Source organism: Pipra filicauda, unplaced genomic scaffold (genome assembly GCF_003945595.2).
Source record: "Pipra filicauda isolate LSUMZ 115617 unplaced genomic scaffold, ASM394559v2 scaffold30_size5312502_pilon, whole genome shotgun sequence".
Lineage (NCBI taxonomy): Eukaryota > Metazoa > Chordata > Aves > Passeriformes > Pipridae > Pipra > Pipra filicauda.
In genome coordinates, this window is record NW_024104432.1 from 1,110,230 (window position 1) to 1,229,706 (window position 119,477).

Consider the following 119,477-nt stretch of genomic DNA (forward strand, 5'->3'; position numbering starts at 1 on the left):
CATAATGTTTCTTCTTCAGTACAGGTGATCTGGAAATACTCAAGACACGAATTATGAGTTCACTTTGAAGGGGTCTTCAGTTCCAAGCTGCTGTCATACAGCAAATAATTTTTAGGAGAACAAGTGGAAGAGCAAGAATGAATGTTAGTTTTCTTAGATTGTAGTGTTTAAAGCCCACTGTTCATTTACTACCTCTACAAGTGCATTCCTTCCCAGAAAAAGAAAAGTTCCAGTACAAACCAGTCCAACTATTTGGGGAGGAAAATATTAGGACAATTAATTTGTTCATTAGTTCCTGTGAAAACTACTGTCAGATTTGCATTTGAGCTGGGTTCAAGGTCCACAACAGTAGAAAACCCACCTTTGATTAATTTATTTTTTTCCATGAAAATCACTTAGTAGTTAGAAAAATTAAGCAGCAAAACTGTAAGAAAGAGCAGTTCCTAGTAGCAGCACTCTGAGTTACCCAGAGAATTCCTTTTCAGAGGCCTTTGAGAAATGAAACCAGTGACAGAGAAGCCACTGTTACATTCTTTATTGTCAGGTCTCAAGACATAATTTGACATTACTTATTTGTACTGTACAAAAACTTGCACTGACAAAGTAATAAAAACCCAGTTATCTGGATCAGTAATCAATGATGCTTTAAGAAATAGCAGTTACAGAATTCATCCATCAATTGATAAATAAGATGTTAACAGCTACCACTGATAATTTTGATCAGAGAGCATGTAAGGCTGTGTTTCTGATGGTGTAGCTGTTCTGTAGCTGTGTTCGCGCTACAGCTTCTCTATCAGTATTGCAGAAGCACCTCCTCCTCCGTTGCAGATTCCTGCAAGACCATATTGTCCTTGTTTCAATGCATGGGCCATGTGAACAACAATTCTTGCTCCAGACATTCTAAGTATAAGAAAAAGAAAAGTTATATAGCTTAGTTTAAAGGAAATTCTTAATTTGACCCACAAAGGATAGTGGGCAGAATATAATACCCAAAAAAAGACCAAACCAACCCTTTCATCTACAGGTATATGTGATACAGATTATTCCTCTCTAGCTATGGTACTTAAACACAAAGGTTCTTACACATGCACAAACAAAAACTCCATTTTTATGTAATAAAGTTTCTTCGGGAAAAAGAAATCACCTCTATGTCAGCCTATATATATTATAAAGTATCTCTATATGTAGCAAAGCTCTTTCAAATAAGATAACAAATCTACCACAACCAAATTGATTGTAATGATTAAATTCAAACACTTTCTTATTTGTTTAAAACTTGATACAGCTCAGTGTCCTACTTTGCCTAATGTGAAAATCAGACATGTAAATTCTGTCAAAATTAACTTTTAAGAAAAAAAAAAGTCATATTCCTTTATCAGAAGTAGTTGATATGGCAGAGGAGATGCCAGCACATCCTGCAGGATTATGCCTTGATTAGAGCTTTTTAGGAACTATGAAGTGCTTCTATTGCTCCTGCTGTACAATCTATGCTGGACTGTGCAGCGTGATCACTCCTGAGGAGGTTTAATGGGATACACTTTAGTTATGAGTAAGTGACAATGGCTGGGGAACACAGCAGGTGATCTAACTAACCAGAAGACAGAACTTAAACACAAGACCCACCACCATCCTCCAGACTGTCCCTGCCTTCTGCATTAGGTGCTGGGAGACACCTGCGTTCACTGCCAAAAATCCTTTTACGAGACCTGGAATTTCACTTTGCTCATGTAAGAAAAATAAAAGTCCCTGGACCATTAAATTCCCTGGAAAATAGGTTGGCTATTTTAATAAGGCTACCTGTAAATTTTGCTGGCTTAACTACTTGATTAATTATTATTGTTTATTCTGTCATGTTAATAGGGATTTGGTTTAGTACTTCATAAATCCATATAGCTACAGTAACAAGTAAGATCTTTATAAAAGTAGGTGATAAGAGCATTTTTCTCTTCGTGGTTGGTTTTCAAGATACCTTCAAATTTAACACCTGTCAGAGGAAACTACATACTTGATAGCAAATTTTTTTTCCCTTCCTACTTCCATTAAACTTGAGAAAAAAGGTAAATGTGTTAGCAGTTTACCTATAAAACAATGCCCCTGTGCAGAACAAAACCCAGTGCTTATTTTACTTACCCTATTGGATGTCCAAGAGAGACGGCGCCTCCATTAATATTTACTTTTTGTGGATCAATGCCCAGCATTTTAATATTGGCCAGCACCACAACACTGAATGCTTCATTAATTTCCCACATTGCAATATCTTCTTTTTTCAGGCCTGTCTCACTTAAAATCTAGAAATAACAAAAAATAATTACTACTATGAAAAAAGCTAGGAAGCTAACTATAGAAATAATCAGGTCTGTTATACAGAAATAATCAGGTGACTCAGGCTGCCCATAGTCTGATTCAAATTCCCATTTCGGAACCTCTTTGTCAGATGAGAAAAAGCAAAACTGAGGTACTGAAGCACAAACTTGAGTTTTCCCAAAAAAAGGAATGCCTATGCCAAGGATACATTTCCGTCACACTTACACAAAGAGCACTGCCATGGTAAGTACATTTAAACTGACACAGTACTGCCTCATGCCATACACTTCAGTTCCTTTTAGAAAGAGTCTATCCTTGTATCACGAGCTGCAAAGCTTCAAAGGTGTAAACAAGCCCAAAGTTGGTAAAAGTAGTATTTTCTTTCAAGATAGGTGTGAGAAATTTGTTAACTCTGAAGATCTGCATTCTAGCATCTGTTCTTTGACCTTACAACATAATTACAATTTCAGTCCTAATTACAAGAACATCCACTGAGGGATGAACCAACAATGCAGTGCTAGGGAAGTTTGCTTTTGTTTTATTTTCCTCTCCAGAAAACACTGAGCTTTATTCCTACCTTAGGAACAGCATATGCAGGTGCAATTGGGAAATCAATAGGATCAACAGCAGCATCTGCAAAAGCTGTAAAAAAAAAAAAAAACAACCAACAAAAGGTGTTTAAAGACCTTTTGTTTTTACCATACATGATTTTCTTTCATGCAAGCAACAAACCTTGCCAAGATAGAAAAAGTCTGAATATAATGATTGGAATGAATGAAATGAAATAGAAGCATCTAAAAATGTAGTGCCCTAAGTGAGCCACACAATATTTTCAGATTTTTAGTATTATTACATACAGAAAATTCTGTTCATGATCAAAAGCCTGATGGTGTAACACTTGAAATTTCAGGGACTGTATGGAGAAGATGCAGCCATAATGTCACATAACCAGTAAAACAGGACTCCCAGTCTGAGAGCACACTTTGAGAGTGTTTTTCAGGACTACAGCCAAAGATAAGGAAAATCATACCTACTATCCTTGCCAAGGGTTTGACTTTCAGTCTCTTGGCTGCCTCTGTAGTCATGAGCACCAAAGCAGCTGCTCCATCATTCAGAGTGCTGGCATTGGCAGCTGTAACTGTTCCTAGAAAAGGTAAAACATTGTCTGAGCAGAGGTGAAAGTGTGATGCGAAACAGCTCACGTATATCCTGTTAAGGATTGTTTTTCCCTTTGTTTATTGAACATAAGGTCTCAACAATATGGTGATACCTGTTGCATTGAGTTAACCAAGTTGTTTTTTTAAATCGGTTTGATTAAACAAGCACAACCACAGGTATTTGTATCTTTATCCGGGTGCTGGTTTAGATCATGCCTAATGGCAGCTGCACTGCTGGCATTAACACAGGCAACCTCAAGTTAGACAGAAAGGTTTATCGCTTACGGATTCAGGGAAGCAACAGGCAATGCTCTCAAGGCCCTCCAGCTCCCACTGAAAGAAGAGCTTACACCTGGCAGAGATCAAGCCAAGAGCTACATTGAAACCAAGCTGTTCCAGTCTTTTTAAAGTAAATGTTCAAAACAGAGGTTTTCATTTGTTTAAGCTTCTTGGACTATCTTTTAATCCAAGCCAGTTCGTGCTGTTGTGCAGCACGCTTCTATATCTCAGCAGACATTTAAAAATCAAGGGACTATTGTTGGGCTCTCAAGCTTTTCTGAATAGTACTCTTCACTGTAACAAAGTATCCCTGCACTTGGCAGGAAATTAAGCAGTTCATTTAACAACATTTACCGTTTTCTTTTTGGAAAACAGCTTTCAGCTTTGGAACTTTACTGAAATCAACACGTTTGTATTCTTCATCTTCTTTCACTTCCACATCTGGCTTTCCTGAAATTCAGGACTGGTTTAGTATTTTGTGGAACACTCCATTCTTAAAACACTCTAACACAGTACTTTGATTAAATGCTGGCTTATTTAAACAACTTATTATTTTGGTTAAAAAGTATAAATGCGTGTAAAATGCACATCAAGAAAGGTGCTTATGAAAACTGAAGAAAAAAAATTACTCCTTAATAAAATTTAGTCACAGCAAATCCATTTATACTTTCTGGTGGCTGAACAAAGGAGACAAAGAACATATCTTTAAGTTAAATTAAAACACAGATGTCCTTAAGCCATAGTAGCTAAATTCAATAGGTAGTCTTCTACTTACACACAAAAGGAAGAAGATATGGTGTGTAACATTAAAGAAAAATTAAGAAAAAAAACCCAGGTCACTGACCACTGTTCACCAGAAAGTCTGTCTAACAGAAAATTCTTAGCTGATCTAAAATTAATATTCCCAAGATCTGCATGTTAAACAAGAGTTTGAATACAGACAGTGTTACAGTTTTCAATGAGAAACACAATTCATCTCATCACACACTTCTATAATACCTTTTTTTGAAATAGTGACAGGAACTATTTCATTTTTCAACACTCCTGAATCCCAGGCTGTTTTGCTCTTGGTGTAAGAGCCTATGGCGTAAGTGTCTTGTTCCTCACGAGAAATGGTGAACTTCTTCGCAGTATTCTCAGCACAGTTGCCCTTGGAGAAAACCAGGTATGTTAGGTTTGATACTTCTGAGGATGCAAAGCACAAAAATAACAGAAAAAAACTCAACCAGTAGATCTCCAGAATTGAATATGACTAATATTTGGTGTCCATTTCTAATTTACACAGTCATGATCAAACAGTAACTTTTGATTTTGAAATACCATCTTCAGATTTAGAAAATGTTTTCTGGATCCAGATTACCAAAGCCATAAAGGAACTTTCCTTAATTTCCTTTTTTAATTTTTTTTTTTTAAAGTTAAAAAACTGCATGTAAAAGTAAGTTTTAAAGTGCTTAGGGCTGACACCTTCAGAGACTAAGGATCATTGTTCAGCCACAGAACTGTATATTCACTTCATCTTACTAGTATTTTCACTCCATTCTTAGCTTGCCTACTCCAAAGGTTGCAGAACAGGTCAACACACAGGTCTTTACTTGGCCCTTGGGATCTGATACTCTAAAAACTGTAGAAATAAAAGTATGTCTAATAACTATTTTTGTCTAATACCTGGAATGAAATAAGTAGAATGAAACAATCAAATATTTTTATATATAGATCAGTTCTAATTATACAATCAGAATTCATTTTCAGCACTGTCTAAATACCTGGTAACAAAATAAATAAAAAAATATCATTTAGTCAAAGACTTGTCCTTAAACAGGCTTTGTTCCACCTCTCATTTCTCTAGGAAACTCTATGAATCAACACAAAACCCTTTACTACTGTGTTCCTCCAGTTCTTAAAAGAAGCAAGTTCACTTCTATGCAATTAAAGAATTTAAAGTCTTCACGGCACCAGTAGCTCAGTCTATTGCTAAAACACAGACAAGGTGAGTTCCTAAAGCCATCCTTGGACTTTATGTTCTCACACAGACTTCTAAGGCTTTCCAAATAACCTAGAGCTGCTATAATGAAGACGAAAGATTCCAAAATATTGTCCCCATCTATTAAAACTTGTTGTATTATAACAAACTCCTAGAGTTTTTCCTCCCATATGGGAACTAGCAAAGCCACCATTTACACTCCTCACAATCAAAATCCATTTTAGCTGAAATGTGGGAATGAATTTCAACCAATAGCCTAAGCAGAGTGCACTGTATTGCAAAAAGAATAAAACACACACAGAGCAGCAAGGTCTGTATCAAATCTATGGAATACAGTAGAATATTCTTCATGACATGTTTTCCTGGACCTCAGTAAGAACACTAACTGATCAATCAAAGGTCAGAAATATTTGTAAGCTGAAAGCAGTCATTCTCTTTTCAAACTGTTCTTCCCTGATGCTTGTTCTTGACTATCTTTGTATCAGTTGTTTTCCAAAACCATCCCAAGTTTGCACTTGTCTGTCCAATTTAAGTTACCATGCTGATGAGCAAGCACATCAGCTGACTCAAACCTTCCCACAGAAGATATGAGATATGTACATTGGGGGAGAGAAAAAACATGAGCCTGCTGAACCCTACAGAGCAGGTACTCTCAAAGACCTCCCTCCCACAGATGGAGCAACAGCAATCCATCAGTAGCAAAATTATTTTTTCTTTTAATCCCTGCTCCAGGCTATTTGGACTTCAGAGACAGGTAAATATTAACACAGACTGTGCTGTTCTGTTTTGGTCTTCTGTCTAGCCCCTCCACTAGAGTTACTACAGGAAATGGAAGACTTTTTCCTCCTCATTTCAAGGCTTGCTAGATGAAGAAGTTCCATAATAATTATAAGCAAGCTCTTCGGAGCTGCATCTGGTTATGGTTGATATGTTAGCACTGTGCAGGAATATTTACCATATGGATATGGTTATAAGCATCTGTCAGCCCATCTTTTACTATCAGGTCTTCCAGCTTTACTCCTCCATAGGGTGTTGACCCTCTGCTCATCGTATAGGGAACATTAGACATGCTCTCCATTCCACCAGCAACCATTACATCCTGCCCAAAGGAAACAAGTTAAAATTAATAGTAATGCAGTGTGTTCTCTATGACTTCTTGTAGGAACAAATATTAGCAAAAGCTTAAGCATGGGCATTTTAGTTTTCTGAGGAGTCTTAGAGAGAGAGGAAAAAAAAAACTTTGTGCATTTAAAAAGCAAACAGGGGAACAACTGAAGATAGTTAATCCACGCTGGCAGAACAACAGGACTTCTGTCTTGTATGCAGCTTTACAAAGCTGCAAGACCCATCTTGATCTCTTGCACTTTTACATCAAAAGCTTTCTGAGATCAAATTATAAATTTTACTTTTAACAGGTTTTTCTCCTTTTTCTCATTTTTCTTCTTTATTCCCAGCTTCATATCCCTTTGGAACAAACAACAGTCAGAATACTGGTATATGAAGAAACACATTTACAAGTACCTGCAATTTTACATAATATTGTTTCATCTTACTATGTAAAGACAGATGACTTATACTATGGTTTTATCATCTGAGAAGGCCACAGAAAAAGACACATTAGTAATTAATGATTGCTTAGTATACTTTTCAAGCTGAAACAAAGCAAACAGAAAACCTACAACAGCAAAGCTATAAGGACCGTAACTATATCCACTGTTCATCAGGCTACAGCCCCAAAATCCCTAGGATTTCAGGATGTGAGGAACAGACACGGTTGTGTTTAAGGGCGTATTTGAAATACGCATAAATGTAAGAAAATACACAGTGTGAGTCCTTGAGAGTTCAATAGTGCTGGTAATAGAAATTCAAAAACATTTTACACAAAACAGCAATGAGAAGAAGATTAAAGCTTTTTTGGTTTCTTTAAATTAAGACTCAGATAAATAATGGTTTGGTTCAGAACAGATCATAAACTAGATCCAGGAACAGTGACATGAGGTAATAAAGAAAAGAAAGAAGGCTGGAGACAAAACTGAAATGACAGATAAATTGGAAAGGCAGTTCGGATATGGAAGCAGCAATGGATCAGAGGAACAAGAGTTCCTGGCATTTCAATTCCATAAAGTGAAAGACCTGGAGAGAGAGCCAATACAATTTTTTATATAATGGTGTACACTGACTCAAGCCACTGGGAACCATCACCAGCTGTCACACCACAGATACCTTGCAGTCCACAGCCAGGAAAAACAAATACCAAACCCCCCCATAATTTATAGCTCTAAGAGACTAACAAGTAGCTGAGTCTCTGCTTTTGCTGAGACTGGCAGCACAGCATGTATGATTAATTCAGCAGAAAACTACGATTCTATTCAGAGCTCAAGGCTTGCATCTGTCAAACCAACCAAACGCACCACCTCTCTCATGAAGTCATTGAATATAAATTACTAAATCCAAATGTAGCTGTTTACAAAGACATGCTGGGCCTCGCTCAAAGTCCTGTGACAAGACTTCCACCGACTTCAGCAGGCACCGGACAAAGTGCTGTTCTCTGCACGGCAAGGCCAAAGCAATTCAGCAGTTGCTTAACTCCAGCTACACTGTTATTTCCACAGAAGGGACACCAAAACCTAAATATTTTACTTCTGTTCTAAACACACACACACACAAACACACAAAAGTATTTCTCACTTATGAGGCACTTACTTTTTTAAGCCAAAAATATATATTGAACAGACAATACTTTCCCTTCAGAGAAGGAAAGATGCTTACAAAATGCTTTGAGTATGGAATTAAAAACAAAACTGAAATGTCTTCTTTCATATTCACACTTCTCCCACATTCTTTGCTGCACAGCATTTAGTGGCTTACTGGAGATGATGTATTCTCCTATCCTCCCATCAAGTGGTAGTATTTTTTTTCCAATTGTATAGAAAATCTTGGAACATAGTTGACAGAGATGAGCAATTCTCCTCCATCAAGCTCTTCAATGAAAAACCTTATGCAGCAGCAACAGATTTCACTTCTTCTAAAACAATAAAAAAGGCTGAGACATCTTTAGTGTACTTGGAAACAACACTGCTTGAATATCTATATTTAATTCAATTAAGTGTTAAAAGTGTCTGAAAGTCAGGTCATCAAAAAATAAGTCTATAAAAGTTTCTTCAGTTTTTCAAAACTGAACGCTTGAAAATTCCCTTAATTACATTTTCAGGGCTGGAGTGGTAGGCGGGGTAGGGGTACAGCAGGAGAGAGGATGTAAATACCCTCCAAAAGAACCCACTACTTGTTTGCTCAGCTCTAAAAACATATCTGACAATTTTTATTTACTTTTTTTCTCTTTTAAACCGAAACGCATTTAAATGACTATAAAATAAAGGTTGCATAAACAAAACGAAACCTCTCTAATTAGCTTTATTGTCCCAAGCCAAAACACAATACCAAATCAAAGAGCAGAGTCATTGGTAGGACAGGATCTACAATGTTAACTGTGTGTTTTTTCCACAGAACAGCACTAAAATTCACATACCTGGCTCCCACACATCAGGCTTTGTGCTGCCATCATGATCGATTTCATTCCTGAAGCACAGACTTTATTGACAGTTGTAGTAGGAGTGGCGATTGGTAGACCTGAGTCAAAGAAGTTGTTTGTACAACTATATTATTTAGAGGGTAGACTAATACTTTACTGGTATTCAGCAACATTTCATATGGGACCAAATTTATCCAAGCCCAGGATGTCCAGCTTCCACTATTTACCCTGTCAGGGCAATTTATCTACCCTCACCCGTAGTTACCATCCTTCTTTGAGACTCTTGTTTTTTCTCCCCTTCCAACAAGAGACTTGTGGTAAAGAGATCAAGCAAGCAAGGAATCAGAGAAACAGAAGGTCAAGGAAGTGACTCCAGAACTATTCCTCCTCCCAGAATCCCAATCCCTGCCTCTAAGCAGCATCCAAGACTAAAAAAGCATAAACAAGCTTCAGAATTTAGCAACTGGCAACAAGGCAGACTCCTGAAGTACAGGGATTCTAAACATACACAGTACTAAGGTCAGTGTCATTCACTGGGCTGGTTATTATTGAGTGATTATTGTTACTAAGTGCTCACCACAACAGCTTTGGGCTCTGCTGTGTGCAGCTTGGCTCAAGACTCCTGCATCAGTGCCTTTATGAGCCTAGGCTTGCTCGCTCTAGTGTTATGGCTCTGGTACCAGCACATCATCTCCATACCAGCACAGAGAGAGAGAAAATAGCCAGGGCAAATTCTTAACATTGAGGGTGGTGAGGCACTGGAACAGGTTGCCCAGAGAAGCTGTGGATGGTCCATCCCTGGAAGTGTCCAAGGCCAGGCTGGATGGAGCTCTGAGCAACCTGGTCTAGTGGAAGGTGTCCCTGCCCACAGCAGCGAGGTTGGAACTAGATCATCTTTAAGGTCCCTTCCAACCCAACCCACTCTGTAATTCTATGAAAGAAAAGAGCCGTATTCATGACTTTGCCTCACATGGAAGCAGTTCCTTCCCACAGAATCAACTGGGTTGGAAAAGACCTCCGAGATCATCAAGTCCAACCCTTGATCCAACACCGCCGTGGTTACTAGACCATGGCACTAAGTGCCACATTCAATCTCATCTTAAAAACCTCCAGGGACAGTGAATCCACCACCTCCCTGGGCAGCCCATTCCAGTGTCTGATTACTCTCTCTGTAAAAAATTTCTTCCTAATATCCAACCTAAACTTCCCCTGACAGAGCTTAAGATCATGCCCTCTTGTCCTACTGCTGGTTGCCTGGGAGAAGAGACCAACACCCAAAAACGTACAGGAACAGAGACAAGCAAGCATAAGATCTTCCCTGACCCAAGACTTTCCTAGAGACATGCTAAGGTATGGAATCCCATCCCTACAGCAAAAGGGAGCAGAAAATAATTCCTGCACCCTAATAATATTTGTTCTGCAGTTACCATTAGAGTGAACCCTACAAGTGACAGCTCCAGACTCCAGAGAAAGATGAGTGTAATGACATACTCTTATCTGCAGTTCAAGGAAACTCAATGACCCCTTATCCAGTTAGACTTAAGAGTAATGATATAGTAAAGAAAACCAGTCTGTTTTGTAAAAGATTCAAAGAGCAGCATCCATCATTAACATAAAGTGCTGTGGTCCCCAATATTGTCTTCTCCAGGTTCTACAAACACTGTAGGCAGTAACATCCCACTTATATGAGTACAACATACTCCCTTCACCCACCATGGAGTAAAAAGGCACACACAGACTGTCTGGACAAAAGGCTGGGCACAACTGTGCTTTAACTTACAGCTCAATAGACTCCATCTACATAAAGACAGAAAACCTTTGGACCCAGTATCAAGAGAATGAATACCTGCACCCAAAACTGCTTGTCTTGCTGGAGCTTGTCCTTGTCCAGCCTGCAAGACATTGCCCATATACGCCTCTTTCACTTCTTCTGCAGGGATACCTGTAAAACAAAATTGTTTTGATTCAGGATCCTTTGCACAGAAGATGTAACTTCCTTTTACAAAAGTTCCAATTGAAGTTTTCTATCAAAGACTAATGAAACTTGCCATGTTTGATCCACGTGCCAAGAGCACACAGTCCCCTGTTGGGTGCCTTCCAGATCTCTACCCTCATGTTCATGGAACATGGTGAACTGGTAAGCCCCACAGAACAGAATTTCCTTGTTATCCTGCAGAACAAGCCACAGTTTGCTAACTAAAGCAAACATTTCCAAGTCTCACTAGTCACCCAAGAAGCTCAATTTTTGTGGATGCTTAAATGCACAAAACTTTCTATGTGCTACAATTATGTCTAAAGACAGTTTTGTTAGTCTGTTTAACTAAGGGCAACCCAAGGCCACAGTAAGCTGTCAGCAGAGAGAAGAGGCTCTCCCACTGAATCTCTTGCAACAGCCCTTGTGTTCAAGTCCTTGTAATATGCTGTTTCAAGAAACCAAATCTGTAGAAAATTAACCTTCCTCTCCCCTAAAAAGACTTTTTTGCTCGTTTCAACCCATCAACAGACTCACAACAGACTGTTCTTCAAGCATACATGCCCATGTAAAAAAATGGGTAGGGAAAGGAAAGGCTACTGGTTTCAGCAACAAGTAGCCTTTGCAATAGTTTATGTGAGCCCTAAAACCCCATCCCAGAAAAACAATTAGCAAATTCAATCAGATTTGGATTAGCAGAGATATCCCTAGGTAACATTCTGCTCCCAGAAGCAGCACCTAATTCAGATTGAAACAAAGCCCAATAGTCAACTTTATTTAAACATTTGTGGATAGATTTAAGAATGCCACAGGAGCAAAAAAAACCAGGGCATTCTATTTACCAAGCAGTTGAAAAGAAATAGACTGATACTGTTCAGAGCCACTTTGTCACAGAAAAAAACATATATACATACCTGCTCTGTCAATTGCTCCTTTAATTGCAATGGAACCAAGTTTAGTGGCTGGTAATGATGACAGAGATCCTTGGAAAGATCCAATTGGAGTCCTTACAGCACTTGCTATTACCACCTCCTGAATGGAGAAGCATAGGGTAAAAGTCAGTCTCTCAGAATTGTGCACATACACCAGTAGTTTTTAAATGTATCCACTTTTATTCTTTCATTGATGTCACAGCTTCTCTTTTATCCTGAAAATGTTTCAGAGCACTAAAATAACCTTTATTAATGCATGCAGCATGGGGAATAAACATAAAGAGATCAATGTGCAGCTGCAGGGCTACAATCTTGGAATCACGGATCCATGGTGGGATGGCTCACGTGGCTGGAGTGCTGCCAAGAGGGATAAAGTCTCTTCAGGAAGGATAGATCAAGAAGACAAGGTGGAGGGCAGCTTGGCCTTTATGTGACAGAATAGCTGGAGTGCATTGAGCTCATCTTCGGGATGGATGATGTTTGCAAGAATCTTGAAGGTCCTAGAGCAAAGGGAGGATTGAAGATAGCTGGTTAATGTTCAAGGATTACTGCCTCCAAGCTCCACAGCAGTCCATTCCAACAAAGCACTACGTCATGTAAAAGTGCCAGGATGGATACAAAAGATGGAAACAGGGACAGAGAATCTGGCAGACAGGGTCTGCATATGCAGGGATGAAGTCATGAAAGCCAAAACCCAATTAGAATTGAATCTGGCAAGGAATGTCAAAGGCAACAAGAAGGGCTTCCATAAACACCTAAGAAGCAAAAGAAAAATATGCGGCCGCTGCTGAATAGGGCAGGGGACATGGTGACAAAGGACATGGAAAAGGTTGAGGTACTGAATGCCTTCTTCACCTCAGTCTTCAGTATTAAGACCAGCCTTCAGGAATCCCAGGCCCCAGAGACCGGAGGAAGGATGGAGCAAGGAAGATGTACCCTAGGTGGAAGAGGAACAAGTCAGGGAATATTTAAGCAAACTGGACATACATAAATCCATGGGCCCTGCTCAGATGCCCCCTTGAGTGCTGTAGGAGCTGGCAGCTTAAGGTCACTCTCAATAATCTTGGAATGGTCACAGCCAATAGTGAGAGGACTAGAGAAAACCCAGACATCACTCTTATCCTCAAGAAGGGTAAGAAAGAGGACTCAGGGAACCACAGGTCAGTCAGCCTCACTTTGATCCCTGGTAAGGCAAGGAAACAACTAATCCTGAAAACCATTTATGAGAACGTGAACAACAAGCAAATCATCAGAAGTAATCAGCATGAATTCACCAAAGGGAAGCCACGCTCAGACAAACTGCTAACCTTCTACAGTGAAATGACTGGCTCGGTAGATGAGGGGAGAGCAGTAGACATTGTCTACCTAGATTACAGTGAGGCTTTCACTACTGTCTCCCATAAGATCCTCACACAGAAGCTAATGAAGTATGGGCTGGGTAAGCAGTGAGACACTGGGGAGAAAATGGCTGAATGGCCAGGCTGGGGGGTGGTGATAGCGGTACAGAGTCTGGCTGGAAATGAGTAACTAGTGATGTACCCCAGGGATCAATACTGGGTCCTGTCCTGTTTAACATCTTCGTCAATGAACTTAATGATGGTGCAGTGTGCCCTCAGCAGGTCTGCTGGTGACACCAAACTGGGAGGAATGGATGATACACCAGAGGTTTGTGTTGCCACCCTGAAGGACCTCAACAGGATGGAGAAATGGGCTGTCAGGAACCTCATGAAGTTCATCAAAGAGAAGTGCAAATTCCTGCAGTTATGGAGGTACAACCCCAGATACCAACATATACTGGGGACCAGCCAGCTGGAAATCAGTTTGGAAGAAAAGGACCCGGGGATCCTGGTGGACACCTGGTTGAACATGAACCAAAACCGGGCCCTTTCAGCAAGAAAACCTGATGTTCTCCTGGGCTGCAGTAGGCAGAGCACTGTCAGACGGTCACAGAAGGGGATCCTTCCCCTCTAGTCAGCCCTGGAGAGGCCACACCTGGAGTGTTTTGTCCAGTGCTGGGCTCCCCAGTAAAAGGGAAACATGGACATGCTGGACAGTGTCCAACAAAGGGCCACAAAGATGATGAACAGACCAGAGTATATGACATAGAAGGAAAGACAGAGAGCTGGGACTGCTCAGCCTGGACAAGAGAAGGTTCAGGGGCACCTTGTCCATGTACATTAATACCAGAGAGAAGAGTGCGAAGAGTACAGAGCCAAGCTCTTTTCAGTGGTGCTCCATGACAGGAGCAGGGGCAGTGGGCACAAACGGACAGCAAAGGATGTTCTCACTGAACATCAGGAGACACTTCTTCACAGTGAGTGTGACTAAACACTGGCACAAGTTAGTCAGAGTGGTTGCGTGGAGTCTCCATCCCTGGATATATTCAAAAGCCCGGGTCCCAGTGTAAAGTGTAAGCAGTACACTTTACGTAAGTGTAAGTAAGTAAGTAAGACATGCTGTGACATTCAGCCCTACACTAGTAGTTCCTCAAAAAAGATGTACTCTTATTTTGCCTCTTAGCTTTAGTGTTACATCCACATGTCTACCTGATAACCCTGTGAGAGTAGCACAAGAATCTGGCACCAAAAAAAGAGGCACATTTCAGACCTCTGGCTGCCCCAGATAGCTATGGAGAAGCAGTAATGACTGTCTCCAACTGTGCTGGCTTCAGTGGAAGTTAAGCAAAAAGCTTTACAGGGTCTCACCATGAGTTGTTGGGATTCTTTTGTTGTTTGTTTTTTTATTTAGACAGGCAAAGAAAGAAAACACTAGAAAAAAATAAACAGTAAAGACAAATTACACTTGTTTAAAACTAAGAAGGGCTGTCTATTATTGTAACCCCTTCTCCAGCATAACTGACTTCAGTGATAGCAACATATTTGTCCTCATCTTTTAGTTTGTAACAGCAAGTTGCAGGATAACACACAAATCATTTCAAAGGGATTAGCTGACATCAGCTGTCTTTTCCAACTATGAGTAGATAGGCGCATTAAGCTTAAGTTAGCTGACACATTTCTAATCTTGTCCCGCACTGTCAAAGAATTAGCAAATCAAAATAAAAATGGAAATCTGACTTTTATCCCACATTTTGCAGTAAAGTGTGACTTGAGCACAAGTGACATTGTCTTCAATGCAGACTTTTTTTTGCATTAATTTTTTTCAAAACTTCAGTGATTAAGAAACAGATTTAAAACAGTGATTTACTACTGTGAGACAGTGCTTTTCACTTACATTTAAAGTACGCTGGGATGCATAGCCACGGCTTGTACACTTCAAAGCCTGAAAATAAGAAAGTCCTCAGAATTTCACATCAAGAAAGCTAATGCCATGATGTTTCAGTACTGTACCATTTTCATAGAAGTCATTATTTCAAAAAATAATATCTATGAAACACTGAAAAAATATCGTGATATGCCTTTTAAAAGAAGGGTAGTCTAAGTACAGTCTCACCATAACATCTGTGATAAAATGTTTTCCGAAAAATAAACAAATACTCCTCCAAAAACAGCAACCAATTCATTTTGTCCAAGTCTTATATGTCCAAGTCTTAACATGTATACCTATAGCATGTGTCTGAACCAGGACTGAGTGGAGCTATATTGAAAGAGTTCACTAGTCCTTCTGTCTGCTTCCTTGGACTTTGGTTCATTCATTCCTATCATTGACTTCACTGCTTTTTAAACAGTGGTAGTTTGCATCTACAGTTTGCATCTATCTTCATTTCATTGGTGTTTCATGAACAAAAATGAGGATAATGAGTTCAGAATGTCACACCAAAATACAACAGTAAAGTAAAACCAAGAAAAAGGTATTACCTGAGCAGGCTAATTTACCAGCTACTAGGTCCATCTAATTAAGCAGCATAAAAATACAAAATTACATCTGTAGGTATTGTTTTGTACATTACAGAATGTTCTTTCCATTAGTGGTTCAAGTCAACTTCTTAGCCATTTCCTTAGACAACATTGCAGCACACTGGAAATTTAATTACTGAATTACAGCTAAATAAATACTAATTAAAAGGACACCACAAGAATATCATCGTTTTTATAAATCAAAGAATGCCTTCTGGTATTGTGTCTCCAATATGAAAATTTAGCCTGTTTCCGTTTCTCGTCTTCATTTGACAACCTTCAACTAACAAAAGACTGATTTTTTTACCTACTGTTTTGAATTAGTTGTTCAATTTTTGTTTTGTTTGGGGTTTTTTGTTCATTGTTTGTTTTCCCCGGCTCATGCTGTAAAAGCCAGCAGAAAGTTTTAAACTAAACTTGTACCTGAAAAATAATTACATCCCTCCAGGGCTTTAACAGTAGCGCTTTTAAGTCTTAGTGTCAAGAAAACCAAACAAAAACCTAACCTAGCAAAATAATATACCCTCACTACACAACACTTGAAATTTACCTTTGCAGTAAACTGGACAAACAAGTCAATTGTCTACCAAGTCTGCTAGGAGTGTTCATGCTCTGTGCCGATTATAGACTTAAAAAAAAAAAAAAAGAAAACAGAAAAAAGGCAACCCCCCATTTCCACAGCTAGTAAAATGCAACGTCCAACTTCGCACATGGCAATACGGAGGGGAAGCACCGCCCATGCTTCACCTTCCTTTTCCTTCCCAGCACAGCTCCCCACCCCAGCGCTCCAGGCAGGAACGGCCAGCACCTCCAACACGGCCAGCTCTGCCAGGCACTGAGGCTTTTCCGGCAGGAGCACGCAGCATCCCGCTTCCCAGCTGAGAAACGATACCTACAGATGTAATTCTGTGTCTTTACAATGCTTAATTAGATGAATCCTATCCGATTCCTGCCCCCGCCCCGGCTGGAGGCCGCCCCTGACAGCTGCCGCACATCCCTGCGGCTGCAGCAGGTGACGGATGGCACAGGGGCTCCGGGGGCCAGCGGACTGCGCAGGGCTGAAGTGCCAGGAAGGGCCCCGCAGCCGCGGCACTCGCGGCGCTGACAGCGGAAAAAGCCGCGCTCAGGAACGCGGATAAAGGTCCCGCCGGGCTCCGCGCAGGGCCGGCCGGGGCTGCGGGGCGGGGCGGGGAGAGCCGCCCTTCACCCGCCAGCGGCTTCACTTTCACCCTTCTGCCTTCGCCCTCCGCCCGGCCCAGGACCCGCTCCCTCCCTCCCGGGTCGGGGGCTTCCTCCCGCCGCGCCGCGGGGGTGTGAGTGAGGAGGCGCAGCCCACCCCGCCACAGAGGCGGCGTGACCTTGGCCGAGCCTTCCCTGTCCCGACGGCGGGGCCAGGGCTGCACAGGGAGGGAGGGCGGGAGGGAGAGAGGAAGGGCCGGGCCCGCCGCCCGCCTCACCCGCAGCAGCCCCGCGACCGAACGCCGCCCGCCCAGCACCACCGCCGCCATGTTCCCGCCGGCGCCCCCGTCACCTTCGCCAGCGCCACCGCCACCGCCTATAGACGGCAGCGCCCCGCCCACGCCCAGCTCCTATTGGTCCCGCGGCGGGGGCGGTGCCACACAATGTCCTGCCATTGGCTAGGCGGGAAGGCGGGGGGCGGTGTCAGAGGGGCGGGGCCGGGGCCGGGGCGGGGGGAGGGGGGTGTGACCGCCCGGGGCTCCCGCATGCGAGGCCCCTCAGCCCCCTCGGGAACCCGTTTGAGTTGGACATTAGGAGGAATTTCTTCACAGAAAGGGCGATTAGACATTGGAATGGGCTGCCCAGGGAGGTGATGGAGTCCCCGTCTCTAGACGTGTTTAAGGAAAGACTGCACGTGGCACTCCGTGCCATGGTGTTGTTCTGTCATAGGTTGGACTCGATGATCTCAGAGGTCTTTTCCAAGACAACTGATTCTGTGATTCCGTAGCGCCAGGCGCGTTCCCCTCGCCGCCGGTGCTGCCGCTCGGGGACCAGGCGGCGCGAGGGGAGGAAAGGGGCTGCAGGGGCACAGCCGCAGGCGGACAGCCCAGGATTCCGCGCTGAGGAGGGAAGTCACTGGTAGCGAACGGTGTGAACACAGCGTGGAAGATCCCTGCGGGACAAGAACCAGCCCCCGGGGTGTCTCCTCTCCACCTCCGAGGCGGCACTCCGCCGATCGCCGGCCCGGCCCCTCGCCCGACCCACCTGCGGGTTAAACTGACGTGAAACCACGGGCGTTTAATCCCCATGTAGAAAACAACCTGCGCAGCCACAGGGGCTGTGCGGGTGCCGGCGTATTTCTGAGTTCGGGACACTGTCTGGCCTACCCGTGTGCTGTAGCTGCACGCTGTTCTCAGAAAAGCCAGCAATTTCATTCCCCTTACGCTCCTCCCTGTCTAGCCATGGTATAAACAGCGCACAGTGTTACCTCAGAATTCAAACATAGCTGAGAACGGCCTCAGCAGGTGCCTTTACAGAAAGACTGATGCCTGCTCAGCCCCAGCTCGGTCTCAGGACGACCATCCCAGTTCCACAGTCTTTCCTGCACTTTGCTTTGCCCCCTCAGGTTCTCTCTGAATCTAGATTTCTAGACGAAGGTCAGCATTAAAACTCTACAGCTGTCTACCTGCCTGACAGTGCCCCTCTCCACCCTGTTTCTCCAGCATGCACAGAGCTAGGCCAGGGAAAAGCCTGGTTCTTTCCTGGTCTTGAGCTTGGTATCTCAAAAAACAGGTGCAAAAGACAAGGTGATGTTCTCTGAATTGTGCTGTTGCACTCTGCCTAGAATAAGCAGTTCTCTATTTGTTTCTGGTCAGTCTTGCTTACCTTCTTCTCAACCACTTTTTTAATTCCTGAAGGAGTTCGCATGCTGTTACAGTAACTGACAACTGAATGATGCATTCCTTGGAGTTGATGTCTACAAGTCAGGTAAAGCAGCATTTACTTGCACTATTCCTTCCCTTTGTACCACAAACTGGAACAAATGCCAAGAACCATATTTGGACATAGCATCTAGAAAGCAAGGGTATTTCAATAACATCTTGACATCCATTTGCTATCATGACTAATCTATTGTTACTATTTTCTCTTCACATTGTAAAACTAATCTTTGTCAAAACTGCTTCAGTTCATTTTCTGTTCTACATCTCATTCATTACCCTGTGAGAGAGGATTTCACTTTGTCTGTTCTCAAAAGTAAAATACTTCTTGCTTTCCATATACATCTGAAGATTCTCCAGACATGCAGCAAGAGGTTAATTGGGACTGGCATAGATGAAGGAAGAATTTGTACTCTTTTTCTTCCTTGACTGTCAGTAGCTGATGTTCTAAGAGTTTGACCAACCTAGTCCAGAACTTTGATTTAGAGCCAAAGTTTTCAAGTACAAACCAGAGATAACATAGGGACTGACAAATATTGACTCAGGAAGAGCTGAAGGTTTTACCTCGAAAACATATATGTAACCACAGAGGAAAAACATCCAGCTTGGTTGGATGAGGATATTTTTCAGAAACGAGTAATGCCAAAAAGATGTAGAACAAAAAAAGAGAAAGCTCTTATTTAACTTTGCTCTTACTCCTGCAGTATAAAACTCTACAAATGTACCAGGATTTGACACCATACATCTGTCTCATCTCAGCCAGAAAGGCACTTGGACATATCGATTAATAGGCCCTTTATTGCACCTAACAGAGAAGGAAAAAGAGGACAGTAAAGATAATCTTACTTCCCTTCAGATACAGGCAACTTGGAGCTTCGCAGTATCAGACACACGTCCAGTCGGGACAGAACCTATGGTGCAGATCCCATCCATGAAGATGGATGTTATTGTTCCCCAATGTTATTGTTTTTGAGGCTCTTCTGAGTAGAAAACAATTCCAATCACTATTCCTACTGTCAAACGAAAGCATGTTCACACAAGAGCATGTTGCTTAGTTTTGAGATAAAGACAACGTGCAGGTGGAGGAAGCTCTTACAGGTTCCTTTGTTATTTCATTACTTGGCTGGCAAGTATTTTCTGTGGCCAGGGAAATAGGTGCAGCACAGGATAGGCCAGAAGGCCAACTGCCTGCTCCAAGAAATGCAGATGATGTGCTAATTTCCTTAATATCTTCGGTAGTAGAAATCAATGACTGCAATAGCTGGCAAATCCTGAGCTGTATGTACATAATATTAGACCATGGTCTTAAAACCAGAAAGAAAATCATACTGCATTCTCTTCTTTAATTCTTTCAACATCTTATGAGGAGCGGCTGAGGGAACTGGGTTTTTTTAGCCTGGAGAAAAGGTCATGGGGGACCTTATTGCTCTCTCCAACTACCTGAAAGGAGGATGTAGCCTGGTGGGAGTCAATCCCTTCATCCAAGTAACTAATAAACAGCCTCAAGTTGTGCCAGGGAAGGTTTAGATTCGATATTAGGAAAAAATGCTTTGTAGAAAGCGTTGTCAAGCACTGGAACAGGGTGCCCAGGGAAGTGATTGAGTCACCATGCCTGGACATATTTGAAAGACATGTAGATGTGGCACGCAGGGACACGGTTTAGTGGTGGACTTGGCAGTGCTGGGGTAACGTTTGCACTTAAGGATCTTAATGGTCTTTTCAAACCTAAATGATTCTACGATTCTATGTTGACAGGTAAAGCAAAGCAAGAAAAAAAGCCACATTTTAACTTTATCAGAAAAATGAACCAGGTTTTAGAGCCTTTTGTATTTAGGTCAGTGATTCTACCTAACCTGTGACCAAGTGCTAGGAATTGATTCAGCTAAGGAACTCCTGTGATAACTGGTTTCTAGAGAACAACTCCTCCTGGGAAAAGACTGCACGTTGCCCTAACAGAGGGAAAAACATTTGGAAATAATGGCAACCTGCTATCAAAGTTCTGCCTGCAAGAACTGCGAGCTGGCAAACTGCCATGCACACTACTGAACAGTCACTCAAAAAGAGCTACTTATTCCATACAAATAGTTCTAACTGTGGCATGTTCCAGAAAGCACAAAACACTGATGTTAGCTGGTGCACTTAAAGAATGTAAAAAGAGATTCACATTAAAAGACAAGGACAATCAGAGAAAAGCCATTACGGTAAAAGCATTTCCTTCAGGCAAGCGACTGTTCCCACGGCACTCTTTACTGCAGGATAAGGTACCCGAAGGTCCCAACTGTCTGGTTGGGACACCACCAGTAATTTTCAGTGACACACAGTGTAAATAATTTCAGAGACAAATCAACCAAAATATTCAGCAATCCAAGTACATCCCAGGAAGTTGCAGAGACATAACCCTTTTTAAAAATGCCATAAACAGAAGCTGAGGCACCCTCAGCCACTTCTGGCATGGCAGGCTTTGATAAACTGAAATGGAAAGACTGAGGTTCATCTTTAAATAGAACTTGGAAGACTAAATAGTTCTACGTATAACCTTAAATACTCTGACTGTAACAGACTTTGGGACTTGGAATCAGGCAAATTTCATACAGTGGCATCTTTCAGGAGAAGCACCTGAATTCAGCTTTAAAATTTTGCAGGGTGAGACACCAAAATACCTTGCTAAATGAGTAGTCTTTTATATTACATTTTTATTTTGCAAGAAAATAAATTATACAACTTAAAAAATAAAATTCAAAAATTAAGCAGTACATCAAAATAGTTCAGCTGGACTGCCATACAGAAACTACCACCATTCAAAATTGTACAGCATTATTATCTTGGTAGTGGCACACATTCAAAATTGTAAATACCATACGTAGATAGTTATTACAACTCAGGAACTCAAGTTCGCTCAACACTCCAGACTACATATAGTGTATATGACAGGAAAGCTTTCATGTATTGTTTATTTCACAAATATGACCTCAAAGAATTACAAAGATAGCATCCCAGTCATTTAGATGAAAATAGAAAACAGTTTGAGTTTAAGATAGCAAATCTTTCTGTAAAACTATCAAATCTTTTTGCCAATTGTATTTTTAAAATTTGCACTTTACAGGACAATGGCATCCCAATGCAAATAAATGCAAGATGTTAACATTCAAAACATTTATATTAAGTTTAAAAAGGTGAAAATGAGAAAGTCACATTGTCATTTGGAAATGTAATTGCATTACAGTCATAACAAATGAAAGAAACGAGTAAAAATAGAAGCTAGGGACACCAACTGTGGAAAGAGGAAAAATGGAAGACTTCAGAATTGAAACTGAGATTCTCATCAAGTTGTTGGGACAGAGAAAGATTTAACAGTATTTCGTAATTAAACCCATTAAGAGTGATTTTTTCCCCCTCCCCCCTCTTCTATACCAGATCTCATTCCTTAGCTATTCACCGTGGCAGTGTGTGTGGCAACATGTTTTTCAGATGCAGCACCTCCTTAAGCTAGGTCTTTGGACATATATATTCATAGCTAAAAATTGCAGCCTTAAAAGTGCATTGTTGCAATATTGCAAGTGAAGAATAGTTTTGAATTCTACCCTCCCCAAAAGAACAGTTTACCCCAGGTTTCTCCCTGTGCCCCAAGTGATACTAGTTTTAAGTGCAAATTGGTGAAAGTGACCTGATGAAGGACGCTAAACGTGATTCTGCATCTTTAACAGATTTGCTGGTGTGAGTCTCAGATTTAATAAAAAACCCGACATCCATTTCTGGAACATATTTAAAGAAAAATGACCATGTCATAGGCACATTACCAATTCTATTTCTGCATCCCAGGTTTTGAGAATTATTTAGGTAACAATTAGGTTGTATTGTATATATTAGTTGAGGGAACGTGTAGCTCCTTAGCTTTCAGCAACCTGTTGCTTTCTGCATACACTCCAGCTTCCTAAACAGTTGCACCTGAAATGCAGTCTCTTAAACTTCTCTCTCAAATCTAAACCGATGGCTTCAAAATCAGCATTATCCCCTTTGCAGCTCTTTCTGTGTGACAATTCCACACCTGTTCTTCTCTGGTTAAGGGTGGAAATTTTTCTCGTTGAGAAGTGTGCTCAGACTGTCATGTTTTCCCCAATTATCCCAAGTAAGCATTTATTACTTTTAAGTTACAAAGACTGAAAGTCTTGCAGCACAAAGTTTTTTATTAGAATTTTGTTTTCTAACGTTCAAATAATTTCATTGGTTAACTACTCAGAGCACCACTTGCTTTTGATTCTGAATTGCAACACCACAGGGCCAACATGAAAGATGCAATATTTTTAAAGAGCATCTACTTTTGAGTATCAATAAAAGCATGTAACACAAGCTGTAGGATTTCAACCAATTGTAATTGGCCAGGCCTTGATTTCTCTCCGTCTCTTGGTCATGAAACCCTCACTACCGAAAATTTCTTACTCAAACAGATGTCCAAGTACATACTGTTCTCAGTCAGTCACACTGGCATTTACATTAGTAATAGAGCACGTAGCCTGTTTAAGGGTGCAAACAGCCATTCTTGGAGAGTTTGCTTTTAAACCACTCTTACTGCATACTTTACTGCAACCATGTGGAAGTAGAACTCCTCTTACTTACTGGAAGGCTTTCTTTTTTGACTAAAGTTAATTGTATCCTCTTCCCCCTTTCATCATCAAAGAAGATGAGGCCTTTAGATGTTGTAGATCAATTAACTGGTTAATTAAAAAAAAAAAAAATCGCACATTGGCGATTTATACAAGAAATATTCATACAGAACTGAGTAAAGCGCAACTTACCTTTTGTCTTAAGACAGGCACTCTGCTCCTGTGATTCATGGTATCAGTCCAGTACATGCTGGGACATTTCAGAATAGCAGAGAGGCAGGCAGTGCCAAACGACTACTTCAGACGATTCAAAATAGAAGAGGTAACATTAGGAAGTTGAAATTCCTGATGTGTATTTGGCACTCTCTCCGCATACACTAAAGAAGGTATTTTTCCTTAGCTTTTCACCATTTTCATCAGAATTATATTTCCTACTCTATCAGTTACAAAATAAAAAGCAGAGCGTTTTTTTTGTATAAAGATGTTGACTAGTCCAATTGGATTAACCTTGCATGTATATAAAAGTTACCACTGAGGAAACAGTACAGGGATCTTCAAGTGTTATTCTCTTTCTGGGGGAGTTGTGCATCAATTACTCTTTAATGCATCCAGATATATGTAGTCATACCTAAATATTTGGAGTACAAATATTAAATGTACAAGGAAATACACTTAGTATTTCTGTTCAGTATAGCAGACCCTCCCATGAAAACTGCTTTTAGAGTGAAGTATCATTCAAGGAACCTCTACCTTCTCAAAAAGGATTGTAGCAAATCATCTGTCCAAATAAGGTAACAAATAACACATATCCACTCGTTTACAGGAAACAACTTAAAAACAATGATCTCTTGCTTAGCGAAAAATATCACCCATGACTTGGAATTACTTTTGTGTCACTTAATGTGTCAATTATTAAAATCCAGTTACTAGATTGAAGCACTGCTCTAGCCAATAGGTTTTAACTGTAACAAATACGTATCAGTTGTGATGCATGTGTTTGTGTGTCTCAAATGTTATTACATAAAAAGGATCAAAGGTGGACAGTACATTACTTTGTTGATCCAAAACACAAAAGTGAAAGTGCTACTTCTAGTCCTAATTGCATTTAAAAAAACCCCAGAAAACCAAAACCAAACAAAACAAAAAAACAAACCCAAAACAAAACTAATAGCAGTTCCTCAGTGCATGAATATTTGAATATTTTTTCCTTGTGCAAGTACTGGTCATCTAAAAACCCAAACCTGTATTCTTCCTGGTGGGTGTAAATCAAATCTACTTTAAAAAGTTCACAATGGGCTCTTCATGAATGCAAATTTCCCACAAAACAGCATGCTGTTAGAAGTGTGCAACATGAAGGGAATGCCATCATGCTAGCTGAATGAGATTGGCAAAATATAGTCCTCAGTTAAGGTAAGGCAGGGATTTTAATACGTAACAAAAGTCAAAACAAGTCCTTCTGCAGCACAAACTGTTGCAGCTGTCTGTCCAAGCACCCTTCCATTTATGTTCTCAGCATCCTGCAGAGTCCTCAAATTATGCCATATATATGAAGGTGTTGATATCTGACTCATCTCTTCTGATATATTTGTGCTCTATAAGCCATTCAATTTGCTCTTTTATCATTTTCTTTTGTGGCAAGAACATATTTTTCAGTATTTCTACCAGTTCAGTCTGAAGCTGGGCATGAGTAATTTTCTTCCGCATTTTCATTATTTGGATGATAGCCTCCTGGTGGGGTACAAGAAGGAAAAGAAAAACCACTTTTAAATGCCTGAGTGAAGTGACAAAATGAATTATTATTATTAGGGAGCTCCTGGTATGGCAAGACAGCAAGGAAATCTGTATTTTTCCTTAAAAATCAGATAGATGCTGCATTTCTTAGCCTATGTAGGTATCGAATTGCTTTTACAAAGAAGTTCATAAAGGAAAAGAATGAAGCACTGGCAAGATGCAAGAGATACAAGACAATTCCAGTCAAAGGAGCAGTTAAATCCTATACCTAGAGCGTGAATTACTCACTAAAACCAAACGTTCATTCATTCTCTGAGGAGGAGTCACCATTTCCTAGGTGATTTATGATATACCTTGTGAACACCTCATGAAATGCAAGCTGAATATAAAATTGGAACTCCCAAGGAGTTCTTATTTCATAAACACAACTGGGCATTAATCTTTTTGCTTCAAGTATGGTCACATCATATGTTACGTCAGGTGATACAATTCACAATGTGCATGGCCTGGAATCTACTCTGACTGATAGAGCAGACCTGAAACTTGAAGGTAAAATGGGATTTTGAAACTCCATAGTAGGTAATGATCTCTGATGCCAGAAAAAAATCAGGTTTTTTTAGAACCATCAGCTCAAAAGATTTGACATGAGTAGCTGACTGAAGGACAATCAACCACAAAGCAGGAAGCTGCAGTTTGTACAGCTAAGATGCACTTTTAAACTTTCCCTCTAAGGAGAAGGCCTCTTGAAGAGTCATGTTCTGTTACTGCAGTGTGATCCCATCTCCAAGATTTTCCTCCTTCATACAGACCAAAGAGATCTCAAGATCAAGAATACTGTGTGTTCATGGTGGTGGCTAGTGTAAGTCAACTTTACCAATCTGCTGCTGTCATCCACCACAACACTGTTATGCCTTCACCACTTGCTTAATATCTGCTTTGCCCTCTTTAAAGATGATGATGACGTGGTATTTCAGAACAGGAGGCTGATAACTACAAGTGCAAAATCAGGTATTTACAAAGGATCTAAATCAAACAGCAAAAGTAATTTCCAATGGGATTCAAAAGCACTCATTTCATATATCAACATCCAACTGTGGACAGCATGTAATGATAATACAACAAAAGAAATAGGGTAATTTTATATTCTTCTGACGGTTTACTTGCCTGGGTTCGTAATATTCTTAGCTGGACTATTCCTTCATTTTCCTCTTCCCGCATTCTCTCTGTAGTAAGTTGCAATCGACCAATCAAATTTATCTTGCCCCTTTTCTGAACTTTAGCGTTTTTTCTGAAAAAGTTGCATTGCATGAAAGTAAGCAAAACAAAAAAACACTTTCAATTACGGAATTCCCGTTAAACTTAAATTACAGCTGCAAGGAATAACATCACATATCAGACATTTATGGGCTATTAGCATTGCAGCAGTGAGACAGCTAGCTGACAAACCAAAACTCAATGCCAACATCTCTGCACAATAAAACCTAAACAGTGCTAGTAAGCATTACAAATAAATCCATCAGTTGAAACTGCTAATGTCCGAAGTTGAAAAGCTACCAGTATCACTTTAAAGAATAAAATTTCAGAGAAGTATATTTCAATTTAATTATATAAAAGTAGGGTTGTTTGGAGGAAGTTTTTACAACAAAATTCAGGAAATTGGACTAGCTAATATTCCATTAAAATTGTCTGTCTAGCTGAAAAGAAGGACAAAATCCAGCTATTGTAACAAAGAAAGCTGATGGCATTCTTCAGTGATTACCCACAAATTTTCTGTACAGCCTGTCTCTTCTGTCATGTCCTCTCATCATTTCCCAAAGCTCAGAATCCTGAGGACAGGAATAAATATTGGCCCTGGCTAAGAAACTAAGTCCTGGGGAAGCAGATTTGTCACCTGTCTCTTTCTCCACAGATCCAGATGTCCAGTTGCTATTGACTAGGAGGCACAAAATCTGAGGTTACTAGCAAGGAGCCACTTCTCATCATAGTCATGATAATAGAGGCAGGCAGAAATCCAAAACATGCTGAACATAGTATATACCATTTAGATATTCTCTCTTAATATTATCTTGCTCTCTGAAGGATTTCAAAGCAACAGGAAAAGAGCACCATGATTCTCACAGAAATAAAGATACTCTGGTGAGAGCCACACCAAATATCCTAGCTTTTGGCAGCACACCATATTATTAAGCAGTTTCACTTCCTTTTTTAACTTATCACTCTGCTTTTGAAATTCTGTGCGTGTGTAATAATCAATACAGCACTAGTGCTCTGCTTACAGGCTGTCCTTCCATGAAATTTCATAGGCTCATTGGTAACAGGAACATAGCAAAGCCTCCAATTTTGCACCTCATCCCTAGGTGCTTAAGAAATTGAATTTCACAGAAATTACATTTTGTCTGAAGGGATTGCTGCAGGTCATCTAGTCCAGCCACCTACCTGAAGCATGACTATAGCCAAAACTAAGTGAGGATAGGGCAGCAAAGCATGTGTCTAGCTTAATTTTGAAAAATTTCAAGAACAAAGGTTAAGTTAAAGTGAATTACTTTAGTTAGAAAATAGTACATTGTTATTTTACTTTTCAAACATCATCTTACATTAAACTGAACTCCTGGTTCACCGAGAAGAGGGTTCCTTCTGTAAAGTCTTTGGGTGAATTGACTTGAGGTTCATATAATAAAACCTGACGTTTCAGCTTTGGAAATGCTACAAGAGACTACAGAGAAAAGGGGAGGGGGGGAAAGAATGAAAATAAAACACCAGACTTTCTAAATGGAAACAATTACTTTCTAAGAACATAATTCACTGGTGTGCAGACTCTAGTGAGGGAACCACACAGCACTTCTTGGAGCTGCTAGAGGTCAACATGAAGATACCAATAAAACCAAAGAGGGGACACAGTTTACCAAATCTCCTTCTGAAATGTGTTAGCATAAGCAAAATATCACACGAAGTAGTAAAATATACAAACTCACGGCTACAGAAGCGGTGTTAAGTCTGAATTATGTTATTTCTCTCTTTATTTGTGAGCTAAATAGTTAGAAATCTGATAAAGCAAACACTGAAGTTATTTTTAAGCAACATATATTTATCAGGTGCCACTAATTTCCTAGAATTAGACCAGTCCCACTCCACAAACCACAATCATAACTCTGTGATTTAGGCAGCATATGGTCAAAAAAATCTTGCAGTTCCCAAAAGCTTGTTAGGTAAATACTGGGTAGAGAGAACATGTTAACGTAAAGGCTGTGTGTGCTCAGCAGTAGTGCAAGGAGCCAACATTACAACTGATTAATTAGCAAGAAAGGTGTTCATGTTTCAGTTTCAATGTGTTATCTGACAGTGCTTTCAAAATACTAATCCAGTATTTCAGAGTACAAAAATCAAGAAGCAATCTGTTTCAAGAGAAAGGGATATACCCATAAAGTCCTCCTAAGTTCTGCATCAGGGAGTTCAGTCGCCAGTTTCAGATTTTCAAAGCTGATCTTCTCTCTGGGTCTTTGGTTCCATGCAAACAGCACAGCTAGCTGAAATGTTGTTACCTCCAAGTCATACTGGCCAACCTCATTCTTAAATGTTATCTGTGAAGAGGATGAAAATTTTACTCATAAGCCCTTCTGGATCACAAACTTGATTCCTATTATAAATACACAGAGAGTACAGTCATTGAGACTGATACACTGAAAACTATACACTTACAATTCCATTGGACATGAGGTGGTGCCAATGGAGTTTCCTACCACTGTGATTCTTTTTATAAAATTCTTCGACTTCTGGGATGAGATCTTCTAATTCCGTGGGCAGTGAGACAAACACTTTTTCAGAACTTCGAGACCAGGCGCCAGCATTTAAAATTTTAATGTTCACAGAGTCAGCTGTAAGATGATATTGGATTATATGAATCTCCAGGTATGACCGATAGACAAAACGTTTATTTTTTTTTTCTACTCTGCGTACAATTATGGAGGACTGAATTTTCAGAAAGTCGCGGGGTGTCTACCTACTTAAACATCAAGGTGCTCTATTTAAGCATCACTGGCTTTCTGCCAACAGTGCTGATTGAAATCTGTTTTTTTGGCTTGCTTCTGCAGAGCTCCTTATGCCCTGATACAGCTTTATAGCTGATGCTTGTAGGAACCACTCAAAGGTTTTCAGCAGTGACAGGTCCAATACTGGATTTTCCTCAGCCTCTCTTATCAGTGAAACTTAATCTCAGAAATGTGATTTCAACTCTTCATAGCATGGTCCAGCTCTCCTGCTGGCAGATAAAGGAGGAGCACAGCATGGTGCACTCATGAAGAGTGATGAGGGCATAAAAGAAGGGGGTAGTTCAGGCATTCACCTGGTTGATGCTGATTCAAGCCCCTGCTTACAATTTATCTAAAAGAGGAGGGAGTCTGTATCTACAAGACTGCTCACAATGAAACTTCACAACAACTCACAGAATGATACAGCTCCAGCTGTATCAACTGCAAGAGAAAGCAGGGTCTACAGACACTTCCAATCTAGGGGTAACAATGCCACAAAGACTATATTCAACCTGCAGTTGATATAATTTTTAACAAGATTTAACAGACCTATTCTTTCACTATGAGAAATGAAGAATAGCAAATAATTTGAAAACAGTACCTGGTAAAGCAAGTTTATTATTTTTGTGCATTTCTTTGAAGGCCTGGTTCAAGTCTTCAGACACTTTGATATCCTGGAACATTCTGGCCAGCTTGTTTACATAGTCTGCTGGCATTCCCACTTCCTGTATAAACAAAGAAAACACTAAACAATGACACAGACAACTATGAACAAAAAAACCTTTAATTTTAAAATACTAAGCTTGAAAACATTGAGAGCATTGAAGTACACAGGTATCATCACTTTACAGTAACTGTTAATGTGCAATGCAATAGAAAGTGGTTCTTTGCATGGATCATAAGCAGTTGCCCCTTAAGGGCATATGATGATTCTTTTAAAGAAATCCAAGTGCTGAAGAACATATGCATGCATTAAGGAATCAATGAATTCTGAGATTTGATGGAATGTTTAAGGCATGCAAATAATAGTCTGATGTACATAAAATTTCATAATTAGAATGCATCTCAAACTATTTACATACCAAAACAAGTACACTGCATTTTGCTCATTTGCATACAGAATCTATGAAGCTTTCGGATAATCATATGTGAAATATTTTAAAATCTATCACTACCACTATTAGCCCTTAGAAAAGAGCTAAACTGTTTTAATTTCACAAAGTTTTGCGAGGAAATATAAGATGCCCTGAGTGGCCTGCAATTTAAGATAAACCTCATGTAAGCAAGAAGGGTATTTAAGTTCAAGAGTGGGAATATTAATCAACCACAAGCATGAGGCACAACCAAAGAAAGGTGTCATGCTACTTACTCTGAGCCATTCCACCATATTCTCTTCAATTTCACTATCAGCTGATATATCCAATATCAGACGTCTTGTTAAGTGAGCTTTGTGATATCGCATGAAAACATCTTTATTCTGTACATATTTAAGTACCAAAAGCTGTTAAAAATAAGAGTTTAATATATTTATTTGCACTGTCAATCAGACAAATCTTTGAATACTGATCTAATAGCACTGTGAAGTAGAAAAAGGCTATGTGACATTGCCTTAAGGGTAACGGTGTTAATACTATCACAGGCATCAGCTATGAATCTGTCATAATATCGCACCTCCAATTTCTTCATTTAAACATCAAGAAATTCTCTTACATCAAAAAAGACATCAGCACTGATATGTAAAAATCTCCTGTATTATTTTCTAGACTAACATTAGTTATTGTCATACATTACAATCTCATACAGGCATTTAGCATACCAATTCTGTGAACTGACACAGGAGACATGAGACACTGAATGATTTACAAGATTTAAACACACATACACACTTACACACACTTCATTAATATAATAAACTCTTTTCCCTACTATTACACCTTGCATAACTGTTTTTGAAGATCAAAGCCTTGACCCACATAAGGAAATGGAACAAACAAATTCATTATTCAGAATAATTGAGAAGTAGAAGGCAAAAACATACCACTTCCTTAAGCTTTGCTTCAATTTCTTCAGAGGTTAGTTTTTTGCTTAGTGGTGTTTTTCTTAGCAACATGTCACAGTAATTAGCAAGAAGCTCAGGGCATTTGGATTCAGGCTGTGTTTTCAATCCAACACTAGATAAAAGAAGAACAACACATCTTCAAACCATACAGAATCCTGCTATTCTGGAGAAGTCACACTTAACAAGACAGACCACTCTTTCCTGATGCCCTTGGCAAGGATCCTGGTGGTGAATTCATATCCTCGGTAAACTAATGAAAAATGAGGGATAACACCCTTTTCTTCTTGAAAGAATAAAAACTACCAAACACTTCAGAGAGCTTCTACAGCTTGATCATTTTAACTGCTTATAATTTTAGAAGTCTCACAATGAAGGATGAAGTTGAAACTACAGTTTGAAACAAATAAATATTGCATGGCAAAAAGTATTCCAGTGAAGGATTTAAAAATGTTGCAGTGAAATGTTTCACTCATCTTGTCAGTGTGCTGTAATGATATTTCAAGAACAGCCCCCTGCACCAAACTTCACAGACTGCAAAACTCAACACATCTATCACAAAGTAACAGCATAAAATTATTTCAAGACAGGTATAAAGGGTAGACTAACAGCTTGGAGATTAAAAGCAGACTAAAGTTAAACCAGAAGATGCTACAGCAGACAGACTGTGGTTCTTAAAAATTCCTGCACGCACAAGGTCATATTCTGAACCTGTCTCCAGACTGGTGAGTAAAACCAAGTGCCAAGGACCAATCCCTATTCCTAGAGTCAGATGGCACCAACTTGATTGCTACTCTCAAGGGCCCCAGACAAGCTCAGGAATCCAGTGTTCTTGATCATTCTCTCAACCTCTCATCAATTAGTACAGACAGACTAACACTTTCAGACAACTTGTCCTTTTTTTTTTAATTAATGAACCAGCTTGCAGGCTAGTGTCTTCTGCCTTCCTAAAGACCAACTGAAGTACAAGCAGACCACTAGTCTTTTGGTTATTACAAGATAGAACCCTTATTTAATCCATGCGTTCCAAGGTATTTCTGAATAGGAGTCTTCAAGATATTGACAGCAGTGAAAAGTAGTAACTGGAAAGGGAAGCTGGCATCCCAGTTACATAAGCTTTGTTTCCACAGTATATCAGAGTACTAACTACATATAAGCAATCCCAACAACCTAATATATACAAAATCCTATTCAAGTGGCACATCACATGGTAAATGTTAACAATCAATTAACTGACTGCTACCTTCTCTTGGCTGAGTTAGCAGAGTGGTCACTGTAAGCATGGTCCTTCTTCTTGAGTCACGCAGGTCTGCCTAATCTACTGGAAGGTGTTTAAACTAACCTGGTTAATCCTGCACTGAAACAAAAATGTAACAGCCGGACAGGTCACACTCACAGCTGGCACAAGAGGAGGTGGAAAACAACTTGTGGATGGTTATACCTTAATCAGCCATAAAGATTACTGCCTCATTTTAACTCAAGACCTTTCCTGAAGCTGCAGCAGAGCTATACAGGTTTTTGGAATTAAGAGCCCAGGAAGGTATTATTAACTTCAGCTGAGACTGACTCATTAGTATAAAAGAATAGATCCCCAATTATTCCAAACAAATTTGAGTTTAAACAGGCTGCTGCTATTCACTGATCCATGTGAAGAGGGTATTACTAGAGGTCAATTAGCAATCTGAAATTCCATAATGCAAAGAACACAAAGCCCTTTTAAATACAGTGTTACCTTTTGAAGAGATATTTTAAAAACCTTGATTCACATAGAGTTTATATGGCTTACCCCTTTTGCTTCAATGGCAATTCAAGTTTAAATATTGTAGCATCATTCACAACTGCTTTGTATGCCTGAAAAATAATTACAGATTATTCGTGCTTCACTCAATTTCTTTCTGATATGAATTGCAAAGATTTTATCTCTCTTTATACTACTGTAACATGAAATTAATTTCATTTTTTTAATTAGCTCAAAGCTTGCAGATTTGATTTTCTATTTGAGAATTCCAATTCTATGACTCAATTTTCCATTAACGGATGTTTTACATTTTCCTCTTTTCCATTAGCATACTACTTTACTTTAAAAAACAACTTAGGAAGGGATTACATGGAGCAGGTTGCATGTCTGAAGTCATGAAACAAATATGCAGTAAATTCTAAACACGAATTATTGCTGAATCAGACATTAAGGTTCTCATCACAAAGATCATCTTCTAATGTGCTCTACATTACAAAGCTGAACGCATGCCAATTTATGCAGGACTACAACAGAAATTAAAAGCTTATCAGCTGGTAGAAAGTTTCATCAGTGTTTTAGTCTGTATATTTATTAGAGTAAGAGTAGCATCTAGATTTAACAGTGACTGGGTACAAGGATTTCGAAGACATCATAATATGAATTACAACAATTCTTATACTGAAAACAAAAGGTCAGCAGAAACACATACCTTATCTCTTGCAGTAAGAAATCTTGGATCATCTTGAAAAGCTTCTTTAACCAACTTACTAAACCGATTAAATAGCGTGAGCAATTGCTCTACGTATTTCTCAGAATCCTAAAGAGGCAAAAATCAAATAAAAGACCAAGGCTCCACAGAATTCAGTGTGAGCTTACATGTAATTCCCTAACCTGTAAAAATGTTGTATCCTCAAAAGCCTGCATACTATGACTGCATTTTATCTTTATTCTCTGTACTGAAGATCTCTACAGCATGTAAGTCTACACACAGACTTTCAGGATAGTATTTGAAAGTTATATATACAAATATATATATAACTTTCAAATAATGTGGAATAACTTTTAAAATAAAAAGAAGTTTTCAAGAAGAAATAAAAGACACATCCTAATTGCTGCAGACACTCAGGCCTCCTAGACCCTGATGATACAAAGCTGAAAAAGAAAGGTGGGGAAAAAAACCTTATAATTCCCACACTGAACAACCACTTGCAGATTGAAAGCAAATTTCAAATTTCATCACAAAGTTAGAATTTTGGAAAAATTGTTTAGGCCTTGTTAATTCAGAAGCTAACACAATCCTATCATATAAGCATCCCATGTACTTTATAACCTTTTCTTTACTGCAAATTCAGTTCACTTTTTAAAGATACAACTGAAAATGTTAAGAATATAAAGGTATCCTGAAGACATTTAAAACTTCCAGTGGATCAAAATTTGAAGTTTAAAGACAAAATCTTCAAGAACTATTTCCATTCACAAGCTTGTCCCACAAATAGAGAATATTTACATTCTGCAAAGTTGTTTTTTCAGTGTTCTTTTATTAAAAACCAATACACTTACAGTAGTAATAGTTTCAGCAGCTGCTACCATGTCTGCCAGTCCAGCACTAACAATATGTTCTTCCAAATCCTTTAGCATAGGTTCTATGCCATTCGGAACTTTATCCATCAGTGAAAACATTAAATGCAACTCTGAAAGATACGAATACTGATGAAGCTAGCAGTCAAAATCCTGTATAAAATCCAAATATACTGCATTTCTGCTAGGAATGTATCAAGTGGAACACTAAATATGTAAAGCACAGATAATCCAATTCACTCCTTAAAAGAAACGTGTTTTGAGTACTGTCCTAACTCTGGTTCCATAAGGAGATTCTTCTGAAAGCAAAGACAGATATTTATTGCAATGTAATACTTGCTCGTGCATACAGTATCACAAGCTTGAATAAAACCCCCTAAAATCAGCGGCAATTTGAATTAAATCCAGATTCTGCCTGCCTCATAATCCCTGGCAAAAACGGGTCTCTCTCAGTTAGAAGCCTACAGGACTTTACGCACAAAATTGTAGGATTCAAGACATTTTTTATTTTTAAATTAAAGGCAGAGCTGTCTCTGTGTATCTTCCAATACTACATACAATGTGTTTTGTTTAATTAAAAGCATGTAAAATTCTGAAGTAAGCAAAACTAAGGTAAACAGTGAACTCTTTTTCCCAAAGAGTTTATTTAGTTTTTCTGAAAGTTACCAGTTCAAAAACTTCAAAAAATTATATGCTTTATCTACTTTTTGTGAAGATATTTCAACACTGCTTAAAAAAAAAAAAAAAGATACTGAAACATCAATAATCATCTTGACAAAGCTGTCCACAAAGAACACTGGGATTAAGGTCACCAGATTGTTGTAGAGAGACCACAGAGATTTGAACTCAACGCAGCAAAGGATTCTGCTTAATGAAGTAGAACATATCAGTCATGGACTCTGATCCTTTTTTTGACAGAAAAAAGTTATAGATTCACTTAGTTTCCCAATGTTGTGTCTACTGTGAAAGGGGAAAAGTCTCCTCAGCAATACTTCTGTCAGCAACAAACATCAAGATCTTGTCGCCACTTCGAATGAAATATGTTACCAACTTCTGTATCTCAACAGCTGCTGCAGGAGCAAATAGAAAAGCAAAGCACATAGAAGGAAAAAAATCCCTTTAGAATGTAACAATGCAAATTAAAGAATGGGAATTAAAACCAACTTTCAATAAGAACTTGCAATGCTACTAGAAACAACTCACAATGGACTGAACGACAGGATTTCAGGAACCAGAAAAAGAAATTGAGTCAGAGGCGTTCTCAGTGCAATTTAGATGTACTGTAAGTGATGGCAGCACTGTTTTACATAAAGTCCAAAAAGCTCACTCAACTTTTACTGGATCTTTTAAGTTGTACTTTTAGAAAGGGTAAGAGGGAGGAAGAGATGGCAGAAAAAAGAGAAATAAAGTATATATTAAAGGGTTCTACATCTGTTCCTGTAAACTAGTGGTGGCATGAATAATTCAAGAAAAAACTGTCCTAAGAATCAGTGGCAAAGGAAGACTCCAGGTGTGTCCCTAAAACTGCAGGAACCCAAAAAATCTCAGATTCTTCAAAGACAGATTTGTAAGTAACAAAACCAAAAGGAGTCTTTCACTGGAATTTCTCTCAGAATACATTATGACAATGAACAGTAAAGAAATCCATTGTAGTTGGTGAGGCATTCAGTCCGTTTTCATTCTTAATTTATAAAAGCCAAGTGTACTTTTTATTTCTGTTGTACTTCAAGAATACAACTTAGGCCTAGCCTCCCCACTACCATAAGCAAACAAAAGTACACTAAGTCAATTCTGAAGTCTGCAAGCTATGTCACATTTGACAGTTTTTAGCTGGGAAACATTATTCCTTCCTTCCTTCATACAGCATGTAAATATTAAGTACTTCATATAAAAAGAGTGTCTTACAGTAGTGCCCAGCTCATAGCCAAAAAGCCCAGCAAAAGAGTCCTCTCTTTGTCACTGCTGTTTAATAACAAAAACATGACTAAATTCTTTGGGGCATATATCAGAAAGTCACATGCATAAGCAAAGTACAGCAGAGGGCACTATCAGATGTATATATTACTATGTATAGCTCCAGTCTTTAATTACGTTTTAGTCATCTGCACCTGTGTCCTTCATTAAAACATTTCACATAGTTCTTATGTACCAAGTGGAAGTACTTTGCAACCAAGCACTATACACAGGGCAGACACAGCCCTGTGTGAATATTTCAACAGGTTTCTTTAGAAAGATGCTTTGGCTGCTATAGATGAGCCCTTCTGAATCTCTGCATTTACATAAGCCTCCTGTATTCTCCCAAAGGCTGTAACATATACTCGTAAGAAGTTTTGTGGCTTTCTACATTTAGCTCTGGACTACTGCCAGAAATCATGCTGCTAGATGAACAGATCAGTACGACATAGTTTTGAGGTCGAATTTTTTCTGAAATGTTAGCTTTAGAAGTATTTTCTACAGTATTCTAAGTCATAAAACAGTTTTCACATTTCTGTAGACATTAAAACTTCATAAGACAGTAAATATTCCCTGGCTGCAGGATACCCAGACTTCAAAGAAAAATTAACCTGTGAGTTCAGCTTTTATTTTTTTTCAATTTCCCTACTTGAATTATGACATTTTAATGACATATCTGGTTTGTTTTATCATACAGGCCCAACACAAGACTTCTGAATCACACTAGCCTCTCAATTTCTGGCAGCAGAGTTAAAAAAAAAAACTTCTGAAAACTTTAAAAAGGCATACAGAGCTAACTTTCAATACTCACACTGACACTGGCTATACAACCACATGAACAGCTTGCAGAGATTTGGTTCATTTGACCTACGGTCCAGCACCAATATCAGAAGAAGAAAAATTTCTCCCTGCCTTTCAGAAAAAGAGCTTTGTAAAGAGATGCTTCACTTTTTTTCCAGGTGTAAACAGGCAGAGGGGTAGAAATGAAGGGGAAGTGTTTGTATCTGAAGTATTCAAATAGAAGGTAAAGACATTCGTAGCATTTACCAGAGCTGGTCAACACGATGAAAGTAAATGTAGGAAAAAATAAAGAAAATAGAACACAAAATATTCTGTTTCTTTTTCAAGTAAGATGAGAGCTATCCACTCATTCAAATTAGGTTATTGTACATACAGATTTTAAAAGTGATAGAAAAAAAATACGAGCCAATGACGGTAGTTTTTTGTGGGATAAAACTGTTCATGAGCAGTAGTACTTTTCTATGAAAGACTGCCACCATCTATTAAAAACTGTAATTTGATATATCTACACACAAATCTATTTTTATGCAGTAGATGCTGGGTTCATCCTGCACTGTTCTTGAAGCTTCACTTACTTTCTGTTTCATTTCGTTTGATCATGCCTTGGCATTCAGCTAAAATAGTCTCTTTAAAAGATGTCACCAGGGCATTGACGCAGCACTCCATTAGCTGAAATACATTAAACACAGAATTAGCTCATGTAGCCATCTGAACGCCAAAGTCTGACGTGTCTCAAGTTTGCCATGACACAGGATCTAGCCTGTTCTCAACAACTAGCTCTATAAAATAACGAATTCATTGACTGATTCATGAAAAGTATGTGTAGTTTGAATACAATCTATACAGGAACCATACTTCCTCAAAATGCTTAGGTTGATAAATGTGGTAAAGTCTCCTCCAAACCATTAATAAGCTTAGTATTTCTGTCAACTCTTTCGTCTCAAGGGAGCCATCACTTTTGGAACACTAACTACCCTACTTCATTTCCAAGTATACATCCAAGAGCTAAGAATAGTTCTCATTCCAGCATACCCTATTTGGACCAGGCTGGATGGCTTGAATAAGGTACTAGATCTAGAACAGAAACTGTATATACATGTCAGGACCATCTCTCTTTTGTCAGTCTCTTTATATGGGTTACAATTTATAGCTGTGCAGAATGAATGATTCACAGCTTAACAAAAGGCATAAAGCACATTTTGATCTACTGCAAAAAAAAAAAATCAGATTTAAAAGGTATTTATTTAAAATAACCTGTTTCCTGAACTAATTTCAACACAGACAATCATGAACTATTCATTACAGTTAAATCTTCTTCCAGAATCTGAGCTGTGTAAAATACTGCTCAAGAGGGAAGAAGGGGAAGGAAAAAAAGAAAAACACCCTTTATATTAAATGGCCATATTTCAGCCTAAGAGGAAATCTATTACAGTTTTAATGAAATTTCTATAGCTCCTTTTGTTTGCAATGAACAATAACTCTTTCAGGTATTCTAAACAAGCACTGAGAAACCCTTTGCCAAACAGATTGGTCAGCTTATTTTCAAACACAGGAAAAAAACCAACCATACCCGACTCAAAAGAATAAAAACCAATCTGAATAAAAACCTGCCCTTCAGTGTGAACTTTTGTTCTACATGTAATATTAAAACACCTGCAGAAATGGTAGATTACCACTGGAAAGTAATACATCTTGTTGCAAATTAATTACCATAAAACCCATGTAAATTAAAAACCATAAACCAAATTGTTTCAATTTAGTGCTACCAAATAATACTGTAACAGAAAAATAAAAACTGCAATATAATAATACTATATAAATATGTAATTTTTCTACATATTATACTCACTGCTTCTACAGAGTTACATTCACGTCTTGTTTCTAAATATCGTAGTGCTCTTTTCTCCTCTTCTTTTAGTTTAGCATCTGCCTGTGCAAAAGTATAACAGCAATCATTTTAAGCACTAACACTTTCAGAACAAAATTCCAACAGAATTTTTACTTACATATTTCATATAATTCTGTACACCATTTTGTTGTAAATAAGAAGGAGCCTGTGTTCTATAAAATCTCTCTGTTGAATCCAAATACGCCTTTTCAAAGTTATCCCGATATATCTGAAGTTTATCTTCAGGATTAGAACAAAGATTAACTGCAAAGAGAAAGTCCAAACTTACTCTCAAGTCTTGGAAACTTATGTGGCTAATATTAAGCAAATCTCAATGAGAGAGTGAGTCTTGTATCAAAAGGCTGCATTGAACAATTTGAAATATCTGATAAATGCACTCTGATCACAAAAGGACACCAAATTTGTTCAGTCTTTCCTCCAAAAAACAATCTAATTAACTATAGAGAACTAGAAAAAACTGCATACTTAGCTCCAGCACTTCAGACATTCAAACACGGTAATCATAAATACACATATAAATAGAAAATTTTAAGGAAGAAGAAAAAAGATCAGTATAATGTCTAATAAAGTGAGAAGTTCTCCACCTGACTAAACAAAAAGCTTCTCTTAGACACTGTTATTACAATAACAATGTCTTCATTTTCTTTTTTTCCTGTTTTACAAGAATGGAGACAGTGAGCTTACTGGAGTGCTTTGCGTTAGTTGGAAATAAATAGTCACTAAACAGGATATGCTTTAAAAAAGTTTAGGATTGGACATCCATAAAGCCATCCGAGAGAAGCCAAAAGTTTCATACAACAGGCTGCAAAACAGCAGACAATGGTGAAATGTCATAGAGGTTTCAGATATACAGATCTGTTCTGCAACAAAATGACTGAAAGTCTTAAATGCAGCCTGTTTAACATTTCTTCTTCAAACCGTCTGAAGAACCAGAAACAGCATGTAAAGGAGTACAGACAAAGTTATATCTGCAACCCTATAACATTGAAAAGTCTTCTCTTCGTAAACATGGATTTTGCAGTAACTGATACACAGGTAAATCACTTAGAAGCTAAAGATTATATGCAGAATTTAACTGATATCATGTATCAGCAAGAACAACAAAAAAATCAATACCAAATGCTGAGATAATAGTTTCAACCCTACCACAACTGCCACCTTTGTATGAAGAAAATTAATTTACTAAAATGAAGGGGCAACAAATTGGCCTGTGCAAGACATACCATATGATTCTCGAACTCCAATAACGAGCTGAGAGTCGAAAGCTTCTCCTAGTCTTTCCGCATGAACTAGCTTCATTGCACTGTCCTGAAGCCTATTTTTTATATTGGAAAATATGGATTCATTCCACGTATCTAGCATGAGCTGTGTATTAGGAAGGAAAAAAGAAATCCTGTCAGAAAGGTACACGCAGACCTAAGTTTGTGCAAAAGACATGCAAGACATCAGAAACACAAATCGAGCAATTTTTAATGTAATTTCCAGGTTCATACAGCAGTTCAGCTACAGCAGAATTTTGTCTTTCTCTGAACTTGTTATAGAAGGAATATTCAGCTTACCTTCTAAGCTTACTTTATATAACTGGACAGCTAGGGGAAATCAGTCTTTAATGCATATATTAATTCCATAATTCTGTATTATTTCTACAGTTCATGGTAATTAGTCAGGTAACTTTTCCAGCAATGCAATGTGTCAGACTTGCAGTATCAGGGGGTACTTCTGAGCCAAATATCCAAATACAGTTCACTATTTGGCAGGCTTTTTCTTAATTTTCTTATGTAAAGAAAAAGACTGATGGTTTTTGATTGCATTTATCTAACAAGAAAGTTCAGTATGCAAGTGATGCATATGTAAATTATAAAAAACTCCAAATCTCATTTAAACAGTGCAAAGTCTTAAAATTAGTTATGCAGGCTCCTGTCAAAATCCTCATCACTCAATGGGTCCCTTTTTATTCCATTGTGTGATTTATTAATTTTTGGTGATTGCTATTGATGCTGCTGCAAATGCATTGCATTACACTTGACCACCATACTTGTGCCCACCTAAGCCCTATTAGCTCTTCAGTAGTAAATACTTGAAGCATTCTATGTGTTTGCTAAAAATCTTAATTTGCTTTGAACCTCAAGTCACTGGATCTGGCTCTATCTATATGTCACTGAATACCTAATGAAATTATGCCAAAGCTTTAAAGATAACGTAAGTTTTTCTATCCAACTCAGGCCATTTCATTGCTTTAGAAAAAAGCTCAAACTTACACTACCTACAAACTTGACAGTAACTGCTAATAATGGAATTTAAGCACAATAATATTCAGTCTACACTGGTAGTGGAAAGCAGGTTGGAATCATAAAATTTATGAATTCAAACTTTACCTCATTCAATCATTACCTATGATTGCTAAAAAATAACCTATGATGACTTGACATCATTGTATGGTGAAGCTAGTAGTAAAGATTAGATGATCTTATTCCATTCTTGCTTTGTAAATTTTAGATTTTAATACAGCAAGCACCTAAGAAAAGTTGGATATCCTTTCAAGAGAGTTAAGTTTACCATAGTTTATTCTTAACTTCTCCATAACTGTCTCTCAATTTCCACTAAATTTCCATTTCTACAACTGAAGTAATTCGTGTGGGAAGAGAATGTTTACAACATTGCAGCATTCTTAGAAGCAAAGCTTTATTGAATTATGCTTCCTCCATGACCTTTCTCATTACTTGAACTTTATTGATACAAACATTATATTGCACTGTGCAATTAGAGAACTAGTCTACAAGAGCTGAAGTGAGTAAAAAATGGAGAAGAAAACAGTGAGATAATCTCAAGCAACCTGGCAGGGACATTAATGACTTTGTCATGGTCAGACTGCTTCTAGACATTATGGATAGGGAAGTTTTACACAGATATTTGAAAGAAAATACGTATCATTTTGGGTGACTGTATGAAGAACTACTCAAGCATGGGAAAAGTTTCCACAAAGCACTTTTTAGAAAACTACAGAGAATGATGCCAGAAACAGAAAGTGACCTTCAGCAGTGAATACAAAATAATGAGATAGGTTGGAGACTCTGGGCTTTAACGTCCCAGTGATGAGCTGGTCCTCGCTGGACTACATATGAGAGACAACTCCATCAGCTTCAGTCTTGACCAAAATCTGAACTGTTAGAAACCAGTTCTTTCTCCCAGATTCTCCTCACTACTTTGTCCACTTGACATTATCTTTTCTTTAATTTCTTAGTTTTCCTGCCTTCTGCATAAAGCAGAGTTAAGAGTTCAAGTTTTCCAGATCTTGGTGAGCCTAATAAGATCACATGCTTTCTCCAGCAAACAATGAAAACTAAAAAGGTAGTGTGAAATGGTGATTCCTCTCTTTGCTGCTGTTTCCTCTTCCTTTTCTTCAAGAGGTAAAGAGGACAAGATGTCAAAACAGAAGGGCAAATTAAAAAAACCTTGCCCAAAGTAAGCCATTCAAACTATTTTGCTCTTCCCATCCTGGAGATAGGGGAACAGTTAAAATGATCTTCAATACCAAGCTAAAGATCGATAAAGAAATTTCATTTCCCTACAGATACTTTCTGCAATGAAAAGGAATAATGAAAGATGTTAAACTAAAATACATAACACTTTACAACTGATATGTTTCATTTTCCTTATAATAAAAGACTAAAGCAATTTCCAGGACCACTATTCATGGGACTCAGAACACTGAGCACTCCATACTCAAAGCACTAGACTTTCTTATGTTTAATATGAACCAGTAAAAAGATCATATCTACAAGATTCTACATGTCTAATCTTTTCATTGATATGACTGACAGTTTGGAAAAAAAAGGGGAAATTGAGATATCAACAGCCATATTTAACTTAAGTTTACAGAATTTAATCAGTCATTTAAAAAATGCAGAGATATGTCCCAGTTACCATTTTGGCCTAGGGATATAAACAAGGAGCAGAAAAACTACTCACTTCTGTATACAAATACACTTGCTACTCATAAATACACAAAAAGTAGTTGAATTTACAACTACTTGCCATTCCAGGATTCAGGTCATAATTAAAAAAAACCCCAAACCCACACAAAGTAAACCAAACCCCTCAAAAAACCTCCACCAAAGTCCAGACAAACCCAAAGCCCAAACGAGAAGTGCTTTAATCACATGAAAAATACTGTTAATGCCAAAGCTGAACTGGAGAAACAAAGTGAAACTACTGTGGAGAGGAAAAAAAAAAGTTGCAGGGTTACTCTGACTCTCACGCCGAAGCAAAGCGATACGTCATGTGACATGTGTGATGCGGTTTCATTTTCAGCTACAGAGTCCCTTCCCCTGTTTACTGTAGGCAAACAGTGCAACAAAGCTTTTAGTACTGATCACTTACCTTTCGGACAATACTGTCTTCTACATTAGACTTTTTGTTGCTGCCCTGCTTGCCCATTAAAGTAATCTCTAGTTGACAAAATGGCTTGGGCAAAATATCACACTGCGTGAAGAACTTGCGCCACTCCACTATATATGCCTTCAGTAAAGCTGTATCATCTTGATGACTCAGCACTCTCTGGAGGGATGGGGGAGAAGAGGAGGTAATTTATAAACAAATTTATGCACAAAATATGGGCTGACTTTGCTTATACTGAAAATAACTCTCCATATAAAATTCAAATGTACAGATATATCAGAATAAGAAAGTCTGCATATTTAAGTGCCATTTAGCTTGCTGAAGTAGTTATTAACCCATGGCACATGGGTCATTTCTAAAGGGTAAAGAAAGATAGCAGCAAACAGGTAGTCAGCAAGTTCAAATTCTCCAAATTAACCTTTTCTTTTTTTCTCCTTCTAAGCCATCTGCAAGTCAAAAATATTAAAACTTTTGGCATGTACTGGCACAACCATATATATAAAAACCTTAACATAAACCTGTAAGGACTATGTTATATTCTATGCAGTGAAAAGTTTTGATTCAATGGCACCTACTAGCCTTTCATTAGACCCAGACAGCCAGTTAACATGTATATTTTAATAAAGTCTGGAAACTACAGCTACACTGTACAATGGCTATCAAAATGCCTAAAACCCTGCCTCTCAAATAAAAGCCAACACAGACCATATCAAAGGCCTCAGTTCAGCATAGCATTTATGCATGCTGTAAGCAAGTAAGCTGTGGAACTTAAAAAGTCAACATTTATATGCCAGGTTACACAAATGCCTCTATAAGAAACTATTTTCCTTTAAGCAAAGCCTTAATGGTGTAAATCACTTCACTAAAGAAAGACTTTAATTTTTTTCCTTTACAGACATTTGTCGTGATTTTTTAATATTTTTTAAAAATATTACAACAACCCCCTCTTTTAAATCCCTTATTACAGACAACATCTTTTGCTACATGTTTTACAAACAAAAGAATTTCCTTTGAATCTATTGACAAACTCAGTTGTCTTGAGGGAAGCCTATAAAACTGGACAGTTAAGCTTGCTGAGTCGATAGCACAGATATTTGTGGTAGGCCATACATATGGCTTATTTTAAAGCCATCCATGAACATGTCAGCACAGCACTGAAGCTACATAAGCAATTTTTTTTTTCTGAGGAATTTCTTATGGAAAATTCTGCCTTAAGTAGTTTTCAAGTGGAAGAAGATTCCATAAGTACTGTCAGATAAACAAAGATAATGCTTGTTATAGGTTTTTTTAATATAACACAAAAACCACTGCCCACTCCAGATTCAAGCACTGTGAGAAAACAATGAACCAAGGCAAATGCTCAAGGCCAAGTCTTCTTTTTGTCAATAGAAGTTTGCAGGGTAATTGTGATCTCCAGAAAATCACAAAATTTCAAACAAAAAACCAATGCATTTAAATCCAATGAAAGTCAGAATTATATGGTTATTTTCTAACAATATGAATAGAAGTTATGGAACCTTAGGAACTTACTGCTTGTGCCTGTTTAATAAAATCAAGGATGTCTTCCTTCAGAGCCTGGTGGATTTTTGCTGGACCTTTATCATCCCATAAGCAAACTGCATGTACATCTCTAGAAAACAATTTATCCACCTTTTAGTAACAGCTACTCAAATTTTAATGTTGTAATGTATGAGGCTTAAACAGTCATAATTTCAGTATGTCTAAGAAATTAATACACTTGTTATCTATCTTTGTCAAACAACACACAGTTAGATCCCAGTGACACATGCAAGAAAACGTGTGGGGAAGAGACTGAGGCTTTTAAGAAAAGTCCTGGAAGCAAGTAACTGCAACCTATCGAGGAGAAAGGCTGTGGTCAAGAAGGAGATATACAAGACAATTCTATTTTCAGTACCTATTCAATAATCCTTACTGAATTAAGGACAATTTTTAAACCTTTTCTTTGACAAAGATAGAAATCACTTGCCAGTAGCAGTATTACTACTCAGCCCATGCTATTCTAAAATACTCTCATTAACATGCAGCCTTCACTGACAGTTTCACAATCCAAACACTGAGACATCCTTGTGCTACAAAGGAAACAGACCTTCTTCATGAGAAACTTGAACTCTGAGGGATCAGGTAATTTAAAAGACGATTTAATTAGTTTAATAAGATCACTTAAACATTTCATGGCAGTGGTAGTATTTTAAAAGCTACCAAACAGAATCACAAAGCCAAATTCTATTACTGAGTTCTAATCAACACTCAAGTATGATTTTTCCTACCTGACAGCCCAGCAAGTGGAACTTAATTCCTACTCATTCCATAATGAAGACTAAATAAAGCAAGTTACACTCCTAACCATACATCATATACAACATGGCCTAGGAAGCCTTTTTTTGATTCATTACCATCCTCTGGTTCTTCTGCCTTTCATTAATAAGGCCACATCTTTGCAGAAAAGCAACCATATAATCTAAAGTTATTACTTTGTTCCTATTAAATGAATACACTTATTTCAACAGAAAAGCAGCTTTTTTAGTTTAACTGAAAAGACAAAACTTGCAAGGCAAAAAGTTCCTTTGACACTGATCAAAGGTGCAGGCCTAGGATTTATAGAGCTCTACCTAACAGGTGAGACTTCCACAATGTTCATGTGCAGAAAACGTGTTACTGCATTCAGAATGCCACTGTTTCCTAAGAGCAGTGAAAAAAGCAATACTGGATAATTATACTCAAAGGGCAACTAGAAGACACATACAGATTTTGAATTTTTATTAAGAAGCTTAACAAAGCACTGTCCAAAAATATGAACCTAGGACAGTGGGTTCCTTTTCCTCAAAAGCCTTATTTTACCATAAAGCCTTTATTACCATAAAGGTAATAAAGTTCTATTCAATAATTCAGCTACAAGAAAAATAATAAACAGAAAGTTTCAATCTCAATGCAGAATTATTGAACTAGTTATTAATCATTAAAGCAATGACTCAGAACTGAATTTTTACCTTAACTATACCATGTTTCTGGCAACTACTATAGCAGACACATCCTAAGAGATTAACAACCATTACATGATAAATTACTGTTCCTTTTGGTTGGCAGAAAAGCGTGAGAGATGCAGTAAGATGGGTGTAAAAAGAGCCACTACACCATCCTCATCAAAAAGAGGATACAGACACAGACTGCAACAAGACTGCATTTAAATAAAAACTACTTTTGTGACAATTTTAAAAGCAGGAGAGTCTACAGGTTTAAACTACAACTGTATTTAAGGGAAAATAACTCCACTGAGACAAAGATTATTTTAGATATACTTCCAATATATCTTTTGTAAATCACTTCCATATTACGTTGGCAAAAATCAAATGATGATTTTTACCAAAAAAATCATCACCTAACAGGAAGCCACTTCTGGCTTTTTGAAAGGAAGAAAATGGCAGGGTTTTCAGAAAGTACATTAATGCAAACATTGTCTGAAAAGTATTATTATATCATTCTTAGGGTACAAAACTATTCAAATAATACCAGTCAAACTGCACCATCCAGCTACTTCAGTAGCAGTCTTCAGTTATTTTAGAAGAAAGCCATTCAAATCAGAATAATGTAACATTCAGCAAACTGCCTTTAATGAACTTACTGACAAAGCAGTAAACATTTTCTCTCTAATTCTAAGAATAAGTTTGTGGGCAGGTACAAAACTTACTTACTGTGGTCAGCTGAAGTCAAAAAGAACTGCTGTTCTTTCACCATCCTATTTGCAAAGACCTGAATCTCAGCAAAACTCTACTTTTGAGCATTTACAGCAATGTAGGCAGATTTATCACTTAATAAAACTCAAATAGTACTTTTGTTCTGTTTTTCCACACAGTCTATGTCATATGTGACTTCTCTATCAGGAGTGGTACATGTATTCCCATTATGTAGAAGGATGTAAGATATTAAAAAATTACTTACGAAAACAGATCAAACCACTGCTGTTTTGTGACAGACTCCTGACGAAGAAGTTTCAGAACGATAGGGCGCATGAAATCCCATTTGTCTTCAAACTGAAGTGAACCTTTATTCTAAAAGGAACAAAAAAAATATTGTTAATAAACCAGCTTCTTATTTAAAGTTATCTTGAAGGATTGCAGTTTCTGCAGTTAACAAAAAAATATTTTCTTCTCAGAGGTGTCCCTCCTAAGCTAGCATCTGAGCTACACCACCACAGCTGAACAACGCTTTTCAGAGTATTACTTTAAAAAGTGAGAGCTATTATTTGTTTCAAAGAGAAACAGACTGCCAACTTCTTCATTTATTCACTGCATTAGCTACAAGAAACAAGTTCTAGCAAGTGTTCTTCAGATGTAAATGGAGTTATACACAGACAACACGAATGATACTTGGGTCAGCTTCTCTGTCGCGGCAAAGATAGATGCAATAAAAGTCACAAGGCACAGTTGCAAACCCATCTTGAATAAATTACTCTGATCAAAATGGCAGCCAGGAATCAGGAACTGTACCTGTGGATGCTGCCATGTACCCTTTTTCTCTCACCGTGTATTTGGCATCAGCAGCAAAGAGGGAGGAAGGAAACAGAGTAACATAGGAGCTACTGTATGACAGACTCCCTTCCTGCGGGTTAACTGGCCATAGGCATTCTGAGGGCCAAGAGTACAGCTGGTGCAGATAAAAATTATTTACACCACGCTGAAAAGTCTAATCCAAGGTGGATTTTTCAAACTTACAATAAAAACTAAGAGGCAAGCTAAAGAAATTAAGTGCTTCCATATAATTCTGATTATTCTGAAAAATCTCACCATAGTATACAGACTAACTTCTATTATTAAAAAAACCCCACCAAAACCACAACAACTTTGCGATAAAAACAGCGGTTCTACTGCATATGTTGTTATCCTGTTTGCTTACGGCTCCACATTTTAAAAAGAAAAACCTGCAATTAAAAAGCTATGTTGATTGGGAGTTCTGTGGCAGAAAGACTACAGATTATCTGAAGTGTTATGTTCCAATGCACTGTTTACTTTTGAACAGATCATTGTCTTGGTCAGCGATACTACACTTGACACAATTCACTTCAAATACAGCAAATAATACAGTCTGACTACTTGAAATTCTGACAAGTGCACTGTTCTGTCACTAACATCTCTTCAGATAAACAAGCACAAGCAGCACACCACGTTCCCTCAACCATCGCCTTTTGATTAATTTCTACATGGAAATTTACAATTAAAACCGTTATTTTGTATTCAGAATAAGCACAGCTTGGTAACTGTATCCCCTGGTGCTCTTAAGTGCAAAGATACATCTTGAAGCTATAAAGATGCAACAGGCACCACAGTAACTATTTTTAAAGTAACAGCACCTGGAGGCCTCACAGCATTATCAAACTACTGTGGTAGGTACTGAATATGGCTTTCATGGAAGCAGCCCCTGTTGATAAAGTCTGTAAATCTTTCAACATAAAAAATAGAAAAATAAATTGCTTTCACATTCAGAGAGATAGTTTTGCCTATTCTTTCCCACTATAAGAAAAAAAGGTCATTTGAAAATCATCAACTACATGCTTCCCCCACATAGAGCTAGCTTTACAATTATTCCCTTAACTTTGATGTGTTGCTCTAATCTTTCCCAGTCCTGTGAAAATTATTAGGTTTTACTTGCAGATACTTCTGTTCCAAGTCCCTCTTTGCAGGATAATGAACTTGAAAAACCAGCTACTGAACAGTTAGAAGTTACAGAAAGGGTATTATAAAGTACGTAAAAACAACGTCCTCATAAGTTTTCCTTTGGCGTAAAACTTCAGAGTAGATCCTGAAAGTTTTCCAGAAGAAGTAAAAAAAAATCTGTAATTTTTGAGAAGTGTAATTCAACCCTTCACTGAAAACAGCTAAAGATAAAACCTGAATGCTCCATCTTTGTGAATAAAATTAATTTCATTGTAAAACATGGGGGGAGGGAGATTGCAAACACAACTGTTTATATGATTTAAACTGTGAATACCTACTTCATTCTAAGAAACACACATAAAACTCAACTTCAGTTGTAAAAATTGTGTATCCACTGGAAATAAACATCTGTTTACTTAAAAGGAATTCCTCGAACAAAGCTTGTCCTGAAATGTCAGAGAAGTTTAGAACTTTGTTTCCTATACATAGGAGTACATTTTTTCCACATTTCCTCCTTTATTCCTTAACTAACAGAAGAGGAAATACAATCAATGGATGAAAAATCCCAATGAAACTACTCTAAGTTCAACAAACCAACATCATCTAGGTAGATTCATGCTTCCATGACCTGACACTTTTGTACTGAAATTACAAGAAGGGAAGGGAGCATTAAATACCACCTACGGTGTGTCCTTCACATTCATTAATTCTACCCTTACAAGAAAACACAAATTTTACAGTAGAAGAGAAGGTCAAACAGTGGTAATTCTTAGTTGATACCAAAGTCACACATGCAATTTCTGAGCAGTATTTCCTGGGCAGTTTTTCCTTCTTAGCTTGCCTCAAATCACAGTTCCCATGGAAATGTAAGCAGGGTGGTAAGGCATAATACCTTGGACGAGATAAAATTACTCCAGTTATCAAATCTTCTCTGAAAACATGGGTTACAATTGAGAGCCTGACCCTGGCTAAGTAGCCATTCTAGAGTTTAAAATTTAAAGCTTTGAAAAATAACTTCACTTATAAAATAATTTGTCTCAAAAGTCATTTCAATTAATTTGTTCATACAGATTTAAAGTTCCATTTTAACACTAAATTTTACTTGAAGAACATACTACTTTACACCCTATATTGAAATATGTCCTCCAACTTTACTCTTCAAACGTACTTTTCCCTGTTCTTTACTTTTATGGATAAGCACTTAGACATAATAGACATAACAAGGCAAAGCAATACCCCAAGACCTCCATGTTACCGTCCCTCTTACCCTCGAAATGTCTATTTGGATGTTCAGCTCTCTTTGCTGTGTACTCTCTATATTTCAGGACACATAGAAATTCAGCCCTCATCTCTACCAGATGCTCTGGACAGTACTGTAAAAAAAGCAACACCCTCTAGGTCTTACTGTACATCTTATCTACATATGAGTAACATCACTGCCTTTACTACTTCATTGTTTTCAGACAGCAGGTATATTAAAGCTAGTTCACAGAGGGATGAAGTGGGAAATATGACATCATAGATTGGAATAAACACTGTCTGATTAATCTCTGCTACCAGCAGCTCTAAAAATCAGTGTAATGATTGTAACAAGTTCCTATTCAAAGCAGGAAAGTAGCCACAGGGAAAGTTTTTCTATGTAACTAACTAGCATGCAACATTCCCATGCTTCTTAAGGATATCCTAAATGGAAATAGCCAAGAAGAAACAGAAAAACTTCAAATACAGAGCTGGAAACACGTACTTCAAGTTGAAGAATTCAAAAATTTCAGATGTGTTTCTAGTTGTCATTGACAGCTGAAACTGATGCAAAGGTAAATAACGTTTCTCATTTTAAGTCCATGGAAAATTTGTTGCTTCCTTTGCTGCTTCTCTCCTAACATCAGGCTCACGCTGCAGTTCATCTTGCAAGGACAGACTCCTGCATTTGCTGGCAGATCTGCCAGCATGGATACAGCTACAGGTTTTCTTTATGCTGCAATAAGTGGGGATACTTTCTGTTCCAGAAACTGCAGAAAAACTCAAATGTCTTCATGTCACATGGGTGGATTGGTTTAGACTTTATCATTGCAAAGGGAACAAACTACAAGTCTGGCACACGCCCTGAAATGAGGTATCCCACTTTGAAAGTGTCACAGTCACATGTATGTTTAGACAAAAACCTCTAGGGGACTCTCCTAGAAATGGCTCAGCCATCTACTGAAAGCAAGCCACCTCCTCAACAAGGGAGAGCGGCTTTGCTACAGGTAGGGCAGGCACCCCGACCATGTAATGGCTCTTACTAAGTACTTCAATATTTCCAGGATTTAGCATGTGACTGGTCATTCTAATTTTGCATTTAAAGAAGGCTCTCACAAAAGAAAAGAAATAACAATTAGGAAAACTATGCACTAGTGGAGTTTAAATGATGCCCTTTAAAATTACGACAGCCAGTCAGATTTGGATTCAGCTAGTATTTATTACTAAGAATAAGAAAAGAATATTTCACTTCATTTTCTCAACTACGCAGAAAGCTGAATGAGGATGGGGGAAAAGAAGAGAAAATGCTTAGTTCCTGTTCATGCTGGCAAAACCAAGACCCCTCTATACCCAATTTATGCAGGCTTATTTGGAAAAGCTATGGAAAAACCGCACAGATTTTAACACCTCTCCTTTCTTACCCTGGGATTTGCTGTGCCCAGATATCGCTTTTTTCCCATTAAACATGAAAGCAGAAGCAGAGAAAGAAGTTGCACAAGGCACAAGGCACTGCCAATCAACACCAACCTGGAATCAACAGTTTGCTTCTCAGAGAGCACTCTCATGAGTGGGATTTCGGAACAAAAGATCTTACCTAGTTCCAGTTCTTGCACTGGTTTATTTTGCCATGATAAACAAAGCCAAATCACCATATAATTTTTCCTTCCGTAATGCAGGAATCGTACTTAATATTGTCATTAGAAAACTCACTAATTAGTAAGTTATTGTGCTTAATAACACTTTGAGTGACAAAAAAGGCCTGGTTTAGAATAGGTATCTCTGCAGCATTTTTCCTAAAACACACTGCGTATATATATCTTGTTGTCAACATAAAATACTGGTGATACAAAGGCCAGTTGCAAAAACATGACTAGTCAACATAAAGACTTCACTTTGGCAAGAGTCATCTCGCAGAATCAAGGCCTTTGACTCTATTTTCACTTACCACTCTTTCAAAATAGCTGAAGTGGAATGCTGACAAAACTCATAAGCCTATGCTTCTTCTCTCTACTATGGGCTATATGACCACATCTCATCAACGCACACATCAGTCTTTCCAGAAAACCTCAGATGTACAGTAAAGAGATGGTCTAAAATATTAACAAGCCTTGCTCTAAACACATGCTTTTCCAAAAAAAGGGCACTTCTTCTTATAGGACATTCTTTTTTTCACCACTGTCTTTGGATTTCTCAATTTTAAATTTTAAAGTATTTTTAAGTATTATCTGCTTAGATATGTAACCCCTTTTAGGCATAAAAATATACAGAAATTAATCAAAATTAATTTCAATTACATCTCAATTTCAAGGAAGACTTTTTAAAAATATATCTTTTTAATACTGAAGCATTTTTTTGGATACCAGGAAGAAACAAGGTGATCAATTATTTCTCATTTCTTCACACTCAATGTCTCAGAATAATAAATACAACCAGCAGATTCAGGCCAAATCTATACATCCAAACGAGGTCAGATTGCTCAAATGCAAACAGCACTTCTTCGGGACCATCTTTAAAAACAATATATAGTGCGGAACACATGATTATGCCTATATTTATACGTGTTTTCAGTTGCTTACTCCTCGAGTTCAGCAGATAGTCTTCCCAAGGCCTTTCACACCAGTGGAGTTAACTGGTGCTGTAGAAACACTGGAGGCACAAGTAATAGTTGTTTCAAGTAGGCCTGTCTTCCCTGTGCTGGCATGGCCTCAAAGGCCATGCAGTCTTCTCCTCATACATACCGCAAATATCAGGACAGGCAGTCCTGAGCTCAAACACTCGACTGTCCTACCGAAATCTTCCGTTCCAACCTGCAGCAGCTTGGGGTGACTGACATCTGCCATCGAACGCCGGGAAAGTGCCTGAAAACATCTGACTACAAAAGCAAAGCTACTTAACGTAAGCGAAAGGCCTCCGGGAGTTTTCCTTTGCAGGAAAACTGCTGTTAACAAAAAAGCTGGAACACGGTGGCCACCCCAATAACGACACCTGCCCACAGCGAAGGCATTTTCCAACTCTTTTGTTCAACTTAAACATTTTCCATATACCCGAGTCTTCTTAAATAAACAAAGGGAAGACGCCGTGCCCTGTCTAACTGCACGACGCAACGCTGTTTCCCAACGAGGCGTGTTTGGGAAGGGAGAGCCGGGGGGAGGGAGCAGGGTGCTGGCAGCAGCCGCAGCCGCCGGCGGGGCCGGGCCGGGCCGAGGCCGGCAGCCCCAAGGCCGCTCACCTGCGGGAGGGCCCAGGCAGCGGCAACTCCGGGCAGCGGCACCGCGACTCGACCCCGGCTCTGCCCTGCCCCGGTCGCCGCCGCCCTGCCCGGCCCGGCCGCCCCCGCCACCCGCAGGGCCGCCCGACCCCGCCGCCTCCCGCCCTCCCGCAGGGCCCGGCCGGGCCCCGCTCTCACCTTTAGGAGATTAGACGTCGCCATGATCCCCCCCGCGAGGCCTTCCCGGCCGGCGGCGGCGGCGGCTCCTCTGCCCGAGCTCGGCTCGGCTCCCCCCGGCCGCTGCCGCTTTACATGGCCCCGGGCCGCCCTCCCGCCCGGCCGGACCCGCGGCGGCGGCAGCAGCAGCGGCGGCGGCCTCAGCGTTGGGCTTCTCTGCCCCGCGGCGAGGCTCGGGGAGCTCGGCAGCGCTGGGACCGGCCGGGCGCTCCGCACGCAGCCGCCCCTCAGAGCCTCATGGCGGCGTCCGCCCGGGCGGCGCTCGGCGGCCGCGGCTCCATGGAAGGGGCCGGGCCCACATGATGCGGCGCCGGGAGCGGCCCCGCCGCCCAGCGGGCTGCGGGCCCCGCCTGCAGCGCCCCCTGCCGGCCCGCCGCCCGCACGGCCCCGCGGAGCGCGCTCGGACGGGAGCCCCGGCGCGGCGGAGCGCCCTGGGTCGTACAGACAGAAATAACTCGACTTCTGGCTAATTAACCAACTAACTAAGTAATCAACCCCGGCCCTCCCCGCGGTCCTGTCCCCGCGGGTGCTCAGGCACTGGCCCCCCTCACGCCCGGCCGGAGGGAGCGGGGAGCGCCGTGGGCACAGCACCGCACGGGCGCTCACCTTGCCAAGCCGAGTCGTTGCCCTACACCCGATCCTCGGCTAAGCCGTCACTCTCCCAGCCAGTTGTCACAAGTTTTCTATTTACAGAATCAAAAAGTGTATAAGTATCTGAAGGGTGCCTGTCAGGAGGAGGGAGCCAGGCCCTTCTCAGTGGTGCCCAGCAATAGGACAAGAGGCAACGGGCAGAAACCGATGGACAGGAAGTTCCACCTGAACACGAGGGAGAACTTCTTTACAGTGCGGATGACTGTGCACTGGGACAGGTTGCCCAGAGAGGTTGTGGAATCTCCCTCACTGGAGGTTTTCCAGAACCATCTGGATGCAATCCTGTGCTGCGTGCTCTAGGATGACCCTGCTTGAGCGGGGACATTGGACCAGATGACCCACTGCGGTCCCTTTCAACCTGACCCATTCTGTGATTCTGTGATCACAAAAAATTTTCTGAGTTGGAAGGGACACACAAGGTTCATCAAAGTCCAACTCCTGTCAGTGAGACAAAGAAACATTTAGTAGGAAAAGTTTGCGTTTAGGCACCTTTGGAGAGGGATTTGGTATCTTTCGGGGTTTATTTATATCGAACAGAATCTCACCTTTCTATTAAAACATTTAGCCTTCATCTAAAAATGTGTCTTGAAGAAAATTTTCCTGATCTTTTCTTACAGGCTCGGAGCCCTGAGAACTGATGCTGCTTGTTCCCCCTGGCCTGCCACATGTCGCTGTCATGACAGCTGCACCACCTGCTGCCAGGGATGGCAACCCCCTCTTCTACTCTCCTGGGGCACACCATTTGAAGATAAATTCATATTATAAAGGACAAGGGCCCTGAAGTGTTAGAAAAGCTGAAACAAAATATTTAACAAATCTGTCCCCTGTCATGGAAGTTTTGGATAATGCTGACCAAATGTGGCCTGCAGCCTTATTAACTTAATAAATTACAATGGCCATATTAAGACCTTCTCTTAATTGAGGAGTGAAAAGGAGATATTGAATAACCTCCTATTTTGATAAAGTTTCCAGCTTCTGAATGCTCCAATTGGTTTATAATTTTTTCTTTGCTGTTATGATATATTACATATTTTATACTCTAAATATTTAAAAATTCATATAATACACACAGTTATACAGTTGAATGTATAGTATATAATTATGCAATATAGATCTAATTGTATTACACACTGTCCATTGCATATATATTCTACAACAGCACTGAAGTTAGGCCTACAGCAGAGTCAGTAAATGTGTGCATTGTGTATTTGTACATCAGCCATTCTGCTCCACAGTCTGTGTATGACATTACAGGTATGCAAGTATCAGAGAAGCTGGGATACAGGCAAATATTCTACAGACTGTGACATGGAGGCAGCCATTTCTGGGACCCACTACTCCAGGAACTGACTTATCCTCTTTTCCCCAAACCCTTTAAAAATGTAAGCATTTCCAATTATTTGATATTTATTGTTCTTTTCAATTTCTCTTTGTTTTGCCTTTTTTTTTTAATAAATGTTTGCTATTAATGCCACAATTCAGTGATGTTTTTACATTGATTTTGATAAATGGAGCAAGAAAATAAGCCTCTATAGAGAACTTCAACTTGGGTCCCTTTGATACAAACCTTAGAGTACAAAACCACAACACAAATAACTAGAATGTTATAATTGCAAATTTTGCTTAACCATCATTGAAGCTAAATGAAGTTGGGCTGTGTTTTAAAATGCTGTGTTTTAAAATGTTATGTTTTAAAATCATGGATTATATGCTTTTTTTTGTGCAAACTTACCAAACAAAAATGGAAGAGTACTCAGAGCACAGCAGCACCTGAGTACCTTGCACTGGCTGGTCTTTTCTGAGTACTCTTAGGTACCTGGTAGCCATTGCTGTAACATTTATCCAATTGGCCTGGAAGGGTCAGCAATGACTGTACTGAGTATGAGAGTTCTTGTATCCTGCCTGAATATGCTGTTGTGCAGTAGTTATGAGTAGTGCTAGCCAGGGAATAAAGAGAACTTGAACACCTGAGAAGCAGGGAGACAATGAAACAGAGGTACTTTTTGCTGATATTAAAAATAATGTGCATCTCATTTTGCATGGCTTACACAATGACTGTAATTCTTTTTTTTTCCCCCTGAAGATCTGAGCATTAATTTTCTGGGAAGTAAAGGCACCCATAAGCCTCAAGGTTTTATGGTATTTTAGTACCACTTCAGGGTGCTTTTACAATACACAGTGTTACATAATCTTGTTTTATTTGCTTTAGTTCCATTACAAATGGATTATTATTAAATTCTGATGGTAATGAAGATATTAATTATTGATTAGTATATGGTATTACATTGGCCTACATGCATGGACTGTAAAGACAGACTTAATGACAATTCCAGAGCTATCCATGCCTTCAAAGTGATTTATAACAAATAGCCCATTAAGATTTGGATGGTCAGTGAAATTAATACTGTCATAACATCCTAGATGTCTTGGAGTGAATTGATTCCAGGCATAAATCTGTTGGCTTTGAATGAGTTGCATCAGAGAGAAATATGCATTTCTATGGTCTATTCTAATGCCTGTGTACCAATGGCCACGTACCAACAACATGTACAAAGTTTCTTCTAACGTTCTCTTAGTCCATGACGGAAAAAAAGCATTTGATACTTGATTAGTCCATTTTAAACTCCTCTCTCATCAAACTATTCAGTAGGGATAATAAAACTTATGGTTTTTCTTTCAGTGGGAAAGTCTCATTTATCACTGCTGTGGATAGTCACAATGACCTCATGCACGAATCATACCATGAGTGTCTGAAGACAATCCTTTTAAAAGGGCAAGGACACTCAGACATCTACCTATAGCTGAAAAAAGAAGCACCACCAGTGACCAAACTTCTTCTATTATGTTAGTTTCCGTTTCAATAAGAAAACAAACACTTCTGGTGTTTATTATCTAAGCTTTACATCACCCTTTTAGTTAATAACAATGGCATTCTGGAGAAATTGCCTGCATGTGGGAGTAAAGATTACTGTTGCTTTCTCTTAAATTTGACTAAGATTTTGGTATCCTAGCATCACCAGAACCACCTATCCTGTGCATCTCAGTGTGACCCCTTTGTTCTTATGCCAACATTGTCCTTTAGCTTAAATAGCTTTGCTCTCCCTGATGTTTGTTCTTCTCTGATGTATTTTTAGACAACAGTGCTATTCCCTCCCAGTTTCCTTGCTGGAAAACCTTGCACTTTTTGCCCTAAGTGACACTGAGGATGATGTGAGGTGGTGCAAAGTGACTGCACGCAGAACCTGCAGGAGGGTTTTTGTTGAGGCCAAATTCCTCCTGGGACATAGAGAAGCACATGGTGTGTGTTAGGCAGAATGTGGCCATTGTTCCTCACCCAAGCACAGGGTTGCAAAGAACTGCTGCAGGGATTTACATCTGATCTCCTAGTGGTTTTTGGACAGCTAGAAATTTACTGTTCCACTCACTGTGTACTTGGGGACTTAAAGTTGGTCTATGAAGCATGGTAGAGTGAAAGAGGATACAATGTGAAAAAACATGTTCTGTTTTTCTGACACTTGTTCACATATGCATCTCTTTTTCAGTGCTTGGTAAGCTTTGTCTCTCTTTTTTTTTTAAAAAGCTTCCCTGAGAATCAGACTCTTTTCCACAGAGAATTGGGCAGAGAAAAATCCCAGAAAAATCCCAGTAAAATGAACTATGAATTTCAGTGGTCTGATTGACTGGATTTGAGACTTGCATCTTCTAAACTTGTGTCCTGGCATAGCTCTTTTAATACCTATAACACAAACTGTACATCAGGGAAATGAGAAAAATTATCTGCACAGAGGAGGCTTTTCCCTCTGAATAATAAGCAGTAATTATTTTTAAATGACAAACTAATATAAATTATTACTAAATAGCCTAAACTATTTGCTTGGCACTGAAAGTTTAACCAAAATGGACAATTTTTGAAAGTGCTTGCAGAGCAGCGCCAGCCTTGAAAGGTTTTTATTACTAAGATTATGACTGGAATATTTTCCACAATTCCTACCCTCAGTTTTAGTACCTTAATACTTAGCAACTACCACTAACATTTTCAACTATTGCCCTGCTCACTGTCAGACCGTGGTGCCAGATATGGCTTCTGACAGTCCCTTCCTGTAAAGAAACCACACAGGGGAGAAAGCGAAACGGGAAGAAGCCTGCAATGTAGATATAGTGCCAGCACAGAGTTATACCCAGACATTCCTGCAGCTGTCCCACAAAACTAACCTGTCCTTAGGGAGCTGCTGGAGCTGGGGAGTCAATAGGCTGCATCTCTGTGCTGACTACAGGTTCTTGGCACCACGTGGTGCTCTGCATAGAGGTGGACGAACACCATTCTGTTCTTGTCCCAGAGTGCAGGGTTATACATCTGTCTTTGTGGGTTAAAACCAGTTTTCTCTGTATCATTGCATTTATTGTAGTCTTTTTTTAGAAAATTGTAACTCTGACAAGAACCCTCTCTTGAGTTGGGTTAATTTCTTCTGCCAGTTTACTTTTAAACCAGCACAGTTACACAGCGGTGTCCTAAAATGTGCCTTTTTCTGAAATAGAAATTATTTAAATACTTTCAAAGACAGGGATTCACTCTAGAAGCTTGGGATTTGCTTTCTTGCTAATTGAATTCCTCAGTTTGAATTTAAATGAAGATTTACTTGCTATTGCATAAAGAACCTGCTACTCTCCATTCCTGTCTGGCCCCTGTGGACAATGGGCAGCCATGGGAGAAGATGACATGTGAGTGCTGTGGTGGCGTTTGCAGCCAAACAATTGTTCCCTGGCTCCCAAGTGCGTATATTATATTTTTGTGGATTTGTGCTATCAAGCTCTTTTCCTGGACACATTTTGGTTGTGTGTTTGTTGTTCCACTGGTTGTCTGTGGGAACCACAACTCCATGAAGAAAAATGATCTCTCTGTAGAATCCTGTGCCTATATAGCTGTTTCTTCCACATTAAAACTTCTGCTTAGCAAAATACTTCTATATTTGCAGAACCAACTTCGTTTTCTTCACACTCCCATTGCTAAGTATTATGCAAGGTAAATTGTCTTCAGGAACCTGTACAACTTCTCAGTCTTCATATTATGCCCAACTGGCACATTTTTGGTCACATTACTTTCATTAGAATTGCACATTCACTGACACATGATAAACAATTCTGCCATGCTCAAAAGTAAAATTCAGCTTTTTCACAGCTGTATTTGCTTCACAGAGGGGGCAAATGTTGCTGAGTAAAACAGCATGTGTAGGTAGTCAGTTTTTAGAGGAGAGCCTCATGAATTGTAGCAGCAGACCCAGACATTGAATTACCACTAGAAATGAGCTGGGAAGGAAGTATATGTGCATTCATGAGATAGTAATATTTTTTCTCTGAGAATCAGGAAGGGGAATTTTTCATTGAATTTTTCTAGTTTTAAATACATTCAATGATCCCGTTATCATCCTTAAGGAACCTAAGCAATGTAGGTGTTTCCGCGCACAATTAAGTACTAGAGCAAAGGCTCACTACACAAATGCTTGACTTATTATTATTATTTTTAGTCTGCTTATTTTATTGCGCAGTCCTATCCATTAGGCTTTTTAGGGAGACTTATATTTTACAGATTCCTCTTTTAGAATTTTAATTTCATTCACTTATTTGAAAGATTGTCTAGAGACTCTGAGAAATGAGCAATGCAAATGTTTGCTATTGACAATTGTGTTTTGATATTTAATGATTTCTTAAACAGTCCAGCATGTTTGTGTTATGGTTCCATGCTCATGAAGAGAATAAACCCTCAGCCTTCTTTCTTTCTCTCCAAGGCTTAATATAGGCTGCTGAGATTGCTGTGCCACCTCTGGGTAAAAAGAAAAGGCAGAGACTTGCAGGAGCTGATGTCACATGCTGAGATCTACAGCAAGGGGAAAACCACTCTCCCTGAATGTTAATTATGTACAAAGAAGGCAACGAAGCGTGTATTCTATACGGGAGCTTGAATGCTGAGACTGAAATATCTGTGATCGTGGTGCATCCACCCGCCTTTACTTTAAGTAAGGCAACTTGGGTACCAGTAACATTTTGGCTGAGGCAGAAGGGATCTCAGCACAGGGCAGCACAGTGTACTGTGTTATCTTCTGTGAACACAGGACAGTCACCAGCTTGAAGTAAGACTGGTAAGTCTATTCCATACTGAAGGCATAAATGAGCAATATGAACATTTGCTACCTCAAAATCTTTTCCTTGGTTGATTCCTAATGTATGAGGATAGTTTATGCTTCTTACACAGGGCAGATATAATTATAAGCAAGCCAAAATATCTGAAGAATTCATGTGTAAAATATTTTGAGTAGAGAAAGTTATTTATTCTTCCTTATCAAATTTAAAATAAAAGCAATTAAAGTTAAACATTTTAGAAGTCCAAAACAATACTTTTTATCCAATCATTTGCCAGGCCTGTGAATCCAAATAAAACCTTTCTCAAGGTACTTTAACAGATTTTTCCATTTCCTAACTGGGATTGACCAAACCTTAATTTGCAAAGTTGTGATTTTTTTTAATAAATATTTTCTACTTTTGAATTTGGCAACCAAATAAGATTTATCTAATTTCTGTAATTTCTGAGAATTTCATTCTGTTATCGGTATTCACCCTTCCTTGGGGGGGAAAAGAATATACATGCACTGAACTATAACCCATTATACAGCTTATTCAAGCTGTTACTTACATACCATACTGCAAAGTATCTGAAAACAAAATTATGTATTTCAGCAAATTGTCTCTTTATCAGACATTTCTATTAACTGTAAATGTGTAGTGAGAAGGTACAGTAGTGGTTTAATATATCATAAAGACAGACAATGTATGAAAGTACATGTTAATCTACATTTTTAGGAATTACAAATAAAACAACTATGTGCACAGTACTTTAAAATGCAGTGAACTTCTCTTCTAGTTGCATTGACAATACCAGTTCCTTACAGAGTTGAATCTGGTTAAAAGCTCTATTCCCAGTGTAATAAATGTAACACCACAGGTACAACATTGACAATAGAGGTTAAGGCTCTGTTCTGACGATTGTTTATTTCTCTGTGCATACCTCCCTTCCATTCTCCTCTTATCCCAGTCCTTTCCCCCCCAACACATCCAATTGTTTTTATACAAAATGAAAAACTCATTGCCTCCAGAGTATTCAGGAAGAAAAATTTAAGATAAAAGAATTTAATCCAAATGTAATGAAACATGTAAAGAAATGTTGATTCATAGTAATAGCAATACCTGGCACTTATCATTTTGGTTTTTTTAATTAATTTGAGTATGTCAGAAGAAACCAGCATTCACATCCCGTGATGCTAAACACTCCACAACAGGTAGCACACAGAGGATAGATTCCAGACTGAAAATCATAGAGTCTGATCAGGTCTCAGCAGTCTTTGTGAATTTGAGGAAGAACAATCATCTCTATATTTAAGATACAGAAGGTGAGGCACAGAAAATGTAAATGCCTTTCTCAGAGACACACAATGAACCGATGGTAGACTTTGGGTCTGTTGACTCCCCAGCCACTGTTTTATATCTTGGCCCATTCTGTCCTCTTAAACAATGTAGAGAAGATCTGAGATACAAAACATGGGCCTAGTATCATAAGGGAATCAGTGTCAAATGCACACAGCCTGATTCTGCACTACCTTTTGGCATCTATAGTCATGTTTACTTTGTAAAGAGGGCCTAAAATGCCCTCAAATCAAAGTTGATTTGGTGTCAATTACTAATACATGCACTTTAATAGAGAATCAGGCTTGCAGCAATCACTCTGTGGCACGCTGAGACTAGAATTAACTAACTGATTTAATTGCTAATGAATTAAGGCTGATTCCTTATATTAAGGCCTCTGTATCATTCCATGATAGTGTAACTGTGCCTCAGTGCAAGTAAGACTGAGGCTATAGAAAAAAACTTGACCTTTCAGTTCTCTTCGAAGTCAATAATTTTAGTAGCCCTAAACGTATAAAGTAACTGGAACCAAACAACCTGTCTCTATGCTATGGAATATTAAATAAATTATTGTAAAAGAACCTAAAAGTAACTCGAGGGAAAACCAATTATATGTCTGTTGAAAACCAAAATTAAATTAGACAGACTTGTTGTCTGGACTTGAAAATGGAGTACTGTACGTGATAACACACCTTTATATGAAGAAAACTGTCTTGATATTCAGTGGTTATGAGTATGCCCAGATAAACTGTAGATGCTTATCGGCTCTGAAGATCGAGTTATCTTTTATACTACTACAATAAAATAGAAATAGATTTATTTGGTATTTAAGTGCTAGACCTAGTTTGCATAAAGCTAGTGTGTGTTATATTCAGAGGAGTAGGAAGATGACCTCAAGCTCAGTAAAATGCTACATGTTCACAGATTTCTCCTATTATTGTTGTTATTAAAAGCTATTATGTGTAGCTTTCTTAGAATAGGGGTTCTCTAACTTTGCTCTCTGTACCCAAACATTATTTTAGAAATTCTTTCCTCTCCGAATGCTCTATTCATAACAGTTTTAGTTTAAAACCTTCCTATTTTAGACAACAGTGTAATATTTGCTGGCTAAGAATAAAACAGTCCTTGCTCTATTCAAATTTAAGGCCTGGGTCCCCATGGGTTGCAGCACTTTTTAACTTATTTTTACTTCTAGTTAGAAGTAAATTCATTTTTTAAAGCTAATATGGAATTTGTTTGTGTAAATTAACCTAATTCCATTAGTGTGACTGTGATAATTACCCAGCTGAGAATTTGGTCACCGAAATGTAAGTCCACTGGTTGGGAAATCTGTTTTGTATATAAGCCAAATAACAGCTGGATCATACGTGATGTTATGTTTAGTTTCATTGGCAATTCAGAAAATATTTAATAATAAATTCCATTGTTTCTATTCCCCATTTTTGTATACAAATAAATAATCTTTTCTAAAACATTCTTTTTCTTTAGTAAGGCTTGTATTCATAGTCATATCAAAAGTGTTTGCTATTGGAGCAATCTTTCAGTTTGCTTTCTTTAGAGTTATCTTTATTATCAAATTCTACAGCATTCTAAACTTTAATAGTCATTAGCAACCCTGCACTTGAGTAAAGAATCACATTAAAAAAGTATAAGTTATAATATTTTCTTGTCCAAAGCTAAGGCAGGATGAACAAAAGTAATGAGGTCATCTGATCCTCACCTATCAAGCCTTGAATTTTAAACAGTATTCAAAATACAAAGCCCAAGCGAGGATGTTGTCACGATGATTATTGCGCTTTCTCAGTGTCTTGCCATAGTTTTCCCTTTAGCAATATATAATTTTTTTTTCTGAAGACCGCATAAAGTTATCGAACTCTGTAAAGAAAAAAAGCACTTAAAGTTTTATGAATTATGACCTAGACAGAAGGATACAAAACCAAATTACTGTTCTATGATTCAGCTATATCATGATCTAATACTGTTTCAAAACCATTATTCTGTTATTTAGGTTGGCATCATCTTCTGAACACCCCATGGGCTCTTTGGCATGCTACAAATTCAGCAGATGCACTGTCTTCTGGGCTTTACAGCTTCTTCTGACGAATGTACAACATTTGGAACAAAGCCACTCTTGACACCTTCCCATCCATCTTGTATTGAGATTTCTCCGTTTTTTACAAGTTCATAGATGTCTCGTGTAAGAATTGTAAAGGACTCTTCAACATTTGTGGCATCTTTTGCTGAAGTTTCTATATATTTCATACCACAGTCAGATGACAGCTTTTCAGCTTCTTCTCTTGTAACCTCACGCTGTGACACTAAGTCACATTTGTGCCCTACTAATAGGAACACAATTTGAAAGGGCTGCACGTGCATTTTTGCTTCTTCTAGCCAGTCTTTCACATGTTCAAATGATCGTCGATTTGTGAGGTCGAACACTAGTAAGCCACCCACAGAATTGCGATAATAAGAGCGTGTTATTGATCTATGAAGGGGAAAAAAAAAGAGGAAAATTAAAATGCATTTTTATTTTATTCATAAATAGATTACTTTTCCATATGGCAATGTGTTTTTATCTTTTACGTGTTTTATTAAATAACTTTGCTTTTTTAAAGCTAATTATAATTAATTAATTTATCTATTAGACACAAAAATACTGGGTTTTTTCTTACATTCAAAAGTCACTTTCTAAACATTTCTGAACCCAATACCTCTAGGGCAAATTTTAAATGCTGAATTATTTTGCAAAGTGCTCTTTATTAGCAATCCGTGGAACGTGTTCACAGAACAAAAGATATATACTTTTGGTGTTAGTTTCAGTTTCATACAAATATGCACTTTGCTTTGTTCTTAGTGGGGACAACCTGCTTTCCTTCTTAGCTCAGGTCTCAGCTGAAAACAAACTGTTGCTCCAGGCAAGTGCCCAGACGGGTTTTACTTGGGAAGGCTTCCCAAAAGCATGCAGGCACCCTCAGATGGGTTCAAGCTCCTCGCAAAATGCAGATGAAGTTTCTTTTAGCACAGTGGAGGAACCTATCTTTCCTGAGCACAGATGCCTCATGTGCTACTTCACAAGACACAGGTCAGTGTTCACAGAGCCCACAGTACAGAGGCTCAGAAAATATACAGCTTTACAGATTATAAGGCCTATGTCTTCACTTTGGTGAGCTTTAGTAAACAGACAAAGAGCATTAACCTTTGGAAGTCCCCCAAGTTGAAAGTAGACGAAAGGATAGCAGAGTACTCAGGAGAATTCAAAGACTCTCTCAGAGACAAGATATCCGAGTATGGACCATAGACAAAACCAGATGGGCCTTTCTTATGTTCTTTCATAACAGGGAATCTGCTTAGGTGATTATACATACTTTGGTAAGTGCTGCAAGATCAGACTCTAAAACCAAAATTAAGTTTTTAACTCTCTTATTTTTGTCACTTTTTGAACAGAAAGAAAAAAAAAAACCCTTGGGTAACATGTCAGGTTTGATGTAGTCTCACTTATTCATAAGGGATGTTTAAATTTCCATTTCTCAAATTATCTCTATGCAGATCTTAAATTCTTGTTAAAATTATGGCTTCTTGTGTAAACTTTGGTTCAGCTCATTAATGTCATTAAACATGAATGATTCTATGCTGGCAAACGTCGGAATTTTCAAGAAGGAAAAGAAGAATGACCCTGGAAATTACAGGACTGTCAGTCTCAATTCAGTGCCTGGTAAAATGATAGAGAAGGTTCTTCTGTGAGTTACTGAAAAGTACCTGAAGGACAATGCAGTCATCAGGAAAGTCCTGCTTGTCAAACCTAATTTCCTTTTACAACAAGGTAGCCCACCCAGTTGATCAAGGGAAACCAAGTTGATATAATCTTTTTGGATTTCAGTAAAGCTTTCCATACTGTCTCTCCCAGTATCCTTCTGGACAAAATGTCCAGCACACAGCTGGATAAACATGTCACGTGATGAGTGAGCAACTGGCTCATGGGACAGGCACAAAGGGTAATAGTGAATGGGCTGACACCAGGCTGGTGATCTGTCACCAGTGGGGTTGCACAGGGCTCCATCTTAGGGCCACTGCTCTTCAATATCTTCATAAGCAACTTGGACATAGGACTTGAAGGTACACTGAGTAAGTTTGCTGATGATACTAAATTAGGAGGAGCTGTTGACTCCCTTGAAGGCAGGGAGGCCCTGAGGAGAGATCTCAACAAATTGGAGGACTGGGCAATCACCAACTGTATGAAGTTTAACAAGGGCAAGTGCCGGATTCTGTACCTGGGATGGGGCAACCCTGGATGTTCGTACAGACTGGGGAGTGAAATCTTGTAAAGCAGTGCCAGGGAAAGGGACCTGGGGGTCCTGGTCGATGGTAAGTTGAATATGAGTGAGCAGTGCCCTGGCAGCCAGGAGGGCCAACTGTGTCCAGGGGGCATCAGGCACAGCATTGCTAGCTGGTTGAGGGAGGGGATTGTCCTGCTCTGCTCTGCACTGGTGCAGCCTCACCTTGAATATTGTGTGCAGTTTGGGGCACTATAACACAAGAAGGATATAAAACTATTAGAGGAGGGCTACAAAGATGGTGAAGGGTCTTGAGGAGAAGCCATACAAGAAGCAGCTGAAGTTACTTGGTTTGTTCATCCTGGAGAGGGGGAGACTAAGGGTAGACCTCATCTACAGCTTCCTCATGAGGGGAATTGAAGGGGCAAGTGCTGATCTCTTTACTCTGGTGATCAGTGACAGAAATTGAGGGAATGGCATAAATCTGAGTCAGGGAGGTCTAGGGTAGATATTAGGAAAAGATTCTTCATCCACAGGGTGGTTGGGCACTGGAACAGGCTCCCCAGGGAAGTGGTCATGGTGCCAAGCCTGATAGAGTTCAAGAAGAATCTGGACAATGCTCACATGGTGTGATTCTTAGAGATGTCCTGTGCAGAGCCAGGTGTTGGACTTGATGATCCTTGTGGGTCTCTCCCAGTTCAGGGTATTCTATGATTCTTTGTATTAATTACATCAGACTATGGCTTTAGGGAGACTTTAAATCAGTCACAGTGTTTCTTTTTCATTATGATCTTACTGATCTTTACCAGATGAACCAAACTTTCACTGAAATCTTTATCTAATTTTGAAGAGTTATTTTTATACTATGACTAAAGACTATATTGTAATGATATTAATTTTGAAAATACATATTGCTTACTGAAAAAGAATAAGGATAGTGTTTTATTTTCAAACCATGTGTTAGAAGCAGAATGTATCTAATATCATGGTCTAGTAAAAAGTGGGTTAATACAATGGAAGCATCTCCACAGTATCTTGCCCCTACTGAAATGAACTCTCAGTTTTAGCACCACTACCAAGCACTTTATAGCACTGGAGGTTTCATCTTTTAAACGTATTGTTGGATTTAAATACAGGAAAAGTAAACAAACAAACAAACAAACAAAAATCACATCAAAGTACATGATGTAAAACACAGCCAAAACAGCATATTGCTCTAAATGACTAATCTGAAGACAGAAAGAAATTGAGGGTGTACCCCTCATTTATGTTAGTCTGCATTACAGACCGGAGCTTATACTCATTCTAGTAAGGTGTTAAAGTTACTGATTATGTTGTTGTTGTCCGTGTGGCACCTCACACAATGCGAGATTCTGCTTAGCTATGCCTTACTGATGTCAAAGTAAATATAGTCAGTAACCGCCCTATCTGAGCTCCAAATAAGTAACAATCTACCACTACTGTTTGCAGAGGAAGTGGTGAGAATTGCTTCATTTGAGAAGTAATGCAAACAGTGCATATTAAAGATGATTTCTGAAACAATGCATGAAATCCAGTTCAAATACAGAAGCATCAAGGCACTAGAGGCACGTAAGAATTTTTCTCAAACAATTCCTCCAAGAAAGTACATGATCTCTTTCAAGAGAGTGTGACAGCAGGTGTGTCACGTCTTACTCTTCCCCTGGGAATGTCCCTTATGCCTGGGACCAAAATTAGGGGGTTATTATGCAGCCAGTAGTTTTCTGTGCACATGCAGGGAACTCCCCTGGTAACTTTAAAGACAGGTTTTACCTCCTCTAAAGCTCCAGTGCAAGTGAGCCAGAGCAGAATTGGGAATCAAAACTGCAAACTGATTGGTGTTCCCCAGAAGTAGATAACTTCTTGGAATAATTAGTTTTTCCCCAAGATAATCTTTGCTTGTGATCTGTAGTGTTCTCCATTATCACAGAACAGAATGTGCAACATTTTAACCTGTGGTGTATAACTTTGTAAAATATTTAGAATTTCTTTGAATAAATGTAAAACAGACTATACAATAAATGCTGTCATACTTGGTACACCAACTGACAAGAAACTCCTAGCACAAAACCAAACACAAGTATTTACAACTACTTCAGTTTGTGTTTATGGGTATTAGAAAAAACACAGAGGTATACTAATGGTAAATTTAAAAGCAACTGACTGCATGACTCATCAGTGCACATTCCCTGAGCATTCCAGGGTTAAAGGGTGGCCATCATTTGATTTTAAATGTATGCAAAATTCTCTGCATTTGTATTTCTTTCAGTTGAGTGTCTTGTCATTGTCCATCCTGGCTATTTGTCAACAAATTCAAAATAAAGAGATTGTACATCCTTAGTCACTTATTTACAAGTACTTTACAAGCTGTCTGGAAAGCACAAGGAGAGTGAAAAATGCTAAGAGCTTGCTATTATTCCTGCTAATTTCTTTGCTAATCCTTCAGCAGCCTGCCTGCAAGAATGTATATGAAGTTCTGAAAGCCCAAGAACTGTTTGTTGTTTCACTGTAATGCTTGTTGTGGAAAAAAAAGAAGTTGGTGTTCCCCAGTAAAATAGTGCAATCCCACCTCTTCAGCTGGGTGTGGGAATCTGCACAACTGTTGCGATGGAAGACAGGGAACATAAGAATTGATTCTGGCCAGCAGAGAGGCCCATTTCAACCCTCCTGCTAGCATCCTAGTAACAACAAGTGTGTGGGTTAGGTATATGTAGATGAGCTATGCATTTGCCCCCACCACGAGTTCATATCTGTTGAACCTCAAGTCCAAATTAAAATCCATATGCAACTTGCCTGAAGCTGCAAGCATTACAGATACAACAGAGGTACAAGAGTGAGTCAGTTCGTAAATTGAGGAATGACTGTGATTCTTTCTGGGGCAGGAAAAGAGGGTAGTTTTGCTACTTGTTTGTGACAGAGGGGAGAGAGGATTTAATACTCAGTGCAGCATTTGAGCTACTTTAGCTACAGTATAAATGGTAGAGGTACTATTGAAGGCTCTTGGCAACCATCAGTGCAGAGCAGATGCAGAAGGCAGATAAAACACTAACAAGGGACTGTAGCTGGCTGCCCCATAGCTTCCACACTGCCATGGCTGCACGGGTGCTCACGGTGTTGCTGTGCTGGAAGGAGGAAGAGCTGGGAGGTGGCCTGGTCTCTCCAGATTGCATGTGAAGGAGAGCTAATGGCAGAGGGAAATACTGCAGAGGAGAATGAGTTCGGAGGTGATGACAAAGTAAGAAATGCGGAGTTAAGCAGGGGCCTCTTGCTGCAAAGAAGGAAAGAAAACGTGGAGGAGGGATTGCTACATTAGGTCCAGGACTTCAGGGGAAAGATGAGTGAGGGAAGAAGAAACAGGAGGAGGCCACTTGTTACCCACTAGTGTGGGCTGGGAGGGGAAGGGCAGCTGTTCTCTGATGTGTGTGAAGGGAAAGGGTAGGGAAGGAAGAAGCTCCTGGGAAGGAACTGGTGGGCAGCAGGGCAAGTGGGATGGTGGGCCACGGGGCTGGGACCACTGACAGGGGTGGAGGACTGTTTGGGGCACAGCAACCAGACTGGTGCAGGGAGATGTGTTCGGGGACAAGGCAAAGCCCTTGGGGCAGTGTGGGACGATGAGGGAGGGAATCAGGGTATGCTCGGGGGCCGGCAGGTTTGGGGAGCAGGTGGGAGGGGGCCGGGTCCTGTACCTGAACCGCTCCTGCCCCGCCGTGTCCCAGAGCTGCAGCTTGACCCTCTTGCCAGGCTCGATCTCCACCAGCCGGGAGAAGAAGTCCACCCCCACGGTGGGATCGGAGTGCAGCGGCCCCGGGAAGCGGCCCTCGGTGAAGCGGTGCAGGAGGCAGGACTTGCCCACGGTGGAGTCGCCCAGCACGATCAGCCGGAACTGGTAGATCCAGATCGCCGCGTCCATGGCGGCCCCGGCCTGGCCCGGCTCCGCCTTGGGGCTCTTCCTGGGGCTCCTGCGCGGCCGGTGCCTGCACCGCGCCCCGATCGCCCCCACGCCCGGCATCGGCGCGGCGGGCGGGCGGCGGCGGGGAGTGCGCGGGGCCTGGGGCGCGGCTCCCGCGGGGGCAGGACGGGGCCCCCGCGCCCGGCGCGGCGGTGGGCGGGCGGGGGCCGGGGCCCGGGTCCCCCCGCCCCGCTCCCGGGGCTCCGCGCCGTGGTCCCCGCCGGCGGCCTGGGCGGGGTGGGGCGGAGCGGGCGCTGTCCCTTCAGCACCGCACTGCCCCGCTCCCGCCGCGGCTCCGCGCCTACGCTTCTCCGGCTGCCCCGGCCGCTCCGGCTGCTCCGGCTTCCCCGGCCCTGCCGCCGCCGGTGTGCGCTGGGGACGCCTCTGCCGCCGCCTCTGCCGCCCGCTGGGCGGTGGCGCGGCCGAGCCGCCCGCCGGGGCCGCCCTCCCACCGCGCCGTCATGTGCGCGGCGAGACGGGCCCTCCTCCGCGACACGGAGGGGAGGGAGGGCGGGGAGGGCAGCTCCCCGCTGCCGTGGGCCTACAGCCCGCGCCCAGCGGCCAGCTCCCCCCGCGGTGCAGGGGTGGGCCGGGAGAAGGGGGATGCTGGGGCGGGGAACCCAGGTCGGTATGGAAAATCGTGGGTGAGAGACTGTTAAAGCGTGACTTTTGCAAAGGAAAGTGGGAGCAGAAAGGAAACACCGAGGAGAGGTGTGAAAGAACCAGATTGGCAGGTAAGAAAGGGGCAGGGAGCTGAAAGGAAGCTGTCCCGTGGGATGGGAGCTGGGCAGGCCGACCCGCAGAGAAACAAGCGCCGGGTCGTAATGATGGGCTGGGCAAGTGGCAAAACGAAAAAGGAGAGTTAGCAATCCAGGTATCCCCAGAGAGAATGATGCAAACTGCCTAGAAAAAAAGGCATAATACTGGAAATGACAGGGACGTACACTCCTCATTTCCCAGTGGAACAAACTGCATGTATTGGGCCTTGGTGAAAGTGCCTTTAACCACAGTAATAGAACAATTCTGCCAGTAGAGATGCCCGTGTCAGAGAAATCTCTTTGCCCCCCTGGGATCTTCAGCTGAGTATCGTGTTATGATAAACCTGGCTGAGCAACAGATTCCTCGGACTTCTTTTAGAGTCTCGGAACCCCATGGGATAACAAACACGAACAGTCCTCAGATGGCTGGTAAGGGCACTGGAGTAAAATAAGAGGAAATCTTCGGACTTCTGGTAAACAGAATTGCAGCAGCTTCTTCTGTAGATTGGGCTGGGGTGAGGCAACCGTGGGTGGAGAGCCTGAGAACCCAGCAGAGTAGCCTGGGAGAGCTGGGAAGTAGGTTGTTGCTGGCAGAAGGTCAACAGCAAGTGGATACTGATATGAATGAGCACTTTGATAGTGAAAAGGACAGGGAGAGATGGGTGAGATTTTTTTTTCACACAGCCTGTTTTCCTCTGTTAGTGTCAGGCACAAATGCAGCTAAAACCCTAACTGCCCGTGGCTGGTTAGGGGCATATCTTTTTTTTGTAACTCTGTTGGGCAACTTGTTGTGAGTATTCTCATTGCATGAGTCTGTTTTTGTTATTGCAATTTGTTACTTGGTCACCAGTGTGAGACTAGTAGATTTCCCTTGGAGGCTTAGGTAGATCTTGCAGCTCCGTGGTGTGGATGAATGAGACCAAGGGCACCTTGGCCCCTCACCTGACCAAGGGCAGGGTGAAGTCAAAAGAGGGGTTGCATGCACTGCTCAGGAGCTCATGTCTCCCAGCCCCAAAATGAGTTTGTCTGCGATATGCATGGGTGGCTGGCCCTGAGGGACAGTTCCAGATGACCCCAGAACCTTCCAGCAGAGACTTGGCCTGGCAGTCCAGAAGCTGTAAAGAGCACAGCCAGAAGCTGCCAGAGGGATTTATCTTGCTATGTATGCTGACCTGAAGCTGCAAGATGCTGCCTGCTCCAAGAATCCGGACTCTCCAGGGACCTTTTTGGCTGGCCAGTCAGTCCCCAGGACTTAGTGCTTCTGTATCTGCATGTGTCTCCTTGTGTGTTCCCTCCTGAATCCTGCACATTTCTCCATTGTACTTTCACCAGCTCTTTGTCTCAAAATGAATTGAAAATAGTTTGTACTTGACAAGTTGCTCCTTTGAGAAACAATTAAAACAATGTTAACTCAGACAAATGAACCTTCATAAGACTAAAATCAGTCAATTTCTTGCAGTTCTGCCTGGGATGGGATTACAGGTGATTCCTGGGGATCTAAGTGTTCTGAAAAGAGTGGCACTTAGAAGTGTTTGTGTGTGAAACAGAGCTTTGAGGTATGTGACATCAGTAGCTCTGATGCTTGCTGAATGTAAATAGGGCAAAATTTTAAGTGGACTTTGATCAGTATATAATACCTAGATCCTTCATAGATTACCACCCTGGCTAACACCCATAGGTCTTCAAAGCCTCCAGTATGTGCTGTTGAGCTTAGATGCACAGCAGATTGCTGTCCTTTGCACATCTGGGCTGGAAGAACCTCACTCTAATGAGTTTCACAGCTCATTTCATTCCTAACAGATGAGCAAAGTCAATTTGCCTTCGGCATTTACAGTTGAACTAAATATGTTTGCATATATTTTCAGGCTTCCACAGTCTAGTTTGTCTGCCTAAGCTTGTCATTGTAGAAAGGCAGTGGTATATAAATTCACGTCTCAAGCACAGCCTTATACCTTCACTTGTGATCTTTTGCGTGTCATATGTTAAATGGGGAGCCTGCATTTGTAATGTCTGTTGTGAACAAGATGGGTGAATTTTATGTCCAAGGCATTCAGGTTTTGTTCATTTACCAGTGAGTACAGAGGCTGTGACAGAATGCAGTCCATCACAAAGTTATCAGACCAGCAGTCAGAAGAAACGATCAAAAATGGGTATGTTTTTAGGAGCTTTGATGGTTAGAGCAGAGTAATTAAAGCAGCAACATGAACCTTACTTTCCTTCAGAGAATTTCTGCTACTTGTGCATTGGCAACTTCAATCTGCTCTTCCCAGACAGGATGAAGCAAACCTAAATTCTGGGAAATAATAAAAGAGCCAAACAACCCCAAACTTCCAAATCTACTCTAGTCCTAGCTAGATAACTGCACTAAGCTGTAAATCCAAAATGTTTCAATCTAAGAATTCCTCATTTCTTGTGACATTTTTGACCTGCATGGATTTTTCCCAACTGGGAAAAGTGGGTAGATTACTAGTGACTACATAAATCACAGCACTCCTGAACAATGTGCACACATGCTAACATAGAAATTTAGAGAAGCACAGATGAAAGTAATTAATTCTCAAGCCCAGACAGCCTGAGACTGAGAAACTGTGCTTTCTGCTGCTACCCAAGAACCTAAGAGAATTGAAGGACCAGTCTGGAAGCAAGATGCCATCCATTCCTGTTTTAATTACCTAGGCTATTAGTTTGGAGGCTGATACAGCTACTCATTTTATCACAAGACAAGTTTCAAAAGATGCAAAGTATTGATTTTTTTTTTTTTTGCTGCGAACTATCTTATTTTTGATAAAGTAGTACTGAAGGTGGAATACTCCCTACTAATGAGCAATGACTTTTCTTCCTCTAAGATGTCATCAAGCCAGGTAGGTTTCGTATGATGGTGGGAAGGACAGCCTCCTAGAAGATGTCCTTGTTTGATAAGGGTGTGTACCAGGGTGAATTTATGCTGATACTTTTGGTCTGTGTTTGGCCCAGACAACTGTAAAAGTTTTGTTCTTTTCCTGCCAAGTTTTGAGAAAACAATTACTGATAAACGGGTACCTTGTCCTTGGAGAGAGAGCTTCTTGTATAAACTGTTTTAATTGGTGTTCTGTGATTGGCTAATTGTCCTCCAAGGTCGCTTGAAGGAGAAAGTGAAGACTATAATGATGAAGTAGCGCCCCCAGACTCATTTGGAAAAGACCCCCCGAGTGCAGCAGTACGCAGGCACAGGGAAAGCCACGCGTAGACAGAAGAGATGCACTTACATAACGAAGGGGGTGGGACGGAGAGCCTCTGGCTGGGCGGTGATGACCACTCCTGCCCAGGTTGAGGTCACTCAGTTAATTGTACAAAAGCAGATAGTGCTTTCTTGGAGGGGAGCTAGCGTCACACCAAGGACAATGTTGCCTTTGACGGGGACACCTGCCAGTTTGTGAACTTACTGACTCTCCAAGGATGCAGCTTCTGCTATGGGTAATTATAGGTATGCTAGGTCGGTAAGGTGACTTTATGGGCAACAGGTGGGTAACTGGGGAGGTCATGCTGGGGGCTTATTCCTCTCCTCCTTCCTCCCTTTTGGGTTTGTTGGTTTTGTTGGCCACCTCTTGGTAATAAATATTGGTTTTTGTTAAGCTTTTAACAGTGTCATGGTCTCAAGATTCGGTATGTTTCGAACCCTCTCTAATACAGGGTGTTGTTGGGATAAATATGTGCATGAAAAAACATCAGTATAAACATTGGGGAAAAAAGCAACTTGCACAGCTAAGTCATCAGAATCCATGAACGGATTTATATATAAAGATATAAAGATATAAATAAATAAATATCTACATAGAGAACCACTTTGTTTGTGAGGCATTAAAATGGCTCTGTGGAGGTGATGCAAGTGAAACTACTTCATAGCAGAATGAACTCACAGAGGCAGTTAGTGAAGAAAAGAAACACCCAGCTGGGACAAGAAAAAATTCTCCTGACTCCTCAGATCTGATCTTCCAGAAATACCTAAAGCACAATTTCAAAGACAAGCTTGGGAATAAAAGTCCTAACTTTTCAGAATACTAAAAATCAAGGAGTGAGTATTTAATCAATAAATGTTTTATAACCATTAAATATTTTTATACTTTTCCTCTCATCAACTCTTAAGCCATCCCTGTTCCACACCAGTAAACAACATCTACCTGTCTGTAGGCCTATCATTGTGTCACCCCTGTTAGCCAACTATCTCCTCCCTCAAAATGTTAGTATTATTTTGTTATATTATACTCAGAGCAATGACTCCCACCTTGATCTTTGCTGTGCCTATATCAGACATACTACAAGAAAAAATGTACTTCCCTCCGAAACATCTGTGTATTCCAGGGGCAATGGATGGTATCTAGCTCTGCAAAATCTTACCATCTGAGACATCTAAGATGACAGACAATCACAGCTACAAAAGTATATCTGACTCAGTAAAGTGTCAGGAAAATACAGGAACATGCAACCTGCTCCACTAAAATACTGAACTGAATTTGTGCACATTGACATTTCAGAGATAATGCCTAAACTGCACAAGAATCTGTCTTTAGGCAGGATTAGATTGCATTTACGTGAGATTAAGAACCTAATCCAAAATAGCAATTTATTCTATTATCTAAAACAAGTGAAATATTTGTTCTCATGCCTTCTTTCTTGTCATTTTTCAGTCTTACACCTCACTTTTCCATTTGTCACTTGGGATGATTCCTTCTAGGATTCTATGTCTTCTTTGCTCTAATGAAGTCCTTCTCCTACATCTCTTTTCTGTTTGGGAAATGCTGCTGTGTGAAATGATACAGATTTCCACTAATAAAGGATGCCCTTTGAGCTTAGTGCCATGGACCTTTTGAGCATGTTGATCAGAGAGATGCTTTTTTCTGCAATAATTTCATCATCTCTGAAAGGAACCCAATCCTACAATTAATTTCCCGCTATCAATGTCATCTGTTTTTCACAGATTCCCACTTTTGACAAGACGCAATCTCTGATAATTTCTTAAGAGGTGTATTACTTTTAATTGCCCTCATAAACATAATTGCTGAGCTAATTCAGGACAGGCAGACTAGTCTACCTGCACTATTTGCAAATATTAAACAAAGAAGTTCCCTGTACGGTAAGTTCCACGGAGTTTAATCTATCTGGAAGAGTTGCCCAGACAAATGAGCTGTGATAACATCTGCTGAGTTCCAATGGGCTAGGTTAATCCAGTATGAGCTGGTAGCACAGGTAATGTTTCTTTTCTTGTACATTACTTGGATAGGGGGCTGGAGGAATATGGAAACTGTGGTGGCAACTACTAATTGGCCTCAGGGATAGAGGATGTCAAAGATGTTTGGCCTTGGGCTGTGTGATTAGAAGAGCCATTGCCAGTTTATGTCAGTGATTTAATCTGAAAGGTATTAAATTGTTAAGACAATAGTCCTTTTGGAGTGCCCACCATAGATCATCATCCCTTACCATGTAGAAGCTGAAGCCCAAGAACTGCAACACACAGAAGCTAAACTGTCATCTACAGACTCAGTATGTCAACCAGTCAGAAGGAGTGACCTGTTCCTCTGGGATTACTGGTATAGGACTTGTCTAAACTAGACTAGTGGGGCTGAAGCTCTGATCTGTGTGTGATGTGTTTGCAGACCAGGAATCATTATCCACTTACCCATCCTCTCAGGCAAACTGTGTATCACTGAGTACATTATTACACCACCCTATCTCCTCGTGACCATGGTATGCATGGTGTAGATCTGAGACAACTTTCATTCAAAAAGCAGTGACAGCTGTCCTGCACCCCTACTTCTGGTGCAAAGGCTGGTCTTAGGCTTTGCAACTGGAAGTAGGTCCTGTGCTCTTTCTCCCAGAATGCCATTCCCTACACTTCCAGTTGAAGCCCCGCCTTGTTTACGCTGGAGGTAGACTGAGGGCTGTTAGGACAGGAAGTCTTCCCTCTGTCTATGGGAATTTAGAGCCATTTAATATTGAGTAAAATTTCTCATAAATTTAAGAGACTATGCTTCTGCTCAAAACCCATGCATCACATGAGGATGTTTAGAACAAGAAGATGTTTGTAGAAGGGAATTAGCAGACATTAATGGATGAAATTTTCACAGTAAATGAAATCATCAGAAGGGGTTAGATACTTAAAAGACTATTGTCACAGAGCTATTCAGGGACCTTTTACCCCAGAGAACTTCAAGAAGCGAACCTAAATGAGAACAGAGTTTACAGACTTTTAGGTTATGTGACTGAAGGCTCATTCCCATGAACACAAAGGAGCAGAGAAAATGGTAGACAGGAAAACCCCAGTAACTGCACCCAGTGCTGACTCAGCCCCTGGCAACGTTGTTTCAAGGGCTAGAACGGGGGACCCACCAGTCCCATGGGTTGGGAGGATACCCCAGCCAAGTCAATGGAAGACACTTCCCATCAATCCCATTACAGACTCAGAGAGAATTACTACCTGCAGGAGCATGGGACTCACCATGGGAAGTTGGAAAGAAGATTGGAGTTGTACAAGACTTACTATTTAGGGGAAGAATCAAAGTTGGGGGAGGGAAAGATCAAATTGGACTGGAGAGGAACAAGTGTGCAAAAAAATACAGGAGAGAGGAGATAAAAGGAGCTGGACATACATAAACAGGTTACCGGTCAGTAGGCTTGTGTTGAAGGACAGCAAGGGCTGGGGCCTTTGCCAGCCAGGGCTCCATCTCTGGTAGGGGATGGTTTTAGTGTGCTCAAGGACACAAATAGCCAAGCTGTGCCAATGATCATGAAGAAATGGAAAAGCATCCAGAAGTAACTGAAGCAAGAACTGGAAAACAATAACAAATCAGAAAACAAGTGGTATAATTATCAATGAGGTATTCTCTAACTAATTCTGTAACTAAGGACATGGAAGGGTACTGGGGGCTAAAAAAAGACCTTAGAGAGGGAGGACCTATGACCCTGCTCCAGGATGCAGACCGTCTCTGCATCCTCCAAATTCAGGGAGCAGAAAAGAACAAGGGATATTCAAGACCCACACATGACCCTGTGCTATGATGACACAGCATGTCAGGAACAACCACACTGACCTACCCATGCTGCCTTCAGGATTGTACCATCTCTACTGCAGAGTGAGGAGCTTATGAAAAGAACTCACAGTGCCAGCCTACCTAATGTTCTCCTTCACTGGGCTATCTCTGCCATGGCACAGGGAAGTCATGTAATTTGTAAAATTTCATATATCTGTCTCTTAAACATAATTGTCAGACTGGGGAGGAGGTGGTAGAGTTGAGCTCTGTGGGAAGGTCCCAGACACGCTGGACATAGCTAGTCTCCACCTGACCCACCACAGGCCACAGCTGAACACACCAGCCAAGTGGTGGTGTCTCTGAGCCACCAGATGGGTTTGTAGCACCTCTTAAACAGATGTGTGTGAAAAAAGGGCAGAAAACACTAGAACAATAGAAAAAAAAATTACCAGATTGGAGGAGAAGGATAGAGAAAACCATGTCTGAGCTGGGCCCATGAGGCATGACTCTAAAAGCACTGCTACTGATGGAGGAACCACCACGCACTCACCCCAATCTCTGCGCTGCCCATTGCCTCACCAAAAGGACTGACAGCAATTTGCAGTATGAGGGGACAGGAGAATAGGAGAGGGGAGACTGAAGAAGAGTTTCTTTTTATGAGGTTTTTTTTTGTACTGCATTGAAGAACTGGATCTCTGAATATCCTCCCAGGAGGGTTTCACTTCCACTACCCCTTCTGAGTAATTTTGTGTTATTGTCAGGAACATGACTGTCCCCCAAACTAAATTGTTCTTGTGTAGAAAGAAATACAGACAAGCCTTATACCAGTGAAGTCCTGATCTTCATCCCAGGTAAAACACACTTTGAATTCAAACAGAACTTGGCAGATCTTCTGACCTTAGGAATGAAAATGAAGGCTATTACCAACATATTAAACTCTCACCCTAACACCTCTTCGAGATGTCTCAAATAGCACTTGAATGTCTTTGCTCTCAGTTCTTCAGTTTTTATGCTCCAGAATATGTCTAGGTTCAAAAGGAAAGCTCTCTGATTTTACAGGAATCAGCCAAAGATGTTCAGGATTTCTCAGTGTCCTAATCCTGGAATGCTGCCACTCGCATGTTGTTCTCTATATATCTGCTGAAGGACATGGCGTTGAAAGAAAGGAAGCTCCTTAAAGCTACCTTATATGCTGCGGCAGAAAAAGCTGACAAGCAGCGCTGTCCACTGGAGGGCAGTGAAAGGCTGGGGAAACCTAAAGTGTGAGCTCCTAAATACAGCCCCTAACTGGAAAGATCACATCTGTGAAGGAATCCCCGCAGGAGCAGGTACTACATTGAAGGGGATTACATTCTGGGGAGGAATCCACACTGGGATGGTTGAAAAGAATGAGAAACATGGAGTGCCAAGAAAAGAAACCACTACACACTGATGTCAATCTCTTGTGGAGCCTGCTGCCTTGCTGAAGGGACTGAGTATAGCATTGGCAAAAGCAAGCAGGGGGGAGACTTGAAGGGGCAGGAGAGGCTTGAAGAAAGGGGGCAGGAAAGGTGTCTGGAATGAAGTTGTTTTCCTTAGGCATTTATTTTTTATCTTGTTTCTCAGTACCCCTGATTCAGTAATTAAAAAATATGTAGTTGGCAAAAAAAAAATTAAAAAGCATCAAAATTTCCCAATATGAAACTGCTTTCCCACAACACGTGGACAGACTAGAAAAGGCAAGATTATGCTCATCTTTCTTATGATTATGCTTTATTTAGGAGCTCGACTGGCTACAAAGGTGTAATTTAGTGGAGAATGTGGATCCTTGAGCTAAGAGCTGCTTTGGAATGGTTCCTAGCATATTCAGACCTTAAAAGAAAGAACAGAGAACAAATGTTAAAGGCAGCAAGAGTGAGAAGCTATTGTGTTTTGTTTGCAGATAAGGAGGTATTAAGAGACCTTTCTGGTTTGGGGTTCATCTAGGCCATTTTCTTTTCTGAGATTGTAGGTGAAAGGCTGTTCACGCTGGCAAATGTGGCAAGGAACCCTGAATCCACCTTCAGAGATATCACACTCTACATTGAGATCTTACTTGATGCTATAAGTAAAAGGCAACTCCTGATGTAGTGATCTTTGTGAAGCTCATGTGAGACATGTGATTTGAGCAAGTGCAGGTGAAATAAATTTGGATTGAGGGAGGATGCTGCTTTTTTGGAGAAGATTGTATACTGTGAAGATGTGTATGTCAGTGTGTGCACACTGGCAAATATCAAGTTGGGGTAATTGGTGAGAAGGATAAGAGGCTTGGAAGCCATATATTGGAGCTGCCATAGGTCTAGTCTGGACACTAGGCAGACCAGAGTCATCCGACAGTTTCGTCCTGGAGGGACCAAGGAGTCCAAGCCAATCACTGGAGAGGCTGTGAGGTCAGGTGTCAACTGAGACCCATTTGCTTGTATATGTCTCTGAGTCAAGGGAGACAAGAGGATCCAGGGACAATTACTGGGGAGATCCTTAATGCATATCTGTAGATGTTGGTCTGTGTGGGGTCATGCAAAGAAAACTGGAAGGCCAAGGGTCCAGGGTCAGTTTCTGGACAGACTGAGTACCTGAACTGTACACATTCCATGGCCTATTGTACATTAACATATGTACATATTTCACAATAAAAAAACCCTTTAACTGACAAAAAGGTGGGGAGATCAGGATGTTCGTGCTTCTGTTTGTGTGATCAGCTGTGTATATATAGATACACACAGTGTACAGTATCTCTGGGACTTGTTGGGAATAGAGGCAATAGTCCACGTCAGTGCTAACTGCATCTGGCAAATGGAGTTGTGGCAGCCTGGCCTCTACTGGGCTACCAGCTTCAGCAATCCTCAAGCCAATGAGTTTCTCTCACAATATAGAAAGAAGCTCCAGCATTTGCAGATGAGTGACTCTGCACAAAGTACACCACTCTAAAGCTAGAAGTGGATGCACATGAGCCTCTATTCAGATGACTATTTATCTGTATTGCATGTGCAACAGCCATTTAATCCACCAACAAAAGGTCACTATGAATGCAGTGCAGCAGAAAAGTGCTGAAGCTTCAACTCACAAAATTTACTTACAGTGTGGAAGTGCAGGGACAGAATTCGTGATTTTGCTAACCCAAGAAATTAAAGAAAGATCCCTGGAGTATGTCCAACATCCTCCCAGTTCTTAAAACATACCTATGCCATAAAACAAAGGTGTAACATCTGTTATCTGTAATGTTTCCGTGTATGCCCTCTGGGTGTACTATTGATTTGGCAGAACTCACATCTTAACATTTAGAGTATGACAATGAATGTTAAAGATTTTCCTGAATAAGCAATCAACGGAACTACTTCTTCTTCCTCAAAACATATGCTATGGTCTGGCATGCTGAATACATGCAATATATGTACAGAGAGAATTGCTCTTTACTCTTTAAAAATCAAACATTACCAAAGAAATAGTTAATATTTACCCAGAATATCAGAGAGAGCTTTTAACAGAAGAGCATTACATTTCTGTCCCCACCCACTCCACCCCCGTCCGGGATTTTTACAGGAACTTTAGAAGAGAATAGGACTATTTTAGTTGGAAGGAACCTCCAATGATCATCCAGTCCAACTGCCCAACCGATTCAGAACTGACTAAGCTAAAGCATGTTATTAAGGGCATTGTCCAAATGCCTCTTAAACACTGACAGATTCGGAGCATCCACCACCTCTCTAGGAAGCCTGTTCCAGTGTTTGACCACCCTCTCGATAAAGAAATGCTTCCTAATGCCCAGTATGAACCTCTTCTGGCACAGCTGTGACCCACTTTGAACAGCTTTGAATTTCCACACATCCTGCCACTGGATAATATGGAGAAGAGCTCAGCACCCCCTTCTAGATTTTCTCTCCTCAGGAAGCTGTAGAGAGAGATGAGGTTGCCACTCAGACTCCTTTTCACCAAACTAGATGAGCCTATTCAAGGACTTTCACATCCTTCTTAGATTCTGGGGCCCAGAACTGCACAAAGTACTCGAGCTGAGGCTGCACCAATGCTGAATAGAGTGGGATAATCACTTCTCAGCCCAATGCTAGATTCCTTTGCAAGGCCTCTTGGCCCTCAAGAGAGTCAACATCACCTCTCAGTCTGCTACCATCAGCAAACCTGCTAATGGTGCATTCAGCTCCTGCATCCAGATCATTGATAAATATATTGAACAGTACTGGCTCTAGAATTGATCCCTGAGGAACACTGCTGGTGACTAGTCACAAGCTGGAAGTAGCCCCACTCACTACAGCCCTTCAGCCAGTTCTTCACTCAGCACACCATGGATCCACTTATCCCACAGCTGGACAGCTTGTCCAGAAGGATGCTGGGGGGAACAGTATCAAAAGCCGTACTAAAATCCAGAAAAACTACAGCCACTGCCTACCCTTCATCCACTAGGCAGGTGACCTTATTAGAGAAGGATATTAAACTAGTTAAACAGGAATTTTCCTGTGTGAACCCATATTGACTGTGCCTGATGATTGCATTTTTCTTTAAATGATTTTCAATAATACCCAGTATAATCTTCTCCACAATTTTTCCAGGAACTGAGGTTAGACTAACAGGTTGGTAGTTCTCTGGATCTCCCTTCATGTACTTTTTGGTAGATGCAAGTAATATCCAGTCAGAAGGGACCTCCCCTGACTCTCAAGACCTTTGGTAGATGAACAAGTGGGCTCCTGCCATAACATCCACTAGCTCCTTCAGAACTCTGGGAGGATGAATCTCTTCATGGACTTGTGAGCATTCACCTGATAAAGCTGGTCCCTTACAATTTCAGTGTCCACAAATGGAAAGTCACTGTTCCCAGACCTGTGATCCTCTGACTCAGGGGACTGCGCAAGCCTTCATGATGGTCCTAAAGTGTGGCTACATCAAAGCTGGAGTTCAGATGTATGCATACAGTCATGGCAGTCACTCTGAATTTATTCTGGTCAAACTCAAAAATCTGGTTTGTCATTTCTAGATAGCAGAATGCCTCATTCTTTCTTTTAGTAAAATTCTGACTTACTTGTAGGGAAATGGGAAAAGGTGTGAAAGGTGTGACAGTTCCAGATGGGTCAAAACACAAGTAAGTACAAATTTGACTACAAATTTAGGAGGTTCTTTTTCTTAACTATGCATTGTCTAAGATATTGTACTTTTTACAACTCCAGGAAGCACAATGATCTTTTCATAATGCAAAAATAATCAGCTATTTGAAAAAGTTTTAGCTCACTGTTAATGCAATGTAGATAATGGAAGTTCATCCTTAACATGCTGAGACAATTGAACAACCATTGATCCGTACTACTTATAGAATCAGAAGGTGTCTTGAAAGTGGTCACTGTAGCCTGAGGTGCCATGATGTGCCTGGTGAAGTTATGGCTGATATCACTGGCTTGGAAGGCTGGGCAATGGTGACAAGGGGTTTTGTGGTATAAGTGGGATGAGTGGCAGTGGTGGACCAAGGGATACCAGTGGACTAAGGGGTTGCTGGGGAGGGGAGTACCTGAAAAATTTGTATGTCAAAGAGATATCACACAGAAAAGAAATGTAAACAGAAGAAATGGGGCACACAACAAAAATTACAGCTTTTATAAAATAGTGACTTTGTCATAAAATCATGTAAGTGATTCCTGTAAATCAGCACAGACATTCTTTTTCTTCTTTCACAGATGTAATACAAGTTTTCTGGGATATTACATTTATCATACCCACACAGAACCACAAAGCAACAATCATAGTTGTTACATGGGTATCCAGTGTGGGATACCAACTCTTTGCCTGTGTATTTCCTGTGGGAAGACCTAACTTGTAGCTTTTAGGACTGAAAACCAGCTAAGGAAAACTCATAAGAAAAAGACCAAATAAAATTCTGGTGAGTGTTATAATTTGCAAACTTTTCACTACCTTATATTGTTATAAAGGCTATAAAAATCTGAAAGGTAGAGAACACTTTACCATGAAACAGCTAAGCTTTCAGATAAAAACATATTTTTGTGAACCCTCTCCCAATAGAAGTCTAAGAATAATTCCCTATCATTAACTTTTGTTTCAATATAACAGAGAAAGGGAATTCTGTGATCAATTTTAGTCCTAGTGGAATCATAACAGAAATAGGAAAAGGAATAGGAATGACTAAAACTACCTGGTTACATTTCTTAGTAAAAAACGTTTAGGAAAGCACTTCAATACATGAAGTTAAGTGGGTACTTAACATTTCTGTAACCTGGGAACTCAGCTCTGCAAATGTCAGGAAGACTAGTATTTTCTTAACAATTATATTGAAACAAACAAACAAACAAGCAAACATGATTAAACATTGCTTCCTTTGTGCTAATTGGTGAGAAAAACTAAATTTTTGTTTCAAGGTATATTAAACCGTACGTTCAAAATGTCTTCCAGTAACTTCCCACATGGTGAAAGTTCAACTAAAGTAATGCTACAGTCAAGGTGCAGCTTGCATCATTTACTTATTAGTGCCTTGCCAAGATTAAAACAGAGAGTGGAATGCAGTTCTACAGGTCTGGTTGACACCTAATCTCTTTAACTTTTATTCTACTTTACCAAAACATTTTCCTCTCTCTCCTCACTCAAAGATAGTATTTAGGAACTGTTCAGAATAAAAATACAAAGGCCTAAACTCCAACGTGGATGAAAGAACAGACATATTTAAAAAAAACCCAGCTTTAAATACTTAATACTAAAATACTCTGTCCTTGAGGAAAGGTAATTTTTTTTTTCTGAGAAGGAACTGATATGAGATGTGAGCATATTATTTAACTAAAATTTCTTCAGGCAGGAAATTTCAATGAAATGTAGGAATTTTAGTAAAAAAGAATTTAAAGCTCTTTACCTCTGCATTATTTATATAACCCTATGGTATCTCTTTTCTACAGTATCTTTTTATATGTAGAATATTTTTATTTATTCAAATGTCTGGTATTATTTGTGTTTTGTTTGGTTGTCAAAAATGGAAAGGAAGAAAAAATAATTTTATCTTAGTTCCACATAAAAGTTGATATTCAATTTCTGTTTTTTCCTGTGTAACACCTAATATGCTTTTACAGAATGCTTTTTCTCCAAGTATGATTTAAAATGTCAGAAGACATGTTTTTATTAAAAAAAAATTAAAAAAATATCTACACTTCTTTCAATGTAGATATGAAACAAAAAAGAATAAAAGAATCAATAGATCAGTAAAAGAATGTAAGATTTCAGAAAGGACCTGTCAAAAACCATGTTTCTGAGACAATAAATGTTAAAACTGCTGAAATCACCCTGCATGATCACCTTAATAACCATTGCTGTGTTCAGGTTTGGGTTCTCCAGTACAAGAAAGAAAATGGCACAGGAGGGTGTCCAACAGAGTTCAAAGAAATGGTCAGGGCTCTGCAGAATATGACATCCAAGGAGAAGCAGAGGGAACCTGGAGAAGAGAAGGCTAAGGGGGATTTTTTTTGCAGTTTTCACCTTCCTGATAGCATGCAGCAGAAGGACAAAGGCCGACAATCACAATTTACAACAAAAGAATTTCTGACTAGATAAAAGGATTTATATATTTTTTTATTTGTTGTACCATGAGGATACTTAGATACTGGAACAAGGACCCAGAGAACTGTGAAATATTCAGCCTTGGGGATATTCAAGCTTAACAGGACATGACCCTGAACAACCTGCTCACACTGACCCTGCTTTAAGCAAGGGGTTGGGCTAGATGGCCTCCAGAAATCCCTTCCAACTAAAGCTATTTTGCAATTCTATAAATAGTTTTTGATAAACCTGAAGTTCCCTATCTTAATAATATTGCATCGATGCAGCCCAAGTCTGCAACACTGCAAATTCAGTTGGATGAACTGCTTGTGTGTCAGGCCAAACTGTCTTCAAATTATACTAGCTGATTTAATTGAAAAATTTCTTCTGCCTGGAATCCACATTTTGTTTGTGGTGGATCATCCCAATGCTGCCCTAGATGTTCTTACCAACAACTTTTTCGCCAAGGTGTGAAGGAAAAGTGACAGTACCAATAAGGCGTAAAAACAAACACGGAAAGACTGTCCCAACTTTTCTGTTAGGTTGGGAGTGAAGACAGGGGTCTCATTTGCCTGTAAAATACTTTCCTACCCTTAAACCTGTTTTTGTCAGGACCTGATTAATCTCTTCTCAACCTTAGTCTGTATGTAAGTATGATGCCCAGCACTCCATCCCAGTGCAGGGCAGGGATCCCATACTGAAGGCTTGAACTAAATGGTGAACACAACACACACCGGATTATCAGGTCCCAGGCCTATAGTGCAGGCCAGAATGACCAGGTTGTCTGCTTTGCCCAGTCTGACAGAAATGCAGCCAAGGACACCTAAGTGATCCCCACAAATTCGTATTGCCAGGAGTTTCTCCCTGAAAAACAAAACACAAAGCCTTCATAAACTTTGGGAATATTTATTAGATTATAATTCCTAAATTAGCTTTCAGATAGGGTTGTACTCCAGTCTGTATAGACAAAACTCTAGGCAATTTGCTGGGTCTTTTCAAATGTTATTTTCATAGTCATCAGTGTCATCAAGTAAAAAAACCCCCAAACTCTTCTGTTTAGCCCAAAGAGCAGATGATGTTAGTTAAAGAGGAGTCATCGTAGGCTGCAGCTGCACAGTCAGAGGTGTTAAATGCTATTCCATAAAACCACTGGGAGAATACAATTCTCTTAAGAGAAAGAAGTCTGTCAGATGGTTGAAGAAGAGTTTCCTTCATTTCAGGGACAGAGAGTTTTGAAAAAAAAAATCATGCTTTCAATATGTCCTAAGTAGATTTAAATTTTGATGGTCCTTGGGCTTTATTATGTCTGCCTTTCTGAGACTGAGTTCATGGTTTGAAGCTGTAATCTCCAGTTGTTCCACTAGCTCTTTCAATATCATTTGTGTTGCTGTCAGTGCTGGAAGATTAAAAATTTGAGGGAGCTGTGTTTGGACTCAGTGCGAAGCCAGTGTCCTTTGAGATTTTGCTGGTTATTACTGAATTAACACCCACATAGGTTTACTTAGGCCTTGGAAACACTACATTTGCAACAAAACCCCCATTTTTTTCCTGAGTACAGTTTCAAGCAGAGGGTCACATCTCAGGTGAACAGGAAGTGAAGATGGTGCGTGAGACTAGAGTTACAGATGCATAGACTTGTGTGACCTCGTATTGATTGCCCCCAAAATGACTCTTACAATGTTGGCTCTGGTGATTTTCAATGACAATCAAGTACCTAAATTCTATTATTGATATTTTCGAATAAATAGAACTCATCACATATTGAAATTCTCACTCCTCCTCATTTAGTTGCTTTTGCTTAGTTAATACCTTTTTTGACATTACAGTGTGAAAACATATCCTTCTTCATATTTTATTCTTGGTAGAGACAGCAGAACCACCCCTTCACCATAGGATATGGTGGGTTTTGCACTCGGTAGCTTACTGTGATGTTTCTCAGATTAAATTTTTTTAATGGCTAATTTTAGAGAATATTAGAATATTTTGATTTTAAAATGGTGATTTCTTTCATCTGCAAATCCCTTTTTTTTTCCCTACAGAAATAAGATGGGAAGAAATCTTTTGGCTATCAGAGCTAACACCTTGCTGCCAAGTAGTTCATCTCTTGTTCCTGCTATTTCTATGGAAAATCCAGGCTGTGATGGTCCTAATAGGCATAGCTGTATTGTAAATGTTAGTAAGGAACTCTTCTCATTTTCAGCTTAAACCTAATAATATTTCATATATGCCTGTTTGTCCGGGTACTAACATTGTGTTTTACTTTAGAAAGTTTCTTTGTAGGGTTTGCTCTCAGTTGCATTTTTGACAGCATTCCTATTTCATCTCAGTGTCCTTTGCTAGACTAACGAGTCAAGCTCCCGTGGTCTTCTACAGATCCTTCTGCATCTTTCTATATATTTGTCTTGAATACAAGTAACCAGCACAAACCCTATCTTTCATTAAAAGTCTCCCCAGGACTTTGTATAGTCTAACACATCTCTGTCTTGATTCCAGCTGATAGACTGTGTGATGCCATTTGCCCTTTGTGCAGCTATTGGGACTTTTCAGCTCACGGCCATCCCAGGAACAGCAAGTATTTCTTTCCCTTAGTTTCCAAATAGTGAACTACGAATCTTTGTTATTGGTTTCCCAATAAATGACATTGTGTTCTGTAGTGATACGTTTAACCTCAGTCCCAAGGCTGCACATGTTTTTCAAGTAGCATTCAGACATTTTTAACCAACTTCTAACTAGGAAAAATAAGAAAATAATGAAGCAGCAGAGAAAAACTACCTTACATATTGTTTTATTGTTCCAGTTGTTTATCCTAATTTCACTCATTAGTTTTACATTTGTTTTCTTCCTTTATTTTTCTAAGAGAAAAGTGGTTATGTTAAGGAGGTGTTACAAGACAATGAAAAATACGAAATGTGAAAACGTGCAGTTATTGAACTAAAAATAAATATTTTACTTCTTAATAAAACAAAAGCTTTTATTAAAGAAATGCTATTTGAAAAACCCTTTTGATATTTTCCCAGAAAAAGCTTAATCAAGGAAAAATCACTCTATTATTCTACAAATGTAATACATTAAGCAAAATAAATTTATTTAGAGATGGTAATTCTCACATGTAGCATGGATAAAGAAATAGTAAAGAATCCCAAAACGCTGTGGAGAAAAACATAATCTGACCATGAAGGACCTCTAGTGGCACACTATACTTCCAATTAAGAAAACCCTAACATTATGCTTGCTCAGCATTTTATAAGGAATCACTTTTGCAGTTTCAGATTTTAAGTTCAATTCATGAGATTTTTTTTCTCTTTCCTTTTGTCGATAAGGCAAATCCAGAAATATAATTTTGTTACAGTGATATACAGTGAAGTGTCTAAGTGTACAATGACATTGCCCTTTAAACTCCCTGAAACTTAAAGCAGATGCTGTCAACTTAAAAATTATGTTCTGTGTTTTTACTTATTATCATTATCTACTTTTATCACCTAGTCAAATTTCCAATTTTCTCAGCACAAGGAACCGCCTGATAGGACACACTGAAATGAAACTGTTTAACAAAAACAAGTTGAAAGCCGATGAAGATACGAGATCTATGTCTGTGTCTCATTTGTCATGGTTGTGCTAATTCTTTTATTTGTTCTCAGCTCAAAAGTAATGGGTTTTTTTTTGAAAAGCAGCAAAAAAAAAAAGCTATGCTGGTACTTTTGAGTTATTCTTCATCCATTCTATAAGATATCTAACTATAAGAAATATTTGGATTGCTAGTTCCTTTCAGGCACACTTCAAAATAGTTTGATATTTTAGATACAACTTTTGAATGATTGATTTTTAAAGAATTCTACAAATGTATTGCGAATAGTTCTTTGTCTACATTTTTGCTAAGTCAAAAAGGAGGTATAGGTCTACTAGTCTAGAGTTATTCCCAGGGATTTCACTCATCCTGGAACAGACAGAGTAAATCATGTTACAGTGGAACCAGTTACTTCTGTAGGGCACCAGGAACAAAGTTTCTGTCTCTGAAAGAGGATGCAGTACACAGCCTTAGATGCACACAGTCCCCATGTTTCCACTGGTGAGACGGCACTAGGGAGTGATAATACCAAGTCTGGTCTGTGGGGCCAGTCAGCCTGGTCGGCACACACTGCACACAGATGTATCTCTTTGTTGAAGCATAGGCAAACTCAGGAACCAACAAAAATCCAGAAACACACAGCCACGATCACACCTGAGATGAACCCTGAATCATAGTAAAGCAGGAGCCTGAAGCAGGAGTAGCTGAACATGAAGTCATGTTTAGACTTCTCACATATCTCTACATTCATGGCCATGTTGTCCATAAAAATTTTCTGAGACAGCAGAGTATACCATACTCTGCAATGAACTTAGTCCCCAAAGTCTAACAAAGGGCTCTTTTAACAATTCTGGTTGCTGTTTTCTGTTTGTTTGTTTGGGGGTTTTTTTTTATTAAAAAATTAAATTAAAAAGTGATCCCTGCCTGTTTAAACTCTTCTTACTTTGTTTCATATTTTCAGAGTTCACAGATACCCCTCTGGCACTGGAATCCATCTGCAGCTGAGCAGCTCTGCCCTAAAGCCTGGCAGTGGCTTTCTGGTGTGAGGCTGCTGCAGCCTACCTGTAGCAAGGAATTCCAAGAGCTGAGCTCTTCCTGGGGGCATTTCTGGGGTTTAATACCACCACCTGGGATATATACAGCAGCACTAACAGTTGAGAGTCGTTAAAACCTCCATCAGAGTATGCAAAATATCACCAGGTTCTCCAGGCGAGTTGCCCTGAGATGTGGGTGAAGACAAACAGGCTGAGGTAAATCCGTAAGCATGGGAATTATCAGTAAAGAAGTGTGAGTTGGAACGTTAGAAGAGCTGAAGGCTGCACACAAAGCCGTGAGAAGTTAAACTTCAAGGGTTTAGAGTAACTTTGACTCCTGTAACCGGCAGATGAGCCTGAACTGCCTGCGAACCAAGCCAGCCGCGGCCACGTGACCCGAGGGCAAAGTAGCCCTGCAGGGACCCGCATCGGGGCACCACGCTGGGGCTGCTGCCGGAACCCCCGCGGGAGAGCGGGAACATGAAATTGGCGTTGGCGCTGCTGGAGCCGCCCTTCGCTGCTCCCGCTTGCGCCCGGCGGATGGAGGAAACTGCGCGGTCGGGGCTCACTGAGGGAAAGGAAGACGAGCAGCGTTTCCCCCCACACGGGCAGGCAGCAGCAGAGCTCCGACCCTCCGCCCCAGAACGAGCTATGCCCCTCCCGGGGGCGGCCCCTCGGCGGGCACAAAGCCGGCCTCGGCCCCTGCCAGGAGCGCCGTGTGCCGCCGTCCCTGTGCCGGTGCTCATCCCTCCCTCCGTCCCTCCCTTCCTTCCGCTGCCTCGGTAGCGCCCGCCCTCCCTGCCTCCATCCTTGCCTACTCCCGGCGGGCGTAGGGCCGGGGCAGCGCCGGGCCATGGAGGAGGCGGCCGCGGCTGCCGGGGCACCGCCGCCCGGGGCTGCGGCGGCCGCTGCTGCTGGGGCCGAGCCCTCGCCCGAGGCCGCCGCTCCCGCCCCGCGCCGGCTGCTGGCGCTGCTCGGGGCCAAGCTCTGCACCTGGTGAGTCCCCGGCTTCCACGTGGAGCCGCGCATCGCCGGTCTCCTGAGGGAGAGAGAGAGGGAAGGAAGGAAGGAAGGGAGAAACATCCCTTCTCCCCTCGGCACGTTGGCCGACAGCGCGGTCGGGATGCGGAGACCGATCGGTGCCGCCGGGGAGCAGCCGCGTGATGCTCGGGCCAGAACACCCACCTCGGTGCGGCCCCGGGGTTACGGCCGGGTTGGGCAGAGCCTGGACCCTTCGGGCGCCCCGGCAGAGGTGGCTCGGGGGTGTTTTGGCAGCCGTCGCGGGTGCGGGGCGCTCTGATGCCCGGGCTGCTGCGGGAGCACCGCTGACTGCAGCCTGCGGCTGCTGCTGGGCGAGAACGCCAAGGGTCTCTTCAGCTGAGAGGGGTGTAGAGTTAGCGAGTGATGTGTTTGACGTTATCAGAGTGTACTCCCATATCTATACGCGTGCACTTGTCTTCTTTTTTTTTTTTTTTTTTATTAACTCTGGCTTAATATTTTTCTGTTTCTCTGTTTTTTCTGTATGTTTATGTGTTCTGTAATCTTCGATCAACATCGTTGTGAAGAACAGGTCACGGGTGTCAGGGAAGGTAACAAAACAAAGTAGCTGAGCTGAGGTGTGGAGTCCAGAAAGACTAATAGCCTCTTTTCCTCCTTCCTTGAATTGCTTTAGGGCGGAGACCTATTCAGGTATCTCTTGAAATACGAGCACTGGTTAAGCATGGAAAACTTGTGGAAGAAAATCTGCCAAGCTGTGCAGGCGTAGCACATGTTCTAAAGCTGGTACTTGTGAACCACTGCCTTTTACAAGAGTGGGAGTACCTTCTAAGACTTCTAGAGCTACATCTACTTGCAGCTTCAGTTTCTATCTAGGGAGGAAAAAAGTAATCCCCAGGCTCTAGGCTTGGTCTCTAATAATTACTGCATCAGATCTCCTATTTGTCAGCCAAGGATATGCTGGCTTTCCTACCAGCCTCATGCCTCCATCATAAGCTGGAGTCTGGCAGCTGGACTGTGTGAAGGTGTGTGCTGGACAAGCAGAGCCTTGTTCCAGGGGGCAAAGCTGCCTTTCTCTTTTGGCTATAGAAGTTTTTCTCTTTTCATTCTTTTTGCCTGTCAGGAATGACCCAAAAGGCAAGATAGAAACTTGAGCTGTTCAGTAATCTCACCTATGGTAGTAGTTTTACCAGAAGGCTACGCTAATTGAGTCTATAGGTGGTACTTAAAGAAAATAAAGTGCTTTCACTGAGTTTTGTAAAGTGTTGTAGGTTGTGGTTTTGTGTGTTTGTTTGTTTGGGTTTTTGTGGAGTTTTTTGGTTTTTTTTTGAGTAAAAGCAGTAGAAAGTATATTTCTTGTATTGGAATTAAAGAAGTCTGTCTTTGCTGATAAATTAAATTGACTTCAGTTTCAAAGCAGAACATTGCAAAACAATAACTTGTGATGACATTAGTTCTTAAAAATATATTTGGTAGTCCTGGGCTATGTGCTAATCATGTTGCAATATGGGTTCTATCTGAACCTGCACTTTTCCTTTAACTAACTTTCTATTCCTCACATGAAAATGTGAGATTATTGACATTAAAAGGTCACTTCCCCTCTATTTAGGAAGGGTTCAGTAGTTAAAACTAAGTGTATGTAGACTCTCTATGTGTAGAGTGTTGCCAGGCTTTACCTGTTAGTGTTTAATTGGTGGCATAAATAAAATTAACTTTTGAAAAGGTGTATTTATTTTTATGAAAAAAAACCACATTAAAATTATAGGATTTAGTAAACTTGTAGCCGATAAAATTGTTAACTGTGGGCTTATTAGATTTTCTTTAATTTCCACAAATATAGACTCTGGTTTTATTTTAGTATCTTAGTGTATTTTTATTCTGCTTTTCACATGGAGCCAAGGAAAGCCAGCCTGACTTTCTCATGATGTTGACACCTGCACATTGTTCAGTGTTCACTTTAGACCAAATTGTGGCAAATTTTCGTGCTTCAAAAACCTCACAAAATGACTCCTAGTTTTGCTCAAAGCCATAGATACAGCTAGCTAAGATATGATGGCTGAAGGGAGGGGACGAGTAATTACTTGGTAGCCAGCTATCAACCATTAAAAAACAACAAACCCCTCGCTCCAACTATAAAAATAAAAGGCCTTTTCAGACCACTTACCTTGCATCATCTGAGAGTTCGAAGTGATTTAGTCCATTCAAATGCATTAAAAAAAAAAAAGAGAGGGGATCAAGTTCTGGCATGGAAAAGTTAATAATTAATATATTTCAAAATGCGATCAATTATTAATAAGAAAATCCCCATCATCGATACTCATGTCAATACCGAAATGAATGGAAACTCATGTCTTCGAAGCATTTTTATCGAGAGAAATTGTCTTGCAAAATTTAGGATTTAAAGTTTGTTCTCGAGTTTTACAGAGGGTCAAACGCTTTTTATTAAGATATGCTGTGAGTCCAGCGCATCATGCCAGGAGCATGGCACCATCTCTTCAATTTGAAGAAATTAGTTTTGACACTTTGGCAAATGGTGTGAGAGGAAACCACTGCTGCTTCCTGCTGGGGCTTCCAGGTCATGTTAGGGGGCAGTCAGAGCAAGAGACTGTTATACACAGCTGAGAAAGCTGCCAGGTATGTGGCATTTGGGGATTCACAGAAGACATTTTTTGAGGGTAGCCTTCCACTGTCGGTGAACAATGTCCTTATGTGTCTCTTTTGATGTTAACATTTTGAATCTCTTCAGGGAAGAAGAAAAAAAACTGAATTAAACCAGACAAAAATAGAGAAGGTCATGAAGCCTGCTTGCTTTGTCAGATGCCTTTGGTACTATAGAAGTAAATGCTGTAGGACTGCTGAGACATTAACTTGACAGCAATGATTGCTTGGGTAGTAACCGCAAAGCAAAACAGTTTTGGAAGATCTGGACCTGCGTCTCTTCCCATATACAGAAACTCAAGGAAATAATTCCTGAGGTACTTTAAACTGGAGAAACTTCATTATTAGAAAAGATGAGGATCAGCTTAGTGGAGTTATTCCACTGCAAGAGGGCAGCCAGGTCTTTCTTGTTTTCAGTAAAGCAGATCAATCATTAGCAAATTTGAATGGCAGCAGATTTAACTCTCTTGCTGGAACGTGGTCAGTATAATTAGACAGAATGTGTCACAATCATTTGATTAGTTCACTAAATATCACAATCAGACAATTGACCAGTATAAAAGAAATAAAATATAACAGAAGTGATGGAGCTTTAAAGTTGTTGTTTTTTTTTTTTCTTGCCTGGCAACTGAACTGGGCAGCATAGCAGGGTGAGCTCCTATTTACTATGCTAAGTCACCCATCTGGGGAAAACAACCAGTGTTACTCTTAGGTGGTGTCTGACACGTGAGTGTCCTGCCAGAAGTCATCGTGTGGAGTGATGTGAGCAGGGTATGTGCAGAGTCCCAAAGGAATCCTTTCTTCCCTTGCTCAGTTACTTTGAATAGGAACAAGTGAATCAGTTGTGCGGACAGTTAAACTCTCATCAGTCTTCAGAGTAAACAAATTAAATGTACAGACAGCACAGGGTTGAGCTCCTGTCACTGTATATTGTGTGTATGCAGAGACTGGGGTGGTACAAATCTGCATAGCTCCACTGGCAGGATAAACAGCAAGCTGAAAGATAACACAGTGATACTTGCTCCTGTTTGTCTAGGAGCATCTGGAATAGTTCATTTTATATTAGATGAAAAATTACTACTGAAAGAGCGTGGTTTGTTTGGCTTTTTCCTTAGCTGTGGGTTGGACTTAAGAGGAGTTGTAAATGCAAACATGATCTTACCCAAAATGCATTCTTAACTCCATCCTCAGTTACAGCAAAACATGATGGAATATACCTGAAAAAAATCCACAATAACTATTAATTATAATAATTCTTATTATAAGAAAGGTTTTTTTTTTTTTTAAAGTGAGAACAATCAATCAGTTGGACAACTTCCCCAGGGATGTAGTGGAGTCCCCATCACTGAAGGTTTGCAAGATGGTACTGGCCAGGGTGCTAAATAGTCTGATCAAGGCTCCAAAGCTAAAATGGAATTCAGTGGAGGACAAAGGATTTGACTGAAACCCTGTCTTAATAAGAATAGAACCTCCTATTAGGTAGAGCCTGACCAGGTGAGCTGCTTGAAGATCCTTGCAAATTATTTCAGTCTCCATCACTGGTGGTTTGACTGGCCTCACTTCTTACATGGCTGTCCTGAGGTTAGACTGGATCTTCTGTGTATCCAAACCCCTGCTTACCAGTAGATCAGAACAACACTGGTAGGGAGTAGGAAAAGAACAAGGTGCCAATCTAAAAAAATTGACATTTTCCCTGTGCAACTAGCAAATATTTTTTTAGAAACTTGGATGTTTAATTCTAAACTTACTGTTTTGTCTTTTATATTCACAGGCATATTTTGAAAACGATAATTCTGGGCCAGATGCTCTCTTTGTTTATCTGTGGGACTGCTGTTACAAGCCAGTATCTAGCAGAAAAATACCAAGTGAATACTCCAATGTTTCAAAGTTTCATCAACTATACTTTGCTGCTTCTAGTTTATACAACAATGCTGGCATTTAGGACTGGTATGTGAAATATGGGATGGGAGATTCTGGTTCATCTTTTTATTTCTTTTTTTTTTTTTCCCCTACATTTTCTTTTCAGAATTTGAGTCTACAGAACTTAATACTCATCCTAGTTTTTAAAGTTCATTTTTTTTTAATGACACATGGAAATGAATTTCACAGGTTAAAAGTGCATTTAATTTGATATAATTTCGTATCTGTTTAAAGTTTTGTGCTTTTTGGTTTGAAGTCAAATGTTATATTAGGGAAAATAGGCTTTGTTGTAATGAAGCTTTGTTACCAGAGGCAATTTAGTATTCCTCCTATTCTTGTTAATTTACTCTTTAAACAACACCAGTCTTGCTGGGTTTTTTCCTCATGTGGAAGAATTTCTGTGCTTTTCACCCATTTGCATTGTCTCCTCTCAGGCTGCATTTTGATGTCATTGTATCTTTCTTAAGCAGGGGCAAATTCGAACATCTCGGTATTATTTATGCTTCTAAAAAGCAAAATTCCTTTGCAGCATTTAGTTGGAAAGAAACACATATTGATTACTGCTTTCTTAACAGGCGGTGATAGTCTTTGGCAAATTTTGAAGCAGAGGTGGTGGAAGTATATTCTTTTGGGAGTGGCTGACGTTGAAGCCAATTACATGATTGTAAAAGCCTACCAATATACAACTCTCACAAGTGTGCAGGTAAGGACTGATCTCTCTATTTGAACTGTTGCTTTTATTGCAGTTTTGGACTAGTTTCTAAAATGAGATTCATAGGACAGACATGGAAGCTATTTAAGCCTGAAAAGAACTTTCCAGTATCTATTTTTGCTTTGCAGTACAGGGAAGAGCATCCTGTATCATGAATAACCTTTCCAGGAAGGAGAGAAAATTGGCTGGTATTGCCCTGTGCTAGCTCTTGAGCTGAACTCTAACTATTTTGATAAAAGCACTTCTAAGAGTTTGCTGACGGCCACTCATTTTTTTTCTCCTGACACAAAATAAAGATTTATGACCAGATAACAGTCACTCAGTGTGGGTTCTTGCTGATGAGAGCAAGGTAGATCTCTTGCCTACTCCTGGAAGCTGTGGGAAGCGTTGTGAGATGTAACCCCACATATGAGGACGTACTGATAGTTAGCTGGTGTTACTTACCTTGCAGTGAGGGACCAGCCCTGTGGCTTTTGGATGTGGCACTTCAGGGCCCTCTCTGGAAGAGGCAGAAGGGAGGTCATCATGCCAGACTCCTAAAGTAATAGTAGACATCCTCTGCAACGGTAGTACTTGATGCTGCATTACTGCACTAGGATAAATCTTGTTTTCTGAAATAGCTCTACAAGCCGAAGGGTTAAGGCTGGGGTTTCTCTGTCACCCTATACAAAAACTGCTGGAAGAGTCAGTGCTTTCCTCCTGCCTCCAACTGCACTCTCCTGAGCTCGAGTGGCCAGATATCTTGAGCAGACTGGTCAGGGCACTGAGCAAAGTGGGACTAAACCCCGCCTTTGGCTGGACCGATTAGCGAGCTATGTCAGACCCAGCTTAGGCTTCAGGGCTGCTGTGGGAACAAGGGAGGCGATGGTGCACAAGCAAGGAGGGAGTGTGTCCAGGTCGTGCCAGTTCATGCCTCCTGTTACCTGTGGTGGGGATCTGTGGCTGGGATCATGGCCTGAATAAAAAACCAATGTAAAGTACAGATTGGCTGTTAGTTGGAAACGAGTGTTTAGGTGTCAGTGTTTTACAGAGTCAAAGTAGCGGGTTAATATTTAAAAGAATTACCTGTAAAGCAATAAACTCCTGTGGTCTGGGCTCCCTGTAGAGAAGTGCAGTAACTTCTCTTTGCACTCCTAAAGACCAGTGGTGCCTGTTGGGTTGTTATTGTCACATTTCCACTTCATACTTAGGTGGTATGACTCATTAGGCCTTTGATTTCCTGACAAATAATGCCAAAGAAATCAAAGCTTTAAGAGCAATGTGTTTCAGTCTCAAGATCAAGTTAAGCTGATAATTGAAACACTGTTTGAACATATACTTTACAGCTGAAAAAGCCAGGACTTTGATCCAAGTTCTCAGAAGTAATAAAGCTATTCCCATGATTTCTTTCATAGAAATTAAGAAAGAATAGATATAATAGTTTTTCCTGTCCAGTTGCCAAACTCAAGCATTTTCTGAGCCTTTTTTTCCTTTTGATTGCCTTCAGACTGATGCTGCTTTGTGCCAGTTCAGTAATTTCAATTTTATTGTAATTGCCTGTTGCCGTGAGGTTTCTTGCACATTCTCTAAAGTCACCAGTTTCTCACCACTCTCAGAAATGAGATACAGGAGGAGGGAAAAAAAAAAACAGGAAAGCCTGTGATTTGCTTTAGTGCAAGGCATTCTGTCATTAGCAAGCACTTCTGCAGCTACATCAGAACCTGTGGTTCAGAGCACCCAGTCTGATGGCCTGGCTATGGCCTCTGCAGTACTGGCTATGAGTGGATGCCCAGGGAGCATAAAGCATCACAGGGGTATATGGCATCTTCCGAAATACAGGGTCTATAGGGAAATACACTGTTAAAATGCTGGCTGGCTGGAGCTTCAGCTCGGCACTATGAAACATAACTTCTAAGATAAGTTTTCTCAGCTCAGCAAGGAACTTCCACGTATTTTCTCACACGTGCACACAAAAGCAGAACTGATTTCCCTTTAGTTATGAAATACCAGCATTTCACAGAAGGGGGTTGGGAGATTTTTTTAGGAGATAACAATGGGATGGCAACTCTCATTTCTCTGTAAATAAAGAAAAAGACTTTGGTCCACAACTGAACTCCTTCTGTTTGGCTGTGGCTGAGGCAGTGCCAGGAGAGTTCTTGCTGCCGGTGTCCTGTCTTGTGACAGGACTTGACTGTGCTGCTGTTTGACCACATATTAGGGCGTGAAGCTGAGTCAGAGTAGGTTTAGGCTGAAAATTAGGAAAAGGTTCTTCACCCAGTGGGTGGCTGAGCACTGGAACAGGCTCCCCAGGGAAGTGGTCACAGCACCAAGCCTGACAGAGTTCAAGAAGTGTTTGGATGATACTCTCAGGGACATATTGTGATTCTTGGGGCTGTTCTGTGCAGGGCCAGGAGTTGGACTTGATGATCCTTGTGGGTCCCTTCCAACTCAGCGTATTCTATGATTATATGATTTCATAGCAAAACACAAGCTGCGTAGCTGTGGTTTCATGTTTTTAACGTGTTCTTTGGCACATTTAGCATTTGCTCCATAGATAATTTGAGTGGAAGCGTTTTTCAGGCAACTATTGACAGAATATCAGCTGATGGAAGAGGAGAAAATGCAGGATGAGCTCCTGGGGCTCAGCTGGAGGCTGCCCTGAGGGAGCCTTGTGGGGAAGCAAGCAGGATGATCAGTTGAGCTTTCTTGCTTACAAAGCTGTCTGGGGCTGGCAATTATAAGCAAACCAATGACCTCCAACAGTCTATGATAATTTATTAACTATGTATTAAAATGTCTTTTAATAATTTACTCACTCTGTCTTTAAAACCTCCTATAAACAGTGTGGCCAAAGCCTAGCTTGAGTCAAAACATTTGTAAATCAAATCACCAGGTTATCTTTTTTTTTTCCAGTTGTGAAAATACAGGCTGGAATTGAATAATGAGCATTTGACGAGGTTCTACTGGCAATAGTAGTCAGTACCACAGTACTGCTGTAAATATAATAAAACCTGAATAAATAAACTTTATTCTTTTAATTAGTTCCACTGACACAATTCATTGTGATGTTACATCTGCTTTGCACCTCTTTGATCTTGATCCTGTACAGAAGAGCTCTGTAATGTCCTAGATGAAGGGAAGGCAAGATCCAGTAGTTGTAAATCTGATTTCATCTGTCTGTAATTGAGGGTAATTGTCTCCTGAAATAGATTACCAGGGTGTGTTCTTCATCATTTGGTGTCTGTGTGTCCTGGCTGCAAGTCCTCTAATCAGGATGCTCTAGCTGTAGAGTATGTTCTTGATCTGGATGCAACAATTCCCCATCTGGCATAACTGAAAGACTTCTAGCTCATTATGTACTACTCCCTTACATCCTCATTAAGAACTTTTTTTTAAAGGGTTTTTCTTCCACTCCTTCAGTTTGGGTTGAAAAGCTGCTTGGAGGTTGTAAGGCTGTGTGCTAACATTTCAATTAATGGGGATATGAATGCTTACTTATTAGTAGAAGAGCTGTCTACTACTAGGGCAGTAAAAATTTTACTTTCTTATGTTTATAATATTTCTTGTTGTTTGATACTAGTCAAAACAGTCAAATTTGAAGGAAATGTTAGAAGGTTTTTCTTTAGTCTAGACTAAAGGTAAGATAGAGAACAAGACCTGTGACAAGATAGTCACAGCATGATACTTTTCCATAGTATAAAGTTGTATTGAAATACTTAGTATCACATACTGGGACTTGGGTAGTTGTAATGTCTCATACAGCTTAGGCAGGTACTTCTGCACTTCACAAATAGACTTTACAAACAAGCTGGAGGCAATCCAAGGAGTGAAGACAAATAGATGGAAACATTAGAGGCACTGTGAGGATTTAATCCGTAATAGCTTCCCTTAACGCTATGCTTGTAAGACTTTATTATGTGTAGTTATGAACAAGTAAAACCAGACATATCATCAAAATGTTAACGAATTTGGTTAAAGCCCTTAGGGATAATGGCTGAACTACTGGAAGCCAGCACGGAAGTCAGCACAGAAGTTGACTGCAGTGGTACGCTTAGGCAAGCAGAGGCTGGCAATGAACATTAAGGACTAAGGGCTCTTATCTTGATTGCAGTGATTTATGCCACAGTCCTGTTCATGTGGACCTTATACTTTGTTGGGACTTCAAGAGGCCAAGTTTTAAGAGCTTACATTTGAGAGTCTTTTGTGAGCAATCTTTGGAAAGTTGACTATATGCTCTGCTGAAGGCTGTTCCCTTATGTAGCTTCATGGCACTCTACTGAGGCAGGTTAGAAAAAAGACTTTTTCTTTCCTCCAGACAAATTCAGAAGCAAAATCTATTTAATTGGATGAAATATTAAACCAATTATGATTAGCTCAGTGATCATGGTTTTATTTGGTTTTTCTAGAACATATATCTGCAGAGGGACCTGGACAGGCTGGAGAGTTGAGCTGATTCCAACGAGATGAGGTTCAACAAGGCCAAGTGCCGGGTCCTCCACTTTGGCCACAACAACCCCATGTGGCACTACAGGCTGGGCACAGAGTGGCTGGAGAGCAGCCAGGCAGAAAGGGACCTGGGAGTTTGGACTGGCAGGAAGCTGAACATGAGCCAGCAGTGTGCCCAGGTGGCCAAGAAGGCCAACGGCATCCTGGCCTGGATCAGGAACTGTGTGGCCAGCAGGACCAGGGAAGTGATTCTTCCCCTGTACTCGGTGCTGATGAGGCCACACCTTGAGTACTGTGTCCAGTTCTGGACCCCTCAGTTCAGGAAGGATATTGAGGTGCTGGAGAGTGTCCAAAGAAGAGCAACAAGGCTGGTGAAGGGACTGGAGCACAAGTCCTATGAGGAGAGGCTGAGGGAGCTGGGGTTGTTCAACCTGGAGAAGAGGAGGTTCAGGGGAGACCTCATCACTCTCTACAACTCCCTGAAAGGAGGTTGTAGCCAGCTGGGAGTTGGTCTATTCTCCCAGGCAACCAGCAGTAAGACAAGAGGGCATGGTCTCAGGCTGTGCCAGGGGAGGTTTAGGTTAGATATTAGGAACAAATTCTTTACAGAGAGGGTAATCAGGTATTGGAATGGGCTGCCCAGGGAAGTGGGGGATTCTCTGTCCCTGGAGGTTTTTAAGATGAGACTGGATGTGGCACTTAGTGCCATGGTCTGGTAACCACGGCAGTAGTGGATCAAGGGTTGGACTTGATGATCCTGGAGATCCTTTCCAACCCAACTGATTCTATGATTATGCCCATCTTATGCTGCAGCACACAGCTAACTCTTGATGCTTTCTGTACTGAAGGAAGAAAGGTGGAAGATCCTTGGAAGTGTTCAAGACTGGGTTGGACAGGGCTTTGAGCAGCCTGGTTGAGTGGGAGGTGTCTCTGCTCATGACAGGGAGGTTGGAACTAGATGAACTTTAAGGTCCCTTCCAACCCAAACTGTTCTGTGATTCTATAGGTGGGTCTAACAGAAAGGGAAAGATACATAGGAACACGTTCAGAGGGGATAATAAAGAAAGGAAAGAGAAGTCTGTGTCACTGCTTGTTATGAAGCACAGATGTCCTTGAACCAAAGATGTTCAGTCTGCTTGGGGTAGTGTCTGCAAACACATCTGAGTGCTCTAAAACTCCAGGTGCCTTGTGCATCTCTGCTGCTGGTGCATTGGTGAATTAGGGTGGGTTACCTGCTTCTGACTAATTGAGAGTTATCTCTGACAGAGCGATGAAAATGCACTGGTGACTTGTATGTGTTTTTGTGGGAAACTGGGAGATTGGGAAGGTGACTTAAGGACAGCTGGTTTTGCTACCTATCTTATTTCTACCGATTTTGCACATGGTTTCCAGCACATGTACCAGGTTTGTTTTTTAGAATGATCCAGATGAGCTGTGGGGTCAGATTCTTGTCCTAGTTGCTTCACTGTAAAATTAGATTACTTGTATCCATCAATAGTTCCAGATTTTTACTTTGTGTACGTGGAGCTGTGGGGAGCAATGCTCTCTCAGAGCGACATCCTAGAATTCATTTGTGAAGCTGTGAAGTTTTATTGGATCCATCATTAGAAGGGCTTCTAAGTCAGCACTTTCCTACCAGGAGAGAGTGGACCCCTGCTCCAGCTCGTTCATCACTTGCAAAATGCTTCTAATGGTAAAATGTAGGTCTCACCCCTCCCTTAAACACACCCACCGAGGTTGCTTTGCAGGTTTCATTAACAACTGATGATAAGTAAGATCCTATACATTTGCTTTCAGGAGGTTGCAGTCCAGATTTGGGATGCATTTCTAACTCAGACAATTTTTCTGTGCACACAGCTGCTGGACTGTTTCGGGATTCCTGTGCTGATGGCTTTGTCATGGTTCATTCTCCGAGCAAGATACAGGCTGATACATTTTCTTGGTGTTGCCGTCTGTTTGCTTGGTGTAGGAACAATGGTGGGTGCAGACATTTTGGCAGGGAGGCAGGACAGTGAAGGTAAGGAGTCCTTTATTGCGGGGGGGAAAGACTGGAGAGATGGTTCCTGCTGTGGGCTAACTTGAAAAAGAAGCAGATGCGGGAGGTGCGGATATAGTTCTGTTTTAAAAGAGGAGAACATGCTGCTATTTGTATTTCTTGTCCGAGAAGAAGAGACGGTGATTTTATGGGGAGCTGTGGAATTTCTTTGCTTGCGTGTTTGGATTATTTCTCCCACCTTAAAAGAGAAACACTTTTGTTAAACTCAGATTTTGCTGCTGTTCATTACATGTGACAGAAGTCTCATTCTTGAAAGCTTGTTAACTTTGACTACCGTGTGAGATGGTTTAATAGAAGTTGCCTCTCCCTGCAAACCTCATCTTGCTTACGCAAGATCAGCCTGCTGGTACCCAGTCTTCTTTGATTTGCAGTTTTCTTTGAGTACAAATACTAAATAAAAAGTCGCTCAAAGCAGCTGACTTCTCTGAGTTATCTTTGTCAGACCCAACAGAAGTGGTTGATGTATCCCCAAGGCCCATAGGCCGCAGTCTGGAAAGCAGGGGCTTACTGTGGGAGAGCAAGAGGAGATGGGGCAAGATGCTGGGATTCCTGGGGCCTCTGGGAGGAAGGCTGGGCTCTGGGGACCAGCATTCAGCTGGGTGCAGATAAGGGCAAGTCTTGTCTTCTCTGTGACAGATGCCCAAATCAACCCATATTGTAGTCATCTTATTTTGAATAAGAATCTTGGATTTTCAGACAGAGGGTATGGGACAAGGTAAATTTCAGGGCATTGTTTTCATCAGGCAGCATAGAGATAAGCCTATGTGGCATAATAGTACCTTAGTAGGTAAGACACAGAACAAACTGAAGTTTAGCTTTACTACCATGTGGTACAAGCATCTTGGTCCTGAGGGAGAAAAATCTTTCCCTGAGAGTTTAAGATAGTTATGCTTTATTTGCTGACTTGGGGATCCTAGCTACTGCTTACCCTCATATTTTAGCCATATTTTCTTAGTGATTGCTGACTGGCTTAGGGAAGGAAATTTTAAATTCAAGGATTTAAAAAACAGGAATCCTCTTTCTATTTGGCTGTTTTAGTGGCATTTACTTGATAAGCGATTGTATTACAGGGAGTCCCATTTGCTCAGTATGAATACATTGCAGCAGGACACATGGTACCACCCATCTACGGTGCCCACTTAAAACCTGTCAGAAACCTGAAGCTGAGTCTGGGTCCCACCAAAATCGATATATTGATTCTAGCAAGACTTGAATCAGGCCTTACTGCAAAAGCGGGGACAATATTCATGTAAGGCAGAGAGCATTTCTAACCAGGAATTTTTTCAACTCCCTGCAGTGCCCAAGGTCAGCAGAAGTAGAATACGACCAGATGATACAGCAGTGTCTTGGTCAGGATGAGATGTAAATGCTGGGTTTAGCTCATTCCTTATTCCAGACTGTGCAGGGTGAGGTGATCAGGCAGCAGAGTCCGTGCTCAGACACTCCTCTTCCCGCACAGGAGGCGTTTCCTTTCCCCTTACCCTGGAATGCGCTAGAAAGGTAGAGATGTTAGAGATAAATTTGCTTGTCTTTTTAAGGAAAGTTAAAAAGTGTTTGCAGCCTTACCCTTAATTGTGGATTAATATTTCTGTACAGGAAGTGACGTGGTGATTGGAGATGTCTTAGTGCTTCTTGGTGCTTCTTTGTATGCCATTTCTAATGTGAGTGAGGAATACATTGTGAAAAATCTGAGCAGAGTGGAGTTTCTAGGAATGGTGGGCTTGTTTGGGACTATTGTCAGCGGTCTACAGCTGTAAGGATCTAATATTTATTTTGAAACTAATTAAGAATATTCTACAGATGATTGCTTGTCTACCATGAAATGCTGTTATTAATTAATTCTTTGTTACATCTGCATTTGGTCTATATGGGAGTCCTTCCACTTGAAATATGTTGCTGATCAGCATCCATTTTATATCCTCTTTATTTGCACTACTCTTATTACAGCAATTCTAAAACTGAACTCCTGCAATTAAACACATACAATACTTGGCTGTATTTTTGATTTTGTTATGTTCATGAGGACACTCAGTATGCTGAGGACTATTGTCAGGAATGTATTTCTTAATGGGTTTTCTCTGTGGAAAATTTTAGGAGATAATTGTTAGGAGATCTTCCATGTTAAAGTCAAGTTTAAAATGAAGCCTTGTATAGTCTTACAAATAACCACATCAGAGTAACAGACCACATGCACTTAAGTCTGTCTAATGAATTTTATGTTTCATTTCTCATCATTATAGTTAATAATTTCTCCAAATGGTATATCAAATAAAACTAAATCTCCAAGGGATTAAAAAGCCTGTGAAAAAGGCATAAGAATTAAATAACAGTGCTCTTTCAGGCACTTTAATTTTCAAGTATTTTTTCATGCCTGTTAGATGTTTGAGTTAGTGTAATCCAATAAAATTTCAAACAAAAAATTAAGGGATTATAAATCAAAATTCTTCTTATATATTTTGGTAATTAAATTCTCTACTTGAAAATTATTTTTTCCCTTTTTTACTGCATTATATCTTTTCTCTAATTCTAGAGCCATTGTGGAACATAGGGAGATAACGAGAATTCAGTGGAACTGGAAAGTTGGTATGTGTATGGAAAAATGATGTGAATGTTAAAGAACACTGGAAAATTAGATTTAGACTTTGAATGCTGGGATTTGCCTTTTCTTTCTCGGAATATTAAGCAGCATTAATATTATATTTCACAAATGTATTTTCTGCAAACTTTGCAGCTTAGCAAGGAGATAAGATTTGCAGGATTGAACATTAAAGCAGGTTTTGCATTTTACATATAAGATGAAATATTTTTTTTAAATAAATTGAAATAATAAAAATTAAACCTGTTTCATTACTGACGTGTTTGGTGTTGGAACATTGCAAGAACATTTTTTCTGTTTTCCTTTCTAAATAAAATACTGGAAAAACTAAATGTTATCAAGAAATATGGCTCTAAATTTCTTCAGTCAGCTCTTAATGTTATCTAGAAAGGAATGAGAACTTTCTTGTACAGATACAGTAATTCTTGCAATACGAGGTAACCTTGGAAAAGATTTTCCATGTTTTTCTTACGTGTACGTTCCCATATCTTTTAGGAGACCATATCCTAAAAGATAAAAATGCATATTTTTAAAGCATCTGAAAACCAGCAGTGTTCTTTAAAATCATTGTTCTGTGCCTGAGGAGTAACTTGTCGTCTTGTTTTACAGCACTGTTGTTCACAGTCTTTGCCCTGTGCATGTTTGGGCTGTATAGCTTCATGCCAGTTGTCATTAAAGTTACCAGCGCAACCTCAGTCAACCTGGGTATTCTGACTGCAGATCTCTACAGTCTGTTCTTTGGGCTTTTCCTTTTCTATTATAAGGTGAGTACATTCATTCCTTCACTTTCACGTTCTTTCAGTTATGTTTCTACTTCAAAATCATAAGTAAAGCATAATGTTCTTAAAAGCCCCTGAACAGTCGTTTGCATCTGTACAGTTCTACAGATTGTACTGTTCGTTGTTGGCAGATGTGAATCAGGAGTTTTGCTTAGTTAATGACATAGCATAGCACCAATTAGGCAGAGGATGATTTTCAAACTGTTTCACATTTGAAGGAATAAGTTAATGTTAAGAGATAATAAATAATCTCCTGAGGTGTTCAAATGGTAGTGTTCTTGCTGAAAGCCCAGTATGGAACTGTATGTTAGTTCTGGTTCATCACTCCCAAGTGTCCAAAGAGAGGGTTTGAATCTCCCTGTCCTGGCAGGCATTTGGTGTCTAAAAGAGGACCAGTTTGATTTCCATAAATTAATATTTTTGTTTAGAAATTTAATCAGTTCATTACCAACATCTTGGGTTAACAATCAAGCTCTCTCAGTGCTACTGCTAAGGGGAGACTAAAGGAACTGAAAAAAATACAGATAAATATATTATGCTTCATGCTCTCCAAAAGGCATTTACTTTTATTGTGCTCTAAAACATTTTTGGCAGTGTCTACTCTAGCTAAATGACAGTGCTAAAAGGATTTCATTCCACCCTACACTTTTCATCCAGAATCATTTGTGAGAACCTACCTTGTTAAAGCAATTGGAGTAATTGAGTCAGTCAGTCAGTGACTGGAAGGGCTTAGAGAGAAGCTTGTGAGCTTTGATGAAGAACTTAATTTGTATTATTCCATGTGGTTGCTTTCTCTTCAGCCAGAAGCTTTTAGGTCAAATTTCTTTCTGAAAATGAAGGCAGCGCAGAGGTCTGGTAATGGTAGGGTCTGCAACAGCTAGATTTTCCTTTTCAAGAGTCTCTTACCTCTTTTGGGTTCCAAAATTGCTCCAAGCTACAATTAAAGTGAATGCAGAAAGCAAACCATACACACATTCTAGCAAATCCTTTCTAAGTCACTTCCAAACATGTATTTTGGCAACCAGATAGCTTAACTTGAGAAGTGATTATACATTTATATTCATAATAGTGAAGAGCTTTGGAAGGGATATATTAAACTTTAATTCTTTTGGATTTTTGGCTTATTTTGGGGAGAATTTTTTCTGGGAGCATACCATCTCATAATTGCTAGTAGCAGATTATTCTGGTAGCTAAAACAAAAAATGAGTTAGAGGAGACTTTGGGATTGTATTCAGAGAATTTCAGATATTTTTTGAAATAGGAACTTGAATCTGTGGTTAGAAACAAAGAAGTAGCAAAAAGGGAGCAATAATAGTGCTGCATTCCTAGTAATCAGAGGATTTGAGGTAACTTGGGCAACGTGAACTGAGAAAGGTCACTTTTGACATGCCTTTTAACATAATAGCAGCAGAAAAGCGTATTGCCAAGTTAAACCATATACCTTCTTTACCTATGGGGCAAACAAACCAGGCAGGACACCTGCTGGATTAAAAAGCACCCTGGACACAGGAATCTACAAATAAAAATACAAGGAATCACTCTGTATTCCCTGTTACCAGATGATATTTCACAGCAAGCTGCTGAGGGCTTGGCTGGGCTGCAGAGTGGAGCAAGCCACAGAGAGCTCTGAACTGTTGTGGTCTGAGCCTGCTCTGAAACAGAAGCGGCACAGACAGCGGCTACAGCACAGACCAGGGCCAGGAATTGATGAGGTTCTGATTTGATCACAATGCTTTGCTAATGCACTTGACTTTTCAGCCTCAGTTTAAAGTGAAATGTGAATTTTGCATACCTGTTTTGAACTTCTTTGTCTTTCACTCCATAATGAATCTTTGCTGTGCTTCCTAAAGAGCTCATTATATAAATACCTGTAATCTCTCAAGAAATATTAAAAAAGGTCTCCAAATGCTTTTGTTGTATAAACTCCTATGGAATGGAGTATACTGCACAAGCAGACACTAGATGGAGATACAGTTCTCCACTAACATTTGAAGTAGTCTTTAGGCTTGACTGTGAGAATGGGGATATATGCTGCACAAAGTATGACTGAAGTCAATGTCAGAAACAATGAAGTTGTTGTGATATTTGAAATCAAAATTAAAAAAAAGAAAAAGAAAAATCCCAAGAAAAGAACAACACAGAGCTCTCCTCAAAAACAAAAGGGAAAAAAAAAGAGTATAGGCCTGTTGGAACAGCGTGGGTAAGGTTCACCTGTGTCAATAGCTGCAAAAACATAAGCAGGCCTTGAATAATCAGCTACACTGCAACAGCTTTGGCACCCTGACTTGATGACTCTATCCATTTGTGGAGGGATTAAATCAGTAGGATCAGAGACACCTTCAGCCTTGTGAGTGCTGAACTGCTAGAGGGGCCTGCAGCTCCTATGGTGTTGCCTGCCAGCCACAGGTCCTTGCATACAGGCATATGTTCACTCGGGGCCTTAAGTTGGAGAATTTGTGCAGGTAAATTGATACAGACCCAAGCTCTGCCCATTTTATGGGAATGGGTCAGTCAGGGGTAGGATCACGGGTGATGCTGCTGCCTCCACTGGGATATGTTCAGAGCTTGGTGCTTCCTCCTGTGCAGAGTGAACACATGAGTCCAAGCTTCTCCAGGCAAACATCCAGCAAGGTGAGGAAAGAAGGCATTTAGCACAAGGCCACTATTTCAGTCTGCTTTTCCTTTTGTGTGTTGTCATGCAAGGGTTTCCATGCCAAGTGACTGCCAGCTAGGAACTGCAATGCCTTAATTGTAGATACCTCAGTCTTTTTTGGACGAGAGTCCATTGTCCGGGTACTACAATTCATTTCATCCAGCTCTGCTGCTTGATAGACTAGAACATATTTTTCAAGCATGTCTAAGGAAGCTAAGGAGGTTAGGGAATATTGACAGTGGAATGTAGGATACTCTATGTCCTTCCTCCTACTTTTTAATAAGTGTGGTTTGACAAAGGCAATATGGACAGTTTTAACAAATCTGATGAAGAAGTATTCCTGGCTGTGGATAACTTTACACCTTGTATTATTGAATATGAAGTAAGCATTTATTTTTGTCAAGGTGGATGAATTTTGGCAATTATTGAAATTTTAACAGGTAAGTGAACAATAGTAAATCAAATGCCTGGTGTACCTCAGCAGTTCATGCTCTTACCTCACATCGGTCTTAACCGAGTACAAATGCCAATCTTGAGGACTTGCTGGGTGCAGGGAGCAAACTGGTTCTGGTCCAGTAATAAAGCCTGCAGATGGTTAAGAGATCTGTGCAGAGAACCAGCTGTTCTGGTGACTTTCAGTAAGATGGAGAGATTAATCTCTTGCCAGGACCTGAAATATTTGGCTGTGCTGGATCAAAATTTTCTTAGGGATAGAGTGTTTCAGGATTTGTGTGCATAAACAACTGTCCTTTAGTATGACCATATTTACAGCCATTTATTCTCTCTGTTAAGATTCTTGTATGTAGACCTGAGGAAACTCCCTATCCAACAATGTTGAGGATGAGATGCAGAGAAAACCAGCCAGCAGCCTTAAGTCTTTAAGTAAATGGAGCTGTTGAATTTTGATTTTCAGACCTGAATCCAGGTCATGGTGATAATCCTCATTAAAATAATTTTTAAAAGGAAGGGTAGCTTTTCACATTCTTAAAATAAGGCAGCATTGACATGTTTTTACAATCAGGCAAGACTTAATGCATCTCTTTCTTTCCTCTGCCAGTTTTCAGGTCTTTATATCCTGTCCTTCGTTATCATCATGGTGGGCTTCATCTTGTATTGCTCCACTCCAACTCTGACAGCAGAACCCACTGCCTTACCACAGCCTAACAGCACTGGCTTGGACAATGCTGCACTAAAGCTTGAAGAGGGTGAAAGTGAAACTCCAGCCATAACTGTGCAGTTCACAAGAGGAGAAACTGTGGCAGTCAGGACTGATTAAAGAATAGCAACATTTCAATCCGAGCTTCTTTTTAAATCGCCAAATTTCCCTCAAATATTAATCCAGAGGGTTGTCCTAATGCCAAAGCATGTGTCATGCTGCGCTAGTTTTAATGCACTGGATAGACTTTTAAGGCCAGATCCTCAATCAGTGAAATTATTGATTTGCCCTTGCACAAAATCTGGCCCTTAGAAGAAGACAGATTAGTATTTATGTGGAGTCTCTGGAAAGTTAGAGACTCTTATTTTTAAATGCTTAATTAACTTAACAATAAATGCTTGGGGAAAAAACTAAGCCAAAGCAAGCTCTCAGGTCACTAAGTGGAGCAAATATGTTTTATATTGCATTAGGGACCTAAATCTGCATGATGCTTTCAGAGGGCTTCATGGTTTCCTCCTCTTGGTGCTGAATACCCTCAAATAGCATCTTGCAAAAGCCGTTCAGCTTCTCACAGGACCTAGTTCTGCAAGCCCTATTACATACATACACCTTCCACATGCTGGTGAACTTAATTCCTCTACGGGAGGATTTGCTTCCGATGTTCTGCTCAAATGTTCATCTCTTCATATTGCTGCACTCCCTCTCACAGCTGAGGTGGCTATGTGTATTTTATTTTGAATTTTGCTAGTAAGAGAAGTTTGAATATGTTTTTATAGTGCCTTCTATTTCTCTCTCAGTGGCCTTTTGTTTACTGCATTCCCACTAGGTGGGGGAAGCAAAAGCAGACCCTTGCTCTGTTCAGTAAGAACTGAATGTGGGTTTCTTTTTGAGATGAGACAGCAAAAAATTTTGAACTGACGTTCACTTCCAGTGAATTTCTCCATGAAACAAGACACATTTCTACTGGAAGAGTTGAATAGAATTGACATTTCTTGAAAAAAATCAAATCATCTTAGCCAACTCTCATTGCAACAATAATGACATAATATCCAAAAGGTTAAGTGCTTTCAGTAGATATGCTGGCAGTTTTCCCCCTCCTCTTCATATTTACAATAAATGATTAAAAAATACAAGACTGCAGTTTTAACATCAGTAAAACCATACTGGGGTTTTATTTTACTTTATATTTTGTATAAGCCTTTGGAGTTCTGGTGTATGAAGTAAAAAAAGAATAAAGTATTCAGCAGCTGAAGAGTTGGTCTTGGTTTGCTTATTTTTTAAGCTAGAATTTCTTTATTGCTCAAAGTTATATTAACTAATTTTACCAACCAAATAATTCTTCTAATGGCTGAGCTTTGCTCTTGAAGGAAATACAACATTTTCTAAAGATATTGGCGATCAAACAACAGACTGGGTTTGTTTAGTTCTGGTGTAGTTTATTCAAGCAAAATAATTCAGGAAAAATGTTAACCTGATTTTAGTCAGAAATAGTAAAACAAAGGTTCAGCAGATACTGCAAGAACAAGCATTGCTTTTTCACTGAGTAGTTCATGCATGGAAGGGTGCAGAGGTGCTGATGTTTTATGAAGAGCATTTGGGTCCCCTGCCATGTAAAATGCTCCTTTTGAGGGGGGATGGTATTTATTTTGTACTCTATGTGGTACGATCAGTGTAACCTGATGTAGGTTTTATCTGAAAATACAAAAAAATTTGTATTGACTCAGACTTTAGCCAGTCTTCAAAAACCCACAAAAAACCCCCAGGATCAAATTGTGGCACAGTGTGAGTGCTCAGGCGGTAGCTCATCTTCTTAATATATAGACCACTGAAATCAAAATTTTGTAAAACATGGGTGAGGTTCCAGGCATAGCCTATTAACTATAGATTTGTTCTTCCAAGGCTTTTAAAATCTGACTATAATAAGAGATTGAAATCTGATTCAAGCAAATTGGGACAGACAGGACTTACACTGAACCACAAGAAGAGAGGAGCAGTGTAGGGCAGCATCCCAGCTCAGATTCCTCAGCGTGTACACTGGGACAGCTTAGTGATTTGACAGAGTTAAAGTCTGAACTGAAAAATTTAACTCTGTTTCACACAGTGAAATCACTGTGATTTAACTTTCTATGGTGCGATTTAACCCCATACAAAATATTTTCATGGCACATTGTAGGTAGCTAAGGTTAAGATGGGTACTAATGTCACCAAGAAGAGCTGGAAGATCTTTCAAGCTTTCAGTGAGGACAAGGTAGATATTTTTTCTCAGTCCTTCTGTCAACAACTCTATGCCTTTGCCATCCCCATGGTGTCTTCCATTTCTCTCTTTGTGACCCTGCTGTGTGCAGGGAGCTTCTCTGTCAGCCTGGGATGGTGGCCAGCTACCTGCTGATGGTCATGCACACCTAGTGTCCTACCCTTCCTTGCCTTAAATTTCCTACTCCCACCCTACCTGGGTGAAGAGGAGACAAAGTTGACTTGCAGAAGAGCTCTGCATCACAAACTGGCACTGTGGTGCAGTCCAAGCTCTGGGCACAAGAAGTACTCGAAGCCTGACCTTGCAAAGTCCTCAGCATGGGGTGCTGGCTCCCTGAACCAACTCTGCAAGGAATGGGGCCAGATACATCACTCCTACGTGCTGTCTGTCCCATGAATCGGAAGGAAGTAGGTGCAGACTGTTAAAGGAAGATGTATTGCTTCAGAGCAAAAGTGACATGTGTTGCTCTTGGGGAAAAAAATGTTCAGTTAATGAATTACATGTGCCAGATCCTCTGGTACCTCAGAGACAAGGTGCATGGATGAGTCTTTAACACAAATCTTTATGGGATATTGGAATAAGCTGGAGAAAAAAAATCCAGCTGTTACTTGCATTAAACCCAAGAATCCAAATAAAAATGTGTGACATCCAGCCTCCCTTTAAGGTTTGGTTACAAGAGATCAAAAATTATCTGGCATCAAAATGTCATGGTGTGTTGGAAAAAGAAAGAAATTAGTGTGGCAGTAATTGAGCAGTGACATTATCTGTGCTAGTTTGAAGGAGAAGATGGGCTTGTGGGCATCAGCTATTTTAAGATTTTTGACCTTTCATAAGCTGCACATAGTTCTGTATGATGTGTTACCTGGGACAAGCATATTAGTTCTTGTCAGCACCATTCATTCACAGTATGTATTGTGGGATATTTCATTGTGTTATACATGTCTGTCTTGAAACTGTCTATTTCAATCAATTTAGGAAGTTTAGCAGAGAGAAGCTGCACAAGCTACATGATCAATCATGAACAATTTTGATTTGAGCAAGCAGACAGAGATTCCTAAAAATGCAAAGTGAAGGATGCTGTGACTGGTTTGATCTTTCACCAAAATGCAGCCTCTTGGCAATTTTAGTGTTACACCTGATGAGAATCTGATGAGCTGTGATGTTACATCATTTAAAGATTGACTTGAGGCTACACCTAGACCTACACACATCAGACAAACAGCATCCAAGGTTTTGGAGTCTTACCCTCTTGAGCTCTCTTGTTGCAGTCCTTGAAGGGAGCAATTCGACTCTCCCTTGGAGTTTTCTTGTTTTGGGTGCCTAGGTTTAGGTGGAAGCAAGCCAAGTCTAGAGACCCCAGCCAGTGCAGAGTCCCACTCTTACGGGCAGTGGGGTCTGTAGTGAGGGGCTATGCAAGCTGAAAGGTTTAAAATTTATGTGAGAGATGAAAGAGGCACGGAGAGATTTCCTTAGCAGCTACGGAAAGCTCATGGCTGATTCAGCAGTATTTGTGTGCAATGGTATCCAAAGTGTGCATCCTTCACTCCTCTCCAGATACAATTTAATTTTTCTCTTGTTTAAGAGCATTCAAGACTGGAAGTTATAGATTTTACAGAAAAGAGCCGTAAGGAAAAATCTGACTGCTTGTACAACACAAGTCAACACATTGCATCTGATTGCTCAGAAGCAAAAAATACAGCACTGCATCAGCTACTAGGAAAAATTAACTCTATCCCAGCCAAAACCAGGAAGAAGGTGTAGATTTGAGTTAAGTTGCAGCATCTCCTTAAAATCTTGATATTAAATTCTCAAAGCAATATTGAATTAATCTCTTCTACAAGTAGGGGCATTGATTTTTTTCATGAGCTGGCTCTTGGATATATAAAATATGAAGAGAGAAAGTTAGAACCCATGACATCACCCTATTCAAAATAAACTTTATTTCACCAGCTCCTCTCCAGACGGTCTCCCTGGCTGTCAATACCATGAGCAGAGCTTGGGCAACAAGGCCGAAAGATTACTGGGACTACAGGTGAAAGGTGTGTTTTGTCCTCATACCTCATAGTATCAGAGTCTCCAGAGTACTCCAAAAGAGCGGACAACATATACTGAAAGTACATTGCAACTTTCAAAGAAGGCATTAAAGAAGATGGCTTAAAAAATTATAGTGGCAATATTATTATTGTACAAAATGAAAATTTCATGTTTATTTGAAATATTAAGATGTTTTTATAGAAATACCAACGTTTATTACGTACTGATATCTGGAAACAGTGAAATATCTCCAGAAGTAGAGGTCACTGGAAGTTTATGTAAACAGCATCTAGTGACAGCAGTTGCAATTCCTTAGGAATATTCTTGATGTTACAGCAGTCCAGGGTAATGTTGCTGCTCTTCAGCACCATCTGTTGACACCATATCTAATTATTTTAATTAGGAAGAGCACTCTGACAGGTGAAAGTGCACCTTCCCCAACACAGCCATTTAACTCAGTAAATGCATGATCAAGGAGTGATTGGAATTGGAGTAAACGTGGCAGAAAAAGGCTGCACAAAGCTATGGCTGCTTGCCAGTAGTCCAGAAAAGATTGGTTTTGCTTTAACCCATAATTATTATTTAATGAATCAGATAACTCATCCATACATAGATCATTATAACAAGGTAAAGAATGTTTTAGGTTTTAGCCTTAAACTATTGGGCCAATAGAACACATTTTCCTTGAAAATTTGACCAAAACCATGACAAAATTCAAACTAACTAAAAAAGCTTTTTGAGGGTAAAAAAGATGCCACCAATCTCAAACAAGCCAACACTTCATGTTCTGATGATAACATATATATGTATGCATAATATCTGTGCCCTTGAAAAATCAATTGGTATTTAAAAACCTGTACAGGTACACATTACAACTCACATTCTTCTTTGCTGTACTGTTTGCAGCAGAGTTCCTTCAAATTGGTTTCAAGGAGGCTGTGATGCTCCTTGACACTCAAAAGCCTTTGTAATTTGTCTCCCTCTGCCATCAGTATAAGTGCCTGTTGGACTTCCCTTGAGAAATTGCTTTCATTTAATAAAGTTTTTACGTTGCATGTGTCAAAAAAAAAAAAGAAATCCTGCTGGGTAATCCTATCTCTTGTAACATCTGTAAATTAATTTGTTTCTTGAGAGCAAGAGTGATTTGTAACTCACAACAAAGCTAAAGTAGCATGACTAAATTAAGAAGAGCATTCAGGCAGCTGGAACGCAATTACGGCATAAATGCACATGCTGTGTTAATGCCATATTAAGGTTATGAATTTAGTGAAACAGGAATCAGCATGCACAAAGATATGCTTCCTTTCTTCCTACAGGGTTTGTCTGGCCATGCTGATAGGAGAAACGTCTGCATTAGCTAAACAACTTGAGGACTACCTGTAGGTTTCATGCATGCAGACATGATGGAGATGACATCTTAGCTCTGCGTTGCACCAGCTCATGGACAGCAACACACACTGTGCTCTGTCAGAGAGATTCTGCTCTTACTCTGGTTGTTTTCCCTAATCTGAGGGAGGGCAGGAAGCACGTAGTTGCTCTGTTTTCACAGAAACATGGGGAAGCAGGGCAGGGTGCTGGGCACCTCTCACCCACCCTTAAGTCTTGCAGGAGCTGCTGTGGGGCTTTCTCTGGGGCAGCAGGAAGGACCAGTTGCAGTAATGTTCTCAGGATCTCAGTTTCCAGTAGGGCATCATTTGCCAAAGGTGGGTTGTCCCTTGGTCTCTGCAAAGAGCATCCACTGCAGCAACAGAGTCACGGGCCCTCCAGCAGCATCGGTCTGTGCTCGCTAGGACGGAGTGAAGGTATGTGGCACCAAATCATCTTAACTGCAGTGAATCCTGGGTCCAGCCTCACTTTCTGGAATCCACTTTGAGAAACACAGGTGATGAGTTTTCCTGGAAGGGATTTGCAACAGGGTGTGAGGAACACGTGGCAGGATCTGGACTTACCTCAGCCCTCCATCCTGGTGAGGACCTTAACCGGATTGCAAAGGTCAGTGTTGCTACATAAATCTGTGAGGCACTGATTCTGGATGCAAAACGCTGTATGAGACACATTCCTGCAGAGCCAGGTAACTGCCACGACTCTATGTTCACACCAGTAAATAAAAGCAGTTGTTTTCTGGCCCCTTAGCCAAGACTGCAGGTTCAATCACAGCTGAGGTCTTGCTTCTGCAAAGAGTAAAGCATTCCCAGCATCACAGCAGCTAATATGTAGAGGGCTCTGTGAATCCCCAGAAAAACACCACATTTAACTTACTCTTTATATTTGGTTTTGCTTTCTATTAATATATTTCTTTGCCTTTTTTGCCATGAAAATATTTCTCTGCTTTTTTCTACTCAAATAATGCAACCATTAGCTTCTGTGACACATTGGTCTAGCAGAAAGGAGAAGGTAGTGGGAACAAAAGAAACCCTCGCTCAAAGTGTACTGCCTCAGGCAGACTTGTAGTAAGAGTAAATTTTTCTGCAAAACTGTGAAATGTCATGTAACTTGGCTGGTGCTCACACTTTGGTCTCCTGGAGTCGCGTGGAGGGGAGCCTGCCAAGGCAGGGCGCTGGGGAGCTGGCAGTATGTCCCTGGATGTTCACCAAAGCCTGAGAAAAGCAGCTCTCCGAGCAGGAATGGCAGCATTTGGAGGAGGCACTGTGCTGTGTGACCCCTTCAGCCATTTCAGCACAGCACATGGCACCCATGGCGATTCTGCTGCGCCTACAACTGGTGGCTGCCTCCCCTTGCATGGTACTCCAGCTCCCATTCTCCTTAGGCTCGGTGAAAACCTCTGAGATGTTGGTTATTGTTTTAGGGGTTCTTTAGTTGCAGAGTCTGAAAAAGCATGAAGGGGGAGTCATAGTCAACCAGCAGGATGGTTTTATCTTACTAAACTGAGGATACATCTCACAGGGCCCTGGCAGGCAGCATGAAGTTCTGTCTGAATAGCTCAGGAGAGTGCTGGGGGGCTGCAGAGGTCAGTGGGATCCCAGACTGGTGCAGCTCTTGGTGGGAGCCGTATGCCAGTTTGGTCTCAGAGGATGCTGACTTTCTCACTCCCAAGAGACCCTCTGAGAGGGAAATGACCTTTCAATAACATGGATGATCAGGGCAGCAAAGACCCAGGAGTCAGCAAGGAAGCTAAAATATTCAAGACCCATTGATGGCCTTGCATGCAGGTGGTGAGACACAGCTCATGTCCCTACATCTGCACTTCTTTCCTTAAGGCTGAGGCCTCAAGGATCTGCCTTCCAGTATAAGCTACTGGTCTGTGTTGGTCTGTGCTTGTCTTCCTCAAGTTTGTCTGGGGAAGTCCAGCCAGCACAGGCCACACTTTGCCAGCCTTTGTTTTCTCTGTTTCACCCAGTGAAGGCTGTAGAAGTTAGCTGCACCATTGGCTAGCTCAGGTGAAATTAGTGGGGGAGGACCAAGTAATTCCTCCATGTCCTCATGTCTGGGTGCACACTGTGGTCCTGTTGTGACACTGTTTCAGGAGGCTGAGCAGGGTTAAATGTGCTAGGCCCACCTCACTCATCCTCCAGGTTCCTTTTGTAATGTCCTTTGCTACTCTCTGCTCTGTGATTTCTGCACCAAATCGTTTAGGTGTCAGGAATCTGCACATATTTCATGCAAGAACAACCAGTTACAGGGGTTAGTGCAGACTTTATTGATGCTGGTGTGATGGCAATCTCTTAAATGTCAAGCCTGTGCACGTGCCTGGGCCCTGCTTTCTTTCAGTAATGTCTGTTTTTGTTAACGGGCAGCACATGAATTTGCAGAGCACACACTCTTCATCCCTTAATGCTGCTCTGCAAAGTCAGTATTTTCCCCGGAGATGGACTGCAGTGTTTAGGATGAGGGAGACGTGAGTCTCCCAGAGGAGTCAGTGAGGTGGTTCAGAGGATCCAATAAGCTAGTATGACATGAAATGTTGCTAATAAAACATGAGATGTTGTATCACACACACATATTGGTTTTCTGTAGGTCTTTTAAAAACTTGTAATTTTGAGGTGTCTGCTGTCTTTCATCTACAGTTCCTCCACAGTCGTTTCTGAATGGCTGCTGGGGAAAAAAGGTACTGCATAGAGGGAAGGTAATGATTTATCCAAGCATGAAAGACGTTTCAAAAGACAAATGTCCCAACCCAGGCTGTTAACCTTAAGACTCCAACATGAAGATTATGGTCTACAGAGAGCTAGCAACTTTTTTGTAAAGAAAAGAACCTTTCATCTCAGTATTGAATGAGGAGAACTGCTCACCATTCTTTCTCCAAGAGAGTACAACTGTCTTTTAGCAGCATTATCGGGCTGCTGACAGAACTTTGAGTCAAGTTTGTAACAAACTGAATTAAGACTGTTTTAAAGAACTGCATTTGGTTTTTTATTTTGCTTCTAGTGTTATGAAGTTTTCCACAGGGACTACCTCAATTTGCCCCAGATCATTTAATCACCATTCAGTTAGCAGAAGCAATGGATCAGAGAAATTTCATTAAAATGATCCAATATTCAATTTTGGTTATAATTTGGAGACGCTTCATGTTGAGTTGCTCATTGCTGAATCAGCCTTTAGCCTCATGGAAGGACTATTCTGAGGATTGTGCCCCACATCCTCCAGAAAATGCTGATAGATTTGTGTCCATGAGATACTGACCGTGTATGAAAAACAAGACAGATGCTGACCTGTGACCAAATCCTTCACACTCTTCCTTTAAAACAGGGAAGAGAGAACAGATGACAGCTGCCAATCTAATTTTTCCCAGTAAGGAATTGTCCTATGGATGCTTCTCTTGGATGAATTTTGGTTACATTCCTTGTTTAATTGACTAAACATGGCTAAAATGGACTTGTATGCATTGGTCTTTCCTTTCTGTGATCAGCTATAGCAAGGTTAGTCTTGCTGCACAATGGACATGTCCCTATCAGTGGCTGCTGGCAGCATGGACTGGC

General features: G+C 40.4%; 4 protein-coding genes across 11 annotated transcripts; 1 reads left to right on the forward strand and 3 right to left on the reverse strand.

Moving 5' to 3' along the window:
- Positions 1–519: 519 nt before the first annotated feature.
- ACAT1 (acetyl-CoA acetyltransferase 1) lies at positions 520–17,538 on the reverse strand. Of its 2 annotated transcripts, XM_039383468.1 has the most exons (13): positions 17,466–17,537; positions 15,386–15,433; positions 12,137–12,254; positions 11,097–11,192; positions 9,248–9,348; positions 6,677–6,820; positions 4,740–4,890; positions 4,095–4,190; positions 3,335–3,448; positions 2,882–2,946; positions 2,131–2,288; positions 776–900; positions 520–744 (listed from the first exon to the last, which is right to left on the reverse strand). In XM_039383468.1, exons 1-12 carry the CDS (start codon positions 17,514–17,516, stop codon positions 780–782), a joined length of 1,263 nt encoding a protein of 420 aa, XP_039239402.1. In that variant the 5' UTR covers positions 17,517–17,537; the 3' UTR covers positions 520–744; positions 776–779. The 2 variants fall into 2 exon arrangements, with proteins under 2 accessions (XP_039239402.1, XP_027568533.1); XM_027712732.2 differs by having other exon boundaries at positions 520–900; positions 17,466–17,538.
- Positions 17,539–22,412: 4,874 nt separating this feature from the next.
- Positions 22,413–54,763, reverse strand: CUL5 (cullin 5). 3 transcript variants are annotated; one of them, XR_005564332.1, is made up of 20 exons: positions 54,010–54,347; positions 47,653–47,762; positions 45,226–45,325; positions 43,678–43,854; positions 40,521–40,662; positions 39,395–39,540; positions 39,238–39,318; positions 37,964–38,057; positions 34,617–34,747; positions 33,766–33,873; positions 33,105–33,169; positions 31,301–31,433; positions 30,632–30,763; positions 29,864–29,987; positions 28,934–29,109; positions 28,654–28,815; positions 27,832–27,950; positions 26,402–26,525; positions 23,699–25,234; positions 22,413–23,614 (listed from the first exon to the last, which is right to left on the reverse strand). XR_005564332.1 is itself a non-coding variant. In XM_039383433.1 (19 exons), exons 2-19 carry the CDS (start codon positions 47,721–47,723, stop codon positions 25,040–25,042), a joined length of 2,280 nt encoding a protein of 759 aa, XP_039239367.1. In that variant the 5' UTR covers positions 47,724–47,762; positions 54,655–54,763; the 3' UTR covers positions 22,413–25,039. The 3 variants fall into 3 exon arrangements, 2 of the variants coding, with proteins under 2 accessions (XP_039239367.1, XP_027568536.1); XM_039383433.1 differs by lacking the exon at positions 54,010–54,347 and adding an exon at positions 54,655–54,763 and having other exon boundaries at positions 22,413–25,234; XM_027712735.2 differs by having other exon boundaries at positions 22,413–25,234.
- Positions 54,764–61,418: 6,655 nt separating this feature from the next.
- Positions 61,419–70,831, reverse strand: RAB39A (RAB39A, member RAS oncogene family). The gene is made up of 2 exons (XM_027712741.2): positions 70,127–70,831; positions 61,419–64,636 (listed from the first exon to the last, which is right to left on the reverse strand). The coding sequence occupies exons 1-2, from the start codon at positions 70,447–70,449 to the stop codon at positions 64,210–64,212; spliced, it is 750 nt and encodes a 249-aa protein (XP_027568542.1). The 5' UTR covers positions 70,450–70,831; the 3' UTR covers positions 61,419–64,209.
- SLC35F2 (solute carrier family 35 member F2) lies at positions 70,580–111,504 on the forward strand. Of its 5 annotated transcripts, XM_027712740.2 has the most exons (9): positions 70,580–71,123; positions 90,229–91,297; positions 95,727–95,902; positions 96,451–96,578; positions 102,870–103,029; positions 104,665–104,821; positions 105,599–105,651; positions 106,274–106,428; positions 110,154–111,504. In XM_027712740.2, exons 2-9 carry the CDS (start codon positions 91,155–91,157, stop codon positions 110,370–110,372), a joined length of 1,191 nt encoding a protein of 396 aa, XP_027568541.1. In that variant the 5' UTR covers positions 70,580–71,123; positions 90,229–91,154; the 3' UTR covers positions 110,373–111,504. The 5 variants fall into 5 exon arrangements, with proteins under 5 accessions (XP_027568541.1, XP_039239361.1, XP_039239363.1 ...); XM_039383427.1 differs by lacking the exons at positions 70,580–71,123; positions 90,229–91,297 and adding an exon at positions 91,319–95,449; XM_039383429.1 differs by lacking the exons at positions 70,580–71,123; positions 90,229–91,297 and adding an exon at positions 91,319–94,272 and having other exon boundaries at positions 95,245–95,902.
- The last annotated feature ends 7,973 nt before the right edge of the window (positions 111,505–119,477 follow it).

What these genes read in the sequence shown, in the direction of transcription:
- ACAT1 (XM_027712732.2), bottom strand. Translation starts at nt 17,516, where the DNA reads ATGGCGGCGGTGGTGCTGGGCGGGCGGCGTTCGGTCGCGGGGCTGCTG. An exon ending in CGGTCGCGGGGCTGCTGCGG is followed by an intron (nt 15,434 to 17,465) that starts GTGAGGCGGGCG and finishes TCTTATTTTCAG; the next exon opens with GCTTTGAAGTGTACAAGCCG. An exon ending in ACAAGCAGTTTTGGGTGCAG is followed by an intron (nt 9,349 to 11,096) that starts GTATTCATTCTC and finishes TCTTTGACTCAG; the next exon opens with GTCTACCAATCGCCACTCCT.
- CUL5 (XM_027712735.2), bottom strand. Translation starts at nt 54,033, where the DNA reads ATGGCGACGTCTAATCTCCTAAAG. An exon ending in TTCTTACTGCAAGAGATAAG is followed by an intron (nt 33,170 to 33,765) that starts GTATGTGTTTCT and finishes ATTATTTTTCAG; the next exon opens with GCATACAAAGCAGTTGTGAA. An exon ending in ATATGGTGGAATGGCTCAGA is followed by an intron (nt 29,988 to 30,631) that starts GTAAGTAGCATG and finishes TTGTTTATACAG; the next exon opens with GAAGTGGGAATGCCAGCAGA.
- RAB39A (XM_027712741.2), bottom strand. Translation starts at nt 70,449, where the DNA reads ATGCCGGGCGTGGGGGCGATCGGGGCGCGGTGCAGGCACCGGCCGCGC. An exon ending in GCGGGGCAGGAGCGGTTCAG is followed by an intron (nt 64,637 to 70,126) that starts GTACAGGACCCG and finishes TCCCCTTCATAG; the next exon opens with ATCAATAACACGCTCTTATT.
- SLC35F2 (XM_027712740.2), top strand. Translation starts at nt 91,155, where the DNA reads ATGGAGGAGGCGGCCGCGGCTGCCGGGGCACCGCCGCCCGGGGCTGCG. An exon ending in ATTGTCAGCGGTCTACAGCT is followed by an intron (nt 104,822 to 105,598) that starts GTAAGGATCTAA and finishes CTCTAATTCTAG; the next exon opens with AGCCATTGTGGAACATAGGG. An exon ending in TTTTCCTTTTCTATTATAAG is followed by an intron (nt 106,429 to 110,153) that starts GTGAGTACATTC and finishes TTCCTCTGCCAG; the next exon opens with TTTTCAGGTCTTTATATCCT.